This window comes from Homarus americanus, unplaced genomic scaffold (genome assembly GCF_018991925.1).
Source record: "Homarus americanus isolate GMGI-L3 unplaced genomic scaffold, GMGI_Hamer_2.0 scaffold37032, whole genome shotgun sequence".
Classification (NCBI taxonomy): domain Eukaryota; kingdom Metazoa; phylum Arthropoda; class Malacostraca; order Decapoda; family Nephropidae; genus Homarus; species Homarus americanus.
The window spans coordinates 6156014-6264340 of NW_024731852.1; the positions used below are offsets into that span (position 1 = coordinate 6156014).

Consider the following 108327-nt stretch of genomic DNA (forward strand, 5'->3'; position numbering starts at 1 on the left):
TATCTCACTTTCTCTGCCGTTATCTCACTCCCTCTGTCTTCCCCAGCCCTGAATCTGGTGGACGCGGTCAAGCTGAAGTCACTGAAGAGAGCCGCGAGGCTGCTACGTCATGGTGCCAATGTTAGCGCCACCGACAGTATAGGTGAGGCCTGCTAGGTAAGACTAGTTTGGTGAGGAAAGCTTAGGTGGAGCTAGTTAGGTGAGGCAAGTCTAAGGGAGGCAGGAACAGTTCAGGTCAGTGTAGGTGAGGCAGGAACAGTTCAGGTCAGTGTAAGTGAAGCAGGAACAGTTCAGGTCAGTCCAGGTGAAACAGGAACAGTTCAGATCAGTCTAAGTGAGGCAGTAACAGTTCAGGTCAGTCTAGGTGAAGCAGGAACAGTTCAGATCAGTCTAGGTGAGACAGGAACAGTTCAGGTCAGTCTAGGTGAAGCATTTGTGTTGATGAGTGACAGGGGTGAACGTAACACCCTAGTATATGTTCGTAATTCCTCTCATCTTGCCAAACATCAGTGACAAACAAGTTTTCTCCTGTCCCACATGACGTTTGACACAGTAAGCTTGTTTATCGATGGTGTATGACAAGGTAAGTTTATTATATGACCGAGTAAAGATGAAGTTAACACAGTGGTGATCAACAGGGTGGACGGCACTGCACAACGCAGCAAACATGGGACAAGAGGAGATGGTGAGGCTACTGGTAGACTATCACGCTCCACTCGAGACTCCAGACCCGAGTCATGGTAGGTAGATTCCTCTTTGTTATGGTACTACTCTCCGAATACCATTAATAATCGAGCTTCACTTATTTTCTTTGTGTTTATAATGGTGCTTATATCTGAATCCTGTTATTTATCATGCTGTAACGGTTTCCTTGTGTTGTTTATTATGACACTGCTGCATACTTGTCGGATTCACATTTTACACTAGTTTTTATCAGACTAGTTTTAATCATTTGAACTTCATCGAGGGCCTTGAATCTGCGTTTGATAATAATAATAACAATAACAACAATGCTACTACGACTATTAATAATAATTTAATATTGATACTAATACTAATACTACTACTAATAATAATAGCAATATTAATAGTAATAATGATAATACTGATGATAGTACAGTACTACTACTACTAATAATAATAATAACTTGAACACCGTAACTCATGCAGGTGTTCCTCCTCAGGTAAGACAGCGCTTCACATGGCGGCTTACAGCGGGCAGGAGGAGGCAGTCCGGGCACTTCTCGAAGCTGGCGCCTCCGTCAACGTCACCGACATACAAGGTCAGCAAGAGGCTATAATATTTAATCAAAGTGCCAGGCCAAAGTGCCAGATTCGTGACATATTAATAGCATTACCCCACCGATAGTACTAACACCTTACAGATAGTAGTGTTCTGATATCCTTCCGCTACTCCCACAGGTCAGACGCCGCTACACCTGGCCGCCTGGCAGGGCCACTTGGAGGTAATGTTGACGCTAATTGACTATGGTGCTGATATTGACGTCCAGGACAAACGAGGTGAGTTAACATGCACACACTATGTACAGTAAAAAAAAAAAAAAATATATATATATATATATATATATATATATATATATATATATATATATATATATATATATATATATATATATATATATATATATATATATATATATATATATATATATATATATATATATATATACATATATGTATATATATTATATATATATATATATATATATATATATATTATAGGTTTTATTATATGTTGACAATTAAATTGTTGTTATCTTAGGCAGCACCCCCGTGTTCCTCGCCACCATAAGGAAGTTTGACCAGGAGGTGAAGGAGCTATTAATATATTGTCCAGACCTGAGGCTGCCTGATAATAGAGGTGAGCACTATGTTCTATCCAGTCTGGCCAGATTATACTATTATTATTATTATTATTATTATTATTATTATTATTATTATTATTATTATTAGTAGTAGTAGTAGTAGTAGTAGTAGTAGCAGTAGTAGTAGTAGTAGTAGTAGTAGTAGTAGTAGTAGTAGTAGTGTTATTGCAATCATTAACACCATTAATTTTGGTTTTCATTATTATAATATCCTAGACCAAATATCACTCATTGATTTCAGGTAATTGATAATAACACTGTCAAGTAGACTGTTATGTGGAATGCTACGGACACTATCATTACTCTGTATAATGAAGATATAAAATTCTTGACCGGTATGTGTTAATTCTTTATACAGGGAGGACTGCGGTACAATATGCCCGGGATACCAACCTCACCACCATCCTCGACATCTACAAAAGTGAGTACCTCCAGGCGTTGTATGTTGTTCATACTCTAAGGCGTGTTCTGTGTTGGTCGTACTCTAAGTTGTGTTGTGTGTTGGTCTAGTACTCTAAGGCGTGTTGTGTGTTGGTCGTGCTCTAAGTTGTGTTGTGTGTTGGTCGTGCTCTAAGGCGTGGTGTGAGTTGGTCGTGCTCTAAGGCGTGGTGTGAGTTGGTCGTGCTCTAAGGCGTGGTGTGGTTGGTCGGCGTGGTGTGAGTTGGTCGTGCTCAGGCGTGGTGTGAGTTGGTCGTGGGCGTGGTGTGAGTTGGTCGTGGTCGTGCTAAGGCGTGCTGTGTGGTGAGTTGGTCGTGCTCTACGTGCTCTAAGGCGTGGTGTGGTTGGTCGTGCTCTAAGGCGTGGTGTGAGTTGGTCGTGCTCTAAGGCGTGGTGTGAGCTGGTCGTGCTCTAAGGCGTGGTGTGAGTTGGTCGTGCTCTAGGCGTGGTGTGAGTTGGTCGTGCTCTACGTGCGTGGTGGTGTGAGTTGGTCGTGCTCTAAGGTGTGCGTGCTCTATGGCGTGGTGTGAGTTGGTCGTGCTCTAAGGCGTGGTGTGAGTTGGTCGTGCTCTAAGGTGTGGTGTGAGTTGGTCGTGCTCTAAGGTGTGGTGTGAGTTGGTCGTGCTCTAAGGTGTGGTGTGAGTTGGTCGTGCTCTAGGTGTGGTGTGAGTTGGTCGTGCTCTAAGGCGTGGTGTGAGTTGGTCGTGCTCTAAGGTGTGGTGTGAGTTGGTCGTGCTCGAAGGTGTGGTGTGAGTTGGTCGTGCTCTAAGGCGTGGTGTGAGTTGGTCGTGCTCTAAGGTGTGTTGTACAGTGGGAGTGTCTATAGGTATTGTTTATTTTTACATATTTCATAATCAATGCAACGTAACAAAACAAAACGTAATCTAACATACTCTAGCCTGACTGTAACCTAAGTATAAGGCCAGTACTGTTGTTTTTTACAGGTCATGCCAGTAAGCCATGTAGCCGCAATAGATTCCAACACCTGGCCAAGAAGGTGCACGCTACTGAGAAAGGTGAGGGTCTCATCATTAAGGAAAGTGTTAGTGAACTTAAGCTTTTTGACAAGAGATGGTTATCGTATTGTCCTCCTTAGACTGAATTTATGGATGCCTCAGATTGTCATTCTCATCCAATTAAAATGTCTTAATCATGTTAAGATACTGTAATTATTTGTTTTTGCATTATAAATACAATTTGATTAATAATATCTTTAAGGGATAAAGTATGTAGTAATGGTATGAACTCATCTAGTTGAGCTATTGGTGACCATGTAAGAAAAAACTTTGGTTTTACAATCATGTTCTAGGGCCTGAAGCTCTTAGTTCAGGTTATGAAACTTTTAGGACTGATCTGCCCTGGGAGTTGTGGTATGCTGTCATCTTAATGATGATAGCAGATAGTATTGCAGTGGCAGTGGAGAAATTTACTTAATGGAAGGATGGAATATAGTCAAGAACACGAGAGTGATTGTGGCGAAAACAAAAATATTGATTAGTGGCGTGGGTGGAAAATGGCCATATGCTGTCTGCAAGAAAGGTGTTGACACCAACTCAGTAATTAATGTGCAATAAGTGTGGAAGGTGGGTACACAAGAGGTGCAATGGTGTAAATGGCAGACTGCAGAATGTTGCTAACGTTAAGTGTGCACAGGAAATCATGCGGTCATAACAAAGCTGGGAAAACTTAACATTGGTGATATATCCCTGGACTATTTTGATGAGTTATACTACCTGAGTCACTGAATGACATGCTCAGTGCAGGGGATAGTGCTGAGGTGAGGTTAGTTGCAAGAGTCAGAAATGGCTTAAGGAAGTTAATGGAGTTGTTGCCGTTTTTGACGGCAAGAGGACCTTCCCTTCAGGTGAAAGATGTATGCAACTGGTGTGAGGAGTATGATGTTGTATGGTAGAGGAAGAATGCTAGAGGGTGCCCACCCCCAAAAATTATAGGTTAAAATATGGTCATAACTCTGGTAAATATGGATAGAAAGCTATGATAATCAACATTGACTTTAATATTCATAGCATGAAGTTGTAAGGCGACATTTATTTCAATCTACGAAGTTTTGCTCAATTTATTAGACAAAAATATCTTTGTAAAATCATTGTGCCACCATTGAAATTGTCAGTGCATATGCTATTGAATGATTAAGTCACATATCTCAGTAGTTTAAATAATTTCATAATGAGTCTAACTGTGATAGGCTTGATATTAATTCTTTGTTTTGGTAATTAACCAGGTAAAACATGTCCACGGGGTGAGAGGCGGTACTTGGATCAAGGGCCAGCATACAGCTGGTGGCTGAGGGAGACACAGGCCGGGGACACGTTGGTCATCCCATGCCCGAGTGGTACCAATGGCACTGCCACTTGGACATGCAGCCAAGATGGTTCCTGGGAGAGAACACCCGTACTCAAGTAAATAACGCCACCCCAACCATTTAGTATTTATAATATGACTAAGTATAACCAAATAAAATAAAAAAATATGAATATCTAGATGATAGGTCATCTGTTTAATGTAAAACTACAGTAATCACCAAGAAGGATTAAATTGTCTTATGCTTTCACTCTTTCATTGTGCCACTAAGCCTCTCTAAACCCCGACTACTGTATCCCATCCTAATTTAACCTAATCCTCCACAGCCAGTGTCATGCGGTAATCTTTGGGGGTTGGGAGGAGGCTATGGAGGAGGGGAAGAACTTTACAGCAGCAGAGATCTTAAACAGCATGTCCCGTAGCCTGCACAACATTTCCCTGGCCCCTGGAGACCTCCTCACCCTGGCCCATATCTTGAAGCGCCTCAGTGACAAGCACAAGAAGGACCTGGAACGCTCACACACCCTAAAGGAGGCCCTCAACTTGGCTAAGGTATAATTGGGTGTGACTAATGAGCAGGGCCGGATTCAGGAGTGGGCAAAGTGGACAGCTGCCCAGGGGCCTCCACAATCTGGGGGCTTCCACATATTACAATATTTTATTTATTTGTTTATTCATTTGGATTATTTTTATTTTCATTCTTTAAAATTCATGTTTATCTATTCCACCACGTCTCCAGTCATGTCTCACTTTTGTGTGTGTGTGTGTGTGTGTTGGGAATTTGTACACTATCAATAAATATACAGTTAATTAAAATTTTCTCAATGTTCTAATTTCCTCAATTTTAACTGCATATGTCTTCAAAATTCTCCAAAAAAGTGTTCAAATTTCAAAATTTTCCCGGGGGCTTACAGCGCCCCCGGAACTCCCAGATGTTTAGGCTCGCTTCACTCGCCACCCCACCCTCTTGGGTAATTATAAAGAGGGGGGCCTCCACAAAGAGGCTGCCCATGGGCCTCCACAGGTCTAAATCCGGCACTGCTAATGAGTGATATGATATAATTTTCATCTATCTGTCTTTTTTTTATGTATGCCTCTGCCTGTATCTGTTTGTGTATTTCTATATATGTTTCCATCTGTCTGTCTGTTCATGACACTTGAAGACCAACTCTCACGAACGCTATATTAAGCTGTTATGAGGAACTTTTGTCTCACGGAGATTTTATAATTTTATATTGATACCTTTATTTGTATTAGATTCAGTTTTCTTCACTTGGCCAAGCACTCACACTTTATGTATACAGTATTGTCCACACACACACACACACACACACACATCCTGCTAACACCTGCCCTTGAACAGATGTATGGTTACAGGTGTATATGGACGGGATGATGGTAGCAGCAAACAGCATGTTAACTTGGCCGGAGATATGGTGGGGCCTCCCCATGGAAGAGCGCGCCTCTACCTCAACACACTTACAGGCTTCCCTCACTTCTGCTGCTGTCATCCTCGCCCACCGTCATAAGGTCCCCATCAGGAAATTTACGAAGAACAAATTAGGTAGGTTACCTATGCGTGTTGAGCATCACTCTCAAACTTGACAAGTTCCCTGTAATTACTGTACAAGTAAATAGGCTGCTGTTCGACGTTGAACCTCTATTGTTAAGATGTGTTTACATCGTTCGATGGGAGTTTGATTTTTCAGACTTAATATTTACATTATTGTAAACCTTTTAAGTAAAAAATGTACAAGCTTTTGTGTTTACTGTGATGATTTCAGTGACTATATGTGCTAACAAATACTTTGGTGTTACCATACTGTAAATAAGACGGTGATATGATGATGTGGTTGCCTTCACAAAAGAACTTGGTGCATCCTTCCTCCTCCACAACCCCCAGCACATGGCCCCATCCCTGCCTCCTTACGTCACACCACCTCGTCACCACTACCTCCATCCAACTTTTATCAGATTGAAGGCAATGTCATTATATTTGGAAATCAGAATGTATTCTATAGTCATACAGGAAGTATCAGCATTCTCAGATAGAGGATACATAATTTCTTCACACTGTTATCTGATCACTATAAAGAGGTTGCTTCTGCCCATTCACCTCAATATATTACGACGTCACCAAACACATTGCTGGCAATTCTCACAAAACTTGCCAACTACTATACCAGGTGTAAGTGTAGGTGACTTTACATAATTATATTGTAGAGGTAAAGATGTGGTGTATATAGTACTAAGGTGTATTTGTGAATTACAGATGTGCAGGTGATCCAGCAGCCACCGGCGTACTTCTCACATGTGGAAGAGAGGAGGTATACACATCCTCACTACAACCTCACCTCCCTCACCCTCCCTTACAGATTCTACAGAGGCTACGTAAGACGCCTCACCTCTGTTAAGGTGGTCTTTCTATCCTACACTGACCTACACTGCACCTCCGGCACCCTCCCATGGTAAGTGTACGTTTGCTCCAACCAAAACTGAACTCCAACACCCTCCTCTGATGAATTAAGTTCTGCATTTACCTTGATACTATATTAATGAGAGGAAGTTAAATGCTCCCTGGTAAGTTATTCCAGTCTCTTCCTACTCAGGGTAAGGATATATTTTTTCCTTTCATATTTTTTCAACCAATAACTTACAATTGCAAAGGTCAAGGGAGTTGGATATCATATCACCACCAGGAACGATTTCAGAGTTTATGAACTTCTGAGATACAAAAATCACAGTGGCAATACTGGCATGCTTCATGGCGCCACAGAAATATTGTGGCCACTCAGTAATACAATATAAGATTTTTAAAGCAACACGTGTTACCGATTTCCTCTTGGTTTATTATAACACTACCAAGAGAGGGCGAGAGAGAGAGAGACTAGGTAAGTTGCTTTTCTTGTTTATTTTTGCACATGGACGTTGTTCTAATATCAATATATATATATATATATATATATATATACCTTTCGTTTCTCGTCTTGTCCTCGGCCTTTGACCTACCACCTGTTGTTACAGTGACCAGGATAATGTCCAGGCGGAGCGTGACTTTCCGGCCAAGGATCAGGTCAACAGTGCCATAATTGGTGCCAGCGTGGGAGACACTGGGACATGGGTTGCAGGTATGGCAAATTAGGGTCTTGACATTTCACTGTTGCCATCTCTGTATCCTGATATATTTCACTATTGCCATATCAATCTCATGGTATATTTCACTGTTGCCATCTTTATATCCTGGTATATTTCACTGTTGTCATATCAGCTTTCTGGTATATTTAAATGCTGCCACCTTTGTATCATGCTATATTCACTGGTGCCATTATTGTTTCTTAGTATATCTCACTGTTGCTATTTCAGTCTCCTGGTATATTTCACTGTTGCCATCTTTCTCTTGGTATATTTCACTGTAGCCATCTTCCATGATATACTGTATTTCATTGTTGTCATTACAGTCTCCTGGTGTATTTCATTGTTCTTATCTCGATCTCCTGATATGTGTCACTGTTGCCATCTCAGTCTCCTGGTATACTATACTGTATCACTGTTAGCATCTCTGCCTCCTTGTAAATTTCACTGTTGCCAGCTCGGTGTCCTTATGTGTTGTTGTTGCCTTTTTTTTTTGGAGGGGGGGTACTATATTTAATTGTCTCACTGTTCGGTATATTTCACTCAAATTATTTACCTTTATATGCATTTTTCTCTAGCCTTGACAAAACAGGTGACGGTGTTGTATAACCTCCATTAAAAATAGGTACTACAGGTGCCACAGATATGTATCCTCCCTTAAACTAGGTAGGACAGGTGTATATTCTCTTTTGAAAGTGAAAGTAGGTTCTCATAGGGACACTGTGAATAGTGTGAATACAACACACTGTATACCAATCTTTCGGTACATTAGAAAGCAGTGTGACTGGTACTGCACTCGACCACCTCCACTCCCCCAACTGTAAAGTTAGGTAATCATTTACATCTTGGTAGAATGGTGCCCTGGGTGCGAACCAGTGACATATAGGACAGGAGGTGAGAGCTGTATTCTCTTGGCCACCACACTCCATGTATTCTTCATTAAACTAGGCGAAAGAAATACTTCAGGTGTATCCTCCCCTAAACTCAGAAAAACAGGCACATGGCATTACAGGCAAAATAATTAAATGGATTAACAACTGGCTCAAAGACAGGCCACAAAAGGTGGTCATAAACAGTTTGCAATCAGACTGGAAAAAGAGTTCTTAGTGGAGTACTACAAGGATCTATCCATGGGCCAACCCTGTTTGTGATCTACGTAAACTACATTGATGAAAATTTATCGAGCCACATTATCAAGTTTGTGAATGACACGAAGACATTTAGGAAGGTAATAAATCAAGACGATGTCGGAACCATGCAAAAAGATTTCATGAGCTGTTCAAATGGACTCGAGACTGACAAATGAGCTTTGATATTACAAAACATAAGACTGCCCCTAGGATACAACAACCCTAATCAAAACTATCCAGTTTGATAACACTTTCCTCGATACTGTTGATGAGGAAGAAGATTTAGGCGTGTGATAGATCAGTCACTGAAGGTAGCGCGCGCAACAAGTGGGGGCAGCAGAGAAAAAGAAAAGGCGTACCTTCGAATACAAAGATATTAAAAAAAGGTTCCTTCAACTTCATAAATCTCACTTATGTTCCAGTCTGGATTATTGTATACATACATGGATAAGCTAGCATCCTTGGTAAAGGTGCAACCTAGAATGACTAAGATGATTCCGGAACTACGTCATCTCGATTATCTGAGTAGACTGAGGGCCTTAGGACTAACAACTCCTCTGACAAGACGCAATCGGTTAGATCTCATAGAGACATTCAAAATATTGAAAGGGATGGAAAACATAATCCAGGGCCAAGTTATCATGCAGAACGAATATAAGGAAATACTTCTTCTCACAGGGGGGTGGTAAATCTATGGAATAGTCTACCAGCTTAAGCTGTAGAATCGAGGGCTTCAAAATAGCCCTAGACGAGACTATTAAGAAGAATGGAGGGATCCTACACAAGCCACTGGCCTCCTTCCCTCGGTATGGTCACCTCAAGCGGGTGGCCATTAGGCATGTAAGGTAGGAGTTTCCCATAATGTATGTAACGCAGGTAGTATGTTTCCGTAAACCAATTAGAATATATTATGTCATGGGTCCTTCCCTACCCCTAGACAAAATATTTGTACTACAGATGTTTCCTCGCCCACAGCACTGGGGGAGGTGGTGGAAGTTCAGCTGGAGCACGTGTACAGCGGTGAGAAGTTTGAACTGGGGGAACCGACGTGTGTATGGTGGGATACACACACCAGCATGTGGGCGAAGGACGGGTGTCACGTGGCTCACACCCACCCCACCTACACCATGTGTCACTGTGACCACCTCACCAATCTCGCTGTCATCATGGATGTTAACGGCATTCTAGATACTACCGATGTGAGTATCGGGTATTAAGGTAGCATTGTTAGTATCAAGATCAAGATGTCAGAAGTAGTATCAATGTATCAGTGATATCAGGATAAAAATGACTCCTGAACAATGTCATTATAATGTCAGGCGATATCAACACTATCAGACACCACATTGTTGACCATCTTGACCAATTATATAATTTACTCCGGCAGGTACTGTACTATGTGATGCGTTGTGTGACAATCATAGGGTGTGTGGTGTCGGTGGTGAGTCTGTCTCTGTGTGTGGTGTGCTTCTTGTCGTTCAAGGCGGTGCGAGGGAGGGCAAGCAGCGTGGTGCACGCCAACCTTTGTCTCTGTCTGCTGGGGTCTGAGCTCCTTGTGCTGGGTGGACTAGATGCCACCCATCGACCCCTCGTTTGCACCATCGTCGCTGCCCTCCTTCAATACCTTTTCCTCGCCACCTTCACCTGGAGTGCCATCGAGGCCTTTCACATGTACCTCAGCTTTGTCAAGGTGAGGTTATTCCCTACATTGACTACTACTGTACTACTGCATATGTATCACAGCTTTCCCACGGCAAGTCAGTCTATTCCAAAGGCAATAAGAGAATTTTAAAGCCCTTATTAATGTTTTCATATTGCTGAAGCAAATTCCAGGATCAACTTTGTTGCAATAAGTTTTTAGTTCATGCTATCCAGTATATAAATTTTTGTTTAACAGATGTGGAAGACGGGGAGCATCCAGGTGAAGTACTACCTGTGTGTGGGCTACCTGGTGCCTTTAGTGTATGTATCCATTACCTTCGCCCTCACACACGTCATCGGCTACGACACAAAGCGGGAGTAAGTCATCAACTACACTCTCTTCATCTTTTGTTAAAAAATCAAAGGTGTATCTTTCATATAATTTTAAAATAATGTCATTTTATGAAGTAATAACGTAGAAAAGGTGAACAAAATTGCTAAATGGCTCCGCTAATGTTTCAGCTCATCGGTCATGATCACACAACAGTACAATTCATTAAAACAGCACCGGGTTAGAGGTTTCAGCAACAGGCCAAAAGTTTTCGAATCGAGAACCAAGACATAAATGTCCGAACGACCATCTATATCAATAATATACCAATCAAAATGCATGTCACTCTCACAAAATCCATCAACAGATTGCTTGCCCCTTCCCAGCATGTCATTCTTGCATAGTCCATCATGTCTACCCCACTTCAACCATCAAGTCACATTTATGCTCACACCAACTGCTACATCCTCTTCCTTCCGACTTCCATGATTTATTATCGGTATGTGTTAAGTTCTGCCAGGGCTGGAAAAGCTTGACATGGGTATATTTCTCTGGATTGTGCTGACGAATTCTACAACCTGGTTGACATGATCTGAAATGGAATTGCAAAAGTCAGAAGTGGCTGGAAGCAACCGGTACGAGAAGTGTGTTTTCTGGTAATGAAACGTGGGCAGTTAAATAGAATGACATATAAAAGGCTTGGACAAGCTGATATGTGAGTGGCAACATAGATGTATAATGTGACGTTGAGAGATAGGAAACCCTGTTCAGAGCTAAGAGGGCGCCCTGGCTGGGTATTGAGAGTATTGGTGAAGTTTTGATTACAGGTAGGCTGAGGTGATTCGATCATATTAAGAAGACTAATTGAATCAAGAGGTGCATGAGATTGAATGTGGATGAGAAGAGAGTAGGGATAGGCCAAGCATAACATGGGGAGAGGTTATGAGAAATACCTGATGAGAGAGGCTGCAAGAGTCCATACAGCTTAGAGAGCTGCCATCAGATAATCACAGCTAATCCAAACAAGTATGGAAAATGGCTGTAAATCATTAATGATGATGATTGTTGCAGGTGTTGGCTGGCGCCTCGTGGACTGATCTGGACCTTCGCTGCCCCGATCACGGTCATTCTCCTAGTGAGTGATGACGACCCTTTTTTTTAGCTTAGTTCACCCATTCAAGAGTACATCTGTTAATTCTGTTATATTGTTTTTAGTGTAAATTGATAGGTTTTGAGGACTTGACTGGTAACTTCAGTATATAAACCCATCAGTGTGTGAATCTAAACAAATTATGTTTTTCATATTATGATAATATGTAAATATAATTTAATAGGATAATTATATGCAGTAACTCAACCTTATTAATGTATCCAACAAGGTGAATCTGTCAGTCTTCGTGATGACCATAAGGGTCGTCTGGTTTGAGAAGACCCCCAAAAACCCTAGTCGGTGTGAGAAGAAACCTGGAGATGCTAAATGGCATAACAGACGACCGGAGGACAGTGAGAGAGGTGAAAGGGGACCCGGTGAAACCAAATGGCATGATAATCGATCTGGAATTATTAAGTGGCCCGATAATCGGTTTCTAGACATTAGAGGGTTGGAAAAGCGATCTGTAGACAATAAACGGATTGATAATCTATCTGAAGATACAAAAGGGTTGGATAATCAATCTGGAGATATTAAGTTGCCCAATGATCAACCTGAGGATAGTAAAGGGCTGGATAATCAACCTGATAACAATCATCCTGAAGACACTGTGACTAAAGGGTTAGATAATCAACCTGAAGACACTAAAGGGTTGGACAATCAATCTGGAAGCATTAAATGGCCTAAAAATCAACCTGAAGACACTAAAGGGATAGAAAATCGTTCTATAGGCATTAAAGGGCTCGATAATCGGCCTGAAGACACGAAAAGGCTAGAAAATCGATGTATAGGCATTAAAGGACTCGGCAATCGACCTGGAGACACTAAAGGGCGGGAAAATCGATCTAGAGATATAAAGTGGCGTGACAGTAAACCTGAAGAATCACAGTGTTCGGAAATTCGACCTGGAGACTCTGAGGGGTCTGAGAAGCGATCTGAGTCTAGTAAGGGGCCTAGAAAGCGACCTGGACAGAGCAAGTATAGTGATGGTCCACCTGGAGATACCACGAGCAGGGCTGAGCTGGGCAAGAAGTTCTGCAGCTCGTTCATGGTCCTACTCCTCCTGTGCTTCACGTGGCTCACTGGGTTCCTCTACTTCTCAAAAGGTAATGTTGTACAAATCACAAGATTTCAAATTATCTTGAATATCTTTTTCGTTTACAGTACATTGACAAGCCAAACCCAGTCAGGACTGATAACCAATATTTACCACTTTCATTGCTAAAGACTGATAAAATTTAACACCCTTTTACCTTAGCCGTATTCTCTTAAAGTGGTTATCTCGAGAATGAAACCACAAATATTTTATCCCCTATGTCAAACACTTCCATAGTGGTTGTGATCTTGAAAATATAGCCTGTAATGTATTTTGCACTTCCTAGGTACAGGACTCAATTAACGGGCACAATCTTGAGAACAAAGTCAATATTGCGTTCCCTTCCTCTGTTGGCAGGTACTCACGTGGTGGCTGTTATCTTCACGCTGCTTAACTCCTTGCAGGGGGTTGGCATGCTCCTCTTACACATCGTTATGAATGAACACATCATGAACGAAGTGAAAAGTGTTCTCAAATAAAAATACAAAAGTAAGTAACGATATCATTAACGTAATGTTTATTGTAATGATAGTTCAGAAATTAGAGGTGACTCTTTAGTCCCCCTGAATAAAAGTTTAGGGAGATACAGCATTGATGTTTGTCAGTCTGTCCGTACGTGATAAAGTCGGTTCTCACTTGACAGTTTCCACACATTTAGCGGTTTTTAGTAATGTTTGTTGTAGTGAAGGTACAAAAACAAGTACTGTAGCTATAATTTTAAATGATATATGGATGTTTTTTGTAAATCTGTTAAGGTTGGAAATATTAAAGTGAACTGTGTATATTATGAATATATAAAAAGGGGGGATGTCATATAAAGGAGAGATAGAAGTGATAATGGCTGTAGGTACTGTAACAGTGAGTCAACAGTGACTAACAGCTAACTACTGTATAATATATCTACCACACACCCATTGTTAGTCTGGGTATCAATGTACTATACTACATGTTGGAGTAATCTTAACCCAGACTTAAAAGGCAAAATGGCATACTTCTGGGATATAAATCTGACTTTTCCCAGGGAAAAAAGTATTACCCCAAAACTCTTGACCACTACAATATTGTGTAATGGTCGTTGGTGCTGGAGTGTTGCGTGATATTCCTTAGTATTAATTACATAACATAAGAACATAAGAAAATAAGGAGTCTGCAATAGGCCGGTTGGCCTGTGCATGGCAGCTCCTGTCGAGAGTTACTACCAAAGCCTTTATAAAAATCTTATGTGAATTAAATCACTCAAGATGGTGTCAACTCGAGTTAATACATACAGTATACTGTACTTTGAGATACAAAGGAAGATAACTAGAAAGAATAAGTGTGTAATTATGTTTATATGGAAGGCGAAAATAGTAGGAGTACAGTATATGTACAATACAAAAAAAGATAAATAGAATAAAACAGGAGTGATCAAGAATTGCTGTTTCAGATCCAGAGGTTCCATGAGGCTGTGATCCATCAACACCAGCAAGAGCGAAAAATTGCAACTCACGTCAACAAGACCTGCTGCACCTTTTTGTTCAGGGAAGACATAAGGTCATATGTGTTCTGTCTTTTAAGTCTACATGTCGCACTTAAAGCAGCGCTACATTTCTGCTCGTAGAGTTATCTCTTAGCTCCATAAATTACATAATACAGTACAGTATTATGATTTTCTCAGCTTAGTTAATATTGCACTTGCTCTATGACTCGCTGTCTTTCTAAGGAGAGGGAAACCGTCTACCCTCATACGGAATAAATATTTGAAAGATTCGGAATAGATGTGATGCTGATATAGTGTGTGTTATGTGTTGTTAACTTGACTTATTCGGTCGGACAATTTGCGTCAGAAATAGACCGTTCCAGCTTCAGTGTGGAAGCACCCTAAAGCGACCAGATTTTCTAGAGTTACCGTAAAAAGTGGGACATCTTTTGAATAATGCAAAGAGAAAATGACCCTCGCTTACCTTCGATACTGGTATCAAATAGGTTGTCGCCACAAAATAATATTTATCGACTGCACAAAAATAACTTACTCACCATTTTACTATCGTGCTGTTAATTATGACAGTATTATAATGTAATGAACGGCAATACAGGTCAATTTATATTACATCTTCAATGAGAATATGGTTATCAACTTATTTATTTGAATGTCCATGTATGAAAATGAAAGGTATAATATGAAAGTAGGGCTTGACTATATTGTATACGAGTATTATTATTCTTACCATAATGAACAGATATATTACTTAAGAGTTCAAAATCATAATGTGCCTTTTATATTTACGGATCTTTGCACTACGGCAGCAGGTACTAATTTTTATAAAGGGACATTTAAGTTCTCTACCCTCCAAAACAGACCATTTTTGCTTCTCATAAAGTTTCGTAGGGGGGGGGGGGCAGTGAGACATACAAATCAAAGGCGGAACAGTTTCATTATAGGTCTGAGTGGAAATGACAGATCACAGAAGCAGCTGCGATTTACTTTGTAATGTACAGTAGTTGACATTCTTCAATTTATTATTATTGTAGGGTCATTCGGCTGTAGTTTAGTAATGTGGGTAATTAAGATATGGGCTAAACCAAACATGGGTGATTTGATCTCATTTTGGAGGGCAAAAAAAGACAGGAAAGTTTGATTCCATCAAGTTAAGTCAGAAACGATATGGCTTGCTTCCTTCTGGATCAAGCCAGACCGAAGGTAGTTTGGGCCCTTTTTCAGGGCTAAGCTAAATTTGAGGTAGTTTGATCCCTTTGGATTTTAGTCAGACACTGGGTGGTTTGATTCATCTGGGTTTAAACCAGAAATGGGCTGCCTTGAGCCTTCCTCTCATCTACCCTGTTATTGATATTGATACAGTTTATTTAGCCAAAAGAACACAGATACAGAGTCAATAAAAATCATAGTATTAACATGCTGAAGTGATTTGCACTAATACTGAAGCTTATAAAAATGGGCTTCAACATGTTGGCATTGATGAAACTATAACTGTGATATTTACACATTATCTAACAAACTCTTCCAATCTGCATGAGGCAATGAGCAAGTGGTGCAAGAGGGCTGTCAGCTAAGTGATATATGGGACTGACATATGGTAATATGTGGGGTTGTCAGCTGGTGATATGAGTGGCTGTCAGCTGGTGATATGCGGGGTTGTCAGCTGGTAATATATAGGGTTGTCAGCTGGTGATACAGAAGATTTCAGGATTGTGATACATTAGGCTGCCAGCTGGTGACAGGATTGTCAGCTGGTGATACAGGGACTATCAGCTAAGATTACCTGTCAGCTAAGATTACGGGGCTGTCAGTTGGTCATGTGTAGGGCTGCCAGCTGTACAGTACTGTATATAGGCAGATGAGTATTGACTAAAGAGTGGAACTCTCAACCAGATACTCATCTATTAAAATATTATGTATTTCCTCTGCCTTTTACTGTACCCTGTGCCTATATTGTGTGTACACCCTGTATATATATATATATATATATATATATATATATATATATATATATATATATATATATATATATATATATATATATATATATATATATATATATATATCACTTTTTTATTTGTATTGTACAATACCAAGGAGGTTTAATATACTGTAGGTGGAGACGGCAATGAGGCGCGCTGGGAGAAGCCCGCGCGAGTGGCCGCCGTATTGGTAGAAGGTAGAAAGGTCCTGTCACAGTCAGGCTGGTGCAACAGCTCGACAATTTTCAGCTGTTTATAAAAAATTGCCTTTGCACAATGAAATACAAGAAATTTGGCAAGGTAACTGTATCCCTCTGGAATCTGTTCCCATCTTGACAGCTTCTGGTAACCTTGAAAAAACGGCAAAATTTAGAGTATCAGCTATTCAGGTGATTAATAATAGCTCAACTAAGAGTAGAGTTCTTGACGGTCATAAGCTAAATCATCATTTGGGAGAAAAATATCCTGATGTTCAGGCCGACGTTCCGTGTCTATCGAAATACTCTGAGAAGGTTGTAGCATATATTGCAGGCTTTGTTGTATCCAAACTGAATAAGAAGCTTGACTGTGAAATCTGTATCTCTGTTCTTACAGCACCAAAGCCTTTCAATTTATTCACGTGTACTTAAGAACAAAGGGAGAATGAGTTTTCCTTCACTAGATGTTATTACGATTTGTTAAAGTTGTGAAAAAAATTAGGAACACACTTCTCTGACTTCTAACCCACCTGACAAAATAGTTTCCTACAATAAGCATAACTTTTGCGTACCTATTCCTTTCTAACAGTGTGTAAGAATGAAATGACCGAGTGTCCGACCAGCTAATAAGCTGAGAAGTGGCGAAGAAGATAAAGTAAGAAAAATGCCTGTAACAGTACTGCATTTGTGGAATTGTCAATTCCAAGCAGGCACACCTTATCACTAGTACCATTGCGAAGAAACTTCTTGGTGGTTTGAATCATATATCAAAATACGATTCCAGGGGCGGATACAGGAATATCAAAGGGTCCCCGTCCAAAAATTGGTGAGCGTGTAGTGGATCCTCAGCAAGCCCACAGAGCTGTTTTTTGTGCAATTGATATTAGGAGATTTACTGAGGTGACAAAAGCACATCATCGGCATTATTTGGGGTGCCAAATATATTACAAATGTTATTTATTGGCCAAATTTTGTATTTAGACGATTTAATTTCTTCCAAAATAACAAAATATAACGATGACAGGGGCGGATTCAGGAATATCAAGAGGGGGGTCCAAGAAATTGTGGGTGGGGAAACATGGCAGCACAGCGAGCCCACCCAGGTAGAGGGTTTTGGGGGTAGAGGGCGCTGTAAGCCCTCAAAATTTTATTTATTTTTTAATCTGACCAATATCCTGGGCATTTTGAGGCCATTTTGAAGCCATGTGCACTTGATATTTGGAAATATTCTGAGGACAATAGTAATTACTTTTGGATCACCCGAAGAATCGTCGCCCCAGAGTCCGGCAGGGCGACAATTCTTCAGGTGGGATATCCTGGGGCGACGGTTCTTCAGGTGGCTACACCTGGGGTGACAATTCTTCAGGTGGGGTCAGGAGCCTCCACGGTTGTTAATCTTCAGGTTAGTGGAGTCAGGACCCTCCAGTCAGGTAGGAGGACTATATAATAGTAAGTGGGCTCAAAAAATTTTAGTCATAATCATCAGTCGACCACGATACGCAATATCTTCCAAACTGTCGTCCTACCACTGTTGTGTGATGATTCCTCTAAAGTTATTCGGTGGCTTCAACAAAACAGACGTTTAAACCGTGATACTTGTGATAACTGGAGGAATTGGACAAAATGCACCAGATCGAAGGACGGTTTTCTGTGGAAATGCCAAACAAAAGACTGCCTGAAGTATAAATCCACTAAGTCAATAAGAATAGGATCTTTTTTGCCCTTTCTAATATTTCACTTCGGAAGTGGGTTCATGTTATGTTGTGGGGTACGGGTTATTTGGTTCACACTCAGGATGGGATGGAGAAAGGAAACTCACAATATGCTCTCTGTATACATATTGTATTGAATGTACAGTGCAGCTTGGTGCTGGGAAGTGGCAGCGTGGTTACAAGCGTGATGTAGAGAGAGCTGGTTGGTGAGGATGCTCAGAGGAGGACCAGCTTGTGGGTCGCCATGCTCGCCGGCGGGAGCGAGGGTCGCCAGGCAGGAGGAATAGGTGGAGGTGTTGCTTGCTGGTTGGTGTAGGTAGAAGAAGATAGGTTACCACGAGGTCAGATCTTATATAGCGGAGGTAGGCGTGGCTTAATAGTTGACCTCCGTGATGTATGGCGGCGCTGGTTGCTGACCTAGACCACGAGGCATACACTGGGGAATTCGCGGGATCGGCTACTCAGCGACAAACAGCGTTTGTAGGGGAGGAATCCAATACAATGTATCTTTGGAGTGAGCGTATTGGAGAAACAGCAGCAGGCCGTCAGGTGAACCTTTCTGAGAAAACGATGATTGACTGCTGCAGCTTTTTTAGGGAGTCTGTACTGTGTACTTTGAAGCAAATCCAATCAAACTTGGCGGACCAGAGATCACCGTAGAAATTGATGAATCTTGCTTCTCCCAAAAGCCGAAACATCATCGTGGACGTGCACCACACTCTCCTATTTGGGTTTTCGGATTCGTCGATACGAGCAGGAGCCTTTCAATTGGCTACGTGGAAATTGTCGAGACAAGGGATGCTGCCACCCTTCTTCCTATAATACTCAAAGTAGTTCAACAAGGATCAGTCATTCACAGTGATGAGTGGAGAGCATACCGCAATATTCAAGGTCTTGGATACACGCACAGAACTGTGAACCACTCAGTCAATTTTGTGGATGTGAATACTGGTGTGCACACACAAACGATTGAATCATATTGGAACAAGAACAAGAGTGACATCAAGACCATGCGTGGCTGCAAACGAAGCTTTTTAAATATTTACCTTCAAGAATTCATGTGGCATGATCGTTTTTCTGATAATCCTCTGGAAATTTTATGTCAACACATTGCTGTTCAGTACCCTTTGTAATATGCATCACAATAAAGAAGCATAACACTAAGGAATATATTTATGTTATCCTAATTATACATATTATATTTACTGTGGGCTGGGGTGACGATTCTTCAGGTGGAGCAGGCTGGGGTGACACTTATTCAGGTGGGATATCCTGGAGTGACACTTCTTCAGGTGGACATTCTGGGGCGACGATTCTTCAGGTGATCCTTACTTTTTACTATATTCTTTTTATTATACAAAAACGCCTAAGTACAATACTGCCTTAAAGAAAAAGTATTGGAATTTTCTGATGAAAAGAGGGGTTCCGGACCCCTCCCCATGGATCCAGCTCTGAGATGAATTAACGAATTGACGTTGGTAACACTGGCACCTACACTGTACCTCGCGCTATGGTGAAGTAAGACAAGCTGATGGTGAGTATTGCTCGTGTATTATTTATTCTTAACTTAAATAATTTATGGTATGTCATATTCTGTATGCTTAATTTATGGTATGTCATATTCTGTATGCTTAATTTATGGTATGTCATATTCTGTATGCTTTGTTTATCACGTCAAACACAACTTGTGGGCAATTCTTCGGTAAAGGTTCAACTAACAACGTAACCTAGATCATACTACTGAATTAGCTATTGACGAATATTGAGTTCCAAATTGATGTCATACTAATTTACCTTTACTTATTTACCTAATGGCACTTATTAGAGGTGGCTATGCCGAGGGGAGGATGCCAGTGGCCTGTGTGGGGTCTTCATTGTTCTTGATAATTTTGTAAATTGCTATTTTGAAGCCCAGTGCTGATTTTGATTCCACAGCTTGAGCTGGTTGACCGTTCTATAGGTCTACCACCCTCGTGTGAAAAAGTAGTTCCGGTAAATTTGCACTGTCACCACACTATTAGAAAGTCAAAAATATATTTTTCTAGTGTACTTGTTTGTGTTTAGACCGAATATGACCTTCATTTCTTGCGGAAATTAGCCGTTTTTTTCGAAAAATTTTCGTTGGACGTTTTCCGAAAAAAATCATGGCAAAATACACCAAAAAACACTAGAAAAACAAAAACCAAACCTAACCTAACTGACTCTTACCATTTGATGGAATCACCTATTTCTTACCTTATTGGCCTGGTTCTTGTTCGTTGTTGGATTCTGAGATTCTTACACAATGCCACATATGTTGGTCTTTGCGATATTTTCATTCGGTCTTGCTCTTAGTACACTTTACTGAGGTTGGAAGAACACCATTCGATCGAAAAAATGCTATAGTTTCTTCGTTTTTTTCCCAAAAACTTGCAATCAGCTCCATATATTTTAAGTGACGCTCATCGCAGACTTTCATGGTCGGAACTGAATTTGAATTTCGAAATATGAGAGATCCAAAATAAAACTCGTATTTGATTGGGCCAAAAATACCGCGAATTAAACCCAAAATCATTTTAATTGATTGCAAAAACAAAAACGCTTTTGATTGGCCGCGTGACGTGTACGGGAACGCATGCGCGTGATGATTTATGAAGAAGACACGCAGTGTAGGAGGTGAGGTAGGCTATAATGGCGCAAGATTAATGGAAGAAAATAGAGAAAATTTTGGATACGCTTTCTCCGTTATTATACATTTCCACCGGTAATGTAATACATGTAAATGAAAATTATCTTATAATTAGACGTCTTATTCGAATATGATAATAGATTAGTGGTAGGAATGTGTCGTGTGTAAATGCAAAAATACCGTAGTTCCTTATAATAATAATAATAATAATAATAATAATAATAATAATAATAATAATTGACGGTTTATTGAAAAAGTCGGCAGCCCGAAGGCTGAAATATACATCGGACAAAAATAACATTACATACAAAGACATGGGGTGGGTGGGTCGTTTAACAAAAGCTTTCATTACTTAAAGAAGAAGGAACAATGATTGAACTTACAAATTATTTAGTTTACAGTTGATGGCCTGGGTGTGGGCTGGTCATGATGGAGATACCAGGTCGGTGAGGTGTTCACGTAGTGTAGTAACTCGTAACTCGTCCTCGGATGTTGATGTGAGGGACCTCACGTGGTGATGGAGACATCGGGTGGTGTGATGTTCACGTGATGTGGTAACTCGTCCTCTGGTGTTGATATGAGGGACCTCACATGGTCAAAGAGACACCGTGTGGTGTGGGGTGGTGTCACAGTACCTCACTGCGCGGTGATGTGTTATCCCGTAGTCAGGCGCATAGCCTGCCGGCCCTCTGTTGTTCCCAGGGTGGACGGATTAGCACCTCTTTGTCAGAAGATGGTGGTTAGTTCCCAGGGGTGCTTATCCCACTGGTGGGTCACGGCTCTCACTGGTACTGTCTAGTATGTAAAGAAATGGCCCGGACCACTGTTTTCCAAATCCTTGTCAATCAACAGGCCTAAAGTTCATCAGAAAATTGATCCTTGAAATGGTAGAAAGGTAAAGCATAAGTTCAGTTGCTCACTCAAATAAACATTTCGGTAAAATTTAAGTTTCGGTCATCCGTGTACAGTATTTACCCAGATTCCAACCTAACCAACCAAAACTAATGTAACCTAACTAAACCTAACCTAACAGAGCCACAGAACCCAGGAACTATAACCTAACTGGAGGGCTTTGCCCCCCCCCCCCGATCCCCCTTTTTGGTCGGGGATAAATTCCTTAGATTCCCCAGATGACTGAAACTAATATAATATCAAAAATTTTTGCTAACTTCTGTAGAAGTTTCCCTTAATGAAGTGGATTACAAAACCATTGGTAGTTTGGTAGTACAGTGGCTTAAGATTCAATTTAACGTCCTCACCAGTTTCTATAGAAAGAGTTAATATTTGCTATTTGGATTTTAGATTTAGGAAATGCCGAAAGTTGAATTATTTACCGTAAATACTCCTGAAAAACATGCCAAGTCACCACCTGTTGTCCGTTTGTTTACAACTAACCCGCTCAGTCCGAGTGTACTCTCACGTCCACTAAAAGCGTAAAATTACACCATGACTCTTCAACAAAGTTGCTTTCATTAGTACCAGATATCAAATTAAGTACTTTCTGTTTAATATGGCAGGGGGTCTGTTTACTATCCCCAAGGTACAGTATTTGAGATGAGTTGGCAATATTTTAGCTACAGGTCAAGAGCTATAGTAAACTACAAATTCACAGATTGTTTCTTGAGTGTATTTGACCAAGGTTGTGCCAGGTCAGTTTTAAGCTATAGTACAGTACTGTATATGCAAATTTTTACTATTGATCTGGAAAATAAGATACACACTGACCATTGTTATTTTCCAGGTTATGTTGTTGCAAAGTTGAAAGAATGTCAGTAAAAAGACCTCAGCTGTCCTGCCATGATTGGATTGTGTTACACACCTCTCTCCTTGAGGAAGAGAGGAAAGCAGAAGTCTCAGCTGCTCAAACACAGGTAATGACAGATATCCTGGTTGAATGGCAGAAGGTAAAACTGTTAATTCAACTGAGGTAGCTAAATGCTATTATTACTTTTCCCTTTTTAATCATCAGTGGTATTATTGATCTTTCTGTTGTATCTTTGTTGAGCTTGTGCCTTTATTTATCTCCTGTCTGCTTACTAGTTTACATTTAATATCCTCACCTCAGTTCTACCCATCAGTCATGACAATTTGTATACTACAGTACTTGTATAGATTTTTTTCAGAAATTCTATTTTAGTTATACAGTACAGTTTGGTATGTTGGGAATCAGTTCAGGTGATTAGTGCAGTATTGTAAGGCAAGCAACCAATAACCATTGACTTTAAGAAAATTATATTTATGGTGCCCAGGGCATGCATAGTCTACTTATATCTAAAAATAAATGAAGCTATCATGCATAGACTTGGAAGATTTTAGAGAAATGTAAAATTTAATTATTTTATTTATTATGGAATGGGAAGTACATTTGACAAAAATGGATAAAACATGTAAGTACAAGAAACTGCTGATGTATTAATTACAAGTGAATGATATTGAGTAATAGAATATTTGTAATTAAATTTAAATCATATTACAGAAGGAGGGGGCGAGAGGTAGAGGGAGGCAATGTTGAAAGTTTCTGGATGGAATCCTGGAGGATCATGGATGTGGATGGATGTCTGAAAAGCTGATCCAAACAGCAAGAGACAGACCTGAGTGGCAAACCATAATTGCCAATGTCAGACATGATGCATTAATGATGATGAGTAGGGAATGGAGAAAAGTTGAAGATGGTGCTCCACCTAAAGAGTCTATGCTAACTGACTTTATACAGTGGCAGAATAATTTGAAATACTTGCCTCTTAGTGTGCTCTGAGTGTTACTAAAAACTTTATTTCATTGACTTCCTTTGGAAACGATTGATAAGATGCCAGAGATAGCTAGAAAACAGTTCAGACTTCTTACCATCATTCAGGATACTCACACTAGGTTAAGAAATAATGATTACACATTTTGCAGGCCTCTATGGGCTTTCCTAGACTTAAGTGTGATTTCCCCTTTAGTTGAACTTTGTAAAGGACTCCAAAAACTTATCAGGTTTGAGACAGAAATATCTTGTGAGGTTGGGTGGGTGATGGGGCCTATGATGTAACAGTGTACTGTATACTGTAACTAGATAAATAAAAAAGTTTGAGAAGCTGAAAACAATAGTACAATTAGTTCTCATTATTTAGCCAGAATTATGTGACTTGATGGCACTACTTAATGAGTCATGTGTATCTAAGGAAGATTAATTACTTGTACAAGATTTGATGGTTAACTTTTCCTAAGTTATAAAATATTATCTCATTCAATACAGGGATGCCACTTTTGATATTTTATTTGACCCTCGTCAGACTATTTTCTTCAACACAGAGAGGACCTTCTATGCAAGGGCTTAATAGACTATCTCTCCTGACCCCTTTACTTTGGAGATGCTACTTTTGATATTTGGTTAATACCATACAATTTTATTCAGCACAAAGAGGACCCGTTCACAAGGGGTTAATGCAAGCCTTACTGATTGTTAGATAAAGTTTAGTATCTTCATAAATACAGATATTTTTTTATTTAATTAATTGATTTGATTTCTCATCTGTTATAACTAACAATGGAATTGTAACCTCAATTGTTAAGAAAAACCCTTGATCAGGTATTGACAAATTTTTCATGTCTGTATAAGGCTTATACATATCACACACTTTTGTTTTGAGTGCAGATAGATAGATCACCTATATCAATACTGGTTAGTCATGTATGAAATGGTTGGCAGGTTGAAGGAGTATCAGTGAAGACTTTAGAAGCACGAGGGATAGTTTTAGCTCGCCTGGTGATCAAGGAGAGGTCAACTGGACTATATGGGCGGCCACTGTTTACTCTTGTTCCATCTAAGAAGGATGCCATATTGCCAGCAAACAACTTTTCTTCAGGTATGGAGGCTTGTATGTTGTTGCACAAGGGTTTTAAGACAGAGAAACTGAGATAACCTCTTATGTTTCTTATATGCTTATTAATTTTATAGTCTCATATCTGTCATAGGCAGTGTTTGTGTAGTTATCATCAAGGCTAAGGGTTGAAATTCCAGATATACTTCAGACATTAATGGATAAAGCTAATGCATTGCAGTATTAGTAATACTTTTCTGTTGCAACCATATTCTGTCGTCATCCCAGTCCAGTACAGTACACTGGTCATGTTCCTGACAGCTGTTATTATACTCTTAGTTAAATACTTCTACCTCTTCTTTTCTAACATTTATACTATACTACAGCCAGGTAGCACTTGCAATATACACAGCCAGGGTTGATATTTTAACATATTTTGGGTACACCAATCACCATACCCTCCCCATCACACCCAATGGTCAGAGGGGAGAGTTCAGGCACAGAGGCTGCATTTTGAGGCCTGTTATTTTTTTTAGTTCCATGTCTACACAATCAGCACACGCATCAAACCAAGGCTATTATGGACCCTCTTTATTTCATACCAGTCTGCTGTATTTTGACTAGTATATTGCCATCTGCCTTTGAGAATTGGCACATCAAAATTGTTCTCTTCTGACTGCCTATTTACTACAAAAGTAAATTACAGTTTTCACCTTTCATTTAACTAGCTTCAGATACACGAGTCACCTAGGACAGGCTTGAGCTTATAGACGATATATTGATCTTTCAAATCTCATTTTATATCAGAATGTGGTCTTCAGGATATGTATATATGACATGAAGTCAGCTAGACTAACTTGACCTGGTCCTGGTTATTCTAATATGCCTCATAACAATTGATATTCAGTCATCATTTATCGTCATCATGAATGACAGCCAGAGTCTAGACTCTCGTAATGTGACATCAGCAATTTCAGCCTTCAGTAGGATTTTTTGCTGTCAAATATCCCTTTTTGAGAACACATGGTTTTGATTAGAAGATATAGCTAACTAATTAATGGATTATTCACAGCCATTGTTGTCGAGGGTTTGTCAGGGTTTTCAACCTGTAGTCATGGTGATAACTATACACAAATCAATTAATCTTGCCTTCATTACAAAATGGGATTTCCAAGATATATCCATCATTTTTGAGTGCCACACTATGATAACTCAACTGACTTTCAATGACTTTGTGTTAGTTGGATACAATATCCATATTTGTTTCTGATTTCAAATTTTACAAAATCCACATTTGTCTGTGACATAGTATCCTACACAGGCTGTTGGTCACCTTCCTTTGACATGGCTGCCTCTAGTGGGTGGTCTTTCACTAAATAAGGTAAATAATTGGAATGATAGGAGAAAAAATATATTCTAAAAAAAATGTTTTTATGTACTGTACTTTTAAGAATTATTACATGTTGTAAATAAAAAAGAGATGGGCAGAGTATGTAGAAGAATGATAAGGATAGAATGGAGGTGAGAAACAAAAAGGAAATAAAAATGAAGCTACTAATTCTAGAATCAAAAGTTGAGGTAGCTGTGAGGAAAATGATAAAGTTTGTGGGGTTGATCAACATGGAGCAGAATTTATAAAACAAATGGGCAAGAATGGGGTCAAATGTTTGACTAAAATATGTAATTCTATATCCTTCAAAGGAGACTCCCAGTGATTTCAAAACATTTTTACCTAAAATACGAGGAGCCTTCAAGTGCACCCAGTTCAGAACAATTAGTGTAATAAGTCATGCCTGCAAATTTTTATTAATATAATTTTAAGTAGAATAAAATTTAGACTAGACAATGAGTTATCTGAAGATGAAAATGGAATTAGAAAGGGAAAATGAACTAGAGAAGCTCTATATGGTTTAAAATTTTTGAGTGAAAGGGCTTTAAATTAAAAAAAAAGAATTACCGGGTATATCTGCTTTGTTGATTTTGAAAAATCTTTTATAAGATAAAACACAATAAACTTGTAGAGGTCTTGGAAAAACTTGGGTTAATGAAGGAGATAGGGAATAATACAAGGCTGTGTTCTACCTCCAACACTGTATAATATATATTCAAAATTCATAATGAGAGGAGTTCGAAGTTACAATGAAGAAATAAAAGATAATGGTAAAGTAATATAAAATACTTTACACTATATGCTATGCAGATGATACTGTACTGCTCTTATCATGGTTAATGAAGAGGCATTACTAAAACTGGTTAACAAATTAGTGGAAAAAGGTAAATAATATGGGTTAAGAGTTATGCTGTAAAGACAAAAGGTGATGGTTGTTTCCAAATTGAAAATACCTGTATACGTATTCTAAAATAATAACTGTGGTAGGCAACAGGGAACTTAAACAAGTGGTAGACACAACCTGAAAATGTGGAATACTGTGGTTGATATCCCTCAGCTATGAGAACAGTACTGTACGTGTATTGATTGATAAAAATTAATTGACACTGTATTTTTTTCTCCTTTTTTGATGGGAATTTCCTCCACAGGTGATATTGTGGGTGTACGTGTTTTTGGTTCAGAGCAAGACAACCAAGTAACAACAGCTATTGTGACATATGTTTCTCAGGCATTGATCCGAATTGTTATTGATGAGGGTGCGGATGAATTGGACACTCTTGGTGATGATGTACTGCTGCAGCTACACAAACTAGCTAATGATGTATGGATATTCTATAGTCAATTTTCATCCAATTCTAGTTTTTGTAGTCATTAAATATTTTAATATGCCTGTGACTCTTCAACATTCCTTTTATTCTCCCAATTGATTATTAGGTATTCCATATCAAGAAGGGACACTGTATAGTTTTTGCTCTCTCTCTGTGGTTAAATTTTTTCTTTAATTTCTCAACAATATGATTGATATCCCAACCATTTGGCAGTCTTTTCTCTATACATTGTTCAGTCAACCTTCACATCTACCATAAATAACATTAGTACAGGTACCGTATATCATTTCACAATTCATGTCATACTGTATTCATCTCTAACCTTTTTAGCTTTACTAAGTTTTCCATTTTCTTCTCAGGTAACATATCGAAGGATTAAATCAGGACTGGTTGAGCTTGAAAAACAGATTAGTGGTCCATCTTCACATTTAGTGTCAGTTTTATTTGGGGAGACAACACCTAGATCTACAGCACCTTCCCTGCCACCGCAGCTAACTCGGACAGATGGCAAATTGACCCTCTATAATCGTGAGTACAGTGTCTTTGTATGTGATAATGTATTGACTAGTATATTGAAGTGACAGATCAATTAGGAGGTTGAAAACTTGAGGTAGGGTATAATAAAGAGTGTGGTAGTATATGAAATAGTAGAAATGATGCTGTAGCAGTGACATGTGGAGAAAATGACTACAATTGGGGGAAGTAAATGTGAAAAGAATGAGTTGAATTTTCAAGGAACAGTATGGTTGCTACAGTGCAACTTCATACAGCCTCAGTCATACCAAAATTTTGTCAAATTACGTATTTTCGAGTCCCGACGTCAGTACACAGAGACAATTTTCGTTTGTAATTCACTTTAAAATGGCTGGCAAGCTTAAAAGTGAGAGTTTTGTGGTGCTGAGAAGAAAAAAAGACGCCCATTTTAGATTTTCTATGTACTATTTAAGCATTTTCGACTTACGACCTGGATTTGGGTCCCTAACCCCGTCGTAAGTCAGGGAAGAGCTGTACAGGCATTCCTCATTATTTGAATGAGTTAGGGGGAGACTGAGTTCCCAGATGCCACATCCCCACTCTTGCTCACCCATTCCCCTCCCAAGATAGGCACACTAACTCCCACGGACGTAAGAAATGTTTCTACTCTTTTTTGTTTTTGACCATATGATAATGATTTCTTTCTTTTTTTTTTGCACATTCTGTATGATAAATGTGTGCACGTAACAGTAAAAAAATAAAATAAAATTACGTATACCTACCCAAATATATGAGTAGAAAAATAACAATAACACATCTTGGCCTGGTAGGGGGAGAGGTAAGAGGGTGTAGCTACAGGGACAGTCCTTGGCAACATGTCAAAGTCCACGCATGAGTTCACTAAACACATAAACACCCATGTTCTTCATATTTCATATTTTAGATAAACGTATTTTCGGTATACAGGTACACTCCATATGCCGCTAGCCTACACGGTTTGAAATATTTCTGTAGGGTATTGTAATTTTTATTTGCAAATAAGCAGGGTATGCTTTGTAAATATCAAATAGAGGTGTTAAAATATCAATTGCAGATATGCATGGTATTCCTGTATCTGGATTTATCCTTGCACTCGTTCTATAATGATTGACAAGCATAGTGCAAATGTTGTTGCTGAGGGAAGAAAAGGTGATTGATACTAAGTTTGACATTTGAAGGTGTATTAAAATAGATGAACTCATCAACTCCTCAAGGTAATTTACATTATAAAAAAATTATATGTTTAAAATGATGTGCCTTTTTACACTAAAAAGGCTTTTCTGTTGGAGTCATTGTTTACAGTGCTATATCACATATACAGTCCTTTTTTATTCTTAAAGTAGAAAAATTACATAAAAATCCAGTCCCTATTCTTACTTTATTACATTATTTCTTATGGGAGAAATTGTTCTGCTTTGCGTCGCATCAGCAACATGCATAATATTACGATCTGTATCCCTTTAATAAGATTAATGTACTTTTCTAAGTAAACAGAAAAAATTACTTTTATGGTGTTAGATGAAGCTGAGTTAGAAAACAAAATGAGGTGTAGGAAAATCTTTTGCCAAACCTTAGAATGATGTACAGGTATACCACAGATATAATAAATTTTTACCAGTGCCTGTGTTTAAGACTTAATTATAGAGGTGAAGAAACTTTTGCTATAACTTGAACCTGGTACAACAGTTATAGAGAATTATTAACAGTGATTGAAGGAAGAGTTAGTGTTGCACTTTACCCTGGGCTCTTCCACCTTAGTGGGGAAAAGCTTTCAACAGTGAAAACAAACATCCTGAACCTCAGCTAAGAGCTATTATAATGATCCCACAGAGAAACTGGACAGTTCTCAAGAAGAGGCAGTGCAATTTGCTATTCAGAGAAGTGATTTAGCAGTCATTCATGGCCCACCAGGCACTGGCAAGACAACAACTGTGGTTGAAGTTATTCGGCAACATGTGAAATTGAAATCTAAGGTAAGATACTGGTATGTTATATTATGTTACTGGTTGGGGTACCTGGTGTTGCCTGGGTTTGTCACTCATGACATTTCTGGGGTGTTTGTGTATATCCATGCCAAATTTCACATTTCATTTCAAAATTAGTGTGTCAATGATATTTTACGAATCTGAATCACCTCCCCACCAAAAAAAAATTAATGAGGTTTCACTGTAAATGTTCAGTATTTATATAGTACAGGGTAGATTTTTGTTGTTGTAAAATATCAGATTTTTGTAATCCCAACTGCTACATACTGAATGTATTTCTGTAAGAGAACCTAATTCATGAAATCTGTTTCAGATTCTAGCCTGTGCTCCATCCAACCTTGCTGTAGATAATTTGGTGGAACGACTTGCAGTTGCTGGTGTACGTATAGTACGTTTAGGTCATCCAGCACGTGTTACACAGCTCACCCAGAGATATACACTTGATGCAGCTTTGTTTCAAAGGTTGGTAGTATTATGTGTACAGTATGATCTTGTCTCATATCCTAAAGTAATTATGGAATGACCCCTCATATAATATGCCAATGAAGCTACCAGGTTTGGCCCAGGGAATCCTCATACTAAGGTGGCTGGGATCTAATGTGAGGCTGCTCTCACTCCCCACATTACCTTTTCCCACTAGCACCATGGAAGAGCCAGGAAAATATGTTACCACTCAAACCTTTAGGGTTAAAACAGAATCGAAATATCAGCAATTCATTCCAGCCTTAGACAGTTGGGACAGGACATACCGTACTCATCTAATAACTATACTAATGTTGTAAAGAAACTCAAGTGTCATGTCTTATATAAAATATTTTGCAAGTTCTAAGGGATGTTGTTTAGGGTAAGAGGAAATTTCTGTCTTTTTATTTTTTAAAGTGTTTACTTTAGCCAACAACCTAATGGTGAGGCAGCAAATATAGCAATTGCTTTTCCTTAGGGAGTGAGTGCCCCAGCACCGGACTTTCTCTGGTGTGTAGTTCACTTGGTTTTTTATGTAAGAAATGGATGCTATGGGTTGTGGGAGTCTGCCAAATGTTTCTGAGAGAAATCCAATGGCAAGGACCGAGATATCCTGTTGGAATTTGTATTATATTGGAACAACTTGTTTGATTGTGTTTTCTTACCTGGGTATAAATTGACTGATACATAATATTGTATTCTTTCGGGGGTTATTGTGTATTTTTGTCTATCCCTTGTTGGGTGGACCCTGAAAAATTACTTTTGGCAGAGTCCAACACCAGCTTTTTGTATAGTTAGTTGGTTCAGTGAAAACAGTTGGATTCTTCTCATTTTCCCAGATCTTGACTGCCGCTCACCATTTACTTAGCAAGTTAATTTTCTTTTGAACCTGGTAATAGCTATGTTAGGTGCTTCAGGTTCCTTCAATTTCTCATTTGTTTATCTCATAGGAGTGAGGAGGAGATTATATGAGAGCTGTGTGTGGTACATTCATTCCATGTTTAGATTTGATCTAGATCCTTGTTTTGACATTATTTTTAATTTGGCTCTGGGATTTGTGTGGTTCACTATAATGAATTGTATAGATTTAATTGACCAGACACCTAGTCCTATGGATATTCCCACTTTATGGTTGGTCATTTGGGGAATTATATTCGTGTTACATTTTTGCTTTTCATCCTCTGGGTTTTACTGTTTGAAATCCATAGGAATCGGACCACAATACAGTATTTTCCTTCCAATGTTCCTGTAATGTGACACAGTATAATGACAATTCGAAAGTTCTTTTTCCTAAAAACAATAAGTGTTCTGGGATCAAGGGTACAATAGGTTTCATCTGCCTCCTTGGGATATCCGTATAAGTTGGCTGGAAGTGAGGGTCTGTTTTACAACCATGTCATCCAAACTGTGTATGGCAGCCACAGCTTCTTACTTTTTTTGGGGGGTCGTGGAAGCTGTTGGGAGCAAACTAATCTTTGACTTGTCCCCAGGTACCTTAGTTTGAAGGTTCCCTTGACCAAACCTGGAAGCTTTAATGATGTATTCTGCATGGGTTGTTCCTTTATTGCATAGTACAGGTAGTTATAAAATGAGTTTTTGGAATCAAACTTACTTTTCACCTCATTGTGTTAGAATAGATTGGCAAAGTTAATATGACACAACTTGTATTAATTCCCACTTTTAGTTTTTATGTGCATTCACTCAAAACACTATCTTTACAAATTGTGTAAGACAATATGACACAGAGAAAGAATTGCTGTGTTCATTCTGATATTCATCGACCCCCCTAGTAAAGATAGTTTTTTGAGTGACTGTACAGAAGTTAAGTCAACTGAGCAACTTATAATGTTAGATTAGTTAAAACTGGATTTATAAATTTGAGCTATAGTGTTACCTGTTTTCATAATTATGAACTTTTATTTAAAACTGAGTTCATATATTTTAGTACGTATTCCTTATTCCTGAAGCAAATTTACTTGGCAGTGATGAATCACAAATTCTGGGAGATATTCGACAAGATATAAGTGACCAGCTGGGGAAGTTAAAGAAGGCTAAAGACAAAGGCAAGAGATACCATATTAGAAGTGAAATAAAAACATTCAGAAAGGAACTTCGTGAAAGGTAAAGTAAAAGATATTAAAGTTTCCTTATTTTTTAATATTCTCACAGTATTTTGATGTGGACATAAAGGAGGTAACAGTGTTTGTGAGTGTATAGAGAGCTTGGTATTTAGGGATGCATATGCTCCTTTTTTATGATGTTGATTTGTTGGAAGTAGTAGGAATAAACTAGTTGAATATCCGGGTTCTTGTTGTGGTATGGGAAGACCATGACAGAGCACATCTGGTATGCCACTTTAAGAAAACAAATGACAAGTATTGAAGGAATAGTCTTTGCACTATGCTGTATTGGCAAAGAGCTTAAAATTGTAAGGGAAAATATGTCAGGACAGTAAAGACATCTTGTGTGTTTCATATATTGTGCTGTACTGCATTTGTCTTCCTGATATCTCCTGTGCTGACAAATTGTTTACAGACTCGAGCCAAACTTCATCATTATCATAATCCTCTATATTAGTACTTTCCATCTAATTTGAGTCTACTGTATTTTGTCCCATGTTGCCATACATTTATATTTACATTTATGTTTACTTCTACCAGACACATGAGTATCACTTGTGGCGATCAGATGTGCACTCCAATAAATGTCCATTGTAGGGTAACTACAGGGTATGTAGCTGTGAAATTTTTTAGGGTGACTTATAACTACTGGCTACATATAACATCATTTTATGGCCCATGGCTACTCCAAGATATTTGAAATGGGTCAGGAAAAATCAAGACATGCTGTATTTCATACTTCCATAGGAATCTGGTCCCAAGTGTATGAGGCATGTCCCTAGGACTGAAAGGGTTAATGAATGCATTTAGTATCTCAGTGTTTGCTTTAATGTTTTACTTTTCCAATATGCATTCATTTGGTATTAAGTATATTGCATGCAGTGTTTTCCTTAAAAAAAACATTGCCTTTAGTACCAAATATCCAGCATCCAGTTCAAAGCATATTGAAGTATCGAGCTAAGAAATAAAAGAGCCATTATATCCTTGCACTGGAGTATAGCATTACAGTGTGTTTGTGGAATGAGAGTTGCCCCAATCAGGATACATGGGGAAAAAATACTATATAAGTAGAAAAGTAAGAAAATACTGATAAAGGTGTAAGTAAAAGGCAGTACAGTACCTTTACTCTTTTGGCTCTTATTCTCTTCGACCTGGTGTTGAATCATCATCCTCATAATCATCATAATCTTCATCATCATTATCATCATTTTCTGGCCATTTTCTGCACTTATGTTAGTTAGTCATGATTACTTGACACCAGCTTTCCATGCTGCATGTTCTCCTGCAGCCTCTCATTGGTTCTTTATCATGGATTGGAGGTGTAGTAGCAGTGGTTTCCTGCTGCTATTCATGATTTAATTTGTTTATTGGAATGTTGATCCAAGATACTGTATATAAATTCTCTCAATAAATTAATATTTAGGTCATCAATTTGCACTTGTAAAATTACTGGTTCTTCCTCTCTTGGTTTCATTAGTTTTGTTTTCTTTTCACTTACTTTGAGTACTCTCTCAGCTGGTACTGTAATTTGAATGGGTGGAAAAGGTGTCCCATCATTCATGACCATGAGGTTCACATCATCAGCAAGTGTTAACTACTATTTACCGTTAAATTTTATAGTTCTATTCCTTCTTTTGTACTTTCCATTATCTTGTGGACCTCCAACACAAAGTTATACAAGGCTGGGGACAATAGATGCCTCTGCTTTAGACCATTTATGAAACTATAAATAATTTGCAATTTTTTACCCTATTTTTATAAATGTTTTATTGATAAAGTAACAAATACAAATAAAGTATAAGTAACAAAGACAAATCAAAGTTGACAGAGAAATGGTTATTAACTGTATCACCCAGGCATGATCAGTTATTAAAGCTATTCCTTCTTATGGATTTTGTGAAATAAGACAGATAAATATGGCAGCACAATAAGGCTTTTGCAAATTAATACATGTACTGTACAGTATGTTCTTATGAAAATTAAAGCTGCAAGGTGAGACAATGGCTTATATAATCTGATAAACTTTATTACATGATATCGTTCACCCTACAATACAGTATCAGTAAAAGGTAAAAACTAAAAAGAATTGACTTTCTACATGTTTTTACAGTCTTGTAGTTTTTGATGGTGTTTTATTACCGTACAGATCTAACTATACAGTATATTGGTTTTCTATCTTATTAGAAAATATAATGACAAAAGTTTTTGTTGACAGAGAGACTCGACTGATCCGGCAGGTGCTTTTGAACTGTGACGTGATCCTGGTAACCCTGACCAGTAGCAGCAATGATGGGCCCCTTAAATTTTTGCCCCCAGAACACTTTGATCTGGTGGTTATTGATGAGTGCTCACAGGTATTGCTAACTTTTCTCATTTTATGAAGTTGACTTCTCAAGTAAGATGTTATAAGGTGTTTGGAAAAGTGGATGTCTAACATGATAATAGACATTGAAAATAAGTCCTGTAATGTGGATGTTGATTTGGAGAGTGGAGTGGATGAATCAAATAGAAGGAAATTGCAACCTGTACTTGTGAATACTGTATTATGTTTGATGCAGTAAGGAAGGGATTTATGGAATTTGTTTGTACCAAGAAAATAAACCTGAAGAAAAATTAGAGATTGACATTACTGGTTCAAGGTGATGGTGAAAGTATTTGGTGCACACTTTTATTTTTGTACAAAAAAAAATAATGTTGATTTTTTACGGTGAAAATTGATGAGTGAAAACATTATATTCTTAGGTACAACACTGTTTGTAAAGTTATTCGGATAGACTTTATTGAGAATGTAGGGAGGTGATTCTTTACTGTATTTGACACTGACTTGATTTTTGTAGTATGAATATAAAAAAAATATGAAAGAAAAGGATGTTGTATTTGGGAAGTGGGTGCAGAGATGATTATTATGTTAACTAACCAATGAGTGTTGAATGGGGTACATAAGAGCTGAATAGTCTTTTGGGAGTGTATATGCTAAAACAGGCCTATTTATTTAAACATAATATCAGAAGAAATTCATGAATACATTTCTGTTTTCACCCAAAAGCATTACAATTACTTTTGGTTACTGAAGTTATTTTGGCCAGGGGGTGACTAAAAGGTTCATCTTTTAAAAAAATAAAGAAAAAAAGACGTGCAGAAATTATAAGAGTTATGATATGAATTGACACTATTTTACTAAAGTGAGTTGTAAGGGTTTTATACATTACTGGAAAAGGGAGATAATTGTTCCTGGATATTTTGAATTCGTACTACCTCTTTGATTTTTCTTTTCAAGGCGATAGAGGCTGCATGCTACATGGCCCTTCTCCGTGCACCAAAGCTAATCATCGCAGGTGATCACTGCCAGCTGCCTCCAACCATTGTTTCGCCTGAGGCTGCAGCAAAAGGTCTTGAGCACTCACTCATGGAGAGAATTATAGGTGTGTCTTAACATATATTATCATTCCTTGTGAAAAATTTTCAAGTGAATACTGTATGCTGAACTAGCAGCCATAGTCCTTATGTATTTCTTCTCCCCATCCTCTCACCCCTGTGTCCTCCATGATCTGCTGATAAGGCTATTTTTCCACCTCTCCATCATCCATACTTAAGAACAGATGCTGAATGGTCCATTGACCACCCAATTGCACCAATACTGTATACTTTGTTTCTTCACTAGGTGATCTTTTCTGGCAATCAGAGCAGTGAAATAGTCTTTGTCAAACACTTTGACAACAAAAGATTTCCTCATCTTTCCATTCCAAATATCCGTCAACACTAGTAGAGACATTTACATATTGGCTTGACTTAGAATACATGAAGGAAGCCACCATTTATTTGCAGGAAGAATGTGTGGTGTGAAAAGTTGAGGGTGGACTGAACAAGTCCACCAGTTTTGAAATATGTTCAGTAGAAAGCACAAAATAAAGAACTTTGGAAACAACATGCTAAAGTTAAATGATGAGAAAAAGAGAATTGTAATTTATGCTGTTGAATTTAAGACTTATTTCATATTCTATAACCAGCATATACTGGTATAGGAGAATGTAGCCAAAGATAATGTAAAAGTTATTCCAGACTCCATGTTATTTATGGCATTTTTAATGTATGGTGGTGCAATGAATACAGTTTAGTCATATTTTTGAGGAATGCTTTTCTCCTGCTGTATGAAGTGTGTTTGGGGGTGGATGGGGCTGTTTGTGGGGGATGGAGATGTGTGTGTGTGTGTTGAAATCATCTCAGTAAAGCATTATTCATGGGAGGTATCACATGCATCTCTTAGTTCTTTTTTCTGTTGAAAGTTCTTTTTAGTAATAATCCCGTTAAGTTGTTTTATGCATGCCATGAAAATTTTGATGGGTATTATAGCAATCTAACATATCAGCCAGATAACCTTTAAGTTGTACAGGAAAATCCTGACTCATGGGCCATTAATTGTTATGTAGATGAGAACTTAGTTCTTGTATTCATAAAATTACTGTACAGAAACACTTTGGTTAATGAATGGGCTAGTGTCTGAAACACCAATTCAGAAGCGGTTGTTTAGAAACTAAAAGCTAATTTCCATATAGAAACAATGTGATTATTAGGTTAGGAACTGAACCACCTCACAAAACCCCAATTTTGCTAAGATTTCATAATTACACTACAGTACCTTGGATCCTGTTGTTGCTGTAATCACTGGATGTGGTGTTGGTATTTTTTCCTGAAAGAATAGGCCTGAAAAGAACTGTTTTGTCTACATCAAACTCTTGGTGAGCACTGTACTGTATCCCCCTTTCCTTAATTACTGCAAAAATTTGTTTGTGAAATATATAATCTGTTTCTATGGCTGCACTAGCAGCTTCATCCACTCTTATTCTTTATAAAGTAGCCCTGTTTATATATCTGTCAAACCATCCATTGCTGGCCAAAAATGTTTACTCACAAGAACACCCACCTCCCGTGCCTTTTCGCGAATTACCATAAGGCTAATCAGTAATCGACGCCGTTTCTTGTCCCCGATCCACATGATGAGTGGACTTCTCTTCTTACAGTACTTATTACTGTAGACTGTATTGAAATGGCTCCTTTCATATATTCATTGGTGCTAACTTTGTTTATGAGAATCATTCAAGCTGCTGACCAGTTGAACCCCATAGGAAGAACTGGTCTGAGTTGGATGTCTCCCTTCTTAGCTCACTTGATAATGTCCACTTTTTGTTGCAGTGTCAGCACCCTACACTGTTTCTTTGCAACAGGCACATCACTAGGTCCACACTTACACTTATTGGCCATGGTTGGGCTCAAACAAGATGCTAAATGAGTGAAAAATTTAGAGCGAACAGTTTTGCTGGCTTGGAAAATGGTGACGAACCAGGCAACTGATTCTTTGAATCCAAGTGCCACTGAAACACCTCACAACCATGCAGAAGATGATAGTAATCCTCCACCAGTGAACTAGTTCCATGACAGCTTCCAGTGTGTTCTTTGTAAATCTGAGGTAGCATTCATATACCACTGGTTAGGTTCTGGGAGGCTTGTTTTTATTGTCAAAATGTCGTAACCTGTACATTCGTTAACTGGTGTGTTCTTGTCCATATGCATATTTATTTTTACAGAAATATTTTGTTTTACAAGGCATCATTGTTTCCTTAATTTCTTCCAGATCAGTGTGGGGAAGATGTTGTGAGAATGCTTACAGTTCAGTACAGAATGAACAACCTCATCATGCAGTGGGCATCTTCAGCTATGTACCAGAACCGCTTGGTTGCCCATCCATCAGTTGCCAGCCATCTTCTCAACCAATTGAAGGATGTCAAAACCAGTGAAGATACAGGTAGAGTACAGCTTTTTAGTTTATATTATGTAATGAATTTTTGTTAGACAATCAGTTATGCTCAGGCTCTCTGAGATGATACGATCAGTTATTGGATTCATGAATGCATTGGTATTCTTTTGGCTCCTGCATCATCATCTGTCTTGATTATGGTCATCAATTCCTTGGCATTATGAAAAAGAATGAAATTCTACTTTGGGTGGCCTCTCAGACAACTAGGTATAAATGCCTATTGTTGAACTGACTCACCCTGTGCGATGAGGGTTTTCCAAGTGGGTATAGTAGACCATCATTATTTCATGGTTGAATGCTTTGCTTTTATCATTTCGTGACAACCAAAATTACCCCCACATCTCTTTAATGTGTTGTCAGATCTCATTATTTTTTGGTGTAAGCCCAGGAAAATTACAGGTTTTTATATGGACCACTGTATCTCCATAGATAGTAGCACAGCCACATTTACACTTACAGATGACTCCTAGATAAGGTAAGATGATACACAATCAGAAACAGAGAAAGATCACCTCATTCTCCTTGTCCATTTCTCCTGACGAGTTAAAATAAAGTGGTTTTAGATTCATGAAGAAATTAAAACAGAAAATGTTGAGTACGGTATGTTGTAAATTTAATATACCTTACCATGCCTCTTTGCCACTAATTAGCTGGTTAGTCACTTTAGCTGTCAGTCTGTCCTCATTTGCACAATGTTGGCATATGTACAGATGCCACAGCTACTTCACTCCTGAGCAGTTGATTCAAGTATATAAGGGATTCATTCATCCTAACTTGTAGTACTGCTCTCATATCTGGGGTGGCTCTTCTTCTGTCCAACTGTTAGATAGGTTGGAATCAAAGGCATTTCGTCTTATTAACTCTCCTCCTTTAGTTGACAATCTTTCTTCCCTTTCTCTTTGCCCCAATGTTGCTTCACTCAATCTGTTTTACAGGTACAGGTACCTCTCGTTTTGCACATGTTTTTTTGCCCATTTTCGAATTAACACGAGGTCCAAAATCCCCCTAAAATATTTAATTTACACGTTTCATTCACAATAACACGCATAGTTCACGGAGCGGCCGCCAAACGTCTCTCGCTTCGCTGTTCGCTCAGTCCTTCCGGCTCACTGTACGTGTGCACCACACACGTGTGGCTGTGCTACCTCGCCGATTTTCTACACATTTATCATGGCTCCCAAGTGTCCTTCTACCCCTGGAGGTGCAGAAAATGCCTTTAAGAAGTTAAGGTTGTCCTTAACCCTGGAGCAGAAGGTGGAAGTGTTCGTATGGAATAAGTTGTACATAAGCGTGATTTGCCTGAGTGTACAAGTGGTGTAAAGAAGGATTGTATAAACAGGCTGATGCACACTCCCGTCTTGCCTCAGACGCCTCTCTCACTCAGTTTTTTTTTTGCATGAAATTTGATTTACACGTCCTCTTCAAGAACGTAACCCTCGTGTATATCGAGAAGTATCTGTACTTTAACGGGCAATGTTCGGGTGGATTTGGCATTCTGTGTACCGCCGGCAAGGCCATGGGCTCGTAACACATGTCTTGCCCGCGGTGCCTACCATTTCTCTGTGGATGCCGGTCACACTAGAATAACCCGTTACAGTACATACTTCTTTCCTCACACAGCCAAACTGCGGAATGTTCTACCTTCTGTGTTTCCATACTCATACAATCTGTCTCACTTTAAAAAGCTGGTTTTCCAGCATCTTTGTGGTGTAGATTAATATAACCTTTTCCTTTTCTATTTTTAATTTCTTTCTATTCTTTTTTTTTCGCCCCTTAGGCCCCGATGGGGGTCGTCGACCTGTACCCGAGTGGGCCAATCCCCGTGTTGTAGATTAATATAACCTTTTCCTTTTCTATTTTCAATTCCTTTTTTTTTTTTTCACCCCCTAGGCCCCGATGTGGATCGTTGACCTGTGCCCGGGTGGGTCAATCCCCGTAAAAAAAATTAAAAAAAGAAAGAAAAAATTATGTATGGTCTAGCATATACTAAAACATGTGTCATTGTTGGTTATGTTTGCCATTAAATGAGTTAATGATCTGTGCCATTACAGTACAAGATTCTCTGGCAAGTTACAGTAGCAAGAAATTACTCTCTAAACCAGATAACTTTTGAACTTATGAATCTTCTTGTTGGTCTCTCCACACATCCTTAAGCGTGAAGCTAACTAAGAGTACAGTATAGTGATAAGAAATTCCACTTTAGAATTTTGTATACTGTAATGGTTTAGTTAACACACAGCTGGTGGACGGGCCTCATGTTCATAAAGAAAAATAAAATGCAGACCTTAGTAGGATTTTCACATTTATAAAAAATATAAGCTGACCAACTGGACAACATAATTGTTCTTAATCTTGTACAATATACAGGTACTCCCTGACTTATGACCGGCTCGAATTACGTCCACCCGCACTTACGACCTGCCTCAGTCTCACCATAATGTGGTCAAATTATGTATTTTTGAGTCCCAAAGTCAGTACGCAGACAAAATTTTCATCTGCAATTCACTTTAAAATAGCTGGCAAGCTTAAAAGTGAGTGTTTTGTGGTGCTGATAAGAAAAAGAGACCCAAATTTTCGATTTTCTATGTGTTATTTAAGCATTTCCGACTGACAACCATTTCGACTTACAACCTGGATGTCGGTCCCTAACCCCGTCGTAAGTCGGGGAGTACCTGTATATGGTTACACAAAAAATGGCTCTATGCAGAACATACTGATGCAATGGAAATGTACAAAAGTTTATGCTTTATACATCATGTAGCAATACTACAACAGGTCATTGTGAGGATATGTCAGGAGAACACAGTTTTGATATTATCATGAGGTAAATCATGGAATAGAATGCTCTGGTCTTGCACAATTTTTTTTATATGGACCAACACAGGCAGCAAAACCCATCACATGGGCGATATAGCTCTGTTCATGCATTCTGTGGAACAGGTGAGACATCGGTCCTGCAAATGGAAATTAATAAAGTGGTATTTTTGTTAAGGTTCATATATGTTTGTTTAAATCATGAAATATTGCTTTTTAAATACTGAAGTGTACTGTACTGTATATTGAAGCAAATTATTAATCAGAAATGTCAATATTAATACGTATATAAATATATATTTATATATAATTATCATGACTGGGTATTTCATATTTCATATTGCAAAGCTTCCATAGAATCCCAAAGGGAGTAGTTACCAATAGCATAGGCAGCAACATCTTCTCCAGAATGGGTCTCATATAACATAGGAACAGCTGACAGGGGTTTATAACCATGCTTAGTAGTGCTTTTCTCTCTCACATCTGGTCTTGTAACCTGAAAATTGAATTACCGGGTAATATTGTTATGAAAGACATAATACAATACAGTACAGTGATCCCTCGGTTAACGAACGCCTCGGTTAACGAAATTTCGGTTAACGAATTCCTTACTAATTTTTCCCAACATGTTATCGCCTGCTTTTGCCTGCTCACCAGCTGTAGTATTAGTCCGCCAATACAGTAATCGGTTTTAGGGCTTAAATTCGTTACCATTTGAGTAAATTTCAAGAAGGTTCTACTATTCAATAATTTTCCAAGTCTTATATTAAAGTTTTTAAGTCATTTTAACAATTATTTAACATAATTGAAGTACAGGGAACTAGTTTTTAGCGCACCAAACAGCCACTTGACTCACCCAAAATGGCGTCACTGTGTGTCCCTGCTCAGTGGAGGAAGCTTCTTGCTTGAGACTATTGAACATAAACTATTTTCACATTTTTACAGTACAAATATTGGTCATTCTGAAGTTTATTTTACATATTGACAATATATAATGCAGTGCAGTGTGTATTTGAAGAAAATAATCTTGAATTACACCAAGGGAACTGAAATTTTATGGGGGAAATGGCGGCATGGGGTGACTTCTCTTCCACCCCAATGCCTTCTCTTCTCCCTTCTCCTCCACCCCCATTCTAATTCCCATCATCATCATCATCATCATCAACCAGGAGCCTTCTACATGCACACCTCAAAGTAAGTGTACTTTACTGCATTTATTTTTAGTTTGTATGTAATTTTTGGTGAGCTGGAACCAATTACCCAAAATCCCATTGAAACAATGGTCTCGGTTAACAAACAACCTTCTGGAACGAATTGTGTTCGTTAACCGAGGGACCACTGTATTTGATGGTTCTTGGAACTATGTTTTGCATAATTATTAAAGCATTGTAAATGATATACTGCACTTTAAAGTGAATCAGTAAAGGTAAATTATTAAAATTTTCTGTATACTGTACATGTACTTTGTCAAAACTCAAATTACGTACCTAAGGGGCAAATATGAATTCGGATGTGCTTTTTTTTCCAGAGTAATTGCTTGGGCATAATTTTTACTACACACACTTTTTAATTAATTTGTTTATGCCCATTGTCATCATCATTCCTTCTTTAAACCATTTTCCATGCCCTGATTACTTGATGGTAGTCACTTGCCACCTCTCTCATTAGGCTTTTATCTTTTAGGTAATTTCTCACAACCTCTCCCCATTTCAATTTTGGCTCTCCTTCCTTCCACATTTAAACTCATAACTCTCTTGACCCATTTGGGTTCCTGCTTTCTCTCCACATCCTTGAATCATATCAGCTTACTTCTTTGCAAAACCTTGTCAGTACTCAGCTACCCTCATAGCTCTGAACAATGTTTCTTGTTCAACATCACATTCCATACCCATCTCACCATTCTTAACTCGGGTCACTTAATTCTATGTTTGTCATCTCCTTTAACTGCCCATGTTTCACTGTCATAAAATAATTTTCTTACACTGGCTGGCTACATACATCTTTCCTTTCAAACAAAGAGAAGGTCATCTTGCTGTCATTAAAGGCAATAGCCCCCTAAACACCTTCCAGCTACTACAAATGGGTTACGTTCCTAGAAAATCATTCATTAGGTGAATTTTCATATCTTAAATAACATAACTTGGAAAAAATAGGCTTCAGTTCCCAATGACAAGTAAACCCCAATACAGTGGTCCCTCGGTTAACGAGCACAATCCGTTCTAGAAGGTTGCTCGTTAACCGAAAAACTCGTTAACCGAAACCATTGTTTCAATGGGTTTTTGGGTAATTGGTTCCAGCTCACCGAAAATTGCCTAAATTCAACAAAAAAGGTAGAAAAGTACACTTACTTTGATGTGTGTATGTAGAAGGCTCCTGGATGATGATGATGATGATGATGATGGGAATTAGAATGGGGGTGGAGGCGAAGGGAGAAGAGAAGGCATTGGGGTGGAAGAGAAGTCACCCCATGGCGCCATTTCACCCATAAAATTTTAGTTCTCTTGGTGTAATTCAAGATTATTTTCTTTAAATCAACACTGCACTGCATTATATATTGTCAATATGTAAAATAAATTTCAAAATGACCAATAATTTACTTGCAAACACAGAAAAAAAGTATTTAGTTGAAGAGTCTCAAGCAAGATGTTACCTCCACTGAAAAGACACAAAGACTGACGCCTGTATGCTGTGTTGGCAGGCTGGATGGCGTGCCACAAACTAGTGACCCTACCTTCAGTTATGTTCAATAATTGTTAAAATGACTAAAAAATTTAATATTAAACTTTTAAAATGATTGAATAGTATAAACTTCTTGATATTTACTTAAAGGGTAAGGAATTTAAGCCCTAGAACCGATTACTGTATTGGCAGACTAATACTACAGCTGGTGGACCGCCAAATGCAAGCTAAAACATGTGGAGGTCGGCTCATAAGAAACTCGTTAATCGAGGGATTGCTCGTTAACCGAAGTTAAGAATCTTATGGAAGGTAACTCGTTAACCGAAATCTCATTAACCGAGGCGCTCGTTAACCGAGGGACCACTGTATCATACCTTAAAAAAGGTTTCATAAACAACAACAAAAACTTACCTTACCTAACTATTCCCCAAAATGGGAATATAGTTTTTTCCTGTATCCTCATTGTCATATAATTTGTCTCCTGGCACTCCCAATTTTTCACAATCTACTGGCATATCTTCTACCCTTTGCTGTAGCTATTAAATTGAAGATAAGTCTCAATATTTTTTGAATATTTGATTGTCTTTGGGATAGCTTGAAACTGGGAAAAGTAAATTAAAGTACCGTATTTTGCGGCATAGAAGACGCACCCTGATTTTGGAAATGTAATTCTAGGAAAAAACATTTTATATTTACTAACCTACACCAGTGAAACCGTTGCTTGATATACAGCCCTTTTAGCACAAGTACACACACCTCTTTGAATATCATCACTTAAAACTACTTATCAGTCGTCATTTTCATCAATTTTTAATACAAAATCTATAAGAAGTGGAAATCTTTAATACAGCACTCATTTTATACACCTGGTCTCCTCCGCTTCTAGCGAGCTGTAGTGTTTACATTCTTTCTCTTGATTTTGTCGGTATGACAATGACGCAATTCCTCAATAAATGGCGCTGTCGCACCACTGCCATTAGTAAACAAACCGCACAGCAGCAAGGGTTGTGTAGCTGCAGCCGTTTATTTTTTATTTTTTACCTACTGAGTAAGTAAATAATCATATATTTTGCAGTATATCAACAATATTAGTTTAATCAATTGTTTTATTTTATAGAGAATACAGTCAACCCTCGCTTTACGCGGTCCCACTTTACGCGTTTCCATGTTTACGTGGTACCCTGCCGAACACGGAATGCTCACTTTCCGTGGTGGGTGTACCCATTTACGCGGAGAGCGGCGCGAGCAGGGTGCGCACAAGGTCGCCCAGTCATCAAAACATTACCGAGTTCTCACCCGCCACCCACCACAGCCGGCCCAAGTCAGTGATAGTGATAATGATAGTGAGGATATGGACTTATATGGACTTTGAGGGGTTTGACAAAGAGGCCCTGCAAGCCTCTGTGGTGGATAGTGATACAATTGATACAAGTGATACAGGTGAGGGCCAATAATCTGCCCTCTGCCTCGGAACCAACCCCCCATCCCCGTGTGTCCAGCCATCTTTTCTACTAATGTAAGTGTTAAAAAACCTAATATTATTGATATTTCTCTTAATTATTAATTGTGTGTGCATACCATCATAAAATTAAGAAGTTATTTTTACTACAACGTAGGTATTGTGTCTGAAAAAGTGGAGTTTGGGGGTCGGCCCGGTCTCTATTTCAATTAATCCCATATGTTATGTTGCTCACTTTACGCGTTTCTCACTTTATGCGGGCTGCCGTGGGTTCAATTGACCGCGTAAAGTGAGGTTTCACTGTACTTGTAATTGCTAAGTAATGAGGCAACAGTCTTTGTAAGGGGCTGATTTCAGTTGACCCTAAGAAAACCTCCGCTACAACTAGCGTCGTGGAAGACGCATGGTAATTTTCAAGGTATATTTTTGTAATAAAAAGTGTGTCTTCTACGCCGCAAGGTAGCTGTCTTATAAAGAGAATTTTGATAAAGGCACAGAACATTTTGAAACTATACCTTTGTACCATTCCAGTAATAATCATAACCAAGGCCATTCGTGAACATAAGAGTAGTGAAGGGCATGTTGTCAATTTCAGAAGGTTTATCAGATACTCCTGCAAAGTAATATAATGACAGATCTTCAAATTTACTGTTACTGTATATAAAACATACAAATATTTGTCCAGTAACATTGTATAACATGTTTATCACATACAGTATGGTGACATGAGATTTTATGTTTACATTGATTTTATTATCATCTTTATTATGTTTGATTTCTGTTAATATCTGAATTTTTATTAAATAAGAAATTTTGATATCCTCATTTTTAAGATGTATGTCACAAAGTTGAAGTACAGTAGTTCCTTCTTATTTTCATTTACATACCTAGAATGTCGTTCCCTCTCTTGACATATCCGTTAATGGTCATAACATGCGAGTGATCAGCAGTAACAATAACAAGTGTTTCACTGAGATCCAGCATTGATAGGGCCGTTGTGATAGCATCCTCGAAAGCTAGGATTTCTTCAAAAGCACGCAGGGGTTCTGTGATATGCATGGCATGATCAATTCTGCCACCCTCCACCTGTCATTGGAGATACATATATAGTATGAAAACTTTGTAAGTTTGATTACAAGATAATTAGAAGGTAGCTCAGACCATGGATAAATGATAAAATAAAATTTATTTTGTTTTAGTTACAAAATAATTGTGGTACATCCTCTGAAAAGTGGACCAGTGGGAAATGATCAAGTACAGTACCATTAAGAAGAAGCCTTTTTTTCTGCTTTTTGAAAGCATCTTGATGGCCACAGAAGTCATGTTGGCAAGACTGGGCTGCCCTGAAGGCCCCCTGTTACGATCAATTTCATAGTCCATGTGAGAGTCGGAGAACAGTCCTAGAAAGAAATACACTAATTATTTGAATCAATAAATTGTGGCATTGTTAGAGTAGATATCTGCTACTATAGTCTTAAAAAAAAATATGATTTTTACTTTTAGTGTGGAAATCATTTATACAATATAATATTTATTTACTGTACTGTAGTAAGTTTTTACAGTATATTAAACAAGAAAAGTCATATTAAGTTTGAGGGAGCCATATGTTCCATACATATCAAGTGCTGCATTTTGTATGATGTAGCTAAGAGGGTCCTGTAAGGTGTAATTAATGTCTAATAAATTACCTATTAAGTGGTCTGTTTTTGAAGTATCGACGGTAAGAAGTTGTTGTGTATTTTGCACATATTCAGTTTTGTGTCCATGAGCTCTCTTCTGAATTAGCCATTCGTGTGTTAGGTTACGATTGTCAACTCTTAGGCAATTTTTTTTATCAGCTATCCCAGTTGATGCTCCAAAGGGAAATTTACCCCCACCGAGCATTACCTGTGAAAGATAAGAAGTTGATGCTGGATTAGCTTTTATGATTAAATTTATAAAGGAAAGCAGTGAGGGAAAAACACTGTGCATACAGTATTTTCTTTTATTAAAAAAAATGATGATTGTTTATAAAACAAAATTATATAAACCTTTAGGAGAAGAGTAGAATCCCAGTTGGCAAAATGACTACAGCATTATTACCTGTACAGTACTGTGTATGAATAAAGTCTCCCACAATGTTGTGATATGGATGGCATCAAGAGAATCAATCAATCAATCATTAACTCATAACAACTATGACTTTCCTATAAACCATACATCCTATCATTTATGTGCTCACTTGCCTCCTGGATTCTCATATAGGGGTCCTCATTATACGCCAGGGATGTGGTCCAGAAAAATGTGACATAGTGAAACGTTTTATAATGAGTAATTTTTCCCCTTAATAATGAATGTAATTTGGAGTACAGTCGCTTCTGTATATGCATTCCAACATTTTTTTTTTTTTCAGGGATTAGCCCACCCGGGCAAAGGTCAGTGACCCATATCGGGGCCTGGGGGAGAAAATGTAATAATAATAATAATAATAATAATAATAATAATAATAATAATAATAGTAATAATAATAATAATAATAATAATAATAATAATAATAATAATAATAATAATTCATAGCAAATAAAATTTATAATAAATAATACAAAATTGAAAATAAATTATAATGACAATAATAATAACACTACAGTAGTAATAATAATAATTATAATAATAATAATAATAATAATAATAATAATAATAATAATAATAATGATGATGATGATGATAATAATAATAATAATGATAATAATAATAATAATAATAATAATAATAATAATAATAATAATAATAATAATAATAATAAAGAAGAAAAAAAAAGATCAAAAGTTAGAAACAATATACAGGCAGTCCCTGACTTACGACGGGGTTAGGGACCCAAATCTAGGTCATTGTAATAGCCCTTGTTTCATAAACAGAAGAATTATATAAATGGATTAATTACATTTGATTTATATACTGATTCACCCCCTGTAACTTTCCACTAGCTATGAGGTGACATGTTCTGTGCACGTGATAGGGTGTGCCTATGGGAAGCCGCGCCATTTTATGCTGAGGTAAAGGCATTTGTAGCCGGCTTTCTGGCCACCCCAAGCGGGCAGTAGTTTGTTAGTACTCACGAGAGGAATATTAACTTCGACAGAACCTTACAGTTAACAGGCTATGACATCGTAAGTCGAATTGGTCAAAAGTTGAAAATGTGAAAATAATACATATAAAATATAAAATGGGTGTTTCTTTTTCTTTTCAGCACCACAAAACCCTCTCAGGTACCAAACTAAATTATTCCATTGAAACAACACTTTGATTTAGTGCGAATTCGTTTTAAAGTGACCTGTCTTGGAACGTATCTCGCGTTTTATCGACGTTCTACTGTATGTTTGTTGTGTTCTCAATAGTAAGAAAAACAATTGAGATACTGCAATTGTGTGTAAATGAGGCAGAAAGTTAGATCAGCAACCTGGGACTTGGTCATAATTTTCGTGATGCCATATGGCAGCAAGATCTACCATTAGACAACACTGTACATTATGCTTCCAATATCTTCCCTGGTGGTAGTACCTCCCTGTTTGGTAGCTGCCTACTACTGTAATACCCCTTAAAAGTTCAGCAAATCAGCTTACAATATGGTTATTATAACATACAGTATTGTATTACATAGTTTTTGATATGGAGATGCAGGTATCCTTCGTTTTGCATTAATTAAGTTAGTGTTAATACACTTAAGCGATAATTTTTTTTTTACATCATTTCTCCCTTAACTTAAGGTCAAAATTTGGTTTATTGGTGGCTAGACTCACTGGGAAGGGGGAAACTGGGGATTCTGTGCCCCATTTGTGCAGCTCTTCTGTCACCTATCTATGTTTACTCTTCTAATGCTGTGAATTATTTTGGAAAGCTGACAGTGTGATAAAGCATCGTAAAACTTGGAAGCAATGAGCATCCTGCCTCCTCCACACATCGACTGGCATGAGTGTTGTGCACATGAGCCGTGGCCCACCTGACTCGTGCATGTGTTTCCCCATGCCAGAGTGGAGTTGCCATTTGCGACATATGTATTCTTAGAGAAAAAAAAACACAAATTTACTAATAAGTATACATTGACTTAAGAGTGTGATTCATAACTTACTATGATATCTAATTACCGTATCAGGAAATTTTCTTAGAGCAACAATGTATACAGTACACGTATTACCATTAACAGAATGTGTACTATTGTTGTCAAACACATACAAACTTTTAGTATTTTTTTTTTCATACAGGGTATATATGAAGTTGAAAAGCTTTCTTGATGGCTTGATAACATATTTCCTAATGTGTGTAGAAAGTTAACAACCTTTCTAATGCCTCCATGTTCCAATTACATAAATTAGTACAGTATATGTATTAAAATGATTGTACTGTAACTACATGTTCGCTTTGTAGACCTCAATAACAGGAACGTAGGCTCTCATTTACCCTTCTAAAGCTATCATATAAATAATGAGCGTTTTATTTTTAAGAAAAAAGAACAAAATATATTGTCAAGTTAATAACTGTAAATACTAAGTTTGCTGCTTCAGACACAGTAGCTACAGTTCACTTACCTTCATTTCTAGTAAACAAACTCATGGGTAGACAACATGCAGAGTAATGATAGTAATGGTGGTACCTGTACTGATGGTAATTTTGACTTAGGGTGAGGTAGTAATGGTTGTGGGGATTGATTAAAGGTGGTGCTAGATTGCACAAGTAGATGTAGTAATACACGTACTTACAGGTATTTTTCAAGCCTTTTTCTAAACTTTGTATCTGATAGTTAGACGCACCCCACTTACCTCTCGTTTAGCGATAGTTTGCTTAACTTTAGGTTTTTCAGCAATGCAACCCCATCGTTAAACAAGGGATACTTGCACATCCTTACAACATTATTTGTTATTGAGTGATATATTATGGCTCAATTTGACTACTTTACTCTTAGACATCTGAGTAATATACAAACCAAGGCCTATACAGATGCATAATACATTTTAAAATTTCTTCCTATATTTTTTAATGACGTATTATGTGAAATTATGTACAGTCCCTATATCGGTACAACATATTGAGGACTCCCTTTATCTCCTCCTTTCTATTCTTCCAGTATGGCAACACCATAAACAGTAGACCTTTGCAATTATGTGTAATTTTGAAAATATACAGAACCTTACCTTCACATCTCTTCCTGGAGCATCTTCAACAAGTTGCTTAGCGATATCCCTACAGCCATGACCAAATCTTCCAAGTTTTGCATCACACTCCCAGTCGCGGTTGGGACTGTGAGCATAAAGGGCAGCAGGTGTAGCGTGTGTTAACCGAGTTGTTGTTACGAAGCCTACAAAGGGAATTATAAAATGATTGATAAGGTTTGGTTTGGGTCCATGTCAGGATATATTCTTCATGTGTCTCAGTTAAAACCTTTTACTCTACATTGGTCCCTCGGTTAACGAGCACAATCCGTTCTAGAAGGTTGCTCGTTAACCGAAAAATTCGTTAACCGAAACCATTGTTTCAATGGGTTTTTGGGTAATTGGTTCCAGCTCACCGAAAATTGCCTAAATTCAACAAAAAAGGTAGAAAAGTACACTTACTTTGAGGTGTGTATGTAGAAGGCTCCTGGATGATGATGATGATGATGATGATGGGAATTAGAATGGGGGTGGAGGAGAAAGGAGAAGAGAAGGCATTGGGATGGAAGAGAAGTCACCCCATGGTGCCATTTCACCCATAAAATTTTAGTTCTCTTGGTGTAATTCAAGATTATTTTCTTTAAATCAACACTGCACTGCATTATATATTGTCAATATGTAAAATAAATTTCAAAATGACCAATAATTTGCTTGCAAACACAGAAAAAAAGCATTTAGTTGAAGAGAGTCTCAAGCAAGATGTTACCTCCACTGAAAAGACACAAAGACTGATGCCTGTATGCTGTGTTGGCAGGCTGGATGGCGTGCTACAAACTAGTGACCCTACCTTCAATTATGTTCAATTTAATATTAAACTTAAAATTATTGAATAGTATAAACTTCTTGATATCGTAAAAGGGTAAGGAATTTAAGCCTTAGAACCGATTACTGTATTGGCGGACTAATACTACAGCTGGTGGACCGCCAAATGCAAGCTAAAACATGTGGAGGTCGGCTCGTAAGAAACTCGTTAATTGAGGGATTGCTCGTTAACCGAAATTATGAATCTTATGGAAGGTAACTCTTTAACCGAAATCTCGTTAACCGAGGCGCTCGTTAACCGAGGGACCACTGTACACTTCTTATTTATCTGTGAGTTTCGTGCATCACCACACACATCTTTCTCGTTCTTCCTAAAAGTTTGCATCAAGCGTGGAAAATGGCCATAAAACGTTGATGATGATATTTCCTTAAGTGAGTAAATGACATCTTTCCTGGTCCTGTCCATGTCTCCTAATACAGGTATATATTGTTCTCCTTGTCATCTGTTTAATTTAACAGTTACTGTACCCTGTGTAATCTCTCTTGGAACGTATCTCGTGTTATATTGACGTTCTACTATATAGTATAGTACAGTAGTACAGCATGGTACAGTACTTTCAATGTGTTTTTTTAAATAATCTTTAGATTTAAAGAAACATATTTCAGTCCATTATTACCCATATCAAGTATTGTTTGGAAATTAAAAAGTCACTATGGAATAAAGTTGGACGAGCCAGAGATCAGAAAATTATGAGCTTTAAACCATTTTATGAATTATGTGAACTATAAGCGGGAGTATCATAAAATATGCTTACTATTGGTACATTGCAGGGTTGTAGAGTTCGAAATATTGATGATGAAACAATATTAGCCATTAACGGGCTGGGAGATTGTAAAAAGAAATTGTGCATCTACAGTCCAGATTCGAATAATACTGTACTGTTTTGAATAATTAATTTATAAGAGTAATTTTGATACAGTAACACAGTGCTGACAGTTGACCTTGATTTTCAAACACTCTTATTTGCAGTTTAGGATTTGGATAGTGTGAGAAATGAAGAAAATGGAACAGATGTGGTAATGTGAGAAAGTTGGTGCAAAGGAATTCAATTTTATTCCTGTAATGAAATAGATGCCTGAAGAGAATGATATGAACAAGTAGTTAAGGAAGGTGAATGGGAACAGAGCAAGCTTTGGGTGTTGGATAGAGCCAAAGAGTTTGTGTGTAAAGGTGACCTTATACCTGTACAGTAATGTACTGTATTAAAGATTTGCTGATGTGTCTAGAGGTTGTGTAGTGTGTATTGGGGGTTCTATATTAAATTTCAGTACTATAGTTGTATTCAAGAGAAAAAAATCCCCTATATTCAGTAGTATAGTATTGACTCCTGTGGGCAAGTCATTATTGCACATCTTGCCTGTATGTTTTCCAGCCTTCTGTGCCCAATCCATTATAGATGGTTGCCAGGTTGTAGGATTAAGTGATGCCATACAATCATTTCTGAAGACAGTGTTGTCCACTCCCAGAGTATATTGATTGGCCTTTATGCCTGAGAAGAATGCTGTGGCTGTTGCCGCACTATCTGGGATTTGCTGGTCGAGTGTATAAGTCTGTTGAAAAAGAAAAATATCTGAATTATTAATAAAAAAAAATTAATGATTGATTTAGTGTTGAAATAAGCTGCTGGTCTCTTGAAAAAAATTCTGTAGCTTACTGTGCAACACCTGATTAGTCTGTTACATACACGGTACCCAGTCTTCATTTACTTTTGTTGATATTTTGATAAAGTGTAAATTTTAAGTTTAAGGGGAGGTAGATGGGTAGGGAGTTGCAACTCAGCCTTGCCAAATTTTTCCACCCTGTGGGATGGTGTTAGGAATGGCATCCAGCCATAAAACTTTGCTGCCGCATGGCAGTTAGGTCACCAGGGTGGCCCATCCTCTGGTCTCTGCTGCATTTCTGGGCTGGCACCCTGGGTTTGTGGTAATCGTTACTAACCCACACAAGTGTGGAAACTAGTCATAAAATAATGGTGGTGGTGATGGTAAAGGTGAAAAATGTGAGTGATATCTTTTACATTATTCTTTGACAACTGGAAAATTAGCAGCTCCCAGCTGGTTTTTTTTTTGGTTGCTGAAAAAATGAACTGTACATGAACTGTCCAAGTACAGTATTATTACTGATGTGTGCATCACATTTTCCAAGAGGCATTAGGTCATTTTCTTTTTGAGGAACTTGTTTATAAAACATGTTTTATAGATCAATGCTATTCTTGCACAGAAAACTAAAGAGTACCAGTATCTAAATACTGTACTGGTAACATCTACCATATAGCTTAGATGCCAGTTTTTATTAAACAGTTTTTCAGTATGGTTAGTAACTTAGGATATCTTAACCAAATGTGTGCAACTTCAGAAAAAAAATCATGATCATTTTGGGCAGTTCCATTATATAAATCAATGCTCTGGAGGATTTTATATAATAAAACAAAAAATAAATTTATAAGCCGTTCATAAGTTCCATGCTAGACCTTGTGACACTCAGTGGTGTTATGTTTTTTCTGAGCCACATGCTCAATGAATGAGAGTAACATAAACTGACTACCACTTTGCTAATCATCCCCTGCTTCTGTCAGTTTTTAATGATTCATAGAGATGTGGACAATATTTATTTTACCTTGGTGGACACTCCCTTTGACTTATTTTTGGCCCAGAATACAGTACAGTACAGTGTACAGTATATGAAAAAAAGACTTGCAAGTTTTATTACTTGTAATGGGGTCAAGTACAGTAGTCAAGTAAAAGCATCGATATGGGTGTAAGAATGCAGGCCATAAGATGTGTGAGGTAACTGTACATCAGGTTGATATTGCTAGTAGTTTGGGTTTGCCAGTAAAAGTGGTTTGGCAATAGGAAGGACATCCAGCCATAGAAACTGCTTCAAGTTTGGCTGATGGCAACTGGGACACTGCTGCCAGGGAATCTTGGCTAATACATACGTGTACAGAATCATTATTAGTGTAATTACCAATACACAATGAAGCCCTCATATATTGCTTAGAGACAAGAAATAATGCTGCCACAAACACATCTCCATTGGAATCATGTACAGTATACTGTATTGCCCTCTTACAGAGCTATTTCCAAGTGGTCCATTTTTCAGGAACACATCTAGGATACTATAAGAAGTATGCCTGTATTCATTGTCATTTGAAGGTCATACTTAATGAATACAGTATGTAATATGATATTTTAATATCTGCAAACATACTTTCATAAGAGATGTGTGTGGAAATCGCTCCCATGCCAGGTAACCTTCCTCTCCAGAATTTCCTTGACGCTTTTGTTCTTTATAAACTCTGGCTGCTGTTGATACCACAATGCCCATACCATCTCCCAAGAAGAGCACCACCTGTAATGAGTACATTGATTAAAAGAAGGAAGCCTGTTTATCACTAAACTCATACCTACAGCATCCCCATAAATCAGACAACAGCATTTATCTGTCCCCATTTTAACTTCTAGTTATTCTCTGAGTTACTCTAGCATATCCAGCACTATTCCTCTCTTCCTGTAAATCCTTGATAGTCCTCCAGTTATCTTCAATATTTCCATAATACTGTAGTACTGCATCTTCAATATATTCCCACTGCCTGTCTAATATACTGTACTATAGTGTTCTTTATTCCCAACTCCTGTGTAACACCTTAGCTTTTCTCAATGTCAGTATTTGTATTAGTCCTTTTGTATATCCATGACACTATTTAATACTTCTTTGACACTACCTTAGCATTCCCTCAACAATTCTCCAAGCATCTACTTATTATTTCCAATATTTACCTAAGACTTTTGTAATTTATCTCCAGAATTTGTGCAACACTTGGTTTATAACTTATCAATCAACCTTTCTTAAAACATAATGTATATCCAATCTATAACAATAATACATGTGCTAGCAGGTAGTAATTAGAGTAGTAAATAGCCGAGATGTGATTCTGTGAGTATGAATTATCGTTGTTCAGGTGGTATTCAGGGATAGAAATGGTGCAGGTGTGTGATGCTGGAGTGATATATGAAGTAGCACTGGTAAACCAAATAGGGAAGGGGCACACTATGGCATAACACATGTGATAAAACAACTAAAAGAAGGGATGAGTGGTAATAATTGAGGGCAAGTCTGTTGCTCTTGCTTCCAGGCACCCTTGACTGTACTGAACATTTACTGGAAAAGGGCTTACAAAAGAAAGAAGTGCGCAGTGCCTCTCGGTACTCACATTTTTGGCAATATTCCAATTGTGAGAGGTAGCAGTAGCTAAAGCATCCTGAAGGTCAGACCACCCTAGGTGATTCCAGTAGTCTGGGCCTGTTAGACAAAGATAGTACTGTACTGTATTGTATTGACATACTCATAGTTGTTTAATACAGAGATTTAGTGTCACTGTTGCCAAATTTGTAATCAACCTTAGGAATATGATTGTTACATAACTTACCTTCTTTGTTAGGTACAGGAAAGACCTTAGCCTTTGTACATGTCCCCAACAATAGCAGCAGGTGTAGGGAAAGGGGTGTTATCAGTTTTAATCTCGCCTCTCTCATTATGCAGTTTCTGTAAATGCTCTATTCACACTGCTGATGAGGACTTGTTCCTTAGTAGATCTGATGGTGGAAAACAAGGAATTGAGTAGAGCAAGGTACAAAATTCTTCTTATTGCTTTGAAATTTTAAGATGTTTTGGGTCTGATGTATCCAGAGTTATTACAGCAATTAAATCAAATGAGACCCAACCAAAACAAACCCCACCCAACCCAGCTCAGCTCTATTCTACCTTACTGTCACATTGTACTGGGCAGTATTTTAGATTACTGAGAAAGGCCATTTTTGTGTTATGGTGAAACAATGAGACTGTGAGGGAATGTGTCTGGCAATGTCCATTTTTCTGTGGATCTGTTAATCTGTAAAAAGATTAAATCTTTTAAACTTGACGAGTCCTCAATTCTAAGTGTAGTTGTGATAAAGCTTGAGAGGAATATTAATCAAAGTCAAATCTTGCATAAATTGCATGTGATTGGTCAGCTTCCTTGTACAGTATAACCTTTCTGGAGTGATTAAAAAGTTGAAAATGTCAAATTTCACATTTTAGATTGATGGTTACTTTTGGACTTGAAACTATTTGTCAGTTCTTTGAGACAATCTCGAAAGAACTGCTATATAGGGTTCAGTACAGTACAGTACTGTGCAAATTAAGTGCATCAGATAAGTCTTCCATAAAATTCAGGTTTAATTGAAAGCATTTACAGAACATATTAATCTAGTATACGAGTTATGTGTAACCTCCATGGTTGTTTAAGACTTGTCTTACATGTTGTGACAGAATCTATCCAGGTTTGACACAGGTTCTTAATTTCAGTGGATTAGGGGGGAAGTGGTTGATCTGGGTGAATAAGTAATGACTATAGAGTTAATGTGGCTGATATACTGTAGTTGAACAAGGCTTATACAGTATATAGAGTTAATTATTAATGTATATGATGTAATCAATCCATCATTTTCTATAATTATCTTTAAGTTGCGTACCAGACTCGTTCGTCTAGTTCATGGATGACGTCAGTTTTCATCTCCGCAGGAAAAAACAAACAATTGACGCTTACGGGAATTGTAGTGGAATGTGTTAATGTGACATTTTACAGTGGTAGGTGGTGTTAGGTGATGTTGCTGGGCATTAGATGGTGTTAGGTGATGTTACTGGGCATTAGATGATGTTACAGGGCATTAGGTGGTGTTAGATGATGTTAGGTGATATTGCTGGGCATTAGGTGGTGTTTGATGATGTTACAGGGTATTTGTTGGTGTTAGATGGTTTAAGGTGATGTTGCAGGGCATTAGGTGATGTTACAGGGCATTAAGTAGTGTTAAATGGTGTTAGGTGATGTTACAGGGCATTAGGTAATGTGAGATGATGTTACAGGGCATTAGTTGGTGTTAGATGTTACAGGGCATTACGTGCTGTTAGATGATGTTACAGGGCATGAGTTGGTGTTAGATGTTACAGGGTATTAAGTGGTATTTGGTGATGTTACAAGGCATTAGTTGGTGTTAGATGATGTTACAGGGTATTAAGTGGTGTTAGGTGGTCACAGGGCATTGGATGGTGTTAGATGATGTTACAGGGCATTAAATGGTGTTAAATGATGTTAGATGGTGGTAGGTGATGTTACAGGGCATTAAGTGGTGTTAAATGATGTTAGATGGTGTTTGGTGATGTTACAGGGTATGAGGTGACTTTTGATGATGATGTGGGGCATTAGGTGATGTTAAGCGGTGTTGCATAGCATTAGCTAGTGGTAGATTTTGTTAGTTGGTGTTATATGACATTGGGTGGTGCTAGATGGTGTTATATGACATTGGGTGGTGCTAGATGGTGTTATATGACATTGGGTGGTGCTAGATGGTGTTATATGACATTGGTTGGTGCTAGATGGTGTTATATGACATTGGGTGGTGCTAGATGGTGTTATATGACATTGGGTGGTGCTAGATGGTGTTATATGACATTGGGTGGTGCTAGATGGTGTTATATGACATTGGGTGGTGCTAGATGGTGTTATATGACATTGGGTGCTAGATGGTGTTATATGACATTGGTTAGATATATGACATGGGTGGTGCTAGATGGTGTTATATGACATTGGTTGGTGCTAGATGGTGTTATATGACATTATGGCATGGGTAGAGTGGTGTTATATGACATTGGTTGGTGCTAGATGGTGTTATATGACATTGGTTGGTGCTAGATGGTGTTATATGACATTGGGTGGTTGCTGGAGATGGTGTTATGTGACATTGGTGTGCTAGATGGTGTTATATGACATTGTTGTGCTAGTGGTGTTATATGACATTGGGTGGTGCTAGATGGTGTTATATGACATTGGGTGGTGCTAGATGGTGTTATATGACATTGGGTGGTGCTTGGTGTTATATGACATTGGGTGGTGCTAGATATATGACATTGGGTGGTGCTAGATGGTGTTATATGACATTGGGTGGTGCTAGATGGTGTTATATGACATTGGTTGGTGCTAGATGGTGTTATATGACATTGGGTGGTGCTAGATGGTGTTATATGACATTGGGTGGTGCTAGATGGTGTTATATGACATTGGGTGGTGCTAGATGGTGTTATATGACATTGGGTGGTGCTAGATGGTGTTATATGACATTGGTTGGTGTTATATGTTGTTTTGAGTGATTGCTGTTACATGGGATCAGGTTACGACAGGAGAGTGGGTGACATTTTTCTCCATGTGACGTTGTACTGCTCTCCTCCATTCTCCCTCTTCCCTTCACCCTCCTTCCTTCTCCATCCTCCCTCTTCCCTTCTCCCTCCTCTTTCCTTCCTCCTCCATTCTCTCTCTTCCCTTCTCCCTCTTTCCTCCTCCATTCTCCCTCTTCCCTTCTCCCCTCCTTCCTCCCCTCCCTTCTCCTCTTCCCTTCTCCCTCTTCCTCTCCTCTTCCCTCCTCCTCCTCCTCCTCCTCCTCCTCCTCCCTCCTCCTCCTCCTCCCCTCCTCCCTCTTCCTCCCTCCCACTGGTACTAGACGTGTAACTCTTAGTTGCCCGGCGCTGCTAAAGCCAGCTTTCACATAAGGCCAGAGGTTACCTGGTACATAATATCCGTACCTTATGTCCTTGTGTTTAAGGTCGTTTCTTAAGGGTAGGTTGGGTCTTAATGTCACATCTACTCTACAACCTTTACCTTATAAAATTGTCCTTATTGAAGACTATGTTATGCCCCCCCACCCACCCACCCACCCACCTCCTTTTGGTCACCTGAAGATAAGGCACTCCAGTTTATTTCACCTGATGATAAAACAACCCAGCGTTAGTATTGTTTTAATCTTAAGTTGAAATAAACTGGAGAGGGGGGGGGCTAATTTAAAGTTGATTCTATTATTTTCTTTCGTTTTTCGGGTTATATAAAAGGTCGGTGTCTCCTTGACCGATTTGTTTCATGGCTGGAACACTTGGATCAACAGTTTTAAGAGCGGTGTTTAAAGATCACGGTGTGGATTCTCGGGAGAGCGTGCCTGAAATAGCTACCGTCACCTACCCCAGACATAGCGGTCACAATGGCGCCCAAAATACACTGGTACAGCCATGGCGAGAAGAATCATTTCATTCCACAATATCTCTTATGAAGTTTTTGAGATTATTTGTATTGGTTGATCATACGAGACATTTACAGACGTATTGGTTGACCTGGTGTAGCGGGTAAATACCTCAAGTAATACTGTAAATGAGAGCAATGGCCCGCGGGTATACTGTACTAAACCCTGAGTCATGCTCGATATTTAACAGTTTCTAAGGGAGGAGATAATGTATACGTGGGTGTGTCCTCAATCCAGATCAACTTTCCGCCACCTACACACACACACACACGTTGGATTTCTCTTTGTGTGTGTGTGTGTGCGCGCGCGTATTGATTTTAAGAATAAGTATAAATGACTACAGGTAATTAATTATTATCTCCTGTATCTCTTGCGACGGGGAATATAAAATAGGCGGGGCTAATCTTTGTTTCGTTTTATCCGACTTTATTAATGTATTTGTCATCATTGTCCTGTTCTGGCATCTTGACTGTACAGCACTGCTAAGATGAGTGGATCTGACTGAATTATTGTGAAATAGTTTAACTGTATCAGACGTTGGGTTGCACGTTAATAAATGTAACTGTACTTGTTCCAGTATTTTTTGTCTGAATATTATTATTATTATTTTTTGTGTGTTTGTGTGACTTATCTGGTCCGAATCAAAGGGCGTACAGTAGGTGTTAAATGTAGACACAGGAGTGCGGTTGTGCTTGACGGTGGTAGTAGTAAGTATCTAGACAAAGTTGAGATAAACTCGTGCAGGGTGACAAACTAGTCCATACAAGAAACACTAGCGATGTAAGATGTGGAAAAAAAATAATGTTAATGGAGGAATGGAACGTTCTACACTATGGGCGTAATGTACAGTGTGTTGGCGAATTCCCGTAATGTATAAGTTTACGAGGTCTCTTGAGGAAGTTTTACTCCAACATTTTATGCTATTGAATATTTCACCCGATGTCCGACGTGATGCGCTCATTGAATTCCTCGACAAGTGTCGGTCACAACGGATATGGTGAACAAAATAGTTTATGTATAATTGGTGAAATACATAACAATGTTCTGGGTGTATAACTTCCTCAAGGGATTCTGGAAATACTCATCAGGGGATTGTGTAAACGTGAACAGCGCGTCGCGGAAGGATTACAGGGGAATTCTTGCAGTTTATAGAATAATAAAGACACGAAGCAGCTTTGAAAGTTTAGTCTTAAAAACAATTATTATAATTAACAGGTTGTTTTATCGTTCCTCCTGCTGTATTAAAAGTAAACATCGTCTCAGTCTCTCGCCGCAGGAGTCACCGTCATAACATGTGTGACATTTCATACAAACTTCTTTAAAATGTTTATAGCTCAAGTATTACACTACATTTTTGCGCATGTTGAAAATTAACCAAACGATAGATTATTTACTCCTTGATATTAAACACCAGAAAAGCAATATTGCCTCTTGTAATCAGGTGTGATGTTCTCAGATAAGTCACATATTTTATAACTATAATTACGGTGTGCATTGTAATATACACTAATAGACTGGCATTCAACAAAAGCTACATGGTACTGATGAGCATGAACTGTAAAAACTGGCCAAATATGTCGTCGTGGGCAAGAAATCAGGACCACCTGATTACAAATTTGACTTCTTACTAGACAAACTGATGAATTAAAAACCATGGTGGTACAGGAAAGTGGTTTGGGGGGGGGGTGGGTGGTGGTTCCCAGGTGTTTGGTCCTGACAAGCAAGATGTTGTCGCCCATAGCCTCAGACCAACATTTCCACAACCAAATATTAAGTTTGCACATAAGGTGTTAGGGTGGTAATTAAAGAGGATGGGGCAAGACTGAAGTGTTAGGAGTGACTAGGACGGTAATTATAGAGGATGGGGGCAAGACTATAAAGTTAGGGCGTTGGGAGCAATATTGGAGTGTTAGGACTGAAGGAAGTTTGTATACAGGGTTCGGGTGAGGCTGTTATCAGGGTGTGCCTTTAACGACGTGCTGGAGCCTCTTGATAGATAGTATCAGCCTTGATGACCCGCCTCGGGAGTGTAGTGGTTAGCGCGTCCAGTCTGGGTGCTGCTCTTACTGGCCAGTGTTCGACCTCAGAGCAGACGTGGCGGATTATGATCAAAATGTGAGGTAGAAAATCGCGACCCTACACACACACTAAAATGACCAGGCATCTACATTATCAGTGGAGAGGGGGGGGGGAGGTGTTATAGTATAAGGCAGGGATCAATTGGGGAGGTGTTATAGTATAAGGCAGGGATCAGTTGGGGAGGTGTTACAGTATAAGGCAGGGATCAGTTGGGGAGGTGTTATAGTATAAGGCAGGGATCAGTTGGAGAAGTGTTACAGTATAAGCCAGGGATCAATTGGGGGAAAGCTTCTTTATAGAGGGGAGGTGTTACAGTATCAGGCAGGTATCAGTTAGTTATATTTTTCTCTGGCAGTTAAGGAATTGGTCACGTGAGGACCGGGCGGGCTAAACTGGTATGGATGGTTGCCAGGTTATCACATACTTTATATACGTGTGTGTTGACAGTACTGTTGATGGCTGGTGATACTAAACAGAGACCCCGAGGGAAAAATATCGTCTATAAGCGTCATTTGAATAATTCAGATCAGGTTTTCATTCTCACCTCAAAGACTTTATTACCTTGAAGCTGTTTTTTATAACCCGCAAATTTCTCTCCTTGTTACCTGAGTATTTGTACTTATATAGTAAAAATGGGAAACAGGTCCGAGAACTTTTATAATTATAGTGAAGATGATTATTTTGTGGTCAGGCACCTGGACGTTTGTGTTGTGGCCAGAGAGTTTGTGAGTGAAAGTGGCTCGTCTTGGTGATTACTGTATACAGTACAGTGTTTAGTGTGAAGGTCTCGAGGCGGGTCAGGGAAGAGCTGTATCTAGTGCACTTGTCTGTCTTCATCTATTTATTTACTTGTTTATCTGGTAGAGCAGTGTGTGTGTGTGTGTGTGTGTGTGTGTGTGTGTGTGTGTGTGTGTGTGTGTGTGTGTGTGTGTGTGTGTGTGTGTGTGTGTGTGTGTGTGTGTGTGTGTGTGTGTGTGTGTGTGTGTGTGTGTGTGTGTGTGTGTGTGTGTGTGTGTGTGTGTGTGTGTGTGTGTGTGTGTGTGTGTGTGTGTGTGTGTGTGTGTGTGTGTGTGTGTGTGTGTGTGTGTGTGTGTGTGTGTGTGTGTGTGTGTGTGTGTGTGTGTGTGTGTGTGTGTGTGTGTGTGTGTGTGTGTGTGTGTGTGTGTGTGTGTGTGTGTGTGTGTGTGTGTGTGTGTGTGTGTGTGTGTGTGTGTGTGTGTGTGTGTGTGTGTGTGTGTGTGTGTGTGTGTGTGTGTGTGTGTGTGTGTGTGTGTGTGTGTGTGTGTGTGTGTGTGTGTGTGTGTGTGTGTGTGTGTGTGCGTGCGTGCGTGCGTGCGTGCGTGCCCGGTATATAATGATAACATCATAATCTTAAGACCCATGTTATTGTTGTTGTTGTGGAGGTCTAATTAAATCACCCTGTCAAAATTATTGTTCGCCTGACTGTACCTGTTGTCTGTGTGTAATAAGGGAATCAGTTGACGGGTCTACACATCTAGTAACAATGGCCCGGAAACTTTTGGAGTTACAGAACTCATAACAAACAACAACAACAGAACAGCTTGTGTTGTTCAACTTGTTCTCCACTTATTATTTGTTTTCCTGCATAGTAACACGATCCTCATACAGTGAAACTGTCCACTCACACGATCCAGCAATAAATGGTTAATAAAAACAAATCAAATGTTGGGAATGAAAAAATAATTAAGATTTGTGAATTATCACGAGCACATAATCACGAGCACATTATTAGGTGCATATAAATGTATCCTTGAGTTTTTTGGGTAGATTTTTAAGTTGTGTGATTGATATTTGCTGTCATGGGGACGTACTGTAAGTGTCTGACGAGCACAAGTCTAGTTATCCTTGTCTGTGACGTTGTTCACCTGTGTGTACTAACATTTACCTAAATGAGGATAAGTTGTCTAACACACACAACTGTAGTCACCCTGGCCAGGGACAGTTGTTCACCAGTCTTAGTGTACATTCCCCGCTGTGACCTTCACGAGGCCGACATACTCGGTAACGGTGAGGAACAATTGTGGTGAAGGTTCTGACACTCGGCCGGCCTTAATGTGGTCACGAGTGTAGGGAGGAGGTGTGGGTGAAGGGGAGGGTGTGTAGGCGGTGGTGGAGATGCAGGTTGTTTTGAAGGGGGGAGGGGATAAGTTGGAGGTTGAGGGGTAAGATGTAGTAAGGATGTGGGTATTGAAGGTTGTAGGGGAGGAGGGAGGGACTGAATAGTGATGCAGTGTGGTGAAGGTTGGAGAAATATTTGTAGTCGAGGTGAGGTGAGAGAATTGTCTCCTGACTTCCTTCAGTTGATTGATGTCAATAAACAGACGCGACAGCCTCCCATTAGCAGTAAACTAATAGCACAGACATGATGAATAATTGCAGCGTTGACTTTTGTTCAGAACTAGAACATTATCAGCACTGAAAATCATTGTCATTCGTCACTCTCTCCCCAGTGTTCTAAAAAATAGAAGATTAGCGGTAAATTATGTAAAGTTTGGCGCACTCCAGAGTTTGTTGACAGGTTTGTCATCCTTCATCGGGCTCAAAGGTAACTTGGTTAAAATCCAACACACAATTTAATAATGATTTAACATTTTGAACAACGAGACTTCCTGTTGACTATTTTTCACACACACACACACACACACACACACACACACACACCATATGTGAGGGAATTACACCACGTCAAGTCCCTCATAACATCATCTGTGAGGGAATTACTACACCACGTGAGGTCCCTCATAACACCATCTGTGAGAGAGTTACTACACCACGTGAGGCCCCTCATAACACCATCTGTGAGGTAATTACTACACCACGTGAGGCCCATCATAACACCATCTGCGAGGGAATTACTACACCACGCCAGGTCCCTCATAACACCATCTGAGGGAACTACTACACCACGTGAGTTCCTCCTAACACCATCTGGGAGGGAGTGACTACACTACGAGTTTGCTGTTCAACACCTACATTAATCTGTATGTTCACTGTATGTTCCTTTACCTTTCTCTAATGAAGGCTTTTGTTAAACCACCAATGTATGTATTAAGTCATTTATGTCCAATGTATATTTTCAGCCTTCGGGCTGCAGAATTGTTTCAATAAACCGTTAATTATTATTATTATTATTATTATTATTATTATTATTATTATTATTTTCACACACACACGTATCGGTATATATTGTACAGTATGTGTGTGCCATAAACCAAGCAATGTAAAAAGTGGCTTAACCTTGTTAAATAAGTTTGGATGTTCATGTTGTTTTCACCTTTGTTGAAGGATTTTTTAAAATGATATTTTATTCCCGGAAATGCGGGCGTGCGGGCGGGATAACAAGCGCCTGTTTCTTTTTTAAAAGGCATCAGGCAAGGGTAGTAGTAGACAAGACGGTACGGGACACACATTGCGTTAGGAAGTCTCTACATATAAAGTGCAAGGGTGGCGGCCGTGACGTCATTCAAGGTGACGTCACAAGTAAACAACAAATACCAGGTGTCATCAAGGCTGTCATGCGAGGGTTTGATCAGCCTTTTAACAAGTTACCCATTTTATACTGCTTGTAGTTTCGTTAGTATAGTTACCAGTTGTATGTTTCTCGTGTATTAGTGTCATCCTGTTTTTATCAGTCATGAAGTGCCCATATCCCCCCCCCCCTCCCCCTGGCGTGTGTAGATAAACAGCAACATATTTATTGAGTAACGTTACGACTATATCTCATGTCATCATCAGACCTAAAACATGAATTGACATACAGTACAATAGCATCAAAAAATTTAGGATGACAAAATTATATGCAATATTCATAGGGTGATCGTATGCCAGGAAGGCAGGTGTTACCATCCTTACCACTCGCCCCGACGACATGACACGACGTAAGGTTTAGCTGCACTCACCCACACTGCCTTTAACAAGAAAGACTCGACCTACGGGGACGCACTTTCACTATACCATGGAAATAAGGGGAACTATTCTTTATATATTGATCCCCTAAACCCTTTTCTGTGAATCTTTGTTGCCACAGTTCGAGACATGTATAGGAAACATGAAGGATCTTCCTTTATGCCACGACCCGAGAATCCTTTGCCAAATACTTTGAGAATTTGGAGGATCTCTCGTCGGCATCCGATCCTCAATGTCCTTCCTAAGTATTCTTGTGGTTGCCTTTAACGACAAGCTGAAAATACAAAGGATATTCTTTTTGCAGTTCGACCTACTAAGTAATTATCAAGTTTCCATTTAAGGCGCCTCTAAGAAACTCGAAGGATCTTTTCTCATAGTCTGACCCTAAAACCTTTACCAAGTTTTAGGAGAGATCTGTCAAGGCATGTGGAAGACGAGGGATCTCTTCTCAACCTCATGATCCTAATTATTTAATCATTTATGCTTATAGTTATAAGTCACCTGGTCTGACGTCCAGGAGTTAGGAAGCCAATTGTGATCTACATGTTGAGTCCATCTGGTTATCTCATCAGCGTAGTAGATCTCAAACCAACTTGCCTTGGGAAAAAATTGACGACATGTTTCATTGGCATATAACCTCACGCTGTGTTAAAAGTCACTTGTCACCTGTCGTCGACGTCTCCAGGGTTGCTATTGTCGCTATGAAGGGAAAAAAAATCCTACGGATATACAATGACAACAAGACACATTTAACGTTCTAGCCTTAGAAACACTGATTATTAAGTTAAGATGTATTTATGGACCAGGTTTAGAAAGAACAGTGGCCACGATTAACCAGTAAAGATTTCTGAGTGATTTCCTGATTGTGTTTGCTTCTTTTTTCAAGAATTATTATTAAAAACAAACAATAATAACAGCATTAATAAATAATAGTAATAATAATAAATAACGATAACAACAACAACACAGAAATTAATTTGCATCGCAAATAGACAAAAAAATTACCCGTGACGGCTTGAACTTGAGAGAGACGGATAGGGAGGTATTGCGATGGCGGGAGACCTTGATCTTACGGTGTAGCGGCAGTGGCACACCTTATCTCAGGGTCATGCTACACACTTTGACCGCTTGTGTGTACTTTAAAGGTCAGTGGAGGCAAGCAGGTGTGTGTGTGTGTGTGTAAGTGCTTATTGTGTTTTTCTCCCATCGGTCAGCTGAAGCCAAGAGGTATTGTTGCCGCCCGTGTGAGTTTCTGGGTGTGGAGGATTCCTTATAGGCCGGGTTTTTGTGGGGGAGGGGGGGATTCTGTGGGTGTACAGTAGGTTTTCTATGTGGCGGGAGTCAGTCTGGGCCAGAATTTTGTGTGGGGGGAGGGGCAAATATGGGCCAGATTTGTGTGTGTGGGGGTCAGTGTAGGTCAGGTTTGTATGTGTGGGGGGGGGTGTCTCTCTGGGCCTGGTTTATGTGTGTGGGCAGTTTGTGGGCCTGGTTTATGTGTGGGGGGAGAGTCTGTGGGTCGGGTATATTTGTGCGGGGAGTCAGGGCGTGGTGTGTGTGTGTGTTGTACCACCTGTAGTGTAATGGTCAGCATGCTCGCCTCGCAAGCGAGTGGACCTGAGTTCGATCCCCGGGCAGGGTGAAACTATGGGCAAGTTTCTTTACGCCATTTGCCTTTGTCTACCCAGCAGCAATTGGGGTCCTGGATGTTAATCGATTTGATGATCGTATTCCAGGGTTAACCAGTGCAGTTGGCGAGTTAAGAACATGTTGTCTGGTCTTCTCGGACTATTCCTTTACACTGGGTCATGCAACTCGTTAACTTAGGGTGTGGTTGTTGTGTTGGTGACAGCTTCTACACCTTAAACAAATTCACGCCTAGCTGGCCCTTGGGCCGGCCATCCTTGTTAGACGAGGGGCACCATTGTTATTGTACCACCTTTTATTATACTATTGGTACCTATTGACTATTTTTACTATTACAGTACACGTGAAGGGGCGATTCTATTATTTCAAGCTTTTGGCGGCGGCGGCATAACAAGGGTTAGTATTCCCAGTTACTGATGGTGGGGGAGGGAGCAGCATGTCTCCATAGAACCCGAGGCGGTGTCAAGACCTACCGTAATACACAAACCATAAATTTTACACACACACACAAAAAATCAGTTTTTGTACATTATATGATGTACTAAGAGTATTGTTGCTGACAGGCAGACCTGTGAGTGTGATGTGTGTTGTGCCGGGAGTGTTGTCACCACTCTTATATTGGTCACACATGTATTATGCCGCTAATTTCTTAATATGTTTGGCGTATTTGTTAAGTGTATGATCCCTTTACGGTGGTGTGAGGCATTCTAAGAGTTTATTTTCTCCAGTTCGTTTTAACAATTGGAAAACGTATTGTGTAATTTCTGGAAACATAGTAAATGGCCCTAATACTGAGTCGTTATTAATTGTATTATTGAAGCAACATGAACCGGTCTTAAGAGGGATTCTATCTGGTATTCTTTTATTTCGTGTTTTATATATTCCTGTACACAGTTATTTTATATAAAATTTTTTGAGATAAATAATGTAAGTTATCATATGACAAATTCTCTCATACATAAAATTGGTCAGCATCAGTTAATATTGGTGTACTATTACAGCTCATTGAAAGCTGTTAACTGACTTGAACTGTGGTGAACATCGAGCACTTGTAACACCATCAATCCCTCGTTAATATATTATAACTATTTTATTTGTTATTAATTATTATCCACAAATGATGATGCTGTGACCTGTTGTTGCACTGATAGCTACGCCGTTTTACTCAACTGGAATCCTGTTGCTACCCGTCCCTCCTCCTTTAGTGGAGTTTACGCTGGTCAAGACCCTCCATTGGACCGCTCGAGGAATCTTAAACTTGTTTGCTGGTCCTGAACTTACTGTATAGAGTTGATAATTTTCTGTTTAAGAAAAATCGAGTCTCGTAATGGTTATTTGATAAAGGCGATTGTGTAGTTTAAACATACAAATGAAGGTTTGGTGTTGGCCTTGAGTCTTGCCTTTCGCTCGTGGTCCAGTTTCTTATTGTCACATCTTAAAACATTTTTTTATGGTGGCGTCTGTGGACAGTCTAATTCCCTGACCTACTGTACTGGCCACCACTACTAGAACTGTTCGTGGCTGTTTTGAAGCCAATAATTTACTGCATTATTAAGTTACGAGTGAGCAGTTGCAAAACAATAGTTCAACCATCATTTGTTTAAAGGCCCGTTGGTATATGACGTCATTTATACAGTTTTACCTTGTATACACAAAGTGATTACAAAACGTTGGCAATATATATGCCATAAGTATAGTTCTATTCCACACACACTCATGCTGTTTCACCTCATTTAATGTATTATCCTTTTAATTAATCCAGTATAATTATATCGCACTACACTACGATAATCCCACGCCTGAACGAGTTTGTCATCTTGAATACTGTATTACACCACCAAGAGGAAGTTGCCCTGGTGGGTCCGTCTTAATCTCGTTATACCTGTTTGACCACCAGTGGTGATGATGTGAGAGGTGGTGGTCGTACCCTGCATAGTTATGGTGGTGGGTTGTGGTATGACTCAGGACTACATAGTGACATCTTTTCATCTGTTTCTTCTTCTATCCCCCCTCTTCCCATACCTCATCTTTTCTCCTCGTTTACTCCCTCCCCACTTCTCATGCTCCATCTCTCCTCGTTTACTTCCCTCCCCCACCTCATACTCCACTCCATCTCTCTCTCCTCACTTCATTCCCTCTCCTTCCTCCCCCCCTTTCCTGGGTAGACAAGGGCGCTAAAAAGGACAGTTGATTTAGCCCCACTTTAACAAGGGTTTGTGGAGGTGGTCGTCTTCTTGTCGCCCCGAAGCGAGACGAGGCCAGAGACTAAGATACCTCAGGCAGGCAAATGCGTTGAAGATGATGTTATGATCTCTCTCTCTCTCTCTCTCTCTCTCTCTCTCTCTCAATACATACATAAGTGTATGAATCAATAAAACAACACAGGCATATTTTATTAAACATTTTACGAGACAAAATTTTTGCCTGCCAAGAGTCATTTTCATCACCCGGTACCTGTCAACACTCCTTAAACACCTCACCACAGACCTATATAATTTAATGAACTGATAAATATGACTAATACATAATTATTTATTTATTTATTTATTCACAATTTCACCATAGTTTTAATGTTTTTATTTAGCAGTGGTCAAAGGGAATACCCGCACTCGGAAAAATAAATCCCTCACGGGGGATAAACACAAACATTCCACAGTGAGGTCAGGAACAAACTGTATCGCCTGGCCATAACAAACTGTATCGCCTCGCCACACAAATCATCGCCTGGCCACACAAACTGTATCGTACTGTAGTACATCCCCCAACCGGTGTGTCCACCACGCAGCCATTCATGTTGAACTAGGATAAAAAACCCTGATATCTGGTTTTGGCTCACTGGCCTCTAACCTCGTGTGTTATGAGTTTTGAGTGGTAAGGGAAAGTTGCTGACGGACTAGCAGACAGACATATATTTAGTAGAATAAGCTAATAGACCCCCACTGGCATCGTGGGGGTTAAAGAAAAACAGGTGAAGAAAAATAAATAAGATTGCTCCAAAAAGTTACGTGTTATAAAATATCTTCTTGCAAGTTGTGGAAAGTAATTGTGCTTTTTATTAACGTCTTGTGTTTGTCTGTTTCTCTAAACATTAAGTTCATCTTGTCTGTCTGGCTGTCTACACATATGAAGTTCCTCTTCTCTGTCTGCCTTTCTGTCTACTACCATGAAGGCACTTGTTATACACCTGTCTGCTACAATGAAGGCACTCTTGTTAAACACCTGTCATGAAGGCACTCTTGTTATAGACCTGTCTACTACCATGAAGGCACTCTTGTTATACACCTGTCTACTACCATGAAGGCACTCTTGTTATACACCTGTCTACTACCATGAAGGCACTCTTGTTAAACACCTGTCTACTACCATGAAGGCACTCTTGTTATACACCTGTCTACTCCCATGAAGGCATTCTTGTTATACACCTGTCTACTACCATGAAGGCACTTGTTATACACCTGTCTGCTACAATGAAGGCACTCTTGTTAAACACCTGTCATGAAGGCACTCTTGTTATAGACCTGTCTACTACCATGAAGGCACTCTTGTTATACACCTGTCTACTACCATGAAGGCACTCTTGTTATAGACCTGTCTACTACCATGAAGGCACTCTTGTTATACACCTGTCTACTACCATGAAGGCACTCTTGTTATACACCTGTCTACTACCACATGAAGGCACTCTTGTTATAGACCTGTTCACCACCATGAAGCGTTAACTCTTGTTATAATAATCTAAGTTCACTACCATGAAGGCATCATCTTGTTATACACCTGTCGCTACAATGAAGGCACTCTTGTTATAGACCTGTCTACTACCATGAAGGCATTTCCTGCTATAATCTGTCTACTACCATGAAGGCACTCCTTGTTATACACTCACCAATACCATGAAGGCACTTTGTTATACACCGTCTACTACCATGAAGCTGGCACCCCTTGTTATAGACCTGTCTACTACCAAGGAAGGCACTCCCTGTTATACACCTGTCTACTACCATGAAGGCACTCTTGTTAAACACCACCCAAGGTCATGAAGGCACCTTGTTATAGACCTGTCTACTACCATGGAAGGCACTCTTGTTAAGGCCAATCTGTCTACTACCATGAAGGCACTCTTGTTATAATAACTCCGTCTACTACCATGAAGGCACTTTGTTATAACACCTGTCTACTACCATGAAGGTAACTCTTGTTAAACACCTGTCATGAAGGCACTCTTGTTATAGACCTGTCTACTACCATGAAGGCACTCTTGTTATACACCTGTTCATTAACAATATATGCCTTGTTATAGACCTGTCATGAAGGCACTCTTGTTATAGACCTGTCTACTACCATGAAGGCACTTGTTATACACCCGTCTACTACCATGAAGGCACTCTTGTTATACACCTGTCTACTACCATGAAGGCACTCTTGTTATACACCTGTCTACTACCATGAAGGCACTCTTGTTATACACCTGTCTACTACCATGAAGGCACTCTTGTTATACACCTGTCTACTACCATGAAGGCACTCTTGTTATACACCTGTCTACTACCATGAAGGCACTCTTGTTATACACCTGTCTACTACCATGAAGGCACTCTTGTTATACACCTGTCTACTACCATGAAGGACGTGTCCACCGACAATCTTCACTGAGGTGTTGTGATGGGGGACTAAAAGAGGTGTACAATTTGTTCTGGCAGTGAGGGAGGGAGTTGGAGAAGTAACTTTACAGAGGTACAGTAGATGGCGCCACTACACTTAACGTTGCGTGAGGGAGTTAACTCATATGGGTTGTGGTTAGGGAGAAGATATATGTATCAGAAAAGTTTAGTTTGTGGCCCCGGTATGAATGTTTCCTGGTAGGTGGTGTAAGTAGATCACGTGAAGACAAGGTTTAATAAGGGGTCCTGGTGTAAGGTAGAAAAAATCCTTATTAATGATGTTCACTTAAGTATATTGTAAAGATCTAACCTGTAGAAGGCTTCGTGAATAGGTGGACTGAGGAGGCTACAAGGAGGTGTGTCCTGTAGGCACGCTGACACACGCACTGGGCACACCACGTGGTGAACCTCACCAACAAACAACTGGACTCACTTGCGCGCTGTGCCATTGCAGTCTCCCCGACTGGTCCACGTTTTTTGTGTGTGGTTACGTGGCCATTATCTAATTTTCATCCTGGATTCATGTTTATATTTATATAGTGCATATTCGATTTGATGGAAGAGGGTAAAATACAAACTTTCTTAAAAATATATAAAATTTGAGCCTCGTTTAATTATCTATTTCTATACAATTAATTCACATGATATAGTGTGTCCTATAGTGAGGTGTTGTTGACCTTCGCTATCATTTGGTTTATATCCTTCACCTTTTCATTGGGATAGAATTCCTCCTTGAGGATACCGGTGGCAGGATGTTCATTATTATTATCTACGTATTATTATGTACGGCAGGTTGGTAACTCATAATTATAGTCGTTAACCTCTGCCAAACTTGAGAGTTGTATTTCCGTACATAGTTGAGGCCTCTAGTGAGCTGTGAAACTAATGTTCATATTTTTACTTATTTCTTTCTTTATATTGAATATATATTTTCTAGGGCAACATTGTTTAAAATACTGTACTTTTGAAGTTAATAAAATTTAAACGTATGGTCAGTTACTAATTTTTGGTATTGTTGTAAATGATGACGCATGATCGTTATTGTTACCATACGCGTACTCAGCTAAGAACTCGTCGGAGCATGAGAATCCTTGATGGCTTAAATCGCCTCCTACCCTCTCCTACCACACCTATCCCTTATCGGCTTTCCCGTTGGTAGAACCTGTCTTTGTATGTGTAGAATGTAGTTTTACCTTGGAGAACCTCACGACTAAGTGGATAGTTACACGAATAAACTACTTTGAATCCTCACTGCCTATATTTCTATGAGATTTTGCACATCGTTGGTACGTGCCGGATGTAATAATTAACATTAATGTGACAAGTATTAAGTCTGGTAAAACTGAAAAGTGGTTTCCGTAGTTATTTTTGGGTGGTATTTTTTTTATTGTCGATTCTATTTTGGGATCTCGTAAAGATTAGGAACCCCCTTCTTCTTTCATCTGATGACTAAACACGTTAACGATAAATGGGGATTTAGGTTAGATTATATTGATATGTAAGGCTAGGTTAGCATTAGGGTGTTTGGTTATGAAATAGGAGGTGGTTGAAGTACCGTTAATATAGTTTTATGTCTGGCTTCTTCTATGTGAGTTTTCTTTGCCTTGCAAGAACACCTTTTAGAATAATGAGGATGACTGTTGCTCCAGGACGTCGTTGGCAGTTCATGAATACTATGTGGTCTTGCCGGTGGGGCGGGTAATCTTGCCTACCTTGGGGAATGCTTCATTTTTTTTTCCTTTCCTATTATGCATTCCCGCACCAAGTGCAAGGAGAGCTTACGCCAGACCCCGCCTTGGTGATGGTGTACTGGTCGTGGTAGAGGTTGTAAATAATGTGAAGTTCTGCTGCATGTACTTACAGGCGAGTCTAATGGTGAATGACAACACCCTGGTTAAATGAGGACATGACAAAACTGGTATATAAGCTTCCCGTCTTAAGTTGTTATTCAAGAGGCTGTTACCGCGTCCTGGTGTGGTTTTCGATGTCACTGATACTGAAGATTGTATTTTTATTACTGTTGTTACTGATGCTGCTTATACTGTTTATGGTACTGCTCTTGTTGTATCTGTTGTTGGTAGTTTACACTGTCATTGCTGTAGATTTTTATGTTAAGGCCATCCTGCTATCACTATAAGACACTAATGCTGTCATTGATACTTAAGATAATGGTACAACAGTACTGCTGATGTCCTTAATATTGCTACTGGCAATTCTATTTATGATCTACCTTCTCATTTTAATTCTCAACCCCCAGACGGTATAGGATGCCTGGCGCCTCACGGCCAGGGCTCCCACAAAGCATAGCCTTGAATTCCACAGACTAACGAGATCACCCCCCCCAAAAAAAAAATTATCGTAATTTAATTATTATAATTATGCATTATATTATATTTGTATGTAATTTTTATAAACCTATATGCAAAAAATCTCTCTCTCTCTCTCTCTCTCTCTCTCTCTCTCTCTCTCTCTCTCTCTCTCTCTCTCTCTCTGATATACGCACTAACAGGCAGAAAATTAGTAAGTTACTTACAATGGAGAACTGTTCTGTTTTGGAAAAATGGCTCGAATGAAGTCTTAAACCTGTATTATGAAAAACACCTTCTTTTGTAATAAGTATATAATTCACTAACCACTGTTAAACTTAATGGAATTGTAGTTTTTGGAATAATAAGCATAGGTCCTTTCAGCACTGTTAACCTAGTTTCTATTTTGTATATATTTATTATACAAGAATGAAAATGCAATCTTTGAGTGTAGACCATTTCACTCACCACTGTATAGGAATTATTTATATTTTTTCTTAAGGAAACTAATGTAGTCTTTGGATTAATAAGCATAGGTCTTTTCATAATAATGACATTTATCGGCAATTTCCCCAAATTTACCATTTCCGTAGATTTTTCCTTAAATCTACTCAAATTTCCCGATCTAGGAACTTTTCCCCCAAAAGTGGGAGCCCTACTCACGGCTCATAGTGAAAATATCTATGTTCATAACACACCAGCATTCGTTTATACACGAATTATTATTTGTGTATTTATTATTATTATTATTATTATTATTATTATTATTATTATTATTATTATTATTATTATTATTGTTGTTATTATTATTATTATAATTATAATTATAATAACAATAGTGGGTAATTATTTGGGTCTTGACTGTTGCTAGTTTGGTGGACAATTTTGGTCTCATTTTGCTCAATATTTTATGCTTAATGTAATGGAATACAGCCGTCTTTTTTTTTTTTTAATGCTAAATTTTTATTTATTTTTTCAACTTCCGAGCAAACTGTTAAGTAATAAGTCATTACAAATGCCAACTTGGAATTGACCATCAAAAACCAAGGGAACTATGTACAGGCTCTAATTATAATATCCTTGTTTTTCAGAAAGTGCTTTGGTACTGATTGACACAGCTGGTTGTGAGTGCTGGGAGTTGGACACTTCGGATGACCAGAGTAAAGGGAACAGGAGTGAAGCCATCATAGCCAGCCACCAGGTTAAAACTCTTATATCTGCAGGTGTACCTGAGAATGATATTGCCGTCATCACCCCATACAACTTACAGGTAAAATTTTGATCCCTTTGTTAAGCCACACACCCCTCCATTACACCACCACAGATCATTCTATTATACCATAGATCTCTCCATTAAACCACAGATCCTCCATTAAACCATAGATCTCTCCATTATACTGCAGATCCCCCCACTAAACCACAGATCTCCATTAAACCACAGATCTCTCCTTTAAACCGCAGATCCCTCCCATTAAACCACAGATCCCTCCCATTAAACCACAGATCCCTCCATTAAACCACAGATCCCTCCATTAAACCATAGATCCTCCATTAAACCATAGATCTCTCCATTAAACCACAGATCCCTCCATTAAACCACAGATCTCCATTCCATTAAACCACAGATCCCTCCATTAAACCACAGATCCTCCATTAAACCACAGATCCCTCCATTAAACCACAGATCTCTCCTTTAAACCACAGATCCCTCCCATTAAACCACAGATCCCTCCCATTCACAGATCCCCATTAAACCACAGATCCTCCATTAAACCATAGATCCTCCATTAAACCATAGATCTCTCCATTAAACCACAGATCTCCATTAAACCACAGATCTCCATTAAACCACAGATCCTTTCCTTTGAACCACAAATCTCTTCCATTAAACCACAGATCTCTCCATTAAACCACAGATATCTCCATTAAACCACACATCTCTCCATTAAACCACACCTCTCCATTAAACCACAGATCTCCCCATTAAACCACAGACCTCTCCATTAAACCACAGATCTCCCCATTAAACCACAGATCCCTTCCTTTAAACCACAGATCCCTTCCATTAAACCACAGATCTCTCCATTAAACCACAGATCCTCCATTAAACCACAGATCTTCCATTAAACCACAGATCTCCCCATTAAACCACAGATCCCTTCCTTTAAACCACAGATCCCTTCCATTAAACCACAGATCTCTCCATTAAACCACAGATCCTCCATTAAACCACAGATCTTCCATTAAACCACAGATCTCTCCATTAAACCACAGACAGATCTTCCATTAAACCACAGATCTCCCCATTAAACCACAGATCCCTTCCTTTAAACCACAGATCCCTTCCATTAAACCACAGATCCTCCATTAAACCATAGATCCTCCATTAAACCACAGATCCTCCATTAAACCACAGATCTCTCCATTAAACCACAGATCCTCCATTAAACCACAGATCTTCCATTGAACCACAGATCTCTCCATTAAACCACAAATCCTCCATTAAACCACAGATCTTCCATTAAACCACAGATCTCCCCATTAAACCACAGATCCCTTCCATTAAACCACAGATCCTCCATTAAACCACAGATCCTCCATTAAACCACAGATCCTCCATTAAACCACAGATCTTCCATTAAACCACAGATCCTTCAATAAACCCCAGATCTCTCCCTTAAGACACAGATCTCTTCATTGAAGCTACAGATCCCTCCATTAAGCCACACACCCCTCCATTAAGAGAATGTACATGGACCCTCCATTAGCAAACGGTTTAATCCACGAGATTTCAGTTCACGAGTTACCTCCGATAAGGACTTTCAGTTCTATTAACGACACCCTTAAGAGAAACACGTTTTGGTGCGCAAATCAGCTGATCGACTCGTCCGCCAATTGGTTCTTTGTTTAGCATTGTTTTTCTAAAAGGCAGCATGAGAAAGATGATTCCCTCGGTCTTCCTCTCCATAATCCTTTATGGAGAGGAAGACAGAGGATTTTCATGTGAGAGAATCTGTCACTCCAGAGGTTTCTGACATGATTATGGAAGGTGATTTACCTTCAAAGAAGCATTATAATGCTTCTCTTCTCCCTTCTCCTCCTCCTCCACTCCCACTTCCCTTCATCTTCCTCCTCCTCCACCTTCCAACGCAACCATCAACATTCTACATACACACCTCAAAGTAAGTGTTAAAATATTTTATTGTTTTTTATTTATTATTGTACAGATACTGTACAGTACTGTATTTTGTTTATATTTAATGTTTGGTTAATTCTATTGCTGGTATACAATACTTTGTATGTACTTATAAATTAATTTAAAGGGAATTCTGTGAGTTGGAACCAATTACCTAATATCCCATTGAAATAATAGATTCAGTTAACGAGTGACTGTGGAACTAATGGACGAGTTGACGGTCGGAAATTTTTCGTAAGATGGTGGGTCAATGAGTAAAGAAAGCCCTTAAATTCACTATGGTAATGATATTTTAAAATAAATTAAGCCAAAAAGTGTAAAAAATAAGGGTTAAAGTTGCTAAAAGGTCACGTGACTGTGAAAAGCTCTGTGATTGGTTGTGACGTCACTGGTTTGGGCGAGAGGCAGCCAGCTGTAGTTGTCCAACCTTCTCAGCTGATCAGCTCTGTAAATAAATATTACTAGATAATTAATTAGGCTTTACTGTGCAACACAGTAATACTATTATACATATATAAATACCACTAATTACCTAAATTAATTCAATGGATATTAGCTGCCCATACATCAAATTTCTTGGTATAAACATTCCAAAAATATTGGTATTATTTGGGTTTTGGTCATCTGGGGAACCTTACGAATTTAACTATGGGATTAAGTACTTTAAACAATAAGTCATTTTATCTCTACAGGATTTCTGTTGCAAAACATTTTTTGATCGCATAAGAAAATACAGATCATAGGTTAAGGTATGATTAGTTATAAGGTTAGCTTAACCCTTAAGCCCCTGGCAGTCCTCCTCCCCTCCCCTCTGTGCAGGGATAAATCGAGAAAAAATCAACTTAAAAAAATGGTGAGAATAGGCAGACATTCTGGAACGTCACCCGGGGCCTAAGGGTTAACATACATTGGTAAGTGGGGGGAGTAACTTAAAACTAGTGATTTCCGAAAGAAATGAAGGTCCAAATCGTTCATAACACATCGCAAACCACCAGAAAAAACATCATCTGCATGTCTAAATACAGGAATGACCAAAAGTTAAAATTTACCCAATACAGCTGCTCCCCGACTTACGACAGGGTTAGGGACCGACATCCAGGTCGTAAGCCGAAGTGGTCGTAAGTCGAAAATGCTTAAATAACACATAGAAAATCTAAAATGGGGGTCTCTTTTTCTTATCAGCACCACAAAACACTCACTTTTAAGCTTGCCAGCCATTTTAAAGTGAATTACAGATGAAAATTTTGTCTGTGTACTGACTTTGGGACTCGAAAATACGTAATTTGACCAAATTTTGGTACGACTGAGGCAGGTCGTAAGTGAGGGTGGACGTAAGCCAAGTAGGTCGTAAGCCGGAGAGGAGCTGTATAACCTAACTCAAATCTAAGCATCCAAATACTTATGGTAGTTAAAGTAAAATTTTACCTATTAATTAATATAAATTACTGTATGATATATCCCAGTGGTTTATTAGTGAATCATCAAAACAATAACAGCATTATGTTTTCATGTTTAGCTAGCATTTGGCATTATCAAAACAAAGTCCAGACAATGTCATCACTTCTAAATTTACTCGTATCTCCATCTAGTATTGATATACTCTGTAAATGCACTGAAAAAAAAAAAGACAAAGTCTACCAGGTAAGAGTACAAAACAGCTTAGCTGGTGTGAACATGGGTGTTTTTTTATCCAAAAGAACATAAGAATGGAGGAAACTGCAGCGGGCCTATTGGCTCATACTGGGCAGTCCCATTTACACCAACCCCTATCGCTCATATATCCAACCTATGTTTGAAGCTGCTCTTCACGGCACATTTCTTCACTTACGAAATATCCACCACTTAGACCATGAAAAAAAAAAAAAAACTTACCTGAACGTGGCATTTGGGGACTGAAGAGGCTGTCCTTTCTACTACCTACCACTGCAGCTGTGAGTCTGAAACTAGTGACGTCATTGCAAATGGCGGTCCTGTTTCTAGAGAAATAAACTTATCTCGACTATTATTGCAGGACTTTAAACTTTTAACACAAATTATTTATACCGTATCACTTTACGAACGTGGCAGAGTGTATCTCTTGTGTTTACCCAGAACCGTCAACTCGTCCATTCTGCTCGTTAATGTAGGAACCACATAGACTGAATACTAATACAGTACATGGTACTGTACTTAAGAACAGGATAGACGGGTTAATGAAGTTAATTTGGTTGACCAATTTTGGTGTCGAATATTTATGATGGTGGATTAATTACTGTAGACACTAATGCTTAAGAGGGTGTTTGGACTGGACACTGGTAGGTTGAGTGTGTAAATTGGATACCGTCATTTAAGAGGGCAGATAGACAGTGTACTATTGATTGTGATGGTGGGTAGGCTGGATACTAATAGGGTGACCATGAGATGGAGTACAGTACTTAAACCTTATGAAATTACAAATAATTTAGTGTTTAATGAAGTATTTAATAAAGTTATTTGTATTGCTAAGGAATGTAATTGACTGAATTGAGTCGAGGTAAGGCCAAAAATAAGATAAAAGGATTGAGTACAGGTACATTCAGATGCAGGATTTACATTTGAGTATATTTCAGAATACAGTACATATGTTGAAATGACTTAAACTGTGGGATGTTTATTTTAATAAGAAAAAAATTCTTGATATAATTTGGCCCTTTTTCATCTTTATACTGTACTGTACTTTCAAATATCCATTGCTTTACTATGTGTAATGTTTTCACAGGTTGAACTGGTGCGCAGCCTTCTTCGAACTGATCACCCTGGCGTGGAAGTGCGGTCGGTTGATGGCTTTCAGGGACGAGAGAAAGAGGCAGTCATTATGTCTCTTGTTCGTTCTAACAAACAAGGTGAGCAATTGGAACACGGCACTTTTCTGAGTAACACACTTTTTTCTTTCTTTTTTATTATTAGCTACTACAGGCATCCCCCGGGTTACGGCAACCCAGGTTATGGAAATTTGCTCTTACTGATTTTGTAAATTATGACCCATATATCTGGGATACGGACAAAAAATTAGCCATTATGGAAATTGGGTACCCATGTATAAATAATATATACATATTTTTTTCCAATATCTGTACTATTAGATAAAATCACAAATTATAAAATTTATTTCATGTGGATTTCTTGGTGGTTGCTACAAGACTGTACAGAAGGGATGCCACTCACCCATACCACGCCAACCTGCTCTGTTTGAACTCACGTGCGGTCTTCTGCGCTTGGTCTCGCGACACTTACTTACTTCTGTATTCAGGACTGTATTACTGTGGAAAGAGGCTGCCATCAAGTTCAAGTGAGAGCAGTGGTGCAAAAAGATCCCGTAAAGGAATTACATTGGACATTAAGCTTGATGTTTTACGGAGGTTTGATGCGGGAGAAAAACTTTGCCAGATTGCAAAAACATTAGGGCTTGCTACGTCTACAGTGTGCACAATACGTGATAATAAAGGCAAAATTAGGTTAAGTGCTCAATCGCATACTCCTTTAACTGGCCGTACGTTGTTTTTTCATAGAAGTGATGTGATGCTTAATATGGAAAGACTCCTGAATTTGTGGATTGAAGACCAAACTAAACAGAATGTGCCGCTAAGCACGATGATCATTCAGGAGAAAGCAAAAAGTTTGTATGAGGATTTGCAGAAAGAACAAGGTGCTAGTCTGATGCAAAACCTTTTTAGGCTAGTAAAGGATGGTTTGAAAGGTTTAAGAAATGCCTTCAGTTGCATAACATTAAGATGGTCGGTGAAGCTGCCAGTGCTGATACAGAAGCTGCACGTAAATATCTGAAAGAACTGAAGAAAATTATTGTTGAAGGCGGCTACACACCAGAACAAGTGTACAATGTGGATGAAACCGGACTTTTTTGTAAGCGCATGCCTGCTAGGTCGTTCATTTCCAAAGAAGAAAAGACGGCACAAGATTTTAAAGCTTTAAAAGATTGTCTAACAATCCTCAATCCTTCTTTTGGGAGGAAATGCTGCTGGTGATATGAAATTAAGCCCCTACTCATGTACCATTCTGAAAATCCAAGGGGTTTTAAGGGCTATGCCAAGCCTAAACTACCAGTGATTTGGCATTCAAACAAGAAAGCTTGGGTGACCATTAGCCTTTTTCAAGACTGGTTCACAAACTATTTTGCCCCTGCTGTTGAAAGGTACAGTAACAAGCAAAATATATCCAACAAAGGTTTGCTCCTCTTAGATAATGCACCAAGCCTGAATGATCTTTCTGATAATATGTGAGTGGAATATATACCCAAGAACACACTGCCTTGGTCCAGGCAATGGATCAAGGTGTGATAGCAAACTTTAAGGCCTTTGATTTAAGAAGAACATTTTAACAGGTCATCGCCGCAATTGATGGGGAGGATAAACCAACAATTAGGAACACTTAGAAAAAGTTCAACATCATGAATGCCGTGGAGAACATGGCCAAGTCGTGGGGTGAAGTTAAGCATTCAACTATGCATGGTGTGTGGAAGAACATATGGCCAGAGTGCATCAACAACTTTCAAGGTTCTCCCCAAGCAGAGACCATTAATAAAGTTCAGCAAGACATTGGGACACTTGCAAATACAGTAATGTAGGCTTTGAAGAAGTCATGCAAGATGATGTGGTTGAGGTATTATAATCCCATAGGGAAGATCTGTCTAATGAAGATCTGATGCTGTTGGAACAGGAAGAGGACGGTATAGAAGTTACTTCCCATCACACTTGAGTTGACAACAATTCATTTGGCTAAAGGGTTGCATTTGTAGAGGAAGCTTTGCAAATCTTTGCTACTAACGATCCTGATCGTGAACACAACCTCAAAGTTTCAAGTGTTTTGTATATTTATTATCATATTATATCATAAAATAATCAATGTATGTGTTAAAAATAATTTATTTTTATTCATAAAGGTGCTTGAATTACGTCTTTTTACCGAAAAAATTTCCTTGGAAACGCATCTCCAATTATATAATGGAAGTCAATGGGGAAATTGGTTTCTCGTTATGACCCTTGGAATATTTAACGGCATTTTTCTCAATGCTTATTTCAGTACTCACCAACTATTTGTTTCCAAGGTGATTGGTGGGCATTTTTAAGTTCTTCCAGATGTACTTAATTACTGAAATTAATCCCACCAAATTTCAAGTCTGAGAGAAAATCATATTTGGTTGAAAAAACACATAAGGGTCCTCCCTTACAAAATTTTTCAGTGCCGAGACCAATTTGAGATTTTGTTCAAAATCTCAGTATAGGTACTCCTGAGCATGCCGATTCTGAATCTAGTATTGACAGTTCGATTGCGGAATAATTAGTGGTCATAATGACGCTTGGAATATTTTAATAACATTTTTCTCAATGCTTATTTCAGTACTCACTAACTATTGATTTCCAAGGTGATTGGTTGGCATTTTTAAATTCTTCTGGATGTACTGTACAGTCATCCCTTGGTTATCACGCCTAATTGGGACCTCGCCGAGTGCATGCTAACGAAAAACGCGATAACGAAAGTACAGAACCTATGGGATTTATTCTAATTGGTTCCAGGCACCCAAGACCCAACACCCAATTTTCCCATTTTACGGCCATTTAGACCAGGGGTGTCAAACTCATGGCCCGCGGGCCAAATGTGGCCCTTGGGATGGTCAGCTGTGGCCCGCGGAATGACTGTAAAATTTATCATCCCGTGAAATTAAGAAAGAAATACTGTAGATGTAATCATGTTTATTAGTAAAATGAATTTTACATACTTAAGATCAGACACACCCAAATGAGGTATTCCTGGTAAGCCAGGTAAGGCAATGTGTGAAGCTGTAAACTTCAATCCTGCAAATATGTGATATAGCACTTGTGTTGGCCCTGAAGAAGGTAACTAAAATAAGAATTGGCACTCAAAAGGTATTGAGTTTGACACCACTGGTGTAAGACTTACATTTTTGGTGGTTTTGGGCCAAAAATTAGATTTTGCTGAAAATCACAGTATGGGTACAACTGAGCTTGCTGATTATGACTATGTGGTCCACAATTCGATTGGAGAGTAATTAGTGGTCAAAATGACCCTTGAAAGATTTTACTGGCATTTTTCAATGCTAATTACTCATCAACTATGGGTTTCCAGGGTGTGAGTTAGGGTTTGTGTGTTATTCTGAAAGTTCTTAATTATTTAAAACCCTTAAATTTCAATTCGTAGAAAAAAGTATATATTGGTCTAAAAAATTTTAAGGTGTAAGACTTTAAGTTTTGGTGGTTTTGGGCCAAAAATGACGAGACAAATTTGAGATTTTGTTCAAAATTTCAGTATAGGTACTCCTGAGCATGCCGATTCCAAATCTATTATTGACAGTTCGATTGCGGAATAATTAGCGGTCGTAATGACACTTGGAATATTTTAATGACATTTTTCTCAATGCTTATTTCAGTAATTCACGAAATACCCTGTATTCGTTTTTCAAGGTGATTGGTTGGCATTTTTAAGTTCTTCTGGATGTACTTAATTACTGAAATTAATCCCACCAAATTTCAAGTTTGAGATAAAATCATATTTGGGTGAAAAAACACGTAAGGATGCCCCTTTGTAGATTTTTTCAAGGTTGAGACAAATTGCGATATATGCGATTTTGTTCAAAATCTTAGTATAGGTACTCTTGGGCATGCTGATTCTGAATATGGTATCGACAGTTCAATTGCGGAATAATTGGTATTCGTAATGACACTTGGAATATTTTAATGACATTTTTCTCAATTCTAATTACTGTACTCGCCAATTATTAGTTTCTGAGGTCGCTAGTTGGTGTTTTTATGTTCTTCTGGATGTACTTAACCATAAATTCAAACCTTTCTACTGTTGTACATGTAGTTTTATGGCTCAAGCTTGACATTTTCTTCAATTTGGTATCTGTCTGTCTATCCATCTATCCTTCAATTTGGTATCTGTCTGTCTATCCATCTATCCATTCATTTTATTTTCTTTAAAAGTAGTAGAGTTGCAGAATATGAGATAATAGTAAGAAGGGGACATTACATTCAGTGATACTCCTTCATGTTGAGTTGGCAAGAAAGGTGAAAGCCTTCCTCCTTTTCCACCATCACATCACTTGAAAAATGTGCCAACCACTCAGCAGTGCACCAGTTTTGGATCATTTTATGTTCTTCCAGTATTAAGAGAGGCCTCCTCGCCGATCAACAATTTAACTAAGGTTCATTAACATCAACAATTTACGGCCATTTTCCATGCTTTCGTGGGTTAGCCATCATAACTTCTTGACAGTTCTCCGTGTTGTATCGCATCTTGCAGTGTCTCTTGTCAGGTTCCTAACTGTCATTTCTTACAACCTCCCCCTATGTTGTTCTTGGCCTACCCTTGGCTTTCCTTTTCCTCGCATTTAAGCTCATGCCCCATTTGCCCCAGTTGGACTCATCCATTCTCTCCACATACCCAAACTATCTCAGCCTGCCCTTAAGCAGAACTTCCCCAATATTCTCAATACTTTACCCAGTTTTCCTATTATCTAAGAACAGGCCCTCCTTTCTTTCAGTGTCACATTATGCATCCACCTCACTATTCTCATTTCAGCTAGCTCAAGACTAGTTAAGGTCAACCTTTTTAACTGCCCATATTTTGCTGCCATATAACATCACCCTTCTCTCATCATTCGCATACATTCTTCCTTTCACATGGATGGAAGGTTCTCTTGCTGTCAATAAAGGCAGCAGCTCCCCAAATTTCTTTCAGCCACTGCTGTATGAATCTTGCAACTGGGCAGGCTTTAGCACTCTTACCGGCACTGATCATGTCACCTAGGTAACATAACTCATTGATGCAATCCAGGAACGTATCCCCAATGCTGTATTAGGTTTCTCCAGCTTTGTTGTGAGCACATGGTTACATGCACATATGGAACACTTAATTTCAGGAACATCCTGCAGTCTACCATCTACTCCATTGCACTTCCACTCATACCAATACACACCACCAGCTCTCTAGCCAATTCTATGTCAGGTTCCTTCTTGTTGTTCACACACAGTTTCTTTTGGCTTTCATTTGTGGGGTGGGTGTGTAAAGATTGATATATACCTGTATATGCTCAAGTGTGTGTTTTTATGTATGTATGACAATAAAGTGGCTATATTTATCACAGGTTCAAAATAATCCATAACATGGATAGCATTTATGTGCATCAATACTTGAAGATACTTAGAATACTTTTTATGTCCCTGCAAGGGGGGGGGGGGTCATATATAGTAAACCCTTCCAGTTTGGACTTCAATGTGTCAGATTTGGTCTATTTTAGGCAATCCTTAACGTGCAGCCGCGGATATCGCTTCGTTCATCCCAAACAAGAAACCCATCGTTTTTTCCAAGTCTTACAAATATATGAAACGTTCTTAATAAATAAAAGAGTAGAATACGACAAAATAAAATATTTATTTAGCTTTTGGGCTGTATGGAGGAGTTTCTTAGCACCATTTGCATATTATCCCTCACAGTTTAGGGAGAGTGAGTGTAGAGGGGTTTGTGTAGCGATTAGCTGGCATGGTGAGGCAACTGATCACATTCATACCACATGATAAATTACTTACTTATTAAGAAATACTTTTATTGATTTTATAAAATTACTAGTACACCACATACTTCTTAACAATTCGCTAAAAGAAAAAAAATACATATCCGCACTACCTTACTAACAGTGTAGAGCGTTGTGTAGCCAATGAAAAATGGAGGCAGAGTGCTGGTTCCCTCCAAATTTACCTCAGATGTTCAAGCCTATGCAAACATTTGAAAATGCCACCATGAAATTGCAGTGTTTATATACTCGTACAAGTTGTACATTGGCCAGAAACACATAAACAAATGTTTATGTACATTGGCCACAAACACCTACATAAATGTTTATATACTTTTTATTTTTTAGAAGTCTAAAATCTAAATCTTAAACTTGTGGTATGATATTATAGTGGCTCACATAATAATATCTCACATGAGTAGTGTATAGTTGTGGGGGTGGTGCCCACTTGGGGGCCTCTAATCTACCTTCTTGTGTGCCTCAGTTATATGTATGCACTTGTCTCATCTCTGGTGATGATTTTTTTTACTGAAAATAATAGATACCTGTCACACAAGTTAGGACTCTAGGGCCTGGGATCCAACTCTCTAGACTTACTAATATACAAATTTGCTCAATTTTGACTTGATGATAAAATGGATTCTCAGGATCATTCCACCAGTTTTCATTTCTGTTACAAAATATTCATTATGAATATATACTATAATTGAATTTTTCATATTTCATTTGATTTCTGTAAACCACAAACCCATGTATACTTATTTGTTAGGAATGAATATAATATACCTGTAGTATGTTAAGCCAAATTCTCAAATGGTGAAAATTGTCTTTAATCATGAATTCATTTTGGCTAATACTGTATTATCTTTTGTGACATTATTTCAGGTATGGTGGGATTCTTAAGTGAAGATCGTCGACTAAATGTGGCAGTGACTCGAGCAAGGCGACACCTGACTGTTGTTTGTGATACTGATACAGTTAGCAAGCATGCCTTCCTTAAGAGCTTCACAGATTATGTATCGCAACATGGTCAGGTCAGGACAGCACATGAATATCAGCATGGTAAGTGGAAGAATCTATTTCATTATCTGTTATTTAAGAAAGAAAAGCCAATACAGCTCCTCCCTGACTTACGACGGGGTTAGGGACCCAAATCCAGGTCGTAAGTCAGAAATGCAAAAAATAATACATATAAAATCTAAAATGAAATACAGTATAGGTATTGATATGAAATGTTGTGGGACAGTGTGGAGATTTAAAGATTCATTTTGTAAATAGTGTATTTACCGGCAATTTTATTTCAACTCTCTTCTTGCAATACTTTTGTGGGATTTCACATAAAACTGAGAAAGAAGTAAAGAAAATAGATGATTTTGTGTTATTTGGAATTATTTCTTTGTACAACTGTATAGTACAGGTTCAGCTGAGCATGTCATTGTGCTAAATGGCTGGATGCTGGTCCAGTATTTTTAAAACAAAATAATTTCTAATTCTTCAAATATTTGTTTCCAGAATTGGAGACAACTGAAGTGGAAACACCAGAATGTATTGTGTGGAAGCCAAAAACTGAGAAGAAAGAAAGACCCAAACAACCATATTCAAAGAACAAGAGACAGGATAAACCAAATGATAAGAAAAAATATGAACCACCAAGTGAGGAAGAAAATATTAGAAGAAAGAAAGAATATGAAGCTATTCTTGGTAATTTTCTCAAATCATCTGTCCAGATTTATGCCTTTCCTCCCTCTTTAAACTCTTTTGAAAGGCGCTTGATCCATGAAATTTGTGACGAACTTGGCCTAAAGCACGAGAGTAAAGGTGAAGGTAAAGAGCGACATATTATTGTGCAGAGGAAGAGCGAGACCATATCAGAACATCCTGAACAAGAGAACAATGAAGCAGTTGAAGAGGAAACTAGTGGTCAAAGAAGAGAATACATTGCCATTATTGACAATTTTCTCAAGTCTTCCCAGGAAACTTACAACTTTTCTTCCAAGATAAATTCTTTTGAAAGGGGTTTGATTCATGAGATATGTGAGGAGTTTGACTTGCAGCATGAGAGTCAGGGTGAAGGTAAGAAACGACATGTTGTTGTGCAGAAGAAAAATATAAAGGTAAAACAGCATATCGGTAAAGAAAATGATGAGACACTAGCCACAGAAAAAAAGGAGGAAAAAGCTAATGGGAAATTAGGAACAGAGGAAAGTGAAATCAGTAAAGAAAGTAGCGTTCAAAATGGTGCCATACCAAAAACTAAAGTATTAGATGGCAACAATACAAAAGTTCGTACGCGTTTTGTGGGAGGGAAATATGAAGAAGTAATTGTCCCAGTCTGTAATGATAAAAACACTTCTAACAGTGGCAATAAAGAAAATGAACTAAAGAATATAGCTGGCTCCATGAAAAAACATTGTTGTAGTTGTGGGAAGGACATCTTACAGCAGAACTACAGCATCCATAGTGCACAATGTGAGAAGAATATGAAAGCCACTCACAAAGAGAAAACCAACAAGGTAAGTTGTACACATATTGGTTATAAAAAAGTTAATCTTCACTGCAATCCAGGGGATGACTGTATATATATATATATATATATATATATATATATATATATATATATATATATATATATATATATATATATATATATATATATATATATATATATATATATATATATATATATATATACAGTCAGTCATCCCCTGGATTGCAGTCAACCCTCACTTTACGCGGCCCCACATTTACGCGGTATCCTGCCAGAACCCGGGATGCTCACATTCCGTGGTGCGTGTACCCCTTTACGCGGGTGAAGTATAATTTTATTTAGCTCATAAAATTCATACAAATTATCCAGCCAGAATATAATTTACATTGCTGGAATTCTTACAATTTGATGATCATTTTGAATATAAGCATCATAGATCTTGCATTAGACATACAAATTTTAGTTCTAATGTAAGTATTTTGTTTACTCTGAGTAAATATGTTATCTTCTGTGCAAAATATATGACATTTATATTCAAAATATTCCTGGTCTTGCAAGGAATCCAGCAATGTCAATTATATTATCCTAACTTTAGTCTGAGGTATTCTTTATTACTAAAAGTTAAAATCTAGTTTTTTCACCCAACATTTCTCTGGCAGGGAGGGAGGGTGGGGGGGGTGGGTTGGGACCGACCGACCATCTGGCGTTGGAAGAGGGGGGGAGGCAAGTTGGGGTACTTTGATTGACTGATAGTGTCGTGAAGAATATTTTTTTTTTATTAACTGAAGATATTTGTTTTAGCTCATAAAATTCATACAAATTACCCGGCCAGAATATAATTTACATTGCTGGAATTCTTACAATTTGATGATCATTTTGAATATAAACATCATAGATTTTGCATTAGACATACAAATTTTAGATCTAATGTAAGTATTTTGTTTACTCTGAGGAAATTTGTTATCTTTTGTGCAAAATATATGACATTTATATTCAAAATATTCCTGGTCTTACAAGGAATCCAGCAATGTCAATTATATTATCCTAACTTTAGTTTGAGGTATTATTTATTACTATACCTTAAAATCTAGTGGTTTCCCCAAAAAATTTCTCAGAGAGGGAAGAGCCAGCGAGTGTAGTGTGAGAAGAGGGGGAGGGAGTTGAGTCCATTATTTGAATGGACATTAACTTGGCGACTGTATTTCTCTATTTCTCTTAAGTATTAATTGTGTGCATGTACCATCATAAAATTAAGATGTTATTTTTACTAGAACATAGGTATTGTGTCAGAAAAAGTGGAGTTTGGGGGTCAGCCGGTCTCTATTTCAATTAATCCCATATGTTATGTTGTTCACTTTACTCGTTTCTCACTTTCCGCGGTACCCTGTGGGTTGAATTAACCGCGTAAAGTGAGGGTTGACTGTATATATATTTTTTTTTTTTGACATGCTGTATATAAAACTACAGTAATACGTCCATAATTTGGCTCAATAGGGGTTCTAGCTCATCCAAAATACTGAATGGCAAAATTTTTATGAGTTGTAAATTATAAATGCTTCTAAATAGAAAACAAAGTAGTAAAATTTTTCGCCCGCCATAAAAAAGCATTGTTCAGAAGTTTAACAGTAGTCACCAGTGGATTTGAGGAGGTGCAGGGGTGCTTTAATACAGTATACCTAAGTACTCTATTACACATAAACTCTGCTATAGTATTGTATAAAAGTTAATAAATTGCACATAAGCTATACCTAGTGCTTTGTTAGTTGCCATTATGAGACTTTTAAGGTACTGTAATTTATATAGTCTATTAAAGTCATAAAAAAAAGTCAAGCTCTTCAGAGTAACATACAGCTCCTCACTTCTATTTCCAACCCCATCCCCCACCCTGTTACAGTTTGTACATTTCTCTGAAATATCTTACAAATACTGTATTCCTATAAAATCATCTGTTCATCAAATCAGTTAAAAATTTAGACAGGATGAGATTGATTTATGCTTTATAATTTATCATCAGTGTCAAGTCTCAACTCCCTCTTCCCCCTCCCCACCTTGGGGATTTACCTTCACTTCATTAATTAGCTCCACATGCAAGACTCCTCTTTGAGGGTTTGCCCTTATGGTCTTGATTATCTAGCTCTTTGTATATTCTCCACTCAGAGAATAGCTTATTATTTTGAGGAGTTAGCGCTTCTTCAGTCTACTAGATGAACTACAGTGCAGTATATATATATTTTTTTTTTATGTTTTTGCACTTGTAAGGTTTTCTTAAACAGGTTAGCATTCTCTTTTTCCTTTATTTTTACTTAAACTTCGGCTAAATTATATTTTTTAACAGAGTACGCAAAAGAGTACAAAAAAGAAGAATCCAAAGGAAAAAATCAGCCGTGAAAATGATGATGGAGAGGAGGATTTTGATAGCATTATTGAACAGTTTACAAAGGTAAGCATAAATTCAATGCTGTACATGGCATTATTGAAATTGAGTACTTAGAAGATCAAGAGAAGTGTGAGTAATACAATAGTATATTGTAATTACCATAAAGAGGTTGGTTTTTGTGGCCCACCATATTTTAGCAAAGGTTTGCCATTGTAACCAGAATTATAGGCAGTGTATTTTATTAAAGAAAAACGAAATTATGTGCTGGGGTAATTTTTAACGATGAAGTGATCTCTAAGCAACTCATACACCATAGCTCAAAGTTAGTGAGTCTGAGCTTAGGTCTACCCTTAGCCATAATGGTTAAGAATAATTAATTAGTTTCACTTTCCCTTGAACACCCAAGTCCACACTGGAATCTTTAGTAGTTAGTGTTACCAGTTAAGGTAGAAAGCAATGAATCATGATGTAACATTGTTATGTGTGCACGCCACTTATTAAGTGATTAAGTCATTTTGGGTTCCAGCCTCAACCCTTCAGTAATGGCCTTGACTTCCCAGCAGCTGCATCTCCTAAAACCTAGATGGAACATAAAGCTAAGATCTATAATTCTTAATTATGAGCAATATTAGTCTATAGCTGATGCACAAAGTTTACATAATTATCTGCTATTCACAAGGCTTTTCACCGTGCCTTCTTCACCAAATTTATGGAAATTTTATTGTTTTATTCAAAATCTCAGTACAGTATAGGTATTCTCAACATGCTGATTAGGGATCTATGGTCAAAAAGTTGTAATTACAGTATGGTCATTACTTGTCCTAATGACTCAGAAAATTTTAATGAGCTTTGCAATGCCAAAAATTTATTAGTTTTACAGTATTCTTGATCAATTTTTTTAAGGCATATTGAAAAAATAAATAATATTCCTGCTTTCCCTGTGGTTTATAAATGTGCAGAACTTGTGGCAGTGTTAACCCTGAAACAGTGACCATTAGCCTTTCCGAGCAATAAATCTTTCTATTTCCTGTTCTTCATCACTACTGTGGATAATTATTTGGTATTGCTTGTGGTAATAAACTTGGGATGCTTCTGCTTTGTTTCATGAAAACAAGCCATAAAGAAAAGGATTTTCAGGGTCATAACTCTCTTATAAATTGAGGTCTGCCTGTATGTAAACTTATGTTTGCATAAGCTTATTGTAAATTTGTTTTTGTAGGAGAACAACACCTGCTCCCATACGCAATGTAAGTCGCCCACAACTGTGATATTTCAACTTTGTCCCTTTTGCCGCAACACATTTTGTTTGACACATCACATGGCGGAGGTGCATGGATGTGGTGATCTGGCTCGTCAACATGCCAGGATGGTAAGTACAGTATATAGTATTAAAAATAGCTGACAGTTTTTGTTCACACTGTAAATATTAATGGTTGATGTATTAAATTTAAATGAAGGTGTATCAGTAAAGTACAGGGGTTCCACGGGCTACGAACAGGTTTCGTTCCTGAGGACGTTCTTAAGTCGGATTTGTACGTAGGTTGGAACACATGCTATGTGCATACTGTACTTACAGAACAATGCTTAAAATCCCACGATATCATAGCCTAAGTCCTTATGTACATCTAAAATCACTTAATCTAAGACAAAAGAAGAAATAGAATGACAAAATACAGTAAATGAAAGTAAAAAAGTCATCAGATAAATAAAATACAGTACAGTACTGTAAATTTCAAGTTTAACCTCGTTCGTATCGGTGAGAGTTTGTAAGTCATACGCTCATAAGTCGGGGACCCCTGAATACAGCAATTTATTTATTTGTATAAATTTAATTTAGCACAAAAGGTAATAAATGAGTTTATTTTTCATTTATGGCATACTGAATGGTATTATAGGTACAGGTACTGTATATAATTTTTTTATAATTGTTGTTATTAAGTAGACTGGGTGTTACATGATACCTTTTATTAATGTAACTGGTTAAAATGTAGCACCATTAAGAAACTTGTGTCATTAACAGTAACCAGTTGGAGCTTTGAGATAAGTAATGAAGAACTGAGACTGAGATTAATAGTGAATCAATGAACTGAGAGTTATGTTATGGACAAAATGAGTTTGTGATATTGATATTAAGCAAGTAGGGCTTTGATGTTAGTAATGTGCAAGTGGTTCTCTGAGGTTAATAGTAGGCAAGTGGTGTTCTGAAATTAGTAGTGGAGAAATGAGTCGGACAGAGATTAGTACGGTGGCCTCGGGTTATTTTGTGGCTACCTAATTATTACCCATTTTTCTGTATATAATGCTAGTCACTGACATAGTGTTTAGCCTATCGATGATGGTATTGTACCATAGCTAGCAGTTAATTATTTATTTTCTAAATTATTATTTTTGCCATTTGTCAACTTACTAGCCATTTAGGTGGTCAGACTAATAGACTGATCAATTGATTAGATTGAGTCTGTTCCTAGTTATGACACTCATTGTCCACTGTTTGTACAAAAGGGAACTGGAGTACCCAGAGAAAGAATAGACTGATTTCCGAAATGACTAGTGGTGGAAATAATGGTTGAGAAAATATGACTAGTTGTCAACTGTGGTACAATACCATTACCATATCTAGCAACACCATGCTACAGCTGTAAGACATCACCCATATGGGCATCTTTACGTAAAGTTTGAATGATTTATTCCTCTTTTTTTATAGAAAATACTGTACCTTGAATAAATATTTTATTAAGAGAACAAAATAAAAACAAGCAATTTTGTATAGAGTAAATAAGTTGACAGAACTCTTTAGCTTTGGAATCATATGTCTGTCAGGACATAGTATGAGTTTTAGCTTCAGTCCAAATAGATAAGCTGCCATCAAACTTCAGTCTTTTATTTGAAGTTTTGCTTCAATTTATTGTTCTTTTATGGGGTGATTGATATTTCAATGTCATAAAATAAGGGTAAAATTGGGTCTGGGGCCAACTGGACAACTATATGGCTGTTGTATGTGCCGTGAATTTGGAGGTTTGCCAAATAATTTTTTTTAAACTGCCGTTAATTGTGAGTTAACGGTCAATGGATAGCTGGATAAGAGAGGGTACAGTATCTCATTATTCCTGGAGACTGTCTTGCTTCATTCTAGCAGTATTTGGTCATCGAGAGTGAATTGATAATGAATATGACATTTCACGGATATTAAAAGTAATTTCAGAATGAAAGAAAGAAGAGAAAGTAAAGGAATGAAATGCAAATGCTATTTTGAGTGAGGAAATGAACAATGATCAAAACATTTTCCAAATATTTTCCACAGGACAACTTTTTAATTAAAAGCTTTCATTAGACATGCAAGGATATTTATAACCCTCAGATGATGCACTAGCTCTCTCAAACTACAACACACCAGAAATCCAAATGAAGTGTTTTAAACATTCTCTTTATGTGGAATTAATGCACGTTTCTTGTCAAGGCCCAAGATTGTAATAAATTTAACCAGAATTTAAAACTTTGGGTTAAGAAACACATTCTCCTGAACCCCATCTCCACTGTAATATTCAGATGGAGCTTAAACAGTTGACAAGTTTGGGTGAAAACTGCTGTATATTAATTAGTAAGTATATTTTTTGTCCTAAATGTAATTTTTCATATTTCAGATGATAACAAAGGAGGGAGTTTTATACCCTGGCAGTGGCGTACCATCCAAGAAACCTCGTGAAGTCCAGCGTAAACAAATGGAAAAGAAATTGGAGAAAAAGATGGAAGATTTTTCTAAGCAAAGACAAGCTAAAAAAAATGGTAAAAATGCAGGCAAAGATGCAAAATGACACCTCTGTGTAGCTTTTATGCAAAAGGCAAGCTAAAATTAGCTGTCAAGTGTATAGGTGACCACGAGCGCTCGCCATTATAACAAGCTGTCCCCTTATTTCCCTCCCCCTGCACTGCCAGGAAAGTTTCTAGAGGCTCAATATATAGTTTTGTTTTTGTTTTTTACTTATTTTTTATTGTTTTATCCTTTAAAATGGTTAAAAATTATATTAAAAAAAATTCTCGATTTACCCCGGAGTGGGGAGTACTGCCAGGGGCACCCTAACCTGGGGCTTAAGGGTTAATGTTTTATATCTTATTCTTTGGTGTAAATATTTTCAGAGTATAAATGACGATTAATTTTCTTATAAATACTAGGGGAAATGCAGTAACGATAAACATTTATTTAATCCTACAGCCTCTAAAGCTTAAAGCTTTGTTTTATGAATGTTTCCCCCCTATGTCATCGAGGTGGTGAATATGGAAAATATTTGTTTACATATTCAGTAAAGACATGGCTTAAATGTGGTTAGTATGAATATTATTAATTCATATTTTTTTATTCAATACTCAATTCAGCTAAACACAATTAATGTATACCTTTTTCATTTTTACATTTGATTTTAACTCCATAAAGTATTCCCAATTGTTCCTGAGCAATAATCTCATGTCAAATTATTTTGATTCAAAATACAGTACAGTATACCAACATTTTCAGTACATGTGTTTTCCTAAAATGCAGTATTCTTATCAAAACTTGCTCCAGCATTTATTAAATATTTCTTACAATATCATAAAATTGTATCCTACCTCAAAAAATAATAAAAGCAAATCATGTACAGTAGTTGCCAGAAACCATTTTCTGATTGAAAAGTTTTGTAAATTGTGACATCATTCATTTGGGCGATTGTAGATGTATTTCAATGGTTTATTATGAAAGAGAATATAATGTCTTTTCTTTTTTGTCATACATATACCTGTAGTCATTTACCAATGTAGTTTGCTTTGATGCCTGCAGCAAAGAAAAAATCTTTAAACATAACAGTAAAAAAATTTGTAACAATTTCCATAATAGGAGTCACTTGCCATAGACAAGGACCATACCTTTAACGACAAATATCTTTGTTATTCAGAGCAGAAGTTCCTCTAACTTGGATTGTGTGATGACTTAATTAGTCTGACAGTATTTTACTTGTATCGAGTCCATCATAGCCGAGAGATTAGTTCTTATTACGCAAATACAATATAGCCTTGGTGCAATAAGATAAACCCAGTGTTTTAATTCTTAACCACTTCATTACAATACAGTATGCAAAAACTATGGTACCCTGTACCCACATCAGGAGTGGATTCAGGATTTTATTAGAGGTGTTCATATTTTGGCCACATAAAACAATAGAAATTAAGTGCTGTGTGTATATGTATGTATGTATGTATGTATGCATCTATGATACATATATGATGTATGTATAATGAATGTATGATGCATGTATAATGAATGTGTGATACATGTATGATAATGTAAGTTACATGTATGATACATGTAAGATACATGTATGATACATATATGATGTATGTATAAGGAATGTAACAGTGGTAGCGCCAATGTAAGTGGCATGGATCCTGAGGGCACCACCGCCTCTGAGAGGGCCCCTGACAGCACCGCTGTCCCCGGGAGGGCCCCTAGGAGAGCCCCTGGGAGCACTGCCGTCGCTGGGATCGGGGCTGTCCTTGGGAGGGCCCCAAGGGGCGCCACTGTCCCTGGGAGGGCCTCTGGGAGCACTGCTATCCCTGGGAGAGCCCCTGGGGACACTGCTGTCCCTGGGGAAGCCCCTGGAGACTCTGTAGTCCCTTGGAGGGCCCATGAGAGCTCCACTGTCCCTGGCATGAACCATTAGGGTCCCAGCGCCCCTGGCAGGACCCCTGGAGGTGCTGCCGTCCCTGGGAGTGCCACTGGGGGTGCTGCCATCCTCTAGGAGTGCCTCTGGGAGCGCCTTTCTTCCTAGGAGTGCTGCTGTACAGTATATACAGTAGCATTTTACCAAATCCAACTGGTATGAAACACGAGGTACCATGGACTAAAAATGAAGTATGTACCTCGTGTTTCATACCAGCTGGATTTGGTAAAATGCACATCCACATAAGCAGCACGGGCAGTTTCCAATGAGAGGTTCACGGCGCCATCAGCTTGATGAACAGGCTTTGTGTGAAATATAACAAGAGTCTAGAACTGCTTTTAGTGCTCTTGTGGTATGGTTGGTAACATTCCCTGGTCCCATGCAGTAGGTTGAGGGTTCGAATCCTGGCTGGTGAGGTCGTTGATTATCACTGGTCAACAGCCAAAATGGTTCACATATGAGATCATGCTCACACAACTAATTTCATATTGCTGAATTCGAATCTGATATTTGTTTTGTTCTATCAGACCAGGTTTTATAAAAAAATCAATAGGTACAAATATTTAATATTCCATCACGTGTCGTGCAAAAGATGAGATTATCTCATGTGACTGTGCTTTCATGACTAATTTCATATTAATGAATATTAATTGGATGTTTCATTCTACCATCAGACCTACTTTCTTAAAGAATAAAAAAAATAGTAAATATAGTAACATTATCGCGTCATGCAAGATACAATTTTAAACCTATCACAGATAAGCTCATAAAAAATTGTACCAAAAAACATAAGTTCAAATCCTTTATAATGACAAAATATGAAGTTCTAAAAGTGCTTCTGAACTTTACTCTTTCTCTTGTACAGCTTGCTGTCTTCTCATTGCAGTGTCCAGCAATAGTCGCCCATCATGTTAGGACTGAATTGTCCCTGATATCTGCTCTCCATTATGGCGATATCTTGATGAAATCTTTCGCCGTGTTCATCACTAACGTCTCCAAGGTTACCTGGGAAAAATTCAATATGAGAGTGGAAAAAATGCAATTTCAAGGACATCCTTGCTCCCAATGCATGATAATTCTGAAGCATGGTTGTTACGATTTCTTTGTAGTTGTCAGCACGATAGTTTCCAAGAAAATTCTTTGACACATTGACAAATGATTCCCATGCTTTTTTCTCCAGTGGGTTCAATGTTTTGGTGAATTCGCTATCATTAACTAGTATACGAATTTGTGGTCCATTCAAGACACCTGCTTTCAACTTGGCTTCGGAAACCACACCACCTAGTTTCTGAGATAAGTATAGAGTCCCAGCACCGAATTGATCCATAGCTTTGATGAAATTTTTAGCCAAACCGAGCTTTAGATGCAATGGAGGCAAAAATATCTTTTCTGGATCTACAAGCAGATTGTGAGCACAGTTAAACCTTCCAGGCGCATCTCTTGGTCTTGTCGGCCAATCCTTTCTCACATAGTGCTCTGCATCAGCCCTGCTGTTCCACAAGCACAAAAAGCACATGTGCTTTGTGTAGCCACTCTGAAGGCCCAGTAGTAAACTGATGACTTTGAGATCGCCACATATCTTCCACTGGTGTTTCTCATACTCTATAGCGGCCAACAGAATTTTCATTGTTTCATAGCTCTCAGTCATTTTTGTTGCGTGTGCTATTGGGACAGATGGAAGCCGATTGCCATTGTGTAAAAGAACAGCTTTCAGAGAGTCTGTTCCTGAGTCTATAAACAGCCTCCAATCCTCTGTCTTGTATGTTTCAGACTTGTAGAGTTGTTGCATGAGAGATACTGCGTCCTCGCAATAACAAAGGTTGTTTGCCATCTTGAAAAATGCAGACAGCTGTCTATGTCAGTAACGCGCTGTAGTGATATGCACTCCATCTTCTAGCAGGTTACGCTGCTGTAGTCTGGATCCCAAAACTTCAGCCTTTTCTTTTGACAAGTTTAGGTCCCTGATGAGATCATGAAGCGCTTCTTGAGTAAATAGTTTAGGCCTGGTATTTTCAGAGTCATTCTTGTTCAGTCGGTGGATTTGGGACTGGAAGTTCAGCACTGTGCGGTACTGGTCGGATTGCAGAAGCAATATTGGGGTACTGTACCTTGCCTCGTGTCTTGATTTTTATTCCCTTAATATTTGTGAGACAGAAGTAGCAGTCACTACTGTGGTCTTTAGGTTCACGCCATATCATTGGTACAGCAAACGGCATTCCTGAACTTCGTTTACCACACATCCACTCGCTCAGGTGGTTAACACAAGACTTACAGGCTACATGAGGTGCCCATTTCTTGTCTTGGTCACCCAAATGACATTTGAAGTAACTTTTGTAGTTCAGTCGAACAGCTTTTGTGATTGGTTTCTTGAGGCTACCAGGAGTGAAGGCACCACATATGTAGCAAAAACTGTCAGCACCGTTCACACACTTGCGACGTTCCATGTTTTGTTAATTTCAGAGTAATTACAAATCATGCAGGTGTAGATATGCAATATCATGAATCAGCAAACTGAAACAAACAAAAAAGCACAAATCAGGACAAAATAATTGCATAAGTGGAGCCAATGAGCATATAAATTACTGTATGAATAGCATGGTACACTAAATATATAGATATGCTGGTTCTGGAAAACTGAGCCTGATACAGCTATACGAATGTCATAATTGAGTTCAGCACATACAATTACACTAGAATCAGACTGTTTTGATCCAGAACCATGATAATTTTTTTTTTATGTTGACCAGTGTTATATATATATACAGTCGACCCTCGTTAAAACGGACTAATAGGCGGGGTTAGGGTGTCCGTTTTAGCCGATTGCCCAATTTAACCAATTTAGGGGTTAATATTGCATTATACAGCTATGTGTATGTTTATTTGAGAACCCCGTCATAGGAGTCCGTTTTCTCTCACTTCAGCACTCCTGAGTCGTCCGTTTTCGCTTAATCTTAGAGTGCACCAGAGACTGTTATATCTTAGTAGTGACACAGAATTTACTTTTACTTTACTTTTATCCTCTTCGCCACTGATCGGCTTGTTAGCCGCTTGGGCGATCGGTCACGTCTCTTTTCCTTTATATTCTTCACCAAAAGGTCGGCTCGCTAGCCGCCCGGGCGATCGGTCACGTCTCTGTCACGCACTGTTGGCAAATACTGGGCATGCACCGGCTCCTGAATGTACCTGAACCCGCTCCAGTGTTGGTCAAGTCTTCTCTTGAAAGAGCTCACACTCGGTGCCGTCACAACACTCTCTGGTAGATTGTTCCAAGAGTTTACAACCCTCACTCCGAAAAAGTTTGCCCTCACGGTTTTCCGGACTTGCGGCTTCTTCAATCTTGAGCTGTGACCCCTTGTGGGGCGAGCGTCCGCCAGCTCCAAGTAAGGACACTCAACTGAGTAGTGCCCCCTGAGATGCTTATAAACCTCAACTAGGTCCCCCCTTGCCCGTCTGTAGTATAAGCTAGGCAAGTTCAGGCGCTCCAATCTCTCAGGGTAGCTGAGGTGCCGAAGTGCAGGCACCAGTTTGGTGGCCCTCCTTTGAACATTTTCAACCAATTGACAGTCCCTAGCATATCTCGGGGACCAGACGGGGTGACAGTACTCCAGATGGGGAAGCACTTCACTCCTGAAGATCGTCACGAGGGACAGACCGTCTAGATATCTGAACGACCTTCTTATAAGACCCAATAATTTATTTGCCTGATTTACCTTCTTCTCACAATGGCCCGAGAACTTCAGCTCATTGTCAACATACACACCTAGGTCCTTCTCACACACAGTCTCAACTAGTACATTTTCTTCATCCCGTTGGGACATATGGTACGCCTCCTTACCGTTGGTACGCCCCAGGTGCATCCTCTTACACTTCGTGACATTGAATCTCAGCAGCCATTCCTTCGACCATTCCTGGAGCCCACAGAGGTCCTTCTGCAGCTCTTCACAGTCCGCTTGGTTCTTAATTTCCCGAAATAACTTGCCATCATCGGCAAACATTTGTATGGAGGAGTGTACAACGTCAGGCATATCATTTATGAAACAAACAAACAACAGCGGGCCCAATACACTACCCTGCGGTACCCCACTTGTTACAGGTACAGATGACGATTTCGTGCCATTAATCACCACACATTGCTTGCGGTCATGTAGAAAGTCTTCTATCCACGCTAGGACATTTCCCCGAATTCCGTACCCTTCCAGTTTGATTTTCAGCCTTTCGTGGGGTACACTGTCGAAAGCCTTGGCAAAATCTAGGTAAATATTGTCGATATTACCACCCCGTTCTAGAATATGGGTCCAAATATCCAATACCTTGAGCAATTGTGTCAAGCAAGAGCGCCCCGGCATAAAACCGTGTTGGCAATCTTTTACAAGGTTGTTTCGTAGTAGATGTTCCATCGCTGCATCTCTAATAATACTCTCAAGTACTTTACATATTATGCTGGTCAGGCTCACCGGTCTATAGTTGTTCGTGGAGTGACTATCGCCCTTCTTGAAGATAGGACTCACATAAGCCACTTTCCATTCACTGGGGACCATTTGTTCATCCAGGCATTTACAAAACAGAATCTTCAGGGGCTCTGCAAGCTCGTTGCACAGCTCCCTTAGCACTCTAGGATGCACCATGTCAGGTCCAGGACTCTTATGGACCTTTAGCCTGGACAGTTTATTTCTAATACCCTCTTCTGTGAACACAATGTGGGTCAGTGCTGTGTCGAACCGTCTGTCCTCAAACGCAGGAAGGTTAGTTGCATCCTCTCTTGTGAACACTGAGGAAAAGAAGCTGTTCAATGCCTCAGCTTTATCCTGGTCAGAATCTGCGTAACTACCATCTTCAAGCCTCAGGTCTGATACTCCTACTCGCGTTTTCAATTTCGACTTTGCATAGCGGTAAAACGCCTTTGGGTTTGACTTGACCTCGCGTGCAACCAGCCTTTGGAACTCCTTTTCAGCCCTCCTACACTCTATCTTTGCTTGGTTTCTGGCTCTTGCATACATCCTCCTGTCTTGCTCATCGTTTGACCCAACCCACGTCTTGAATTTCTGGGTTTTCTTCTTAATTTTGTCGACCGCCGCATGGTTCATGTGTAGGGATCCCCTCGTATTCCTAGAAGCACTGGGTTTGGTCTTGGGTATATATTTATCGATCAAATGGGTCATTTTACTAGTTATGATATTCAGCGTAGTGTCTGCGTTCTTGTACCTTAATAAGTCAGGCCAGTTGATACCCCTCATCTCTTCCCTCATCCCATTGTAATTTCCCTTGTAATATTTGCACCTTGGCCTGGCCTTATCTTGAACTAGGTAACAGTTAAATCTGAATGACAACACTGTGTGGTGACTGGTGCCAACTGGGGCAAGGTGTTCCAGTTTGGCCACCATACCCTCCTCGTTTGTTATGATGAGGTCAAGTGGCTTGGGTGTTTGCTCCCCTCTGTAATGTGTCGGGTCTCTCACATGTTGGAACAGAAAATTATCTCTCAGAGTTTCTACAAAAAGAGTAGCAGGATTATTCAAGTCATTCGGGGTGGACTCGTTTCTCCAGTCGATGTCGCCATAGTTAAAGTCCCCCATGATAAGGAGGTGGCTGGGGTTGAGCATCGCCGCATTGTTTATTAAGGTTCTTAAGTTCCTTTGATTTAGTGGGCCACAGTTCGGGGATCTGTAGATACACCCGACGATAAGTAAGTCCCCTCCCTTTAATTTAATTTTACACCACTTGGACTCTTCAAAAACATCCTCTCCCTGTACCCTCGCCTGGCTGGCTCTAAGGTCTTGCCTAGCGTAGATAACCACACCCCTCCTGCAGGATTCTTGAGTTAGGTTCGTAAATGAGTCATATCCAGCAATACTGAACTCACATTCCTCTGGGTCGATTCTCCTGTTCTTGTACAACAGTTCTACAACTCCTACAATATCTGGTTGGTGTACTCTTAGTAGTGTTTCAAACTCCTCCCTCTTATCAAGGAACGTGTCAGTATTAGTGTACATGACATTCAAGCCAGAATTTGTTCTCGGTAACGTCTCTGCTCTTAGTAATAAACCCGCTCCACCCACATTCTCAGAAGCTGCAGCATTTGCTAAGTACACTGTATTTTGCAGGGGTTGCAATTGTTGAGGCAACTTAGGTATGTCTGATTACAGTTGGAATATTCAAGATCCATTGTGAGTGATGTTTAAAGCTTCAACTGTCTTTATGGTTGGTGTTTCCGCCACAGTAAGATAAGCTAGAAGAGAGAGAAAGAGAGGGATAACCATAATAAGATAAACTAGGCGAGAGAGAGAGAGAGAGAGAGAGAGAGAGTGGATGAGATAAGAGATATAGTGTTGACAACGAATTTGCTGACCAATCTGCTGAGGTGTTTCAATACGAAAACATATGGCCCTCGCCTCCGGGCATAAGATTGCCCTCGAGGGTAGTCTACTGATTTCTACAGGACAGACAACACGTTGGTTCAGACCACTAGACCCTAAAACGTGAGTGATCGTGAAGTATTAGAATCTGCTAAGAAACTCTAAATAACTTTAATAAGTATATTTGTATACTGCAATTTGATCATATTATACCAATTGTCTCCTGTATCAATAGTTATAACATGCGAGTTATATTTAAGATGTTAACAGGCTATGTACTGTATATTGATTGTATTTCTTTTACTTTTTACTTTTATCCTCTTCACCACTGATCGGCTTGTTAGCCGCTTGGGCGATCGGTCACGTCTCTTTTCATTTATATTCTTCACCAAAAGATCGGCTCGCTAGCCGCCCGGGCGATCGGTCACGTCTCTGTCACGCACTGTTGGCAAATACTGGGCATGCACCGGCTCCTGAATGTACCTGAACCCGCTCCAGTGTTGGTCAAGTCTTCTCTTGAAAGAGCTCACACTTGGTGCCGTCACAACACTCTCTGGTAGATTGTTCCAAGAGTTTACAACCCTCACTCCGAAAAAGTTTGCCCTCACGGTTTTCTGGACTTGCGGCTTCTTCAATCTTGAGCTGTGACCCCTTGTGGGGCGAGCGTCCGCCAGCTCAAAGTAAGGACACTCAACTGAGTAGTGCCCCCTGAGATGCTTATAAACCTCAACTAGGTCCCCCCTTGCCCGTCTGTAGTATAAGCTAGGCAAGTTCAGGCGCTCCAATCTCTCAGGGTAGCTGAGGTGCCGAAGTGCAGGCACCAGTTTGGTGGCCCTCCTTTGAACATTTTCAACCAACTGACAGTCCCTAGCATATCTCGGGGACCAGATGGGGTGACAGTACTCCAGATGGGGAAGCACTTCACTCCTGAAGATCGTCACGAGGGACGGACCGTCTAGATATCTGAACGACCTTCTTATAAGACCCAATAATTTATTTGCCTGATTTACCTTCTTCTCACAATGGCCCGAGAACTTCAGCTCATTGTCAACATACACACCTAGGTCCTTCTCACACACAGTCTCAACTAGTACATTTTCTTCATCCCGTTGGGACATATGATACGCCTCCTTACCGTTGGTACGCCCCAGGTGCATCCTCTTACACTTCGTGACATTGAATCTCAGCAGCCATTCCTTCGACCATTCCTGGAGCCCACAGAGGTCCTTCTGCAGCTCTTCACAGTCCGCTTGGTTCTTAATTTCCCGAAATAACTTGCCATCATCGGCAAACATTTGTATGGAGGAGTGTACAACGTCAGGCATATCGTTTATGAAACAAACAAACAACAGCGGGCCCAATACACTACCCTGCGGTACCCCACTTGTTACAGGTACAGATGACGATTTCGTGCCATTAATCACCACACATTGCTTGCGGTCATGTAGAAAGTCTTCTATCCACGCTAGGACATTTCCCCGAATTCCGTACCCTTCCAGTTTGATTTTCAGCCTTTCGTGGGGTACACTGTCGAAAGCCTTGGCAAAATCTAGGTAAATATTGTCGATATTACCACCCCGTTCTAGAATATGGGTCCAAATATCCAATACCTTGAGCAATTGTGTCAAGCAAGAGCGCCCCGGCATAAAACCGTGTTGGCAATCTTTTACAAGGTTGTTTCGTAGTAGATGTTCCATCGCGGCATCTCTGATAATACTCTCAAGTACTTTACATATTATGCTGGTCAGGCTCACCGGTCTATAGTTGTTCGTGGAGTGACTATCGCCCTTCTTGAAGATAGGACTCACATAAGCCACTTTCCATTCACTGGGGACCATTTGTTCATCCAGGCATTTACAAAACAGAATCTTCAGGGGCTCTGCAAGCTCGTTGCACAGCTCTCTTAGCACTCTAGGATGCACCATGTCAGGTCCAGGACTCTTATGGACCTTTAGCCTGGACAGTTTATTTCTAATACCCTCTTCTGTGAACACAATGTGGGTCAGTGCTGTGTCGAACCGTCTGTCCTCAAACGCAGGAAGGTTAGTTGCATCCTCTCTTGTGAACACTGAGGAAAAGAAGCTGTTCAATGCCTCAGCTTTATCCTGGTCAGAATCTGCGTAACTACCATCTTCAAGCCTCAGGTCTGATACTCCTACTCGCGTTTTCAATTTCGACTTTGCATAGCGGTAAAACGCCTTTGGGTTTGACTTGACCTCGCGTGCAACCAGCCTTTGGAACTCCTTTTCAGCCCTCCTACACTCTATCTTTGCTTGGTTTCTGGCTCTTGCATACATCCTCCTGTCTTGCTCATCGTTTGACCCAACCCACGTCTTGAATTTCTGGGTTTTCTTCTTAATTTTGTCGACCGCCGCATGGTTCATGTGTAGGGATCCCCTCGTATTCCTAGAAGCACTGGGTTTGGTCTTGGGTATATATTTATCGATCAAATGGGTCATTTTACTAGTTATGATATTCAGCGTAGTGTCTGCGTTCTTGTACCTTAATAAGTCAGGCCAGTTGATACCCCTCATCTCTTCCCTCATCCCATTGTAATTTCCCTTGTAATATTTGCACCTTGGCCTGGCCTTATCTTGAACTAGGTAACAGTTAAATCTGAATGACAACACTGTATGGTGACTGGTGCCAACTGGGGCAAGGTGTTCCAGTTTGGCCACCATACCCTCCTCGTTTGTTATGATGAGGTCAAGTGGCTTGGGTGTTTGCTCCCCTCTGTAATGTGTCGGGTCTCTCACATGTTGGAACAGAAAATTATCTCTCAGAGTTTCTACAAAAAGAGTAGCAGGATTATTCAAGTCATTCGGGGTGGACTCGTTTCTCCAGTCGATGTCGCCATAGTTAAAGTCCCCCATGATAAGGAGGTGGCTGGGGTTGAGCATCGCCGCATTGTATATTAAGGTTCTTAAGTTCCTTTGATTTAGTGGGCCACAGTTTGGGGATCTGTAGATACACCCGACGATAAGTAAGTCCCCTCCCTTTAATTTAATTTTACACCACTTGGACTCTTCAAAAACATCCTCTCCCTGTACCCTCGCCTGGCTGACTAAAAGGTCTTGCCTAGCGTAGATAACCACACCCCTCCTGCAGGATTCTTGAGTTAGGTTCGTAAATGAGTCATATCCAGCAAAACTGAACTCACATTCCTCTGAGTTGATTCTCCTGTTCTTGTACAACAGTTCTACAACTCCTACAATATCTGGTTGGTGTACTCTTAGTAGTGTTTCAAACTCCTCTCTCTTATCAAGGAACGTGTCAGTATTAGTGTACATGACATTCAAGCCAGAATTTGTTCTCGGTAACGTCTCTGCTCTTAGTAATAAACCCGCTCCACCCACATTCTCAGAAGCTGCAGCATTTGCTAAGTACACTGTATTTTGCAGGGTGTGGTTAAAAATGTCATTGTTTACACGGCGCTCGTTCCCTCCTGTCCGTTAGGCTGAGCTGGTGCCGCCTCCCGGGTGGGGGGTGCACTGCTGCCCCCTGGCCCTGTGTCGGTGTAACGACCACGGTCGTACACGTCAATTAACGCCAAAATCAAATGATTCATATTACGCTCAATAGCCCACAAAACATGTACCTCTGCTTTTATTTTGAGTCCTCCATCTGAGGAGTCCGTTTTCTCGTCACTTCAAGACGCCTCAGTCCTCCGTTATCCCATTTTCTCTGACTTACTGAAACCAACCTCTCTATAAAATGAATTTGAATGTGAGAGAGAACACCCTGGTTTAGAGTCAGCTTAGATATGTCGGTTTACAGTTGAAACATTCAAGATCCATTGTGAGTGGTGTTGAACGCTTCAACTGTCCTTATTGTTGGTAAGACGTGTCAAGTAAGTGAGTGTTGAGTCTGCCAGGACAAACGATACCCATCGGTTTCGTTTCCTAAGATATCCAGGAGTTTCTGATCGCGCCTGAAGTTAGATCATTTTGTCGCCCCGACATCAGAGAATCTGATGTTTGTAGTTTAATTAGTGTCAGTTATCTATTTAAGAAAGTCATTAATTTCCTGAACTATTCTGTCAGCTGGTATAATCTCCAAGATCTAACGTCTCCCTGTGAATAGTTCCTTGTTCGCTGCAGGCCTGAGCTTGCAGAATTGTTTTTATCAACGTGTATATTCCACCTTTTCCTGGCAAGCTCAACCTCTGATTAGATTATATGAATAGACATAGGAAATTACCCTGATCCGGAACACCGGAGTTCATAATTAAATATACGGTGATCCAACCTGGTAGAGAAGGTATGTTGTTGGTAAGATTGACCTTTCTGGCATGAATATGGAGGCCCAAGCTGCCCAGCGGGGGCACGTATATACCTCTACACGAGGGAGAATCACGCATTCGTGACTCTTCTTCCACGTCTACAGGTATGTTCACGTGTGTTCCACGCCGCCATATTAACTCAGTTTAACTTAGTCATTTTTTCGAATATCAGTGTTCATGTTTCAACATAGTACCTTCAGTGCCAATTAAGTCAAGTAAAGTAGAGCTCTAGCTATCGTCTGAACCGGTGCCAGACGTATGTTTTGTATAGTGAAGTTAAATATTCACGCATTCGTGACTCTTCTTCCACGTCTACAGACGCGGATGTGTTAGCCACTCTCCTGAGGGTCGATAACTACCTATGGGCACCATCGTTCTTGAAGACTGTCTCTAAGGGCGCATTTAGAATCCCAGGACACGATCCCCCCGGGAAGCGCCCTCACCACTCTGCCAGTGTGTAACGAGTCAACCCTTCCATGAGTGCTATTATATAATGAAAAGTCTGGGTGGTGGCAGCTACCCCTTGTAAGTATAAAAAGTGTTATACAAAGAATAACATGGTTCCCCAGACTAACCCATGTATAAGAAAGACATAAAACAAAGTATACTTCAGAAAGGTAAGAACATTGAAACTGAGAATACAATCTATATGAAAGGAAATGAAAAGAAAGAACCTTGACTTGGAAAACATAAGTAGAGAACCATAAGAGTTACTTATATAAGAATATATGAGAATATAAGGTATATAGAGGTAAAGAACATATAAGAATATAAGTAAGAACATATAAGAATAAATATATATGTACAGAATGGAAGGAGAATAAGTATATTAAACAGGGTACTCATTGGAGGAATGCTACCCAGAACAAATACGTATATGAGTAAATAGAATACTACAGAAAAATAATATCTATATGGTAAATTATTGAAAAGAGAAAACTCGGCCCGTTACATCGGCACACTTGTTTCCACTACCCTCCCCCTGAGTATAACCCATGTGCACCTGTCTCCGTTCCTCCTCGACTCTCTTCTTCATAATATGTGTCCTGAGATAACAGCATTTGTTATATGAGAAATGTTCTTTAACAGGTTTTGACCGAATTATATGGTACTCGTCAATGTTGAG

At 38.9% G+C, this 108327-nt stretch overlaps 3 protein-coding genes across 4 annotated transcripts in view; 2 read left to right on the top strand and 1 right to left on the bottom strand.

The window, feature by feature from the left end:
• Positions 1-16525, top strand: part of LOC121867976 — a 32089-nt gene extending 15564 nt beyond the window's left edge. The window contains exons 3-21 of the mRNA XM_042368151.1: positions 47-142; positions 639-740; positions 1185-1283; positions 1423-1521; positions 1784-1882; positions 2245-2307; positions 3269-3340; positions 4567-4744; positions 4973-5198; positions 6024-6210; positions 6919-7114; positions 7671-7774; positions 9884-10107; positions 10296-10598; positions 10806-10927; positions 11952-12015; positions 12260-13136; positions 13484-13615; positions 14553-16525. Of these exons, the coding sequence (XP_042224085.1) occupies positions 47-142; positions 639-740; positions 1185-1283; positions 1423-1521; positions 1784-1882; positions 2245-2307; positions 3269-3340; positions 4567-4744; positions 4973-5198; positions 6024-6210; positions 6919-7114; positions 7671-7774; positions 9884-10107; positions 10296-10598; positions 10806-10927; positions 11952-12015; positions 12260-13136; positions 13484-13605 (3233 nt within the window). The 3' untranslated portion in view covers positions 13606-13615; positions 14553-16525. The remainder of the gene's footprint in view (positions 1-46; positions 143-638; positions 741-1184; positions 1284-1422; positions 1522-1783; positions 1883-2244; positions 2308-3268; positions 3341-4566; positions 4745-4972; positions 5199-6023; positions 6211-6918; positions 7115-7670; positions 7775-9883; positions 10108-10295; positions 10599-10805; positions 10928-11951; positions 12016-12259; positions 13137-13483; positions 13616-14552) is intronic.
• Positions 16526-19903: 3378 nt separating this feature from the next.
• LOC121867977 (DNA-binding protein SMUBP-2-like) lies at positions 19904-95937 on the top strand. 2 transcript variants are annotated; one of them, XM_042368152.1, is made up of 18 exons: positions 19904-20028; positions 22904-23033; positions 24854-25010; positions 27504-27676; positions 28043-28211; positions 30027-30169; positions 30495-30643; positions 32627-32764; positions 34979-35117; positions 36041-36185; positions 38393-38563; positions 75341-75519; positions 80183-80306; positions 86897-87073; positions 87524-88524; positions 90835-90939; positions 92096-92245; positions 94518-95937. In XM_042368152.1, the coding sequence occupies exons 2-18, from the start codon at positions 22929-22931 to the stop codon at positions 94686-94688; spliced, it is 3396 nt and encodes a 1131-aa protein (XP_042224086.1). In that variant the 5' UTR covers positions 19904-20028; positions 22904-22928; the 3' UTR covers positions 94689-95937. The 2 variants fall into 2 exon arrangements, with proteins under 2 accessions (XP_042224086.1, XP_042224087.1); XM_042368153.1 differs by lacking the exons at positions 92096-92245; positions 94518-95937 and adding an exon at positions 91403-92076.
• Positions 41179-72377, bottom strand: LOC121867978 (alkaline phosphatase-like). The gene is made up of 12 exons (XM_042368154.1): positions 72254-72377; positions 55963-56128; positions 55747-55835; positions 54744-54884; positions 52891-53083; positions 50693-50856; positions 47216-47414; positions 46791-46927; positions 46415-46613; positions 46043-46140; positions 41768-41885; positions 41179-41529 (listed from the first exon to the last, which is right to left on the bottom strand). The coding sequence occupies exons 2-12, from the start codon at positions 56066-56068 to the stop codon at positions 41405-41407; spliced, it is 1569 nt and encodes a 522-aa protein (XP_042224088.1). The 5' UTR covers positions 56069-56128; positions 72254-72377; the 3' UTR covers positions 41179-41404.
• Positions 95938-108327: the final 12390 nt, after the last annotated feature.

What these genes read in the sequence shown, in the direction of transcription:
- LOC121867977 (XM_042368152.1), top strand. Translation starts at nt 22,929, where the DNA reads ATGTCAGTAAAAAGACCTCAGCTGTCCTGCCATGATTGGATTGTGTTA. An exon ending in CAAAACCAGTGAAGATACAG is followed by an intron (nt 38,564 to 75,340) that starts GTAGAGTACAGC and finishes CTTGTTTTTCAG; the next exon opens with AAAGTGCTTTGGTACTGATT. An exon ending in ACAAAGAGAAAACCAACAAG is followed by an intron (nt 88,525 to 90,834) that starts GTAAGTTGTACA and finishes ATTTTTTAACAG; the next exon opens with AGTACGCAAAAGAGTACAAA.
- LOC121867978 (XM_042368154.1), bottom strand. Translation starts at nt 56,068, where the DNA reads ATGAGAGAGGCGAGATTAAAACTGATAACACCCCTTTCCCTACACCTG. An exon ending in GAAGGCTGGAAAACATACAG is followed by an intron (nt 50,857 to 52,890) that starts GCAAGATGTGCA and finishes TTCCCTTTGTAG; the next exon opens with GCTTCGTAACAACAACTCGG. An exon ending in AAAAACAGACCACTTAATAG is followed by an intron (nt 46,928 to 47,215) that starts GTAATTTATTAG and finishes ATTTCTTTCTAG; the next exon opens with GACTGTTCTCCGACTCTCAC.